This window comes from Pipistrellus hanaki (assembly GCF_964339955.1).
Source record: "Pipistrellus hanaki genome assembly, chromosome: 6".
NCBI lineage: Eukaryota > Metazoa > Chordata > Mammalia > Chiroptera > Vespertilionidae > Pipistrellus > Pipistrellus hanaki.
The window spans coordinates 10,884,254-11,028,432 of record NC_140508.1 but is presented as its reverse complement, the minus strand read 5'-3'; the positions used below and the strand labels follow the sequence as shown (position 1 = coordinate 11,028,432).

Genomic DNA, 144,179 nt, shown 5'->3' with positions numbered 1-144,179 from the left:
AAAATGAGGTCACAGCTCACACCTCCCTGGATTCTGACGTCTAGTGGGAGTGGAGTCAAATCCGAGCTCTGTCACTGTAGCCGTGACCCTGAGCCAATTGGTTAGCATCACTAAGCCTTGTTTCCTCATCTGTGAAATGGGAGTAACAGTATTTCCTAACTCACGGTTGTTATTGTGTGTGTGTGTGTGTGTGTGTGTATTAAAGTTAGTGCTTATAAAATACTTAATACAGTGCTGGGCATGTACGGTAATTAAGGTTTAGTACATGGCAGTTATTTTTTAACTTTCTTTGCTGTGGTGGGGTTTTTGTTTTCTGAGAATTGGTATTGCCTCAAAGAGAGAGAGAGAGAGAGAGAGAGAGAGAGAGAGAGAGAGAGAGAGAGAGAGAGAGAGAGGCAGAGAGAGAGAGAGAGAGAGAGAGAGAGAGAGACATGGTATTGTCTAGTACTAGTACACTGTTTCTCAACTGTCATTTGCATATTGCTTTGGATGGTAGCCATATTTGTTACCTCACGTACTACTATTTATTTAATATGCATTAATGGACTCTAAAAAAAAACACCTTCAACACGGTAAACTTGCAAATCGAACCAGTGCATCACGGTGCAGGCGAGCAGCGCCTGGCACCGGGAAGTTAGCTGTGAGCCTGCGGACACGTCGGAGCAGACACCGCTGCCGGTCAGCACCTGGGAGCCTGCGTGGTCCATCTCCTTCCCCCTGTTTGGATCCAGGCCCTTGCACCCCCTCCCCCGAGTGAGGTCACCTCTGCTCCCGCAGGAGCTCATAGCGTTTTATGCGTCATGTCAGGGCCGTGGCTCTCTCTCCGTTTAGCATCGGGCTCTGACAGGCCGTGAGGGAGGGTGACTCAGGATGACAGGAGAGTGGAAATCCCCCTTCCCTGCCTGAAACAACTGGGACTGGCGCCCGACAATATGAGCTTGGGACACAGTCTCCTTTCCCAGCGACTTTGCAGGAAATACTTGCCAACACGTGGTGGCAAGCCTCGCCGACAGGCTGGAGAAGGCTGAGGCGTTGTGGGATCCGCAGCCGAAAGAGTCATTGTTGGTAAGGATGCCCAGAGGAGTGGCATTTAAGGACGCGGACGTGGGAGTATTGGGTGCACCTGACTCTCCCTGCCCCTTATCCCATTTGGTTTCTTCACTGTCGCGAAACTCTAATTAGGGAAATAGACCTGCTCTCCATGGATGTGATTATTGTTATTGGCAGCCTGTTTGTGACAACCTTCCCCGGGCACTCCCGAGCCGACTGGGAGGAAACGAGGGAAGGAAATACCCGTGTCCTTATGCAGAACAAAGTTCAGAGGGGCTGAGTCAAGACCGACGTCTGTGGCTCAGACTCCAAGGCAGTTTTAATCCCAAGCCTGGGCCTGGGTCGGAAGGTCTGTAATTGGAATGGGGGCAGGTGTCCAGCCTGCACCCAGCAGCTGGGATTTGGTTTGGATGACTCCCGACACTGAAATGTTATTCTGACTATTGTAGAGTCAAAAAATAAAAATAAAAAAACAGACGGGGCAGGATCTCAAGAAAGGCTTCCTTCTGCTTTTAAGAATTTTTGTTATCATTTATTATAATTTATTTCAAAGCTAAGAGGGGAAAAAAGGGGGGGGGGACAGGCATAAAAGTGGGAAGCCATAAATACACTGATTTTTAGGTTCTAAGAAATGTAGTTCTCACTGCCGTATTTGCCAGTGCCAATATTTTTCTGTCGCTTGCAGCTAAAGTGGTCTTGGCTATCACACCCTCCTCCTTCTGACCTGAACTCTACACAGATAGTAAACACTTATTTTGGTTTATGACCAAGCTTTGCAAGCAGAAAATCCACCAAACCAAGAAACAAGTGTTTCGGCCCATCCGTGCTCAAGGTTGGACACTGATTTTGAGGAGACGGCCTGTTTCGATGGCAGACAGTTTGTCCACCGGAACCTAGAAGGTGTTCTCATCGCTGATGAATAGCCATTTATGCACAATCTGGGATCAGTCCACACCGTCAAATGCGGATATCTGTGATGAATCTTCAACGGTCGGCTTCCATCACAGACGTGTAAACTCACCCCGAGTCACGGGTTGGCTAATAGCTCTTTCCTGCCCTCTGCGATGGCTCTTCACCCACATCTTTAGTTTGTGACAAACACCGCACCCCCACCCCCACCCCCAAATATCTGTCCTTAAGGAGCCTCTACGTCACGCTCTGGCACTCGGGATGCTGCCCCGTGACCCTATGGCCAGGTACCCTTTTCTGTGGCTGCCCGCTGAGTGGGTGGTGATTCACCATCAGAGGCACCAGCCTTGGACCTGTTTTTCATGTGTAGACAACGCTTCATGCTGAGTTACCCGCAGAACAGCATGCAGCCGGGAGCAGGGCTGAGCGCTCTGGAGATGCAGGGGAGCATTTTGTAAGACAGTTGCATAACCACCAGCTCCTGTCAGAGCCTGTGCCTCAGAAGACTGTCTTCCTGGCTCAGCCTTCCAGAGCTGGGCGGCCCCAGGGCAGAGGGGTGCTAGGAGCGGTCTCCCACAGTGTGGACAGGTGGGGGCCCAGGACCACACAGAGGCCGGGAGAGCTTCTGGCATCTCAAGAAATAAAAATGAAGATTTGCCAAAGCAAGGGTCACCAAACATTATGGAATGCTTTCAATGTTTACATTAAACAGAATAAGAGCTTGGATGTACATAAACTACTGTTGACTGTAACAACACTGGGCTCTACACAGAATTACAGGATTTACGGGACGAATTATCTTAAAATGCGCTATAATCTGCGAATGGGACAACAGTTTAAAGTTGTCTTATCACTGCTTCCCCTGAAGCGTGCTCTTTTTGAAGATGACCTTGAAAGTTCGATGAGAGGCCAAGGATCTCTCGACCCCTCACTGCCAGCCCTACTGCATGACATTAAAATCAATGTAAAAAACGATTACGTTGTGTCTTGTGCCTCCTGCCTTCTCAGACCTGGGCATACAAGGCAATGTGCAGTAGCAGAACCATCACTTGATAGGGATCCAAAAAATGCAAAGCTTGCTCCGCGGCTTTGCCCCAACCAGCTGTGTGACCTTGGAGCGGCCACTTAACCTCTCTGGATTTCCCTACCTATAAAAGCGTAAGTGTTGGATGATGAGGGTCTTGTAAGTTCCTTCTAGAAATTAATGATTATGCCAATTCCATGTGATCGGCCTAGGTCGGAGGGATACAGTGGTGGGGTAAAAACAGAACAAAACACAGCGTTCCACACAGATCCAGTCCCTGCCTACAGGGAGCTTACGTTCTATGTGGGGGTGGCGTGGAGATGGGAGTCGAAAGTGGTGTGTGTGTGTGTGTGTGTGTGTGTGTGTGTGTGTGTGTGAGACAATCAGCAAAAATGATAGCTGTACAATGTCACAGCTACAGACAGCGTGGTCAGGGATGGCCTCTCTGGAGAGATGAACTCTAATGCTTCCCAACTGCTGGGGTGCTATTTAAGCAAGGCACCAACAAAGGATGTGCCATAGAGGTGGGTGGAGGACTCAGTGGGCAGAAGGGCCACTAAAGGATCTGATGGATACAGGAAATGACTCCCTGGTGAGTCAAGAGGAGGAGAGGAGGAAGAAGAGAAAGGAGAGAGCAAGGAGGATCAGAATGGGATTTCTGTAACACTTCTGGGTACGCAGGAGTGAGGCAGGTCTGGAGGTGAATCCGGACTCTCAGTACTTAGCAGCTGTGAGACCAGCCTGATCCTTAGGGTTTTTTTTTGTTTGTTTTTGTTTTGTTTTGTTTTTGTTTAGTTTGTTTTTTGCAAGAGGGGATTAAGAAGCCCTGCCTCATGAGGGAGAAATGGGCTGTGTTTCCAAAGACAAAGCCCAGGGCCGGGCACATCTGTAAAGGGCCCAACCTGTAATTAGCATAGTGCTTGCTGATATTGATTGTGCATCAGCCAGTCCCTCTTCACCTGCACTCCTTCCTCTCACCCTCTCTCAAACCAACCTATGGTCCCATTTTACAGAGGGGGTGTGATTGTGAGTCATCTTTATTACTTTCCTTAGGCAACCCCAGAGGGGGTAGGCGACCCAACTACAAGAATGTCTGCACAGATGGGCAGGACTTTAGCTGGAGGTAGAAAGTGAAGAGATACCAACTTTGCCAGATACTCGTTTGTTTGTTTTTTCATCTGACTTGCATGTCTTTTATTGAGGTATATTTTCCATGTGACAATTCCCAAGGTTAAAATCTTGTGGTGAATTCTGACAAGTAGATCCAGCCACGTAATCTTCATCCAACCATTGTGATAGCTGATTGGCTCTCTCTCTCTAGTTTTCCCCTTTCTAGAATTTTTAATAAATGAAGTTGTGCACTTCTTTCACAGAATCTGTTTTGGGGATTTACCCATGTTCTTGAGCAGATGAGCAATCCCTTCCCTTCTGTTGCTGAGTGGTATTCCATCACCGGGAGGCACCGCAATTTGTGTTTTTCACTCACCAGCTGATGGACATTTGGGTGACTTACAGTTTGGGGGCTGTGATGGACAGGGCTGCCATGAATGGTTGAGTTCAGGTTTTTGTGCAGACGAACACTTTTATTTCTCCCGATGACACCTTGTGGGGGCATTGCTGGGTGGTATGCGAAGTGTGTGTTTCACTTTATAAGAGACACCAACCTGTTTGACATGTGGCTGCACTGTTTTTGCATTCCCTGTACAGAAGTTCTAATTGCTCCGCCTCCTTGCCAACAGCTGGTATTATCAATCTTTTAAATTTTAGCCAATTTAGTGGATGTGTGGAAACATCTAATGTTTTTATTAGCATTTTGCTAAGGACTGATGATACGTGCTTATTTGACTTTCTTTTATATTTTTTGAACTTACTTGTTTAAATATTTTGCCCATTAAAAAGTTGTTTGTCTTCTTATTATTTTAAGGAGGTTTTTAAATATATATATTTTGGATTTTCATCTGATGAAATATAAGGAAAGGAGACTCTGGACTTGGGGTTAAACACACAATATACAGATGATACATTGTAGAACAGAATACCTGAATATATACTCTGCAAATATTTTCCCATTGGTGACTTGCTTTTTTGTTTTCTTAATTAGTATCTTTTAAGGATCATAAGTTTTAAAATTTTATGAAGACTAATTTATTCATTTTAAAAAATATGGATGATCTTACAGCCTAAGACATTCTAAAAAATATGTTTTTTATTAATTTTAGGGAAAGAGGAAGGGAGAGGGATAGAGAGATAGAAACATTGATGAGAAACATCTATTAGCTGCCTCCTACAGGCACCCTACTGGGGATCAAGTCCATAGCACAGGCAGGTACCGGATGGAGAATTGAACCAGTAACATCTCAGTGCATGAGGTCTACCCACAACCATTGAGCCATACTGGCCGGGCCCTAAGTCATCTTTACCTAGCGCAAGGTCGCAAAGATTTTTCTCCTATGTTCTTCTGGGAGTTTATAAGATTATCTCTCACATTTAGGTCTATTAGCTTTATGGCCCATTTCAATTTTTTGAAATTGAATTTATTGGGATGACATTGGTTAATAAAATTATATCTGTTTCAGGTATACAGTTCTGCAATGTACCATCTGTAAATTGTGTGTTTAACTGCTGAGTGGCATTCCATCATGGGTGGTCCTTCAGCATCCCCCCCTTTCCCTCTGGTCCATTTCAAAGTACTGTTTTATGTATACTGTGAGGCAAGGGTCAGGGTTCATTATTTTTGCATATAGATATCCAATTGTCCCAGCATTGTTGTGGAAAAGACTACCATTGTCCCATTAAATTCACTTGGCACCTTTTGGCAAATTCAACTGAACATATCTGGGTGGGTATATTTCTGCCTGTTCCATTGCTCTACATATCTGTCCTCATATCATTGACATTCTGCCTTAGCTACAGTACCTTTACTGTGAGTCTTAAACTCAGGTCATTGAAGTATTCTGTGTCCTTTTCAGTCTTCACTTATGGAGTGCCACCTGTATCCAGCCTGCCTGACTCAGTCAAGAAATATTTCTAGAGCATCTATTATATGCCAGGTGCTTTGGTGCTGGGATCCAGTGGTGATATAAATATACACTCTTCCACCCTGGCTAGTGTGGCTCAAACAAAAAAATATGTTGGTTGGAGCATTGTCCCATGCTCATGAAAGGTTGAGGGTTCCATCCCCAGTTAGGGTGTGTAAGGGAAGCAGCTGATTGATGTTTCTCTCTCACATTGTATTTCTCTCTTTCCTTCCTCCCTTCTCCTCTCTTTAAAACCTGTACTCATGGAGTTTATAATCTGTTGGGAGTTGGAGGTGGAAAGTTGGAATAATAATCAGAAATATATAATGCTAGAGGCTCGGTGCATGAAATTCATACACTGGGGAGGGGGCAGGGGTCCCTCAGCCCGGCCTGCACCCTCTCGCAGTCTGGGACCCCTCTCACAGTCCGGGGACCCCTCGCTCCTTACTGCCTACTTGCTTGCTGCTCCTTACTGCTCAGACTGCTATTCCTTAGCACTGCCACTGGGCTCGCCAGCTGTGAGTCCAGCTTCTGGCTGAGCAGTACTCCTCCCCCCCCTCCCCCTCCCCCCCCCCTCGCCCCGTGGGAGCGCACTCACCACCAGGGGACATCTCCTGTGTTGAGTGTCTGCCCCCTGGTGGTCAGTGTGCATCATAGTGACTGGTCATTCTACCGGTTGTTCTGCCATTTGGTCAATTTGCATATTAGGGTTTTATTATATAGGATGTTTCATTTGTCAGATTTGCACTGTGTGTGATGTGTGTTTTGTGTGTGTGAGTGTTCAGATAGAAATTTCTGTGAAGAAAAGTAAAGTAATAGAAGGAGGAGAGTTGTGAGGGAGAGAGCTGAGAGTGAACATAACCCCACAGAGCTGGGGAGGGGGCGGGGTGTGTGTGAATGTGAGGTGTGGGGGGCTGAACCAAGTAAAGTATTCTCCTCAGGCAGAAGGGACCAGGGGCTCAGAGCCTGAGCAGAGTGGGGAATGTTAGATGAGGTGTCAGCACTGTATTTGTATAGAGGAAACAACCCAAGTTTTCAATAATTCCACTTAGTGGTCATTTCCATAAACAAAATAAAGAGGCTACAGCATTGGAAGTAAATGAGGGGATAAGCAGCTTCAGGAAGCACTGGACAAGAGCTTTCCAGGAGAGGGAACAGCAGGTGCAAAGGCCCGGAGGTGAGAAAGGGTGTAGCCTGTTCAAGAACCAAGATGCAGGCTGACATGGGAGAGTCTTCCCAATGAAGTGCGGCCGACAGATGGAGAATGGAAGCGCCCCCTGCAGGCTGCCTCCTGCAGGCCCCTACTGGGGATCACCTGACCTCAGAAACCCCCTCCCGGGCTTTCTAAGGCCAGGTGAAAGTTAGGATTTCTCACTGTTAACTTAGTGACCTGTGTTTCAGAAACTTTTAGAATCCTGAGAAACCACTGACGTGGGCTGGTGCCATCTGGCAGCTTCCTGCAAACCCTGAATCTGGGAGAATTTATGAAACTGTCCAGGGAGGGGTGCCCCTCACATTTTGACTGTCCAGTGTCTTGGGTGCAAACAGGAACCTTGGTTGTATTGGGGTGAGTGAGTGTTCATGGATGGGGCGTGTGTGTGCACATGTGTGGTTCAGATTCTGAAGCTAGATGACTCATGAAGTGTGTTTCCACATTCTGTTATTGTTTCTAATTGTTCTCTGTTCCCAGCTTCTAAAAACATCTTATATAGGGAAATAATTTATAACTTACTAAAAAAGATGCAAATGTAGAAATAACATAAAGAATACCTGTGTACTCTTTATGACATTTACATATTAATAATCATTTGCTTAGTGGGTTGAGTTCTCTGTCTCTCTCTCTACACACACACACACACACACACACACACACATACAATTTTTTCCTGAACTATCTGTGGCTGTTACATTTATCATGACCCTTTACTCCTAAATTCTCCAAATGTGTACTTGCTAAGAATGGGCAGTCTCGCCATAGCCAGTTTGCTTCAGTGGATAGAGTGTCGGCCTGTGGACTGAAGGGTCCTGGGTTCGATTCTGTCAAGGGCACATGCCCAGGTTGCAGGCTTGATCCCCAGCAGGGGACATGCAAGAGGCAGCCAATCAACGATTCTCTCTCATCGTTGATATTTCTATCTCTACATCTCCCTTCCTCTCTGAAATCAATAAAAATCTTTTTTTTAAAAAAAAAAAAAAAGAAAGAAAGAATGGGGCAGTGCTCACAGAGACAGCCCAAGTAAACAACTTAATCCGTGTATACTGATGTAAGTCTTTGATCTAATTTATCATCTACACTCTGGGTTCATCAGTTGGTCTTACACCATTCTTTAGGACATCCCACCCCCCACCCCCCAGCACAGGGCTGGCATTTAACTTTGATGTCCTTTTAGCCTCCTTTAATCTAGAACATTTCCACAGCCTTTCTTTGTCTTTTTCGATATTAGCATTTTTGAAGATCCAGTCCCTCCCCTCCCCCCTGCACCATATAATGGAGTGCTTCTCCGTGTGTGTTTGTCTGATGTTTCCTCGTGATTAGATATAGGTTATGCGTGCTTGGCTGGAATGTGGAGGCACATGATGTCCATCTGCTGTCATTAGTGCCGTGAAACACCCGCAACCTTTCATCCAATGTTGCTGGATGGCAGGGGGTGGGGGAGGAAGGAGGAGAGTGGGGGGAAAACTGGGAGGCACATGACTCAGCACTTAGCTCAGTTCTTGGGTCATGTGTGTTGCTGATGTAACTCCCCAAAGCCAGGTTTTGCCTAATCACAGGGGTGGGTGAATTGCACACACACACACACACACACACACACACACACACACACATATTCGTGCCAACACATGCGCAGACACAGTCTCAGTTCCATGTTGCCTTTTTAAAAGCTCTCATCCAAGTCCTGTCTTAGCACACGGGGCATTGGGTGAAATCATTTGGAGAGATTTTCAAATTCTGCATGAAGACCTCCCCTATAATCATTGCTTCCTAATGTCTCCTTGAGTCTTAAAAAGTTTGGTGCTCTGGTTAGAGGCTTGGGGGCACCGGGCCAAATGAACGCATTTGCTTACAGCAGTGGTTTTCAGCCCTGGCAGCTCATTCCATTCATTTACGCAGACCCCACCCTGATCACCTGCATCTGAGCCTCTGACGGTGGGGCTGGGTGGAAGAGGTTTAAAAACTCTGCAAAAACTTCTAGTGCCCTGCCAGGGAGAGACCCCCCCAGCTTACAGGCACGGTTCCAGCGCGGCACTGATCCCCAGCGGTCCTTACTGTAAGGTCAGGCGCCCCCCCGCAATAGCACAGGATCCGGAGCACCTCCTGTGGGCCACAGAGGTCACACATTCCGTGTTCACGGCGTCCATGTCCACCTGCTCTTCTCTGGGTACAAAGCTCCCTGCTGTTCCTCTGGCTCATGACCATCCCCTGTTTGCAGCTCACGTGGTTTTGGGAGGCTGACCCTGACCCCTAACTGCAGGGGTGGGCGTTGATGCCTCGGCTTGGCCAGTTGGTCTAAGTTGTTCTGATGAGACCCAGCCAGACGTGTGCTGGAATTCCTGGCAGAAGGTGTTCTGTTTCTTTGGGGCTTCACAGGAGAGAATGGAAATGGGAAGCTCCCGGGGCTGCTAGGGAAGGGGACCTCCCAGGAGTGGAGGGGACACAGAGACAGCAGCAAAAGGGGTGCATGGCGGCTACAGGCTGAGCTCGGGTTGGTCATGCTGGAAGTTGTGGATTCCTAGATCTTTAAGTGAGATGAGCCACCCCATGTCTATGTGGCTTCCGTCCCTTTGAGATGAGGTTTAAGGAGCAGGTAAGACCAATCGTACCCAAATCCTGATACCTTGGCTGGAGGCGGGAAGTTCTCAGGCAGTGAGGCCTCTCAGAAGGAGGAGAATGCAGAGCCTGGGATGACATTATATCTATTTATCTATCTATCTATCAGGCTATCTATCTAGCCTGCCGGCGGCTGTAGGACACCCTGGCTGTCTGGTCTCTCTGGCTCCAGTTGCCCTCGGTGCGGCCGGTGGGGGTGCGGCCGGGGATGGGCCGGTGGTCTGGCTCCACAGGTTGCCTCAGGCTTCCACTGCACAGCCTAGTCTGGCCTGTGCGGCACATGACTGCGGCTGCCACCCTCAGGAGCCCAGGAACAGCCAGGCAGGTGTTGGGGGAGCTGGTGGACAGGGGATGTGGAGGTTTCTAAACGGAAGTTGTGCTGCCCTTGGCCACCGCCTCACCCACTCTGGGGCCGAGCAAACAGGATGCAGGGAAGAGGCCGGAGTCTTGGCTCATTCAAAGGCCCTTTTCTGTGCGCTCTGTCCTTCCCTCTGCTGTCCCATCACTCCATCATCTTTGCCCTGCACTCAGACACCCTCCGGTTGCTGTGCATTTGTCACTGTAGGCGCCACACAATCTAGCAGAGGAGATAGGCCGAGCTCCAGCACTGCAAGGCCATGTGAGTGGCCTCAGCGTGCCAATGAGGTCCTCTCCCAAGCTCCAGACGGGGTTCAAAGAAAAAAATATTGAAGCATAAAATCGAAAGATGGTTGTTGAAATGACACGTGACATCATAGGCTACAGCCAAGTTACTTCTCTGTGAGACGCCTCTTTCTTTCCTGGGGAAGACAGTCTCTCCGTTGCTGGGGCCTCGCTGTGGCCTCGTCAGGTGCCCGCTGAGAAGCCTGCGTGGCCTGGGCACCAGCGCCTGCCATTCACTCAGTGCACTGGCCCGTGGGTGCAGGGGCTCCGTGGGCCCTGCTTGCCCGGGAAAGTGGGTAGTTTGTCCTTGGTCACCTGGCTGCTCAGCTCTGGGGGTAGAGTTTTATGTCAGGCCTTTTTAATATATATATATATATATATTTTTTTTTTTTTTTAATTTTTTTTTAATTGATTTTTTACAGAGAGGAAAGGAGAGGGATAGAGAGTTAAAGACATTGATGAGAGAGAATCATCAATCAGCTTCCTCCTGAACACCTCCTACTGGGAATGTGCATGCAACCCAGGTATATGCCTTTGACCGGAATCAAACCTGGGACCTTTCAGTCCGCAGGCTGACGCTCTATCCACTGAGCCAAACCGGTTTCGGCTTTATGCCAGGTCTTAATCCACCCTTCTCATCTCTCCTTTTTTTTTTTTTTTTTTTTTTATGTATTTTATTGATTTTGTACAGAGAGGAAGGGAGAGAGATAGAGAGTTAGAAACATCGATGAGAGAGAGTCATCAATCAGCTGCCTCTTGCACACCCCCTACTGGGGATATGCCCGCAACCAAGGTACATGCCCTTGACCGGAATCGAACCCAGGACCTTTCAGTCCCCAAGCCGACTCTCTATCCACTGAGCCAAACAGGTTTCGGCTTTATGCCAGGTCTTAATCCACCCTTCTCATCTCTCTATATCTATCTACCTGTCATCTATCTATCTATCTATCTATCTGTCATCTATCTATCATCTATCATCATCTATCATCATCTACCTACCTACCTACCAATCATCTATGATCTATTTATCATCTATTTGTCTATCTACCCACCTATCAATCATCTATCATCTACCTATTTATTTATCTGTCCATCTATCTATTATCTATCTACCTCCCTCCCTACCTATCAATCATCTATCTTTCTATCATCTATTTATTTATCTATCCATCTATTATCTATCTATCTATCTATCTATCTATCTATCATAATTACCTACCTACCTACCTATCAATCATCTATCATCTACCTATTTATTTATCTATCTATCTATCTATCTATCACCTACCTACTGATCAACCAACCAATCATCTAACTATTATCTATTTATCTATCTATCTATCTACCTACCTACCTACTTATCTTTCAATCATCTATCATCTACCTATTTATCTATCCATCTATCTATTATCAATCTGCCTCCCTCCCTACCTATCAATCATCTATCTAGCATATCTTTCTATAATCTACCTATTTATTTACCTATTCCTCTATCATCTATCTATCTATCTCCTGTCCCTGACTTTGAACTTAGCAGATCTGTGTTATCCATACAGTGACCTTATTTTTCACCAATCTAGGTGGCACCGTTAGTGCAGGCGCTGCCCCAAGCTCCCTGGGGCGTGGGGTGGGGGTGGCCAGGTATTTTCTCCCTAGAGTTGTGCTCAGTGGTTTATCAGTGGTCTCAGAAAACTTGTTTGCTGCATTCAGAGAGAAGCTGAATCACAAAGCGATGACTTACAGAGTCCCAGCGAGGGAGTCACAGGTGAGGGGGCCAACCTCTCCAGCAAGCGTTTGTGTGCGGAAGCTAGGCTCCGGGCCTCCTGAGGGGAGGTCACAGCAAAGAAAGAATAGAATTGTAACGCCCCGTGCTCACCGAACCTGTACCACGGGCCTTTGCTATTTCCTGCCTGGCCTTGTGTACTCCGGAGGAAGGTGAGATTATTGCAGAAAAGAAAACACAGTTCAGCAGACAAATGTCCCGCTTGGCCCCGCTGCCAGGACCCAGGGGACCTGCTGCCCTCATCCCAAAAGGTGCAGCCAGTGACGCTGCGTGTTTGCCGTTTACAAGCCCCTCCAGAGTGTTCTGGCATCTTCCCAAGAGCAGCGAACAGCCATGATGCCCTCAAACAGGCAAACCAGGCAGCCGCTCAGAGCTGGCCTCGGGCCTCACCCTGAGATCCATAGGACAGAGCACAACTCCGCTCACTTGTCAATCAGCCACTCGGGGAGCTGGGCAGGAGTCCCGTCAGGGGAAGGCTCCTTGGAGGACAGGCCGGGAGAAGGAGGGGGGGAGTGGAGAGAAAGAAAAGGAGGGTGTGGACAGAGAGAACAGAGACAGAGAGACAGATTGAGAAGGTAGAAGAAAGAAGAGAGAAAACACACACACACACACACACACACACACACACACCCAGAAGGAATGGGGAGAGGGGAGATAGGAAACAGAATGGAGCTGTGGGGAGGGGTGAGAAAGAGAAGCAGAAAGAGAATGGAGGAGGGGGAGGAGAGAGAGATTGAGGGGTTGAGAAAGGCTGAGGGATAGGGGAGGACAGAGATTGAGAGAGATTGAGAGAAGTGGAGAAAGAGAAAGCTTGAGAGAAGGTGTGACATAGATGGATGGACAAACAGATGACAGTGAACGTGGACTGACACAGTGGGAGGCAGCCCAGCAGGACAAAAGTCCCCGGAGGTCCCCACCGCCCCCCTGCAGGGCCACCACCATTTTGTTGCCTGGCCTGGGGGTGACCTGCTGGCTGTTCCTGGAGCCCCACAAGGGGGTGCCAGTCCCAGGGGGTGCAGCCTGGAGGCAGCGTCTCGCCCCCCAGACCTCCCCACTGGGCCGCATGGGCATCTGTCTCAGTTTAGACCTCACTTCTCAGGTTCTGCAAAATGGTGTCTGCCCAGGTCCCCCCTGCAGGCTGTGTCCCTGAGCCCACGCGGGTCCCCACTGAGCAGGCTGCGGCCCCCACGGCTCTCGTCTCCCAGGTTCGACCACAGGACCTTCAGTGACCTCTGCTCAGATTGCTGCTCACAAAAAAAGTATCACTGAAGAAAATAACCCCTAATGAGTCTGTAAATATTCTTCACCCAGAATATTAGACTTGGATGCCCTCTGCTGGGCGAGATGGGCAGGGGCGGAGGCCAGGGCGGCGCTGGTGGCTGGTGGCTGGGAGCCCCAGGTAAGGGGCCCAGGATAGACGCTCTGCTGGGAGCTCAGAGGAAAAGCCATGACCCTGAGCAACTTTCAGAACAAAAGAGCCCCTCTGAGCTCTTTCCAGCAGGAGGAAATGAAACAAAGCCGAAGCGGCTCACCCGTTGATCATGCGTTTGAGAACGGAGAATGCCTTCACCTGCTTTTGGCTTCTGTTCTGACGTCGTTAGAATTGGCCGGCGGGGGAGAAGCAGGAGGAAAGGACAGGGCTCTGCTGACACTTCCAACATTTTCATCCAGACAAAGCTTTTGGGTCCAAAAAGCTCACGGGGTTGCGTAGAGACGGTGGCCAAGTTCATTTTCATTATTGTTCGGTTCCCCAACCAGGACGTAAGGAGAGTGAGAGAGGGCGCCATTCCTAGTTACACCAGGTCGGTAGGTTGATCCGGGATGCCCCAGGCCAGTCACACAGTCTAGTCCGATGGTCCCAAAAGCACTTTTCCATAACGATAAAAAAAATATTCTAGATCTGTGCCATCTAATACGGCAACCGCTGGCAGTCATGTGACCACCAAACATTTGAGAGGTGGCTTTGAAAACCGAGATGCATTGGTAGCTCCCTTTCATGTTTGTTCACTTACGTTTAAATGGAAATACCGTGTGTGTGTGTGTGTGTGTGTGTGTGTGGAGGGCTAGCGCATGAGTAGAACCTCTCGCCACGTTATTCATGGGAGGAGATCACAACCCTAGATGGTGGCAGCGAAGCCCCAGGCATAGGACTTGCTGAGAGAGGCCCTCAATGAGAATTTGTTGAACAAATAAAAAAATCAATAATCAAAACTCACTGTGGTCTGTCTCCACGGTGGCAGGAGTTCAGACCACTTCGCAGAGACTTCCAGGAACTTCGAGAGGCCCCGTTTTGCCTGGGAGAGCCAGGAGCCCCGAGACATTTCCCGTCAAACATCTGAGCCTAACCCCGGGTCCGGAGGGTTCCGAGGCGGCCCTGGGACCAACTGTTGGAAAGATTATTTGCCACTTCTTTCCAGTCCTTTCCTGCTAGTGTCCTGAAAGCCGGCAGAGTTTCCGTCTGGCCAGAGAAGACCTCTTGCTTTGATAATTTTTCTAAACTCCTCCCGGTGTCACCGGTTTGGAGGGAGGCACGTTTGTTTCTACTTAGATATTCCCGGTGATGTCACTCAGCCCCAGCACCCAGCGGGCTATGGTGAGGAGGGGAGGCGATATGCTAACGAGCTATCTCGGGTTGTCAGGAAGGCATGATGAGAAGCAGTCCAGTTTGGGGAGATGTTTTCCTGCCTGCTTTCTGGTTTTAGCAACTGCCTTGGAGGAGATAAGATACACATGGCTTTTTATGCAGGCAGCGGGCTCTCCAGGGGACATGGGGCAGGAGGAAAGAATCAGGCTGAAACATGCCGTCAGCACAGATCCCCTGAGAAGCAGATTACAGGACAGCGGAGGAAGCTCTCTGAGGCAGGGCTCCTGCGGGGACCGAGGGGGCAAAGATTCCGCGGGCTCTGGGACAACTTGACTTCAACTCAAAGGCATTTGAATAATGTACCGGAGAGAAAACAGATATAGCACACACTGTCACATTTAGTGTCGAAACTCTCGGTTTGATTATGAGTAATGTTCAGCTGTGCCCAGAGGTCAGGTCTATACTCACTCAGAAACAAGCGGGGAATCGAAGCAGTTATTCAGATGGCCGCACACACAGCTACTGGCCAGAAACAGGATCCTGTGACAAGCTGATTGCGATTTGTGGCGCTATCTTGAATTTCTTAAGGAGGGGAGATTACGGAAAAATTCAGAATGGCACTGGGAGCGGGTTCAGGTGGAGTCACACAATCAGAGCAAAGTGAGAAATTGGGAGCCTTTCAGCATCTAGCTTTCGGCCAAAATAGACTTAAAGATTTGGGTTTAAAGTTTTCAGATGGCTCCGGCCTCCACATCACTGTTTATTACATGCACATTTTTTTTATTTTTTTTATTTTATTTATTTATTTATTTATTTATTTTTAATAAATTTTTATTGTTCATATTATTACAAGTGTTCCTTTCCCCCCCTTCCCACCCCACCCTCTGCCCTTTCCCCACTCCCCATTGTCCTCATCCATAGGTGCACAGTTTATGTTCAGTCTCTTCCCACATTCCCCTCTCCCCTTTTCCCCAAGAATCATCAGTTCACTCCCCTTCCATACCTCTGATTCTATTATATTCAACAGTTAATATTGTTCATCAGATTTTTTTTTTAATTTCCTTGGTTTTTAGATTCATTTGTTGATAGTTACATATTTGTTGTTCATAATTTTTATCTTTATTTACTTTCTCTTCTGAAAGAACCCCCTTCAGCAATTCATATAATTCTGGTTTGGTGGTGATGAACTCCTTTAGCTTTTTTTTATTAGTGAAGCTCTTTATCTGACCTTCGATTCTGAGTGATAGCTTTGCTGGGTAGAGTATTTTTGGCTGTAGGTTCTTGCTATTCATCACCTTGAATATTTCTTGCCATTCCCGTCTGGCCTGCATGGTTTCTGTTGAGAAATCAGCTGACAATCGTATAGGTGCTCCTTTATAGGTAACCACCTGCTTAGCTCTTGCTGCTTTTAATATTCTCTCTTTGTCCTTTGCTCTTGGAATCTTAATTATGATTTGTCTTGGTGTGGTCCTCTTTGGATTCCTCTTATTTGGAGTTCTGTGTGCTTCCTGGACTTGTAAGTCCAATTCTTTCCCCAGGTGGGAGAAGTTTTCTGTCACTATTTCTTTCAGTATGTTTTCGATATCTTGCTCTCTCTCATCTTCTGGGACCCCCATGATTCTGATGTTGGATCGTTTGAAGTTGTCCCAGAGGTTTCTTACATTATCTTCAATTTTCTGGATTCTCTTGCCTTCTAGCTTCTGCAGAGGAATGTCTTCTGGCTCTTTATGTTCCAAATCTTTGACTTGATTCTTGCGATCTTCTATTCTGTTTTTAGGACTCTGTATAATATTTTTTATTTCAGACAATGTATTCTTTATTTCTTGTTGATCCCTTAGCATTTCTTGTTGATCCCTTTTCATATCCTCATAGGTCTCATTTATTTTATCGGCCTTTTCTAGGAGTCTCTTGAAAAACCCTATAAGTGTGGTTTTGAACTCTATATCCAGTCGCTTTTTGTCCTCCATTTCTTTCGTTTGTGATCTATTTGGTTTAGGCATTTTCGCAGGCAGCTTTTCTGTTGGGGCGGAGTTTCAGGGTGGAGCCTACAGCCTTGGCTTCCGTCAGCCCCGCCCTATGCGACTCCTGAGACTCAGGGTCCTTCAGTACTTGTTGCAAGCGCCTCTGAGAGAAAGGTGCCCTCGATTTTCGCCTGCTACCAAACAGTGTAAGCTCTCCCGCAATGGGTCCGAAACGGGTTCAGTTCAGTTGGAAGTGGAGTTGGAGGTGGCGTTCAGAGCAGTCTGGAGCCTGTCTCCTTCCCGCCAGGGCAGCCCTACGGCACAGCCGGCGGGCCCTTCTCTGCGCGCTGTGTGTGCGCCTCTGGGACCTCCTTTCGCCGCCTTACAGCCCAGCTCCCTCTGGATGAGCCTGGGTCCCCGGGGTCTGGCCTAGAACGGGGGTTCAGAGCAGTTGGGGGCCCAGCACAGTCCGAGTGTTTATTTCCTTCCCGTTAGGGAACGCCAGCCAGGCACTCGGCCTCCCTCCTCTCCGGCTCCGTACTCTCCGCGCGCGCCGCATGTCTCCGTACCTTGGGCTTTTACAGCTCCTCCGCGCTTCCTTCTGGTTTTCTCCTTGCTTCTCGTTGTAGAATTTCCAGTCAGTTGACTTTCCTGTAGTTCTGGGTAATGTCCATTTTATATTTTAGTTGTATTTTATTGAAATTGTTGCGTGCGGCTGCGGCTAGGTGCCTACCCGAGCAGCCATCTTGGATTCTCCGGTATCTCTCTATTACATGCACATTTGATAAATTTAACATTGGATCGCATTTGGGCCAAAAGGCAGAAAATGGTGAATAGCACCTGAGGAATTTTGAGATACTATGAATAAAGTAATAGTACTTACAGCCGTCCCTTAATTAGTCCTTCCCTGTGATTTTTGGTGGGCAGCCAAAGGGGAACATGTCCTCCCAACCCCGTTGTTTAGAGTAGCTTGGAATAGAATACAACTTATCTGCCTATAAGAGAAAAACCAAATAGCAGCAGCTTAAATAAGTTATTTCTCCCTATTCAGTAAGAATCAGGGATAGGTGGTTGCTGGAGTTGGTGTGGTATGGACTTTAAGGCCAGATGTTTTGGCCTTCTTTTAATAGCCACACAGCCTTTCAGGTAGCAGAAAAGGAGACCACCCGAGTGTTCACCCATCCCCCACTGCCTCTAATGAGCTTTTTTTTGACAGGTCATTGGTCAGACCCATTTAAATGGCCACGTATAGCTACAGAGGATTCTGGGAAATGTAGTTTTCAAAGCAGATACTCTTAAAGCTACTGCACCTCACCCCCCCAATTAAAGTTGTGTTATGTGAATAAATATCAAACAGACTTTATCACTTTAAAGAATCTTAAAACAAAACAAGTTTTAAAAATTTTAATCTAGTTTTGCAAAAATAAGCCTAACTCAATAGTCTTCATGAACAACTCGTCACCATGTGATAAAACAACGATCTTTTATATTATCAAATCTGGAAAAGAAGAAAACCAGTTAGTTCAGAGGTGTGTGTCTGTGTGTGTTCTCCAGGAACGTGAGCTGCACTCTTACTGAAGGATCTTCAGTATATTCCTCCTGGGGGTTTCGATGAATTAGGGGTGACTTTGTCGGTTGGCAACGCAGTCTCCTTCTGTTAGAATCTGACATGAGAGGATACTCCTGAGAACTAAATAAAGAGCTCCACTAGGAGTTTTTTCAATCTGAAACGCACTGTCTAGAGCAAGTTCAACTTCATTAGTGATTTGAAGAGAGATTTATTGAGCCAAAGGGAAGACCTCTCTGAACCGAGTGTGTCTGCCTTGATTTAAGTAACGAAAACAGTCATGGCATTTGAGTGGTTCAAGTCTGAAACAATTTCTGGGAGAGTCAGCCAGTGTTAGTGATGGGAAAAGGAGGGGGGTGAGGGGAAGGGCTGTGAGTTAAGGCTGGGGGTGGGAGTGTCAGGGCCATGTCATACAGGGCCTTAAACACACATTAACAGAGTGGATTTCAGCTCGTGGCTGAGGTTGCAGCCCCCTTGAGGCCCAGTAACATGGGTGCATGAGGCTGGCTGAGGTAAGGAAACAGGAAAGGGAGCAAAGTGCCTGGCTTCCCAAAGGCACCGTCACTCCTGGGCTCAGGCCAATTGAGTCCATGTGACAACTCTTGTTTACAACTGATTACCATGTAATAAAACAATGATCATGTGTATTGTCAAACATGCAGACCCAGGGCTGTCAGTCAGTCAGATCTTTCAGGAAGTATCTGAATCCAGTATCTGAATATTTATGTGAAACCTGATTTGATAATGTTGGGTCAAATTTTATATTGCTGGGCCCAGCGCTGATCAAATGTGGCCGACATTGGCAACTCTTTTTATGGGGGATATGGCGCCAGGAAGGCTGTCTGAGCAGAGGAACCTGGACACTTGCCCGCCTTCTCTTCTTCCTTCTCTCTCTCCATCAGCCATGGGGGGTATGTTCTAGAATGGAGAGGAGAGGAGAGCATAGGAGGGAGGGGTGCAGGATGGTATCAGCTGGTGGCAGGATGCTCTAGTCACAGCCAGAATTCGACTTGGTGAGCGTTGGGACGAGGGTAATGGCAGTGAAGAGAGAAGGGTGGGCTGAATCCTGGAACAGTTTCTGAGTGGAATCAGGGGATGAGAGACTGGTTGGGTAAGGGACAGAGCCAGTTTAGAAAAAGGGGAATTTGAGGAAGGGAGTGGCTTTGTTTGAGGTAGAAGTTCTAATCTGACATCTTGGCCGCTGAATCAGCCTCGAAGGTGTGTTTTATGGGCCACATGGGATTAAAAGTCCCTTCAACTCTTAAAAACTGTGAGCATTTACATACAAATCTAGAATTCTAGCCCCTTTTGTAAAAAAATCTGAGAGTAGGAGGCACAGATTCCAAAAATGCAAGAAGAGCTGGAGGCGGGGCTTGGTGGTGGGGAACCCGTGGAGTTTTTTTTGTTTTTTTTAAATATATATTTTATTGATTTTTAAAAAAATATATATTTTATTGATTTTTTACAGAGAGGAAGGGAGAGAGAGAGTTAGAAACGTCGATGAGAGAGAAACATCGACCAGCTGCCTCTTGCACACCCCCTACCGGGGATGTGCCCACAACCAAGGTACATGCCCTTGACCGGAATCGAACCTGGGACCTTTCAGTCCACAGGCCGACGCTCTATCCACTGAGCCAAACCGGTTTCGGCCCCGTGGAGTTTTTTACCCATTGGGCTCCTGTAAGCATTTGATCCTGTGACCCCTGCGGGAGCTGTTGTGCCAACCACAGGAGTACAATGGTCACCCAGTTAGAGCAAGTCAGGAATTCCTGCCTCTAACCACAGCTCAGGACACTCAGGGAACATAGCAAAGGAGACTTACAGACTGGACGAAAGGGCCACGTGCTAACCTGACCCCTCAGGGAGACCTGCTTGGCAGCCTTGCAAACTCAGAGACCTAAAGTCACCACAAAGGATGGTTACTGAAATGAAAACGTTTAAAAGCTAAAAAGCAGTTAATGGTGGGTAGTCAAACCCTAGGCTGGTATCTTCTATGACAAAGGTCAATCTTTACCTTAACTGAGCCTGTATATTGACTTTTTGTATCTATGATAATGTATCATTGGGATGTCAAGGTAGTTTTCCTTTTCAGGACCCTCAAAGCACAGGGACAAATCCCCTCATCGTCATTGAGTTAATTGTTGACTGTTAACTGTCCTGCGCCCACCTAAAATGTCTATCATTTTACTTTTTACCCAGTCACTGATGTCCCCCTTCCTCCCACCCCATCCCCCTTTGCTTTCTCCCTCCTTTCTAATCTATCACCAACAGATTTCATGTAACACACTTGCATCTTCTCTTTTGATGTTAATATATAAAACAAGGTGTGAGCCTGCCATTTTCCAGAACCTTCTCTCAAACTGTCGAGATTCTGTGTCCGGACAATTGTGGCATTTTGGCTCAAATCAACTCACAGAAATTCTTCACGGGTTTGAATGTTTCTCAGGTTGGCAAAACGATAGCCTGGGAGAACGAAAAAGCAACGGGAGGAAGTGGAGGAGGAAACCGCGGCCGGCTCCTGCTGCCCGCAGCTCCCGGAGAGCGCAGGAGTTGAAGGGTGAGATGGGGGTTCACGTGGGTCCCCCAGCTTCCGGGAGGCCTGGTTCATCAACGCCTCTTAACCACAAGAGGGAAAGGTGGCGCTTACTGGCCTGGAGGCCCAGCGCTCTGTAGCGCCTGGAGGAGTGAAATTCCTGCGGACCGCATGGAGAGACAGGGAGAGAGCTCCTTCTCTGTGTAGAGATGGATTAGAAACGCTCTGAATGCCCGTCAGTAGAGTCCCAGGTAAGTCAACCACAGTCCATGCTACAGCTGTGCTGTGGAGACCCAAGGATTCGTGAAAAAGATGAGATACACTGAAAAGCTTCCAAACAATACATAGCAGTTTAGCAGTGTTCTTATATTCCCTCCTTCCCCCCTCTCTCCTTCTCTCAGACCAGGGGACCCGCTACCACATGTAGAATGCTAGATGTCCTTGTTGAAGGAGAGTGTCCAAGGTCAGGAATGAGTGGTTAAAAGGGAATCTACCTTTATCTTAAAGTTGTTAATTATTTTACTGGGAAAGTGCATTTCTGTGTCACCTGTGCAGTGAAACATTAGCTGAAAGCATAGAACACTGCATTTGGCAGTTTGCAAGGTCTGTCTGCCTCAGCGAAGCAGTGGGATGAGGAGGGGTTGACAACATCTTGAGTAAATGGCAGGCGAGGAGTGGGAATCCAGGCGAAGGGAAAGAGGAACACAGGCTATAGGCTGGAGGGGGGTGGGGAGATAGCCAGGGAAAGTTCTCGGTTGGTTTGCTTTTTTTCTTTCTTTCTTTTCTTTTCTTTTCTTTTCTTTTCTTTTTTTTTTTTTTTTTAAAATATATTTTATTGATTTTGTACAGAGAGGAAGGGAGAGAGAGAGAAACATCGATGAGAGAGAGTCATCGATCAGCTGCCTCTTGCACACCCCCTACTGGGGATATGCCCGCAACCAAGGTGCATGCCTTTGACCGGAATTGAACCCGGGTCCCTTCAGTCCCCAAGTCGACGCTGATTGAGCCAAACCGGTTTCAGCTGCTTTTTTTCTTTTTTAATAGAGGAAGGGAGAGGGAGAAGAAGAGGGAGAGAAAGAAAGAGAGAAACATTGATGGGCTGCCTCTTGCACATCCAGTGGGGACTGAGCCCACAACCTGGGTATGTGCCCTGACTGGGTATGGAACCAGCAATCCTTCGGTGCATGGGTGGTGCCCAACCGATTGAGCCACACCGGCCAGGGCTGGTTTGCTTTTAACTGGTTAACAGAAAACTCAATGTAAGGGCATGTTGACTTCTCCGACAGGACATTGCTTTTACAGTAGAGCATGGGTTTGCTTTGGAGCCAAGATTGCATCTATAATTTGCATCTCAACTCTTCTGATGTAGAAAAATCTGGAAGGATTTTGATGGGAAATTAACAGTGTTTGATTGGGCCTTGGCCGTTATGCTCAGTGGTTAGAGTGTTGGAATGCAGACTGAAGGGTCCCGGGTTTGATTCCGGTCAAGGGCACATACCTTGGTTTCAAGCTTCATCCCTGGTTCTAGCCAGGCACGAGCAGGAGGTAACCAATTGATGTGTCTCTCTCACATCAGTGTTTCTTTCTGTCTCTCCTCCTCCCTTCCACTCTTTCTAAATATCAATGGAAAAATATCCTGGGGTGAAGATTAACAAGAACAACAAAAAAAGTCTTTGATTGGTGGGATAAGACCCCAATACCGGTGTAAAGGCGAAACATGCATATGGGCACAATACTTGAGACAAAATACAAAGGAATGTCCACCAATGGAAAGATGATTAGTGGTTTTAATAACCACTGGGGCAGACTATTAGGTAGTTATTTAAAAAATCATGTTTCCCAAACTTTAAAGTTTAAAACAGAGAGAAATGCTTATGGATGAGGTTTGATTAAAAATTGCATGCTGGGAGACTTTTTATGCAGTCGGGAGTCCAACTGCACTTACAAAATGAAGTATCTGTGCCTGAGGAAAACAGAAAGAAAAGCCCTTGGTTATTAGCAGTGCTTCTCTCTGGGTGATGGGGAAATTGGTGATTTTATTTTTCATGCATTTCTGTTGACACAACCATTTTCTAGCGAAAACATGACCGCTTGTATGATTCCCCAAAGGAGCTGTTTTTAAAACTGCAGTTTGGGAACCATTTCCAAGGGAAGGCAGCCAAGGAAAAATTCCTATTTGGCAAAGAACCGGGCAGGCAGGCCCCAGGCAGCCTTGTGGAGACTCTCCCCAGATGTCAATGCCGGGCTCCCACACAGCTAAGAGGATCTAGAACTGTTATCAATTCCCAAACGCTGGGCGACTAATGCTCACCCTCACCCCTCCCAACCGGGGGCTGCCGTGTGTTCTTACACTTACAATGGGAAACGCAGAACTGGGGTGGGCTGGCGCCACGGCTGCCCCAGAGGTCTGGCCCCGCCGCCCGGGCTGCCCCTGAAAGTGTCTGTGGCCTCAGGGAAGGGAAAGCTGGCCTTTTCCTCACGGGACCCCCTCCTTCCCGCTAACACGGCAGGCAGCTCATGACGAAGCCTCCAAACTCTGGAATCAAAACAAACCCCTTGGGATCCCTGCCCTTTCACTTCACAGCTCTGTGGCTTCTGGCGAATTCTGTGACTTCTTTGTACTTGTGTTTTCTCATGTGTGGAAAGGGGGTGACGATCCCCGCTTCATTGGGTCCCTTTGACGACGAATGAATGAAATAAAATACACAGAGTGGGCCTGTGGCAGTCATCGAATGGGTGGTCTCACTCTCGGGTGGAATCTTTTTATTTCCTGCTCACCCCACCGTATGGCCATCACCCAGGGGCTGAAATAAGGAAGGGCGGTTTGGGAGAAAGATAGTCTTGTGGACCTGCAGGTTTTCCTGTGAAAAGCAAAGGCACCCATTTCCACGTCGGTATCCACTGAGAGCCAATGACCCCGTTTGCTGAGCGCCGCGATCTTCCAGGCGGCGTGCTTACGCCCCCTTCAGGTGCACGTGTGGGTTGCCCACAGACGATTGTGCCAAGTTTCATTCAAACCAATCCTGAAAACAGGTGCTTCCCGTCACCCCTTAAGCACCCGCACTGATCTGAGCTACCGCCCTCTATCAAGAAGTGATCGCAATAGCCCTGTCCTGGGCTATTCTTCCGGGTGAAGTTTTGAATCGACCAAAAGAAGAGAAGAGCCAATCTGGACAGAGGAGCTTTATGTGCAGGAGCCCAGGAAGTTGGGAGGCAGGGAGAGTTGGGCCTGACCCCAGCCTTGGGTCAGTTACTAACTTACCTGGGGTCGCAGGTAGCCCGGGCAAAGTCGCTCTTCACATCTGTGGCTGACCGACCCACTCTGGACCAGCAGGCTTACAGCCCTCATGGCTTCCGTGAGAAGCAAACATCGATGGTGCAATGAGCTGTCTCCCTCCGGTGCACCGGCTGCACTCAGCTTCTCTTGCTCTCCCAGGACCAGGAGGGAGGAGTTTATCCACCCAGCACATCGTAAGATTTTGGAAACATAACACGTAGCTGAAAATTTTCCTTTGCACCTTTTTAAAGCCAGTCTTTGAATCAATCAGGCCTGATGGAATCCTACATATATACTCAGGGTGGATTTATTGGTTTTGTTCATGAATACATCAACATATGCATATCTTTTATTGATCTGTGTTGGGGATTTATGAGTTTCACTACATTTTTCTTCTGAAAGAGTAAAAGCAAAGCTTCATATGAAAATAGGATCACTTCATAATCTCATCACCTTGTGGACTTAATGTTGTTACAACCCAGTCTTATGGAAGGAACCCCATTTTGGTTTCAACTTTTTTGGGCTCCCTTCAGGCTAACTTAAAAGGAAAAGAGAAGTGGCTTAGCCAAGGTTTGAAAAATGACACAACAAGATATCCTGGAGCCATAGAATTACAATCACGTAGCTTATAACAAAAATAAGGAGAATGTACATACTGTACTATAATGATAATGTAATATAGTATTATATCATATACTAGATTTGTGTACCAGTGAGGTGCCTTGGCCTGGCCTGCACCCTCTCACAATCTGTGACCTCTCGGGGATGTTGGACTGTCGGTTTCAGCCCGATCCCCAAAGGCTAAGCTGAGGGACCCCACTGGTGCATGAATCTGTGCACCGGGCCTCTAGTATACATGTAAGATCTTTGGTTAATCTCTTCCCGCTCTCCCCTCTTCCCCCTTCCCTCTGAGATTCATCAGTCTGTTCCATGTTTCCATGCTTGCTTGTTGAGCGTCTGCCCACTGGTGGTCAGTGTGTATCATAGCTACTGGTCAAATGGTCGGATGATTAGATGGTCACTTAGGCTTTTATATACCGTATTTTCCGGCATATAAGATGACTTTTGAAACGAAAAAAAGTCAACCGAAAATCAGGGGCAAAAGACCAAAATTGCACAAAAATTACCTGCAGATCTTGATGGCAAAGTAAGTCTTTTCTTTAAAGTGGGGGGTAGTCTTATACAGCGAATATAGGCCTAAACCTATGTTTTAACTGTAAAATTAGGGGGTCGTCTTATATGCCGGAAAATATGGTATATAATCCTATATAATAAAAGGCTAGTATGCAAATTGTCCTCAGAGAAGTTCAACTGAACTGGAGTTCCACTGCTCACTGTGACATGCACTGACCACCAGAGGGTGACACACAATGAAGGATGACCTCAGCTCCCAGCTGGCAGCCAGGGGAAGGAAGGCCCCAATCAGCCCTGGTCGCCGGCCAGGCCTAGGGACCCTACCTCGGCACTATTTTGTGCACTGGGCCTCTAATATACTTATAATTAAGGCACAAAGAACATAAAACAAAGTAGTTCACCTTGATTTGGACAATTAGGCAGTAAGTATGCATTTTATTGAGTACCTGTTATATGCCTGCTTTCATGAAAGGTCAATATAAAAATATTTGAAAGGACTATTTAAAAATAAGATTGATGCCAAAACCAGTTTGGCTCAGTGGATAGAGCGTCAATCTGCAAACTGAAAGGTCTCAGGTTCGATTCTGGCCAAGGGCATGTACATTGGTTGTGGGCACAACCCCGGTAGTGGGCGTGTAGGAGGCAGCTGGTTGATGTTTCTCTCTCATCGATGTTTCTACCTCTCTATCCCTCTCCCTTCCTCTCTGTAAAAAATTAGTAAAATACATAAAAAAAATAAGATTGATTCAGAAAGATGGGATTATATATTTTTTCATCTTAGGGGAGAATTAAGGTAAAACCTTAATTCTCCCCTAAGATGAAAAAGTATTATGTTGAGACAGCATGGAGGGACCTAGAGAGTATTTGCTAAGTGAAATAAATCAGTCAAAAAAAGATAAGTATCTCATGATTTCACTTATATGTGGAATCTATTGAACAAAATAAACTGATGAACAAAATAGATCCAGAGACATAAAAAGCATGGAACAGACCACAGAATCTCAGAGGGAAGGCAGGGAGGATGGGTGGATGGGAAGAGGTCAACCAAAAAATTTGCATGCTTATATACATAACTCATGGACACAGACCATTGGGTGGTAAAGGCCTGAGGTGGGAGATGGGGCAGGTTAGAAGAGGTCAATGAGGGGAAAAGGGAATACTTTCAATAATAAAGACAAAAAAAAAAAAAAAAATGGTGTTAGCTCAGCTGGTGTAGCTCAGTGGTTGAGTGTTGACTTATGAACCAGGAGGTCATAGTTCGTTCTGTTCCTGTCAGGGGTCAGGACACATGCCTGGCTCAATCCCCAGTAGGGGGCGTGCAGGAGGCAGCCAATCAGTGATTGTCATCATTGATGTTTTTCTCTTTCTCTCTTCCTCTCTGAAATCAATAAAAATACATTTTAAAAAACATTATGGTTTATAATAACAAAGGAAAGAAATATTTGAAACAGCACAATGATAAAAGTTGCACATGCTAATTCTGTGCTGACTTAACCCCAGGCACTGATCCGAGTAGTCTGTGTATATTATCTGATTTACTTTATAACGATGGTGGTCTTAGTTCCATCAGCCCACTTTACAGTGAAGAAACTGAGATGTCTATTTCTTATCAAGTCCAGTGTCTCAGAGCTAGTTCATAAAATTGAGTTCCAGAATGTTCTTAGCTGCTACTGCAAACACATCACACAGGGCACATAACCCATGTTTCCTTGTTATATGGCCTTTGGAATGGATGCTTCCTTAGCTATACTGGAGTATTCTCTGCTCCTCTTGTTTGTCACTCTCCCAGACCCAGACTCACAGCTGGTAGTCAGTCGATGAATCAACCAATCCCACTCTGAGAAAAGAGGCCAGGAATTGGGTTGATACCTCTTTTTTTAAAAAATATATTTTATTGATTTTACACAGAGAGGAATTGAGAGGGATAGAGAGTTAGAAACGTTGATGAGAGAGAAACATCGACCAGCTGCCTCCTGCACAACCCCACTGGGGATGTGCCCACAACCAAGGTACGTGCCCTTGACCGGGATCGAACCCGAGACCTTGTGGTCCGCAGGCCGACGCTCTATCCACTGAGCCAAACCGGTTTAGGCTGATACCTCATTTTTTGAGAGGTGTCTGTAACTTTGTGGGACTTTCATTGAGTTCTTTGCTGAGTGCCCACCATTCCAAACTGAAATAGATGATGCCTGCCAGCCCAGTTCACAAAACAAGCAAACACTTAGGCTGAGAAAACAGTGATTAAAACAGGAAATTATTTCACCCTGGGGATATTCCGGAAACCAAGTCTGAAAAATTGCTTCATGTTTAGTTGGACACAGGTTTATTCCCAGGTTGACTCACACATATAAATACTCCTGACTACCTTATGACTGTCACTCATGCACGCATGCATGCATACACACACCCATCTTTTCAAAATGCTAACATGAACCAGTCACTCCTTTTTTCCCCCCATTAAAAATAGGTATTTTATTGATTTTCAGAAAGAGAGAGAGAGAGAGAGAGAGAGAGAGAGAGAGAGAGAGAGAGAGAAAGATCAATGTGAGAGCAAAACATTGATCAGCTGCCTCCTGCATGCCCCCTATTGGAAATCAAGCTTGAAACCCCAGGCATGTGCTCTGACAGGGAATTGAACTGGCAAACTTTTGATACACAGGATGACACCAAACCAACCGAGCCACACTGGCCAGGGCACAAGTTGGTCACTCGTGGCTTCTTAGCACTGAGTCCTTTGTCATCAACATTGATTCCTTTTTCTTTCATACTCACATCCAATCCAATAGCAAACCCTGTCCACACCCTCTTCTAAATTTGAGACAGGTTACTTAGCACACATTGATTTTGGGAAATGTCCTTTGTGCCCTTGAAGAAGAATATATTGCCTGCAGTTTTTGGTTGCTTTGTTTCATAAATGTCAATTAGGTTAAATGTGTTGGCCAAAATTTTTCTATTCCTAATGATGTATTTTTTTTTTTTAAATTGATGCTTTTTTTTTTTAATATATTTTATTGATTTTGTACAGAGAGGAAGGGAGAGAGATAGAAAGCTAGAAACATCGATGAGAGAGAGTCATCGATCAGCTGCCTTTTGCACACCCCCTACTGGGGATATGCCCGCAACCAAGGTACATGCCCTTGACCGGAATCGAACCCGGGTCCCTTCAGTCCCCAAGCCGATGCTCTATCCATTGAGCCAAACCGGTCTCGGCCCTAATGATGTATTTTTATTGGTTAGTTTGTGAATTACTGATAAAGGAATGTTAAACATTTTTTCAAATATTGCTTTCCTATAATCATCTCACTACGATTACAGGGTTTCTTTACTTCTTTTAGATCTGGTAGTTTCTGTTTTACTAGTACATATATGGAGGCTACATTAGCAGGTGTTTGTATTGATAGATTTAGAAGTTTTCTATCTTTCTGATGGGTCTCCCTTGTATGATATTGCTTCTTATCTTAAAAATATACTTTAATAACTAATCAGCTTTCTTTTGGTTAGTATGTGTAGGCAATACCTTCTTACATCCCATTTATTTTCATCCTTTCTGTATAGGGAGCAGTTATAGGGTTAAGCCTCTGACTGACCTGCTGGCAAAGCCAAAAACAAGTCCCAGTTTAGAGGGCACAACCCTCAGCATAATTAAGCTTGATCTTGTGACTGCTCCCTAGATCTTTCCTGGGTAGCTAATGGGCTGTGGGAGGTGCAGCAAATGCTGCCAAAATAAGTGAAACTTACAAGAACATTGTAAATCACCTTGTTTACCCCTGAGTATAAAATAAAGGCCCAGCTTGCAGTCTGGATCTGTTCTGTGGCCTCAGCCAGGCACAGAAGGTCCACCTAGACCCAGCTTATTCTCTGTCTGTTTTTTCTTTATCCTTCGCCAGCCCTCCCTCAGGTTTGCCAAACTCTTGGCTGTGCTGGCACAGCACATTTCTGTATATTTAAGGTTTGTCTCTTGTAAGCAGAATATAGTTTTTTTTGTTGTTGTTTGTTTTTTAATTTAGTATGACAATGTCTTTTAATTGGAGTATTTGGTTCATTTACATTTAATGCAATTGTTAATATATTATGAACACAATACTAATATATTATTAGCTATTTTAAATTAGTTCCATCTGTTATACATTTACTTTTTTCTGTTTTATGACCCTTTTCATTGCCCTAACCCATGTGGCTCTATATTGATGAGGTCTTATTTTTTTAGGTCATTCTATTTTTCTTCTCTATTAGCTTGTTAATTTCATATATTCTTTTCTTTTTATTATTACCCTACAGAGCACAAGTGTGATCCTTGTTTTAATAAAGTCTAATAAAATTAGTGCTTTTCTACTTCTCAGGCAATGCAAGGAATTTAGGATATGTTTAACCCCCTGTTCTTTCTTGCCTACCTTTTGTGCTACTGCTGTAATATATTTTAAGTCTATATATATTTAAAACCCCATGAGATGATATCATTACATTTTAATACAGTCAAAATTTATTTAGACTTATTAATACATGTATCCTTCTGCTGCTCTTTATTCTTTCCTAAATTTTTATTCTTGTATCTTAGATAATGACCTTTCTCCCTAAAAAACTTTAGCCTTTGTTTAGAGTCTGTTGGTAATGTATTCACTCGATTTTTCTTTGTCTGAAAATGTATTTCATCTTAGATTTTGATGTATTTTTTTTTTTTTAGCTGGGTGTAGAATTATAGATAAGCAGTTATTTTCTTCCAGCCCTTAATTTTTTCCTAAAGAATTCTAAGAGTCGGGCCAGTTTTCTTGTCCTCTCCAGGGAAGTAGGCATTTTGTCTCTGTGCTCAGTGCCTTCTCAACAATTTTTTTTTTGGTCTAGCTTTTCTAGTTTTTCTCAGTAGGTGAGATAATCTGCCTCTGGTTATCTGGCCAGTTCTCCAGAGAGAACTTTTATATATTAAACTAGAAGCCCAGTACACAAAATTCATGCATAGTGATGTGTGTCCCTCAGCCCAGCCTGCACCCTCTCCAATCTGGGACCCCTCAAGGGATGTCCAACTGCAGTCAAACATCTGTCTCACAATCCAGGACTCTGGCTCCCAACTGCTCACTTGCCTGCCTTCCTGATTGCTCCTAACCACATCTGCATGCCATCCTGATCACCCCCTAACCACTCCCATGCCAGCCTTATTGATGTCTAACTGCTCCCCTGCCAGCCTGTTTGTCCCCAACTTCCCTCCTCTGCTGGCCTGGTCATCCCTAACTGCCCTCCCTTGCAGGGTTGATCGCCTCCAACTGCCCTCCCTTGCAGGCCTGCTCCCTCTCAACTACCCTCCTTGCAGGCTTGGTCCCTTCCAACTGCTCTCCTCTGCTGGCCATCTTGTGTCCACATAGAGGCAGGATCTATAATTGAAGTTTTGTAGCCTTGAGTGGAGGCTTAGGCCAGCAAGGGCAGGCAGAAAGCTTGGCTTCCTCTATTGCCTGGGAAACCCAAGTCTCCCTCCTGCTCTCTGTGGCTGTAGCCATTTTGGTTGGGTTTATTTGCATACTTGTTCTGATTGGCTGTGGGCGTGGCTTGTGGATGTAGCAGAGTGATGGTTAATTTTCATATTACTCTTTATTAGGTAGGATTCTTCCCTTAAGTAACTGAGATCCAGAGGGGTAAGTGAACTTGCCCAATCTCACACAGTTAGTACACCTACTGAGATTCAAACTCATGCTAGTAGACGCCACAGCCCACACTTTTAACCACTAAACTGATTAGAAACCATCGTAAGAAATAGATATTAGATCTATATATACATATTCATAATTTAAAAAATCTGACCCTTCACTAATCACTATTACCTATATTACTTATAATTGGACATGAAATGTTCTCTTTTATCCCATCCCATCCCGTCCCATATGCTGGCTTACCATTAATGGGTTGGTCCCCAGTTGCAGATAAAAATCACAGGTAAGACAGTGCCTTCCCTTAAGGATTGATAAAGCACATAGCTCTGATTTGCCAGGGAAAACTCAGAAAGTGAGGGGGAGAGAGGGAAAGTGATTGTTTTTCAGGGATTTTAATGACACAACAGCTTTGGATCATCCACTGCAGGTTCTGGTAGTAGGCAGCCTCCTGGAGGCCCTTGAACTTTCATCTGGCATGAGGGAATGGGGGGGAACTTACTCTGCCTGTTGGACACCCTCCCCTCTCTTTCCCCCCGTAGTGCTCTCTACACAGCACTGGGGACAGTGAGCACCCCATAAACATTTGTTGCCTGAGTCAACTAAAGGGTCCGATGAATCTTCGGTGCTCTAATACTCTCTATGAAGCCCCTGAGTGAAGAAGGCCACGCATTTCCCTCTGGGTGAGCATCAACAGTAGAATATGCTAGAATGGTCATTTTGCCCAGAGCGGCTGTCTTAGGCTGCTGTGGCTCTCACTGAGGGATTAAAGAAAAATGCTCCCCTCATTCCAGAATTTCCTGTCCTGTCTTGTGGTTGACGTAAAGCATTGTCAGCTCCCGCCTCCCTCATTCTCATGTCTCTTTTCCATTCCAGAGTCAAAGAGGCCGTCCATTTGCAAAGGAAGTGATTAAGCAGACCAGATCTTGGTGAGGGGACCTGGTTTTTCAAGGCCCCAGGTTCTGAGAGCTGGAGCAATCTGCCTGATGAAGGGTTTGCATACGATCTTGCCCCAGTCAGGGCTGTGCATAATTTCCTGTTTTGTATCCTCAAAACTGCTAAGCTACTTGTGAACAACTGGCCGGGAGAGGGCGGGGGTGGGGCTGTGGCAAGAGGACTCAGCCCAGGAGGGAGGAGAAGGCTCTTTCTCTCGCAGTTCTGGCAGAATTTCTCTGAGAGTGGAAATATTCTTTTAAAAAGGCAATGAAGTAGAGACGAGAGGCAGGTTCTAGATGTTGACATTGGGGGTGTGGCAAAGAGCAGAAACAAGGTTGAGCAGGAACCTTAATGGGCTGCCAGATATCCAGAGAGCAGCTAAATCTCCAGATGTTCTGATAAGCATGAGCACTTATTAGGCACTTACTGTGTGCCGGCCACAGTGCTAACTGCTTCCCCTGGAGTATATCATTCAATCCCCATGGCAATGCCACAGGTAGATTCTGCTTTCACTTCGTTGCATGGCTTTGAAAGTGAGGCTTGAGGACATTGAGTGATTTGGGATTCCAACCAGGGCCTGCGTGGTTAACCATGACTAGGCTCTGAAGACAAAGGAAGTGGCAGGGCTGACCTTGGAGCCATAATCCCCATGGTCACTCTCCTCTCCAGGTCAGGGAGGGGGGCCCTAGCCAAAGTGGTGCCCTGGTTTCCGTCTTCCCTTAAAGCAGGGCTTCCGAGTGTGCCTGGCATTTGCCGATTTGCTCTTAGCCCCTCTTGCCATGCTCCCCTTCCAACTGCTCTGCGCAGGTTCCATTGCCAACTGGCACCCTCTCGTGGTCATCAGGCCGGGCTTCTGGAGAGCCCTCTAGCTCCACTCCCCTCCCCCACTCCCACACGGTGCTCCATTCTCCTCCGGCCCAGGTTCCCTGGCTCTGGGCACGTCACTCCTTTTAGCTGCCTGGCCTCCTGTATCTGCCGCTCCCTTCTCTGTCTACGGTCTCCTTGTCACAGGCTTGCCTGCCTCACTCTCCCAGCACCTTTCCAGCTGGTGCCTGTGTGGGTTTCCTTCCATGGAACCCCTTGGCACCAGCTAGGTTTTCCAGACAGGACCCCACGTGAGACACGGATGTGTGTGCCTTAGACACAGACCCTGAGACAGGAACATGGACTCAGGCAGTTTATTTGGGAAGTGATCCCAGGACGTACATATGGGGGTGGGGTGTTCATGAGTATGTTACTGCTGGGGGCAGCTAGGGTTCTGTCTTGCTGGGGGCCCTTGTGGGAACATGGGTAAGAGACCTCCACATTGTCCCACTGAGAGATGGGGAGCTGAGGTATTTGTCTGCTGTCTTCCGTGCCTCACTGGTTGAGGGATGCCCCGGGACATGAAACCGCAGGCATTCCCACAATGCCCTGCAACATGGGCTGAACAAACCCCCAGCACCCCTGGACAAAGCGACCCAGAAGGACAGCAAATAAGGGAGAGGGCTCTTTGAGGTGCGAGGCTGTCCTTGCTGCAGGTGAACTCGGAGGTGGGCTGGAGAGATGCTGCCATGGCAACCTGGCTAATGTTATAGACACATGCAACCAGGAAAGCCAAGGGCAGTCCTTCCCCCAATGGGACTCTACTTTAGAACCAGTTAGACACCAGGGAAATCAACTTTTTTTTTCCCCTTCTCCCTTTCTCTTGGATAAGCTAGCCAGCCAGCTGTCCCTAGGTGGGGAGAGACTGGGACACACTATAAGGCTGTCCCAAAGGTGCGGTGGTCTCAGCCTGAGCCCGAGAACACATCCATTCTACGGTGAGCAGATGTCATCAGTAATGCTGGGTGAGCACTTACCACTCCCGGCACTGGGGTACTTGCTCTAAGTGCATCCTCTCATTCCTCTTCCCTCTAACGCTCTGGGATAAGGACCTTTGTTACTTCCGTTCTACGAGGGACAAAACTCGGGCTCTCTGAAGTGAAGTCACTTGATCAAGATCTCAGAGCCTCGGGTCACAGGTGGGGAACATCTAAGTGGTTGGGGCCAAATTCCAGATTCACACCTATGACCCTGGGAAATAAGCATTTAAGCATCCACTTAAGGACCAAAGCCATTTAGAGGTTTTATGTAAGTGGGAATTTATTATTATTATTATTTTAATCCTCATTCAAGGACATGCTTAGAGAGAAGGGAGGGAGAAAGAGAGAGAAACATTGATGTGAAAGAGAAACATTGATCAGTTGCCTTCTGTATGCTCCCTGACTGGGGATCAAACCTTGATCAGTTGCCTTCTGTATGCTCCCTGACAGGGAATTGAACCAGCAACCTTCCAGTACATGGGATGACGCTTAACTAGCTGAGCCACTCCGGCGGGCAAAGTGGGAATTCTTTATACTCTTTAGAAAGGCTTAAAAAGAAAATGATTATGCATTATTTCTAGTATACAGTTCTGGTCACTCAATGAATATTAGTTCTATTGACTTGGCATTGGATCCTACCTGCAACCAAAACACCAATCGGAGTAAGTCGGATCTTCCCACGGCTCCCTATTGTCCTTGGGAGAGAGTTTAAACTTACTGTGGGCTCCTTTCCACATGTCCTGGTGATCATGTCTGAGCCTCCTCTCCAGCTCCACCATCTCATCTGTCCTCCCGCAGCCTCGCCCCAGCCACGCTGAGCTACTTGCTTTTGCATTCCTCTTCTGCTGCAAACCCCTCTGACTCTATCTGTGCCTTCCTGAGTCCCACAGCACCTGCATCTCTCTTACATTACATTATGACCGTCCTTTGCTTGCCCATCTCTCCGACAAACACGAAAACATGCCTTTACAAGCTTAGGTTAAGTTCCCACCTGGCAGAGACTCAGACCCTATGGTACCTGCACCTTACGGCTGTTTTTCTAAAGTTGCTGTTCAGTGACATGGTAGCTCTACACTGATCAGTGATTCCAAAATTTCTTGGGCATCAGAACCACCTGGGTCCCAACCCCAGAGGTTTTGATCTAGCGGGCCTGGAGTGGAGCCCAGTAATTTGCATATTTCCCTCGTTCTTAGGGATGCTGCTCATTATGGGACCACGCTTTGAGAACCCCTGGGCTGGCCACCAGGGGAGGGTGGGTGTCTGGTTAGAGTGACCAAACACTTGGAGCTAAAATCAACTCATACTACAGGCAACTCCATTTCCAGGGGACGTGGCCATAGAACGCTGACCTACCGACTTATCCCTTCAGCCGATATTTATGGAGCATGTGCTACGTCTAGGTCTCCTGTGATTCCCAGCCCAAAGTTACAGGTGGTTGGTTTGTTTTTCCATCCCCATCAGCTCAGTCTTGGAAGAAACGTGAGGAAGGGCAGTGTGGTTGCAAACATTGAAGTCATCCTCACCAGCCTTACCTCCCACACTCAGTTGGGGGGCGAGACACCGAACCTCTAGCTCCCTTCCTGAGCAATGGGGTACCAGTGGTGCTCACTTGGCGGAGCCGAGTGCCAAGGGAGATGGAGCATGCCCAGTTTGGCCCCTTGTTTTAGTTCTCTTCATTCAACTTGACTGCTCTCTAGAAGTCAATCATCAAACACACTCTTAAGAGCTGCTTAGCCCCAACCTCCATTTAGGCAGTCAGGGAAGAGCCTGGCTAGAGATTCCAGACCCCTGGTCCTGGAACTCCCCCGTGTGGCCAGATTTAAAGAAAACGTTCTTCTGGAGAGTACTATTGTAAATTAGGTACTAAGCTCCTTCCGTGGCCATCATTGTCAGCAATGCAGCTGGGGGCCATTTTGTTAATAGTGATCTTTTGGTGAGGAGGGGTTAGCGGGGGAGGGGAGGGTGAGCCATACAGGTGCACGACAGTCTCCTCATAATGAGATGCAACAAAGTGAGGGGCGTGCAGCTTTCAATTAGATAACGCATCCAAAATCCATTCTACCAGCTGTGAAGTGTGGTCACCTAAGGTATTCCTATGACTTCCCTTATTTCGGTGAAATTGCTTGGGCTGCTATGGCTAAAGGGTGGGGGGATGGAGAGGCTCGGAAAGCAGCTTTCTGGGGAAGGGAAACAGAAAGGGTTAAACTCTCCCGAAAACCAATTTATGCAAAGGACCCCGTGCTGACCAGCCTCCAGGCCAGCGCTGACGACGATCTGAATTACAAATGTATGGGCTTTGCTGCTCAGCTAGGAACTTCTGCTCTTCCTGGCGGAGTCCTTTTTGTTCTTCCCACTGAGATCTAGACCTCGGAGGAGCCTGAAAACTGCCTGGACAAAGGCTTAAGGGACATGTTGGGGGGATGGTTGGAACCAGCCCTTCCTGTCTCCTTTCTCCGGGAGCCATGCTCTGCACTTGCTCCGTGGGTGGGTGAGTGAATCAGTGCCATCGCTTTCGTGCTCTTTAAGGAAGGTGGGCTAGCCGACAGCATTTTTTTTTTTTAAAGCTGAAGATCAACTTGGGACTCTGACATCAGAAATGACGTTTGTCAGGTTCAGTGGGTAGGAATCTGCTCCCTCGGAGAAGGTGCCAGCGGGGCTTGTAACGGAGGCTGCGGCCTCCGGCCTCCTGAAATTTAATGGGAATCTGGGCTGTTTGCAAACAAACGAGGACAAACAGCTACCGTGTCTGTGTGTTTAAGTCCCTGACGATTTGTTTAAAGAGGGGAGGGAGGGGGTGGGAGAAGGGGTGACAACAAAAACAAAAGAACTTCGCTTTCTTTCCCTTTCCCTCCCTGTTGGGCATGTTTGGGGTATGTGCTCCCTTCCCCTAACCTTTAGGCCCTAAAGAAAGGATAAGTCGTGAGGGCAGGAAGCCGCTGAGAACAGCTGTGCTGTGAATGGGTTAATACGTGGGCATCAGTCAAGTCACCGGCAGCTGGACCGGGAGCGGAGTTTTCCTGGTTTTGCTTCCCCAGTGGCAGCCATTTCAGCTCAATAGCTCAATTCTCGGGAAAGGCCACTTCTTGGCTTTGGAGAAGACACACTTTCCTGTGCACCTAAAAATAAACAAGCAAACACGTAAATGAGAGCACACACTGTAACGGCCCCCGCCCCGCCCCAGGCCATGTCTCTCAGTTTCGGATGTTGGAAGTTGTGTGGAGGCAGTTTTGCTGCTGAGCGGCTTAGTTTGAGGACCATCAGCCCCTCTTCGTGTTTACGGTACACGCTCAGGAGCAGGCTCTCAGCGAAAGCACACACACAACCAAAACCAAAACAACCCCCTCCCCATCAAACGAAGTCCACACACGCTCAGATGTGGAGCTGACCTTGCTTCCTGGCGCTATGTTAACAGTTCATACAGATCTCCCCGCAGAAGTCAGCTGGGCTCAGTGTTCATGCCTTAGAAAGCAGCCATTTCATGAAAAGACTGCTTTCCTTCTGGCCAGGAGGATGGGAAACCAGTTACAGGAACTGCTGGCATGCTCTGCAGGGGGCTTCTCAGCAAAGGACCTCTTTTAAGATTTCACATTTTTGGGGGGAGGGGGAGATGGCAAGTGGGAGGGCTCCTTCTGCATGACTCAGTTCCTCCCGGGGATTCTCATCAGGCCCAAGGTCCCAGCATCCAGGGAGGCGAAACTTGCAAAGGAAACGGTCACCTTTCTCGGTGGACTGGAGTGGCCCGCAAACCCCCGCTGGTGTGCGGACACAAAGGAGTCCCCAGCTGCCGGCTCCCTGGCCTCTTCCCACGCTCTGTGACCCCAGCCGGAGCATCTCCCGCAGCGAGGGCTTCCCCAGAAGGTTCCCCCCAACCCCCCCGACTTGTGCCATGAGGTCATTCTCAGAGTAACCCCCAGGCTGGGCAGGCAGTGTGAGGAAGTCTCTCAGCCGCAGGGAGACACCTGGGGTCTTTGTTTGAAATGAGCACCCTGCGTGCCCAGCAGCAAAGGGCCCCTGACCTGTGTTCTTAGAGATCCCACTTTTCTCCTCCCAAACACACGTTCTAAACACCTTGTGGCCCAATCCATGGTTTTGTTTGGCTAAAGTGCAGTCTTAGAATATATTCATTTGATTTTCAATCATGTGTGATGGGTCACGCATGTGATGGCTTTGTATGGGCAAGTGTGTGTATCTGTGTTAGTTACATGCGCCTATTTGTATGTGTGTTGAATACGAATGTATGCATGTATTTATCAATTCCTGTATGCACTTATGTTCATATGTATAAACGTGTGCATGCCTTTATTTCTGTATGCAGTGTATGTGTGTATGTATAAACACACGCACTTATGCTCAGAGGTATGAATGCAAATCCCCGTGCGTGTACCTGTGAGCGGACGCCGCCCATGCAGACGTCCTCTCGCTGCACAGGGAGCCCGCGTCTCAGCGCAATGGGAGCAGCTTGCCCTTCCCGCCCGGAAGGGTGGCCCCTGGGCTGGAGGAGGCACCTGCTGTGAGGCGCACTTCATGCTGCAGCGCCCCCAGGCACCGTGCAGCCCAGCTCAGCTGAGCCCAGGCTTTGCTCAGCTCCTTCCCAGCCCTGCTCTCTTCCTCCCCTTCTGCAGGAAGTCCTCCCTTAGCATTTCACATGCATCGGGATCAATCCTGTCTCAAGCTCAGTGCCAGCACTTTTATATGCAGTAGGTGTGTGTCACGGTATGCCCACCTGTGTGCCCACACACAGGGAACCTGGGAGGAGCGGAGAGAGAGGGCAAGCTGGAGGAAGAGCACTGATTTTTTTTTTTTAAACTGACGAAGGTGAAGGCGTCTCAGACATAGGATGTGAGAGACCTGCTTTAAAAGTGGAAAATTAAAAGATGCTTTAGATGTCAATGTATTTTTTTTTATTAAATCAAAGAAAGAAAGATACAGTACATGATATCAGCCAATCATATGCGACTTTTGAATTACATTTTAATAGACTGCTGGTCCTATTTACTCCTCTGTACAAGTATTAAAAAAAACTCATTTGTGAATAATCTGTAACTTTTTATTAAGGGGGTTATGGGAGGGTTTTATCAGAGCACATCTGAGAACATTAGGAAATTACAGACAGACTGGAGACAGTGCCAGACAGAGCAGATGAAGCAAGTCCCTCCATCTGAGAAACACGAAAAACACAGGGACACAGGATGCAGGAGTCACATGGAGCCCTGGGCGCCCCCTTGTGTTGCAAAATAAACTAGCTACTTCTTTTATTTGTTTTTTTTGTGTGTGTGTTTTGTTTTTTTAAGTTGTAATCCTCGCCCTTGTCACTGAGCCTCAACAAAGCAATTGTTTGCCCAAACTGTTTCAAGCCCACTCCAGTCAGTCTGGCCCCTCTCGTCAATACGTTCAAGGACCCTGTGTGAAAAACGACTCCTATTCATTCCTCTCTTCCCTCCCCACACATGCCGCTCCGGGAAACTGGCAGCCTCCCAAAACGGAGCCCGTGCCCTCCCTCCTTGAAACGTGAACCTAAACAGATTTTCCTCTCTTCTTGGGCGAGCCCGTTTACGACAAACCATTTCTTTCCTGCAACTTGTCGCTGCTATGCTTCATAGTTCAACCAGAGGGATTTTTCCACCCCACCCCACCACCCACTCTTCTGACCTGACGAGTTAACCTGCTAAGCCATCCTTGCGATTATTTACCAGCAAAGATCGGACCAGAGACATAAATAATATATCTCAATGCACAGCGGCTCAGGCGTGGTTTTTGGCAGCATTTCATTCGATGGCCATCAGAGGGAAACATATATACATGGCGTGGGCTGGGGGGGAGGTGGGGAGGGAGGAGGCATCTTGGAGGCAGGAGGACATGGTGGGAACCGTGGCGATTTGTTTACTTGGGTTTGCCAACTGGTCCGATGGATACGGGGTCTGTTTGCACTTGAGCGTCCATCATCCGCTTTGGTCCCTGGAGAAAAACACCAGAAAGTATGTCCTGATGAGGATCTGGAACAGCAACAGCAACACCTGCCACTTATTTAGCACTTACTCCGTGCCAAGTGCTGTGCTCAGTGAATGCACCTTACTCGAAGAGAATGGTCTCCCATCAGAGGCCCAAATTCAATGCCCCCTTCTATTACTTTCTAGCTCTGTGAAATCTTAGACAAATAACTGGTTGTGTTCAGTCAGCTTTCCTTTCTCTTTCTCTTTTCTTTTCTTCTTCTTCTTCTTCTTCTTTTTTTTTTTTTTTGAGAGACACAGAGAGAAATTGATTTGTCATTCCACTTATTTATGCATTCACTGGTTGATTTTTGTTTGTGCCATGACTGGGGATCAAACCCAAAACCTTGGCATATCAGGACAATGCTCCAATCAACCGAGTTACCTGCCCAGGGCCAGTATCTTCATGTTTAAAATGGGGTGACAGCCCTGGCTCGTGTGGCAAGGTTGGCTGAGTGTCACCCTGCGCACTGGAAGGCTGTGGGCTTGATCCCTGGTTGGGGCAAGCAGGAGGCAGCTGATCAATGTTATGCTCTCACATTGATGTTTCTCTCTCTCTCTCTCCCTTTCTCCCTCTCTCAAAATCAAAGTGTTCTTTAAAAAAATTGTGAGTGATACAAGTCATCGCAGAGAATTGTTCTAAGATAAAGTGAGCTTGTACTTGTAATGCACCTAGCGCCATGCCTGGGGCACAGAAAGCCCTCCATGATTATAGCTCATGTCAGTCCCCCTCTCTAACCACTTCCTCACCACGCTGTCTCCACCTGCATGGCGCTCTGAGGATGCCAGCTGTTTCCCGGTGCCCAGCACGTGCCAGCACACAGTAGGTATCACCTGAATGTGGCTGAATAAACTCTAGGAATCAAGTGCTATTATTACTGTTGTTATTATTATTTAACCTTTCCTGTCAAGTATAATTTGCATACAATAAAATGAATCCTTGTTTGTATATAGTTCTCTGATCTTTGACCAATATAAGTAGCCCTGTAACCACCACCAAAACCAAAATATGGCATTCAATCGCTTACAAATCCCTAGGCCCCTTTAGAGTCAACCCCTTCCCCCAGACCCAGACACTGGTAACCAGAGGCTGTTCTCCATGCCTAGACTTTTGCCTCTTTCAGGATTCCATAGCAATGGGATCACAGAGCACAGAGCTCTGAGTCTAGCTTCTTTCATGAAGCTTAATGGGTTTGAGAAATTTCCATCTTGCTGCATTATCGGGGGTACTATTATTACTGGCCCTGTTTTACAATATAGCAAATACATTGTAAAGTAGTATAGTATAATATGGGATAGCATAGTTAGTACAGTAACCCTAACCCAAGGGCAGAGAGTACATAGAGTGAAGCATATATAGTAAAATGCATATAGTATGGAGTAGTATAATAGTATATATAGATAGTATTGTGTAGTATAATGTAGTATAGGATAGTATACTATAGGATAGTGTATATTGAATAATATATTATATATACACATACATATTGAAACCTAGTAGAGTTAATGTAGCATAGTATATAGTATATATAGTACAGTAAACCATTGTATATATAATGTAAATATATATAAGGTAGCACAGTGTAGTATAGTATATAAAGGAGTGGCCAAAGTAGTTTTAATTATATTTTTTGTACAGAAAATACAGTATTTAATAAATCCATGCATCCATCCATTTATCCATCTATCCATTCATCCATTTGCCCCATCCACCCATCATCTGCTCATCCATCCCCTCATCCATCCATCCATTCACCCAAGCATCCATCCATGAGGCATGCATCTATCCATTTATCCATCCATCCATGCACCCATCTGCCCATCCACCCATCATCTATTCATACATCCTCTCATCGAGCCATTCACCCACTCATGCATCCATGAGACATGCATCCAGCCAGCTGCCACACCGGGGAGGGGGAGGGGGGAGAGACAGGGCATTTGCCATGACAGATAGGGCAAAGCCAATAGCCTGGGAGGAAACAACTGAACGGAGAGAAATGGAGAACACAAAAAGGTTGACTAAGTATTAATGTCAGGCCTCCGCTCATGCCCACCTGGCTTCCTGGGATGGAAGCAGCTAAGCTTAGTCACCTGTGCACCCAGCCCGCAGGGTCAGGCTTAGAGCAATCTCCCCGGTGGAAATCCTTCAAGGCTCTGTTTGGCCACAGACAGCCATCGATGCTTCTTGTCATCCCCTGTCCCTGCCGACATCCCCTGTCCTTGCTTTCTCTCTTCCAGCCAGACGGAACTCCAGTTCTCTGCCACCTCTCCAGCACGCCTTGGCACCTGTCTTCCCTGTGCCTGGCACACATTCTGCCTTCAGACCTCCCCTTGTCCCTCTGTCCGCAGACTAGTTTGAGACTCCACTTCCTCGAGAAGTGTTTCCCTGACTCCTCTCAAGGCCAAGGCCAGGCCACGCCCTCACCCTCAGGCTCCCGTCACAGGTTTCCCTTCTGCCTCCCACCTGTTGCCAGACTCTGCACCCCCACCCCATCCATCCCACCTGGACTGTCACTCCAGAGGGCAAGGCCTGTGTCCACCTCTCTCTCCGTGCCCAGCACAGCGCCTGGCACAGAGCAGGTGCTCGGTAAGTACTGGTTGACAGATGTCCCGCCAGCCCCTAGCCAGTGGTTCCCTCAGGAGGCGGGAGGCTCACTCTGGCCAGAGCCCAGAGAGAAATGCGGAAAGCTCCACCTACCAGGCCCTTGAAGAAGCCCCCGAGGGACTGGCGCCGCTTCTCAGGTCTCTTCTGGAGCCGGTCCCCATTCTGCAGCGTGTTGGCCTGGGCCATAGCCACGGCCACGACCGGCTCCACACACGCGCACGGGGCCGGCTCTTTGGCTTCCTGCTTGTTGTTCCTCGGCTTGTTGCTCTCGGCTGCTGTCTTCTTGTCCTTGTCCTTGTCCTTGGCAGAGCCCTCCTTGCCCTTCTGACTCGCCCCTGCTCCTGCAGGCTCGGGCTCGGGCGGCGTGGGGGCCTTCTGCGGGGAGTGCAGGGTCTATAGCAAGTTCAAACACATGCATCTCAGTGGCTGCAAGACAACTCTCAATAAGTACGTCAAAACAGAGATAGTCAAATGTTGGATGGGATCTAGGTTTTCATGAGTCCTGGGTGGAATGAAGAAAAAATAAATAAAAATAAATAATAAAAAAATAAAAAAATAAAAAGAAAACCAAGAAACACACCAATACTTATTACGGTATACTCACAGTGGGGGACATTTATTTATTCATCTGATAATTTGTTAATGTCATGCTTTCCCAGCAAGCATTCTTCTTTCTTTTTCTGGTGCTAGAACCTGGGTTTTCCTTGGGAACCACTCTTCCCTCTAGTCCAGTGGTCGGCAAACCATGGCTCACGAGCCACATGCAGCTCTTTGGCCCTTTGAGTGTGGCTCTTCCACAAAATATCATGTGCAGGTGTGCACGTACAGTGCGATTGAAACTTCATGGCCCATGTGCAGAAGTTGGTTTTCAGCCTGGGCGAGTCTATTTTGAAGAAGTGGCATTAGAACACTCAAGGGTCCAAAGCCACGGTTTGCCGACCACTGCTCTAGTCTATTCCTTAGCTTTTAGGCAAACACGTGACCCAGGCTGACCAATCAAACTATTGCTTGTGATTGGGCTGCTGTGATTGGTTCAGGATGGCCAAGCAGATGAAAACTGAGCTTATCTCAGAGCTTTGTTCAAATAGCTATGTGAGAGAGTCCTGCTTGTTTTCTGCTGGGTTTAAAGATAAAAGCCTGCAGCTCCCAGAGCCAGGGTACTTCCAGGAAAAATATGTTTGAAAAGTTAGTGGACACAGAGGAAAGCTGAGAGACAGGAGAGAAAGAGCCCACATATTGATGGCATTGTGTGTGTGCCTGGATCCAGCTGTTCCTGAAGCCCTTCACGCTAATGCTAGTTTTGAGATATTTCTGCATGTGCAACTGCATGTGGCTCCTTTCTTGGGGTTACCTTTTCTAGTCTATGTCTACCTTAATTTCAGGTGTGAAATTGTCCCTTTGCTTCATAAAGCAGTGATAAAGGAGATTGTTTTACTTTTAGTTTTGAACTTTCATGCCAAAGTGAAATGTTTATAATCCTATTTGGTTTCTACCATTTGGAGGGATGAGGCTGTAAAATCCAAAATTCTAGAGAATACTGGGTAAATTACGGACAGATTAAAAAAAAAATCTACTAGGGGAGAGAAACTAAGATGGCGGCATTGGTACCTGCCTAACGGCAGCCTCACACAATTTCAAAAAATACAACTAAAATATAAAGTGGACATTATCCAGAACTACAGGAAAGTTGACTGACTGGAAATTCTACAATGAGAAGGAAAGAGTAAACCAGAAGGAAAATCAGAAGAGCTGTAAAAACCTAAGGTACGGAGACATGTTGCGTGCGCGGAGAGAAGACGGAGCTGGAGAGGAGAGGGAGGCTGAGTGCCTAGCTGGTGTTCCCTAGCAGGAAGGAGATAAAAGCTCTGGACTGTGCTGAACCCCAGTTCTGACAGCACTGAACCCCAGTTCTGAGTGAGACCCTGGGAACCCAGGCTCAAACAGAGGGAGTAGGGGCTGTGAGGCGGAATCCCAGAGAAGCGGCAAAAAGCAGAGCCCCCGGAGTGGCGCACATTGCGCTCAGAGGACTGACTGTTGACTGTGCTGCTAGATTGCCCTAGCGGGAAGGAGAGAAAAGCTCCAGACTGTGTTGAGCCCCAGTTCCGACAGCACTGAACCCCAGTTCTGGACGAGACCCTTAGGCCCCAGGCTCATACAGAGGGAATCTGGGCTGTAAGGCAGACGCTCAGGGGAGCGGTGAAAGGCAGAGCCCCTGAGTCGTGCACATTTCGTGCAGAGGACAGACTGTTGATTGAGCCACTGGATTGCCCTAGTGGGAAGGAGACATAAGCTCCAGATTGCTCTCAACCCCACTTCCAACTGCACAGAACCCCAGTTGTGGGCTCGTTGGGGGAGAGACTAGACTGTCTGGTAGAGGGCAAAACTCTAGGACACCTTTCTCTCAGAGGAACACTGAGACTCAGGAACCTCATAGGGAGGGGCTAACCGGAAGCCACAGCTGTAGGCTCCACCCTGAAACTCTGCCCCGAAACTCCGCCCCATCCAAGCTGAGCACAGAGTCTCTTGCAGTTTTCCAAGTCTAGTGGAATAAGGCTGTCTCCTGGCATAGATACAGCTGATCCTCCCACCTTACCAACTCAGGGAAGCAGTGAAAATGCCCAGACAAGGAAACAGATCACAAACAAAAGAAATGGAGGACAAAAAGCGACTGGATATAGAGTTCAAAACCACGCTTATAAGGTTTTTCAAGAATCTCCTAGAAAAGGCCAATAAAATAAACAAGACCTATGAAGATATGAAAAGGGATCAACTAGAAATAATAAAGGATCAACTAGAAATAATAAGGGATCAACAAGAAATAAAGAATACATTCTCTGAAATAAAAAATATTATACAGAGTCCTAAAAACAGAATGGAAGATCGCAAGAATCAAGTCAAAGACTTGGAACACAAAGAGCCAGAGGACACTCCTCCACAGAAGCAAGAAGACAAGAGAATCCAGAAAGCTGAAGATAGTGTAAGAAACCTCTGGGACAACTTCAATGAACCAACATCAGAATTATGGGCGTCCCAGAAGATGACAGAGAGCAAGATACCAAAAACATATTGAAAGAAATAGTGACAGAAAACTTCCCCCACCTGGGGAAAGAAATAGACTTACAAGTCCAGGAAGAGCACAGAACCCCAAACAAAAGGAATCCAAAGAGGACCACACCAAGACACATCATAATTAAAATTCCAAGAGCAAAAAACAAAGAGAGAATATTAAAAGCAGCAAGAGAAAAGCAGGTAGTTACCTATAAAGGAGCACCCATATGACTGTCAGCTGATTTCTCAACAGAAACCATGCAGGCCAGGCAAGAAATATTCAAGATAATGAATAACAAGAACCTACAGCCAAAAATACTCTACCCAGCAAAGCTATCACTCAGAATCGAAGGCCAAATAAAGAGCTTCACAAATAAAAAAAAGCTAAAGGAGTTCATCACCACCAAACCAGAATTATATGAATTGCTGAAGGGGGTTCTTTAGGAAGAGGAAGAAAATAAAGATAAAAATTATGAACAACAAATATGTAACTATCAACAAGTGAATCTAAAAACCAAGGGAATTAAAAAACCTGATGAGCCAAAACCGGTTTGGCTCAGTGGTAGAGTGTCGGTTTGGGGACTGAAAGGTCCTGGGTACGATTCCGGTCAGGGGCATGTACGTTGGTTGCGGGCGCAAGAGGCAGCTGGTTGATGTTTCTCTCTCATCGACATTTCTAGCTCTCTATCTCTCTCCCTCCCTCTCTGTAAAAAAATCAATAAAATATATATTTAAAAAAAATAAAATAAAAAAATAAAAAAACCTGATGAACAATATTAACTGGTGAATATAATAGAATCAGAGGTATGGAAGGGGAGTGGACTGACAATTCTCGGGGAAAAGAGGAGTGGGGGGTGCGGGAAGAGATTGAACATAAACTGTGCACCTATGGATGAGGAACAATTGGGGGTGGGGAAAGGGCAGAGGGTGGGGTGGGAACCTGGTGGAGGGGAAAAAAATGAGGATCTTTTGTAATAATATGAATAATAAAGATTTATTTTAAAAAAAAAATCTACTAGGAAGTAAAAGCCTTTTCTCCACAATTTACTTGAATTGAAATGCCTACAGGGGCCAGACAGATAAAATAAAACATGACCCAAGTAAGAATACTTTCATGGAGACCTTATCCCCCCATTGTGAAACCAATGTAGGGACAAGGAACTAGTTTTCTAGGCAGTGGTCGGCAAACTGCGGCTCGCAAGCCACTTGCGGCTCACGAGCCTCTGTTTGCTGCTCTGTTGACTAATGAGTTTGCCGACCACTGTGTAAGTTATCACCCTTACCCAGAAGTTTTGACTTCAGGTTAAAGACATTACTATATTATCAAAATGTTGTTTAAGTGTTTTTCCCTAAGGCAGTGGTCAGCAAACTCATTAGTCAACAGAGCTGCAAACCCGGCTTGTGAGCTGCATGTGGCTCTCGAGCCGCAGTTTGCTGACCACTGCTCTAGTGTAAGAAAACACCAGTTGAAGCGATGCTGTCTTTGATGTCAGGGAGACAGCGTGGAGTGGGGCACTGTGGTGAGCTGAATGTCTCGTGCCCTGTTTAACCAGCTGCTCAGACCCAGCCTCGAGATGCTATGTAGGATGACAGCCCAGTGTAATCATCAGATCTGACTTTTCAATGGAAACTTAAAGATTTATTTTTTAAAAACGTGACATATGTGCATTTTTAAGTACTGACTTCTCAAGTTTTAAAGCGCTGTTTACAGCAAACTACAGCCCCAGTGCCCTGTGAGCTGCATTTAACCTCCTGGGTATATGTTTACAATCTCTGATTCATGAAGTTATTACTGTCCCAAGGTCCAGAGACTCTATGAGAGGGGGCAGGTTTGTTGAGAAGGAGCAGCCAGAGTGCTGTTGCTGACATGGTGGATTGAGCACATCCTTGGAAGGAAGTGGGAAGACCGCTGTCCCCGGGCCCGAGGTCTCTGCAGGTGGCAGCCCCCAGAGGGCAGCCTCCCTGCAGAAAGCACATCAGACACTCAGTGCGCCTGAGAAGCTGCTCTGTAACCGGGTGTCCCCAGTATTTCTGTCGGGCCCCTGCTGCCTATGTTCTAGCAAAGGCTAAGACACAGAAGCCCAAGTACAGCAGACAATGAGCCAGAGGCTCCCATTCAGAAAAGCCCAATGACCAGTGACCCCATTCACACAGCTCACCCACTGTTTTTGTTGCATGGAAGGTTTTAAGATACAGGGAAGAGCTAAGAGTTTGGTGTCTGAAGTCTAAGGGACCAGGTGTGTGGCCTGGAATAAACTGTTCAGTCTCTCAGCTTTCTCGTCTGTAGGGGGGTAATTAAAGACATCATACCTCGTGCCTCTGGGAGGACTACGTGAGCTGGTAACGACACCGTGCTGGGCCCACGTGAATGGCCAAACGTAAGGGGGCCAATCGTCTTGGTTTGTTTGAATATGGGGGGTGGGGTGGAGTTCAGGACATGGGACAGTTTTAAAACTGGGGAAGTCTTGGGAGAACTGCTCATCTGGTTTAACATCGCCAGAGGTGATCCCGAGAGACTGTGTGGATCCGAGTGCCGGTACAGAGGAGGCACTCAGAAATACTCGTTGATTCGAGTCCCTGTGTGATGTTTAGGTGAAGACTTAAAGAACAGGGAGGAATTTCCCACATGGAGAAGAGGGAAGAGTGTGTGGGAAAGCTTTGCAATAAGAAATAGCCGGGGTACTCTGGCTTGTTCATGCTTGTATCTGCAGAGCCCATTAATGCTGATAGGTAGTAGGCACTTAACCTGGAGACATTGAATGAGCTGGCATGGTTGATGATTGCATTGGAAATGAGGCTGGAAAGAACTGAGAACGTGACAGCTAAACCCACCACCGAACCGCGTTCACCAGTCACTTACTTGGTAGCTGGAGTCTTTCCCATTTATTTCTTCTGAGTGGGAGGTCCCTCCATCCCCTTTCACTGACTAAAACAACAAACAGACAAGGGCCTTTCAGCTACCGTACGCACAGCAAAATAGAGTACACAAAGGCAGTTCTGATATGGGTGGCCATAGCCATTCGTTGTTGAGAATCAGATCAAGACAAATGGCAGACCAACTGGAAATGGATTACTTATGAAAATATACAATTTCCATGGTCTGCACCCAGAGAGTCTAAATAATTAAGTTCAAGTGTCAGCATCCAAAAATGACAACAACACAAATCTTCAACTGTAGGGTTAGGTAATTCTGGGATCAATAAGTCGTGATAAAAATACCAATGTTGGAACCAGGAGGTGGCTGAAAACATTGATGAATGAATCAATGAACAAATAGGTGGCCCAAAGGGGCAAACATCCAGTTATAAGATAAATAAGTACTATGGGGTGTAATGTACACGAGAGACCACAGTGACCTTTGCTGGATGATATAGAAAAGCTGTTAAGACACCAAGTCCTAAGAATTCTCATCACAAGAAGAAACATATTTTTCTTCCCCACCCCATTTCTTTTCATTGTTACTGTATGAGATCATGGATGCTAACTAAACTTTCAAACCTTTATGCTGTACACCTGAAAGTCATACAGTGATATATGTCCATTATCCTATCTAATTAGGAGGGGATATGCTAATTGACTGCCACGTCCTCAAAGATGGTGGCACACACAGTCACAAGATGGTGGCTCCCAGTCCCCTCAACCCTGCCTATAGAGTCTCTCATTTCCCTCAGTCCCCTAGCTGCCCAGGGCCAGCCTGAGGAGCAGGAAAACCTCAGATGGTGGCTGCCCAACCACCCAGGGCTGCCCGAGGCTCAGGTAACCAGGGCCAGCCAAGGCTTGCGCTGCTGGCAGTGGCAGCAGCAGAGGTGTGATGGGGGCATCACCTTCCCCTGATTGCTGGGTCACCTCCCACCCCTGAGGGCTCCAGAACTGTGAGAGGGGGCAGGCTGGGCTGAGGGACCCACCCCCTACCCCCAGTGCATGAATTTTCATGCACTGGGACTCTAGTATCTTAATAAAACTGGAAACAATAAAAATACAGTAGATGAATAAACAATTAAAAAACCACTGGTAGCCTTTCATTGGTGACATTTGGTGGTCTTTCATTGCTTCCTCCCTCTCTCCCTCGGCCTTAATTCCTTCTCTCATCCCTTGTTTATTCTCTCTATTCCCCTTCTCTCCTCTGGGCAGAACTCCTCTCCAGAGACGAATTGGAATAGTTCATGTTGGGCTTTGTATTAAAAGGACCATAACCACAGAAACTTATTTTTTCCAGCTGTCAAAAATAGCAGAGCTCCTGTTGAAAGAGACTAAAATTCTTTCAGAGACAAACACTTTAAAGAACAGTCTGAAGACTCCGAAATAATTTCAGAAACTTTCCAACGAGATACAGTGCAACTTTCTTCATGGGGTTTATTTCTGCTCATGATCATCAAGACGGGGCCTGGTTGTGACGTCCAAGCCTTGGGTTATTCATGACGTTATTTCTGGTTTCCTTTGCCGGGTCCTACGTTCCTATTGCTTGATACTCCGTGGCACGTTTGAACCATTTCCAATGCATATATCTCTTAGGTACTCAACATTCTCGAGGGGACGTGTTGTGTACTTTGATAGAGATGTTATCCAACCCAAATTGAGATTTACAAGAAAAACTGGGAAGCCATTTTAATTTAGTCTGAGCATATCAGCAACACTGTTTACTCACATGACCTCACTACATACATCCAAGGAATAGGACCTGCCAGAAATTTCCAGGATAAACAAAGGCTATGATTCCAAACTTGGTGGTTTACCAAGATGCCCACTTGAATGAAATTAGACAATTCAGACAAAATTACAGGGGCAGCCAACTTCATTTCAGTGACAAAGTACGTTCAGAAAACTATGTCCAAGCTTTACACCCGCCATGTATTAATTCCTCTCCGCTTGCCTTGTAATTTCAAGTCAGTGTAATTTTAGGGAATTTCAGGTAGGACCACGACATAAAAATGATGTTTGCTCAGTAAGCATTACTAAGGGAATCACCAACGTGAAGCTATGGTTGTCCAATCTTTAGATAGTCTCAGAGGAAACCAGTTTCCAGGAGAAGCCAGGAAGCAGAAATAACATGAGTATAAGGGTGAATCAACAAAAACTGAGACTGAGCTCTGGCTTGGCCAGTTAGCATCTCTGTGACCTTGGGGAGGTCGCTTCAGCCCTGAGTCTCTGCGCCCTCACAGCAGGGCAGGAGGTGTGCCTGTTTCACAGGGTTTTTATATGAATAAGTGAGTTGGCACATGCGATGTGCTTATTAGCACAGTGCCAGCCACACCATTTGCACGCCATAAATGGCAGCTATTATTATTATTAATAACTGAGAAGTGTAGAATTCCTCCCCTTTAAGAATAGAGAGAAATACAAGTTGCTGGTGAAGACAGAACTTGCCTAAACAAATGCTGCTTCCAGAAACCCTTCCTTAATGAGCAGTTCAGCATTTATATTTCATATTCAAGAAAGAATTTGAGATCAAGAACTTTGGCTAGCCCCGTGGTCGACAAACTGCGGTTCAAGAGCCACATGCAGCTCTTTGGCTCCTTGAGTGTGGCTCTTCCACAAAATACCATGGCCTGGGCGATTCTATTTTGAAGAAGTGGTGTTAGATGAAGTTTAAGTTTGAAAAATTTGGTTCTCAAAAGAAATTTCAATCATTGTACTGTTGATATTTGGCTCTGTTGACTAATAAGTTTGCCAACCACCTGACTGGCATGGCTCAGTGGTTGAGCATCGACCTATGAACTAGGAAGTCAGGGTTCAATTTCCAGTCAGGGCACATGCCTGGGTTGGGGGCTCGATCTCCAGAGTGGGGCGTGCAGGAGGCAGTCGATCAATGATTCTCTCTCATCATTGATATTTCTCTCTCTCTCTCCCTCTCCCTTCCTCTCTGAAATCAATAAAAATATATTAAGCAGCAACAACAACAAAAACCAGAACTTTGGCTAGAAAACTCTTGGGTTTGGTTTTGTTTTGTAATTACCATGACAAACCATCATCTCCCCACCCCCTCCAGATAGTAAATTTCAACAGGTTTTCTTAGACTCAATAGATTGAATGTACTTTGCTCAATACTGAAGCTCACAGTCTTTCTTACCTAAGCCTGAGAATATTACTCTACCCAAGAGTTTCTTACAAAACATATGGTCTAAGGAGATTGGAGGAGGGTTCAGTGGAACAATGTATGTGACACTAATTTGGAGGAGGAACGTGCTGTACTTTTCAAGTACAAGGTGCTATTAATATTGACAAATGATAGATCTGTATGTCTCTATTTCTCTCTACCACCTTCATCTGCCTACCTGGTTTGCAGGTACATGAATATAGTCCTCTACCCACTCACTTTATAAAAATATAATGCTTCAACTATTCAATTTCTTGACATACAGTTGACTTAATGCATAGAAGAATCATTTTTGATTGGGGCATGACAGATGTTTCAATTATTTTGAAGATCTGTAGGAGCCCACATGGTCTTTGTGAAGTGCTATATCTACTTGTAGTGTAAGTACTTACATAAGTCTATTTTTTCCTCTCCCTGAAATAAAATTATTTGGAAAAAAATGATATTCTTTCTACTTTTACTGTTATAAGGTTAATTTCTGGAAGGAAAAGGCTCTCTTTAGAAATGAACCGGGCAATGCATTTATTAAAATAAAAACTCAACCAAGAGTTACTTTGTCATGGGATGGTGAATGCATCATCTGAAGAAAAGTTAAGGGTGGCAGAGACTAGAAGGTAGAAAATCAATGATCTGATGACTGGAGATATCGCTTACAAACAAGGGGATTCATTTGAAATTGAGTTTTCTCTTCTACTAAATCAATTATTTTTTTAAAACTATATCTAACAATACCTAAAATCAGTGGAAACATTTACTTATTTTGCTCAAAGCAAAACAACAACACAAAAAACAAAGAGTGCCATAGGGAAGGACCAGGTACTGTCTCTATTTTCAGGCCCTTAGAGCAGTTTATTTTTTTCTTCATGCACAAATACAAATACCTTTTAAATATAATCTAAATATTTGGAAGCCATTAAATATAATCTAAAAATATTTCCTCAAAATAATTGCCGAAACTGACTCCCAGGAGGCTACACTAAGGGCATATTATCACAGATGTATAAAAGCAGTGGGGCAGGGTGTTCATGTAAGACACATGGTTCCTGCTCACTGAATGCATATGGCAGAAAGAGAAAAATAAATGCTTGTTTTCCTCAGCTTTCTTCTCCACGAGGACAAGAACCATGTCTACTGATGCTCACGGCTGTATCCCTTGTGCTTGAGTAAAGTGGGTGCTCAATAATTATTTGTTCAATAAGTGAATGAATGAAATGCAACAACTGGAAACAAACCAATTGTCCATCAATAGAGCAAGGGTGAATCAGAGTCTAATAAACCCAGACAATGTGACTCAATGAAGTTGTTATAAAGGATGATGTGGCTCTGTATCAGGGGTTTCTAACTCAAATGCCCACAGAGATAGGGCCAGCGACATAAATGAGTGAGCTGGGCTGGATGTGACAATAGGAAGTAGTGGGGATTGTGGTAAACTAGAAAACCCATCTTTTGTGGGTCTGAATTAATCACACTCTCTCTATATAAAAGCCTAAGTGACCCGTACGACTGGTCGACTAAATTTACCAGTCAACTGGTTGCTATGACATGCATTGACCACCAGGGGCAGATGCTCAACACAGGAGCTGTTCCTGGTGGTCAGTGTGCTCCCAACCTTCAATGGCCGTCCAATTTCCCATAGTCCCTCCCTCCATACTAGGCAAGACAGTCTCGATTGGCCCTGATAGCTGGCCAGGCTGAGGGACTTCACCCGTGCATGAACTCGTGCACTGGGCCTCTACTCTATAATAATAAAAGTGTAATATGCTAATTAGACTGGACAACCAAAAGACCTTCTGGATGAAGCCAGGCTGTGAGGACTGAACCCCTTGCACAAATTTTGTGCATTGGGCCTCTAGTTGTAATATAATGAAAATAAAACAGAATGTAAGACAACTAGAATTTTAGGGGAAATAAATACCAACAGTCATGGAAGCTTTGGCATTTATACATTCAAAGAAATAATGTTTAAGCTCCCAGGCACCAACCTTTTATTGGGCAACAGATATTAAAAACAATGGACATTGTGAGATCTGACACTATGAATTCCCTGAAGTCTGCTTCAGAAAATAAAAGTCTCCTCCCTCTATCCCTATCATATAGAAAATCAATTCCAAAGGACTTTTTTCCCCAACAGTTCAGATTACCCAGTTTCTACTGCTAGAAAATATCACCAAGCAATGGATAGCTCTGGAGGATGAATTTAAGTAATGTGGGACTCATTAGAATTTAAGGATTTGTTTTGAATGGATGGTTTACACATCTTTCATGCTTCATTTGGGGTCTCTTGTGTTTTCCTCTCTTTTAAGTAAAGAAGTTTAGCATGTTGGTTATTTGGAAGAGAAAGTCATTCTGTTTGACATACATGTTATCTCTCAATTCCATTCAGACATGGGCAAGCTAGATCACACTCAAGGCTCTGACAAGCTATATGGGGACCCCATTTGTAATGCAGATGGGTTTCCAGAAACAGACCAAATGTTCTTTTCTTTCCTGACATTGTGTACAAATTGGTTTAAACATCTCCAATCTTGATCCCCATTTTCAGTGCCAAATTGCAGGGTAAATGGCCAGGAATATGGATGGGGTTCCCGCTATATAAGCTGCCCACAGCTACCCCTACGCAGCTTCTCCGTGAGAAACCAGCAATGAGAGAACAGTTCCTGCCAACAATTTCTAAGAGTTATTTCTCATATGCCTCACTCCCACTGGCAAGGGTGTTGTGTTGTTTTGCTTTGAGGACTAGAAAGAATTCATTAACAGGTTGGGCCTGTGAAATTCGAGTTGCTTTCTTAAAGGATTAAATTCCCAAATACTCATGAACATGAAGACACACGATAATGAAATTCTTATTTTTCATTAAAAGAGAATTAAGCCAATGATCTTTTACGTGCATTTTTGTCTTTTGTCTTCCTACTGATTTGAGTGTTAGTTCATTATTATTATTTAAGTTCTTGGATCTTTAGATATTTAATGTGGATGATGCTGTATGCCTGAATTCTTTCCATTCTATATAATAAAGAGCATGGCGAGTTTACCAACTAAGTTATACATATTCATTCTTAGAAAATTATGTTCTCATTTCCTTATTTGAATATCTACAAGTCAGCTTCATCCAAGTTTATGTCACCTTCAGAATTTTTCCAACATCAGTATGTAATTTCAACTATTAATTACTTAATCCTTTAAAAATGCCTATGTTCTTTGTGTCATAAATGTGTTTTCAAAGCAAACCAGATATAATTCCCATAATAAGAGAAGCAGTGTCTTTCCATAAATAGGTAGAACCTTCACAAATAAATAAAAGTAAACAATAATATTAACTTCTAGGTGGATACTGTTGTCTGCTAAAACTCAGGACCCAAGGACAGCTCTTTCTTTGTTAAGAAAAGTGTTAGTAGAGCCCTGGCTGGTGTGGCTCAGTTGGTTGAGCATCATCCTCTGTACCGAGAGGGCACCGGTTTGATTCCCTGTTGGGGCACAACCCCTGGTGAGGGGCGTGCAGGAGGCAACCATTGGATATTCTCGCATTGATGTTTCTCTCTCCCTCTCCCTTCCTCTTTCTGAAATCAATAAAAAACATATTTTTTTAAAAAAGGGGGGGTTAGTAGAGGTAAATGAAAGGTTAGGAAATATTAGCAATAAACAGACTTCCTCTTTGATTGAATTTGAAGCATACAAGGGAATTTTCTCACCGCACAATTCACATGTCCTCCACCCCGCCTGCAATTCTCTCTCATGCATGTGCACATGTGTCTTTAGCCTCAGAGGCTGCGCGAGGTGTTCAGGTTTGCCTGCACCGGGAGCGAGTGGCTTACCATTTGTCTGAGGAACGCCATCAGGGAGTTTGCCGGTGGCTTGCGTTCTTCTCTTTTGAGTTTTCCTTCTGCGGGTGCAGGGGTGGCCTCCGCCTCATCGTTGAGATCCACTGTTTGTAAGGCAGAGTCTACTTCCTGGGACCTTCTAACCTCTACCGGTGATTCGCACACCACCTGGATTATTTTGCCATGTCATAAGACAGTAGAGAAAACATTGCCCCAGCCATGTTTGATAAAGCAGGGACCTGGCTGTCCTCCATCCGCCCGGTGGCTACAGGTTAGAGTCTAGGACCATTTCAAGAGGGAGCACTCATGTTCACAAGGTGCGCTCACCACAGCTGCCAAACAGACGGCTGGGGTGGGGTGGGGAGGGGTGGGGCAAAACCCAGCCCCAGGAAGGAACAGTCTTAGACAGGAAGTGCCATTTGGGGACTGCCCCTCAAAACATGCTCCAGATCCCTTCCCTTCCAGAAGGTCCACCTCTGGTGTGCCATCAGGTAAAGTGTGCCTGCCTGTGTAAATATCAGGGGGATCATTCCCCTAGGAGTTCAGCTTCAGAGACCGTGACCTCGACACCTTCCAACCCACATCATAGCTCCCTGCACCCCGGGAGAAGCTGTCCTCTGTGTGGAAAGGGTCATGTGAAAGCCCCCCCATCACCAGACTCCACGGCCTCGTTAACTCATTTCCTTTTCCACCCCAGACTGTCATTTGCCATTGCTGCTTAGCTCAGTCCATACTTTCAGCAGAGAAATGAACTTGGCGAAGTTGCTTACGGCCCCCAGCAAGGTGCCTGGTGAGCTCAGGGTCCCCTGATAGTCTGTGGGGACGGCTGGCCAGCCCTGGTGCACAACTGGGAGGTCAGGGTCACCTGTCTATGGGGATGCTGGCCAGCCCTGGTGCAGAGCTGGGAGTCCGGGTCACCTGCCTGTGGGGATGGCTGGCCAGCCCTGGTGCACAGCTGAGAGTTTGAGTCACCTGCCTGTGGGGGCGCTGGCCAGCCCTGGTGCACAGCTGGGAGTCCAGGTCACCTGCCTGTGGGGATGGTTGGTCAGCCCTGGTGCACAGCTGGGAGTCAGGCTCACCTGTCTCTGATCCCACACGTGTCCTTGTGCATGGCCGCCCTGCCTTTGTGCGGGGCCCTGGTCATACCTGGGGCAGTTTTGGCATTGGCTTTGCCTCCTGCAACAGGACCCAAGTTAACTGAGGGTTTATAACTTTGCTTGTTGATTCCCTCAGGCAGGATTGGCAAACCATTACCAGATCCACCCGAGTCCGTTGAGGTAGGGTCTCCAAACTAAGGATGGCTCACATTTTTAAAGGTTGTAAACACTTTTTTAAATGATAGAGAGTGTCCGTCAGAGACTGTGTGTGGCCTGTGAGGTCTAAAATCTTGACTCTCTGGCGCCTGACATGCGGCTGCTGTTCCTGCCTTGGAGGGAAGCAGTGTTTGGTTTCCTGGTGCCAGAACCCAGCTTCCTGTCTTGTGCTCACTGTCAGGGAGGAGGGGGAAACGTACTTCCAAAAGCAGAGCATGTGCGTGGGGAACCCTCTCCTGTCCTTCGGGATTTGCAAATGACCCAAATGGTGAACCGGGCACCTATCACAGTATTGTCCACGAAAGCAGGAAGTTGTCTACCCACCAACAAATCAGCATGCAGGAACACCCTGAAACGAGGCAGTTAAATCTCAGCTCTTTACCCCCACCTTTTCTTTCTTAAAACATCGGCACGACTCCCAGCATCTTCGCTTTGTAAACAAAGATCTCAGTTGGAGAGTTACAAACTCCAAAGTCCCAGGAGCCAAGACGCTGGCATTCAGCAGTTGACCTCAGCGCGGACTGACCAGACCGAAGACAAAAAGGAGGGTGGGGACTACTGTGAACAAAAGGCAGGTGGCCCTATCTACAGGGATTCGAAGCATAGAGCGCGGAACCAACCAAAGGAAACACGTGTGTGAGGAGGCTTTGCTGTAGGGCCTGGGACTCTGTTTGGCTTTAGGAAGCTGGTTCAGTCTGGAGCCAAAGGAGAGACTGGACTGGCAGTCAGGGGTGGCGTGGACTCCCACATGGAGGCCGGATTTTTTAATTGAATTTCTGAAAACAAGCGTCAGCCACAGGAGCCTGGGGTCAGCCTGCAGCCAGCAGACTGAGAGCAGACACCGGCACCAGCCTGCCTGCTCTAAGTCTGAAGCTGCCCCTCACAGCAGCTAGCACATGCCAAGTCCCCCCTCAGCATCTCTGTGCCAGCATTTGCTCACCTTTCCACGGGAACAGCATATACATCAGAAGGCTGTTTTCAGAATCAAACCAGGCAAAGTGCTTAGAACAGCGCCTGGTGCGTGATACACTCAGTTCACACTCCTGCTGCTGCGTATGCTGCTATGAGAGATGTTTACCCCACGGGCATGGGGTTCCTGGAATCACCCCCCCCCCGCCCCCCCCCCACACACGCACCGTTTAGAGATGATGTTAATAACTACCTGTTCCTGCGCCTGTGACTATGCAAGGCGGTTTAATACAGGCCTCCGTAAGCAGTTTCAGAGACAGCTCAGCGCACAGTGTTATCTCTACCGATGGGAAGAAGCGGAAGGACTAAATGACTTGGCCAAAGTCACACCACAGGTCAGGAGCCATTTCGGGGAGGATGAAGTTGTCTACCAGCAACGGAATATCTAATAGTGACTTAACCAATAACGCTATGGAACAAAATGTCTGAAAGCCGGAAGTTCTGGGATTGGTTTAGCGGCTCCACAATTTCTCTAAGAACCTGAGCTCTTTCTACCCTTTGGCTCTGACATCCTTGGCATGCTGGCTTTCCATCCTTTTATTTGCTACCTCGTGGATATAAAGTAGCTGCCACAGGTCCAGCATCACATCCTCTACCCAGGTCCTAAGAAGGAAGGAAGATCACAGCAAAAGACTTTGCTCCCATGAACTGTACTTTAACCCCCTACCTCAGGAGACATTTCATTGGCCAAAAGTTGTTAACACTTTTACTACTACACTAATCACTGGGGAAGAATATGGAATTATTGGTTTAGACTAAACATGATCAAATGCTTTGGGGGTGTAGAATTGCCAACCTTGTCTAAGGTCATGGGAAGACAGGTGGAGAAAGAGAAATTGCCTTAGGTAAGTAATGAACAGTCTGATTCACTGTTCAGTTCCAGGAACTAAGTGAAAAGGAAAACACACCCCCTATCCGTGGCAAGTACACAGAGACACCCAGAAGAGCGGAGTATATTTTTCTCTGGCAAAACGATGGTGCTCGGTTTCTAAGTTGAGGGACAGTGACCTCACCCATTCCCACCCATAAAAGTTTCCAGGGACTGCCACTCTCAGAACACGAGGCCCATTCATTCATTCATTCCCGGGAAGATGTTTTGGAAAGATACATTTTCGTAGCATCTCATGTGGAGCCAGCTTCTTCAGACATGAGTGCACAGTCTTGAAAACTTTGACCATCGCTCTGAAGATCAAGGTCAAACAGACAGTGGGGCTCCACTTAAGTCTCATGGAGTTGGCTCTCCCACCAGAGACCAACAGTCTCAGCATCTATTGCAGCAAGAGGCTCTCATGCCTGGTGCAACTGCCCTTCCAGGTACCGCCCACCCATCATCAGTAGAGAATCTGGGTTGTCATGCAAATGAACGTGAAAGAAGCAACAAGAGCGGAATGGAGCAGAGGGGGGTATCCTTGTCCCAGAAGGAAATATAAAGATGTTCTCACAGTTAGTAGACTCTTTCAGCCCCCAAAGGATAACAAATGATAAAAGTGTGCTCTGATTTTGCATTTAGTTGGCACTGATTCAACGGGCATTACAAATGTTCACCCAAGTTATTCCCCAGAAGTCCCTGATCCCGTGAGAGGGTGAAAGAGTCCACGGCAGGTGGACAGCCCTGGGAGCATGCAGGAACACAACCTGGGAGCTGAGGGGCCATGATCCAACATGCAGATGAGAATGGAATAAGCCTGTGGCATCATGCGTCACTTACATTCTCCTCTGCACCTGTGGGGACGGAATCCTCTTTAACTGACTGAAGGGGAGAAAAAAACAAAAGCAAGAGTCAGAATGTTACAGACACCAGGGCTGACAGCCTCCGGGTGCAACTCCAGGACGATGCTTATGTGTGCCTTGTTCCAGAAAGAACTAGAAGGAGCCTACACAAATGTAAGCAGTATAGCAAAATCATATACGTTATGTTTTTTTTAAAATACAACACAGGGAAAGCGAACAGCCAGATGCAGCCAGGAGAGGGATTGCTATAGAAAACACCAGCCACAGTCTTGGCTGGAACACGTTTCTCTTGACATTTCCTGGTAGCTGAGGGAAAGGGGAAATATGTTTGGTCGCGCAATACACGGGCACTGCTAGGGAAAAATAAGTGATGATCAGGAGAATTCTGGTAGCAGGACCAGAGAAAGTCCTCCCGTGGTCCTCGGAGAGCAGCAGGCGCTGGGTAACCAGCAGGCCCTGGGTAACCAGCAGGCCCTCGGCCTTGTTCCCACCATTGCACAGTGGCCAGAGCCAGAAGCTGCTTACGTCAGCCCCCAACAGGGGCCACATTCACCATGTCAAAGCCTCATTCTGGTAAAACATTTCAGTGGATGGTCAGAGGCCTGGGGTCCAACACATCCAAGTTCAAACACCGTTACTCCCTGTCCTGCCCCAGACAGGAGAGAAGTATCCCAATTCTACCCAAAGCAGATGCCACAATCATTCTGTCAGTCTGCCAAGCGCCAGCTGTGGAGTGCACCTTCGCATCTTTCCTCCAGCTGTCCCTAAACTTTTTCGGGCGATGGTTTACAGACCACTTCAGTCCAGGCTCACTGGACAGATCTGGGCTGTCTTCTCCGAGAAGGAAGCATGAAGAACATGTTTTGCACATTGTTTCCGGCTGTTCATACACGCTCACATCTCTTCTCTTGGATTCAGGTTAAGAACTCTTCCCCATCTCTACTTAGTGCCAAGTCCTGCCTTTCTTTTTACCTTTAAAACATCCAGAGGAAGGGAAGACGGGAACTGACATTTACAAATCCATCTTTTGCACTTGGCGCTTTGTATACGTTCTCTCACCTACTGTGGCCCGGAGCTGTAAGAATAGGGATCCTCAGTTACTCAGCAGGAAATGGAGGCACAGAGAGGGGCAATCACTTGTCCCAGGTGGCACAGCTAAAAAATGGTGGAGATGGTTCTTGGGACCAAGATTTCCTCCTGCCAGGATCAGAAACACTTTTATTTTATTATTATTATTATTATTTTTTTTTTGGTGGTGGTGGTGGGTGTCTGTGTGTCTTTCCCCATTACAGACTTCTTTCTCTCTAGACTTCAGTGTGGATCATTTATTTGATTTATCTCCTTCTCATACTGACATTTACCTGAGCACAGACATGCCCCTGAAAAGGTTGTGGGTTTTCTGGAAGCTTCTGATTGTCAAGAAGCCCTAGGCCATTCAGAAGTGTAGTTTCTTGGAATTATACCCTTTCCCCTTGAGACCATTTGCATGCTACTTAATATGATGAACAGGCGAGGAATTAAACAATATTTTGAAAGCCAGACGGCCTCCAACTTGACCTGCCAAAGTTTCAAGAGGCAACATACTGCCACGTTAGGGGGGGACCGTTTCCGAATAGCAGCTTTCAGTTCTTCAACCTCCTTCCCGGCCCCGCTGGATTCCATGTCTGGGAAGTCCTGGCCCTTGTCACCGGCGGTGTTCCAGACTGGACTGGGAACCCAGTGGAGATGATGGTGAGAAGCAGGAGCTGCTTTGGGACACAGTGCTCCTGTGATCGTTGTCCTGGTTTCAGACTTCCAGATCTTTCTGATGTTTCACAAAAGCGCATTAAGTTCTGAATACTTAACGTCCTGTTGGAAGGGAGGTGGGCACGGTGGTGCAGAGAGAGGTGCCTGCCCGTAGCAAGGGGAGACTTTCCTCCAGTGTCACCGAGGAGGGGGGTTGGGAAGAGGAGGTAACTCCAGGCCGTGTGACTGGTCACCCTTTGCACATTTCTGTCCATTTCCACACTGGCCCGTGCGTGTCGCCTTTATGCCAGCAGGTGCTCAAATAGCCAGTTGGGGTAATTGGGTAAGTGAACAGCCGGGCTCCTGCCCCTTCCATGTTGGTCACACGTCAGATACACCTGCTCAGAGCCCACGTCTGGAGCAGCTTGCACGGCGAGTTTGTGGCTCGAAACACCAGAATTTTCTAGCGCTTCTTAGCACTTTATAAAATTTTTACAAGAATGATTGTACAACTAAAATGTTTTAATTAATTAATTAATTTTTAATCTTTATTGTTTAAAGTATTACATACATACATCCCCTTTTCCCCAACTGATCCCTGCTAGCCTGCCCCACCCTCTCATCCCAGGCCTTCACCACCCTGTGGTCTGTGTCCCTGGGTTTTGCATATAGGCAAAAACAGGTTCATCGGTTAATCTCTCCTTACCCACCCACTATCCCCACCTTCCCTCTGAGATTTGACAGTCTGTTCCATGCTTCTATGTCTCTGAGACTCATCAGTTTTTTGTTTATTTGTTTTTTTTTGTTTATCAGTTTTTTTTGTTAATTAGATTCCACATAAGAATGAGATCATGCAATATGTATCTTTCTCTGACTGGCTTATTTCTCTCAGAGCACTAGGCAGCAGTAAAAAAAGAAGGATCTCTTACCCTTTGAGACAGCATGGAGGGACATGGAAAGTATTACTGTAAACTTGTTTTAACTTAAAGAAAACAAAGGTCTCAATTTTATTTCCAATTAGAACAGAAGCCGTGAGACTGTAAACTACAAGAGGTCGGCAATCTCCCCACTGTTGCCTTTTCTTATTGATGGATTGATTGACTGAATCTATTGGGGTGACACTGGTTAATAAAATTAGGTTTCAGGGGTACAACTCTACAAACACGCCATCAGTATACTGTGTTGTGTGTTCACTACCAACGCCCATCACCACTTATCCTCCTTCTACCCTCTTCTGCCTCCCCCACCCCCTTTCCCTCTGCTAATCCCATAAGGTTGTCTGACTATGAGGCTTTTGTTTTGTTTTTTCTTAATCCCGTCACCTTTTTCAACCAGCCCCCTCCCTCTCCCCTCTGACAGCTGCAGTACTGTTTTCCATAACTATGAGTCTGTTTCCATTTTGTTTTTTAGAGAAAGACAAGACCCATATGATTTCACTTATACTAGAATCTAATGAACAAAATAAACTCACTGCTGACTTTTCAATGCTGATTACTTGGCACAAAGTATTTAGCACAAAAAAAGTCAGCACTGATGAAAGAATCCAATTAAAAATACGCTCCCGATTTTACCTCCAGAGGGCGCTGTTCTTTCTGACCAGGTGAAAGAAGGAAAGACAAGATTTACCATACAGGGGATTAGTTTTAGTAAATTTTATAATCTACTAAAGAAGTAAAGCCAGATAATGTTGGGGAAAAAAGAGGGAAACATAAATAAATGAAATTCTGTTATTAGGGAGATAAATGCCAAGTACCCCCCTTTTATCTCCACGGGAAAAGCTTGAATTTCAAAGGAAAACCAGCATGCCTCTGATACATCCCCAAGGGAAGAAAGGATGATGCCCTGAGGCTTGTTGGCTTAGAGGCGTCCACAAACCCGGCGGTCCAGAAGGCTGAGAAGTGGATGTGGGTAGTGCCCACCCCTCCCGAGCAGAGGCCAGGAAATCACCTCTGTGTTGGGTACCTGTTAGGGTTTTACCAGAATGACTCCACACCACCCTGGCTTCCTTTCCATGATGTAGGTGCTCTTATTGTTTGCATTTTACAGCTTAGGAGACTGAGGCTCAACCAGGCATACTGGGACTCAAAGTCAGATCTGTTTGACACTAGACTTTTAACCCTTACGTAGGGATCCTCAAACATCTGATACTTCCCGGCCTCCTATGCGGTTTTTGCCTTGTTGTATGTGCCATCGGGTGGCAGTCATGGGGAAGTGGCATTCAGATTTCCCCGCCTCCAACTGTCACACCTTCAGCATCCTTGATGCCCAGGCCGGCTCTCCCTGGCTGCTCCCAGCCCATGTCTGAGCACTGGGATACTGGGCCATTTCTGCCCAATGTGTGGCCCCAGAATGCCCAGTGTCTGTGCTGGGAATCCCCTCTAGCTCAGTTCACCCTCAGGTTGAGGGACCTTCTCCCCTCCGTTCCCTCCCTCAGCCACAGGTCACAGGTGACCGGTTCTCACGGGTGGGCAGGCTCCCTGCCTCCTCCTGCCACTCCCCGTTACCCTTCATTCTCATTCTCCTCTAGCACGTCAATTCTGTCTTGGGGTCTGCTTCTTAAAGGATCCAATGTACCTTTATTTACTTACTGTCAGTACCATGGTTTATGCTGCACTTTCCTTGCAATTGGGCTGCTTTTGAAACCTCTCTCTTATCTTAAACAAAATATATCAATATGTTAAACCAAGTTCAATGTGTCAGTTCTGTTTTTCCTAATACACTTTAAATGTATATATCTACCTAATAAAAGAGTAACATGCTAATTGATTGCACCTTCACAACATCTACCAGCCAATCAGGAGTAAGTATGCAAATTAACCCAACAAAGATGGCGGGTTAACTTGCATGGTGATGACGCAGGCATTTCTCGAAACCTCAGCTGCTCCGGGCAGCATGAGAAGGCAGAAAGGTGGCTCCCGGCCAGAGTGGAAAGGTGTCTCTGGACCAGAGCAGAAAGGCTGCTTAGGCCAGAGCGAAGGTGATGCTGGCAGCCAGAGGAAGGAAGGCCCATTCTTGCATGAATCTTCATGCTTCAGACCTCTAGTATTTAAACAAAAATAAAACTTTTTGAATATGGGCCACCAAACTCAGTGCACTGCCACCCCTATGTGATGTCACTCACTAGAAATTGTCTCCTACACTATATTGCTGATAAAATAATTTTAAAAATAAGCGATTGGTGGTTGGTGAGGGAAGAGGGTTTGAACTGAACACCAAATGACATCACCCAATGTTTTCACTTCATGTCGGAGTTTGTTTCTGGGCAGGACCTGGACGGAAGAATTCCTCAGGACAGGAAAACACACGGGGAGGACATTCAGAAATTCAGAAGAAACCCAGGATTCTAGACGAGAGAACAAACTCACCCCCCAGCAGCGCCTGTTTCATCACCTGCCTGGCCGTGGGTGCCAGGTGGCATGGGTTTTGATGGAATTACTAAATTAGATTTCCCCAGCTCTAGAGATCACACCCATCGCCCGCCTCACCCACCACGTCTTGCTCATCATTTGGCCACGTTGGAAACAGGCGAGACTTGGGAACATGCATGGCTGCTGGGGCGGACTCGCAGTGACGACCAAGCAATAGCTCTCAGAATGACTCAGCCCCACCCAACCATCTCCTCGCACGGGGGCAGCTCCTCAGTTCTAGAGAGGAAAGAATCAGACCCTGGTTTACGTTTTCCCATCACAGAGCACATTGTGTACTTGCCCTGGTGGAAACCGGCCGACACCTTGGCTTTTCCTAAGAACCGTGAAACCTGGTGCTTCTAGCGACTGATTATAGCTGGCAGTGCAAACGGAGCCCAGCTCTCTCGCCGGGGAGAGAGCACTCAGAGGAAGCCAGGGGGATAATGAGTGATTTTCAAAAGACAATGAAATCATGAAATACCACAGCCCTCAGTCATGAACTGGAGTAATTCCAAGAATGAAACATTCTACTTGTTCATTTCCCTTCCTTTCCCACGAAACACATGTTTATACTATGCCAGGCATGTCATTCTGAATCAGTGAGTAAGTCTTCCACTCAATGGCTACTTGAGTCATTTTGGAGAAGAGAAAGAAACACCACATGTTGCTGAGTTCATTGATTGGCTCAACGGAAATAATTTCTCAAGTCACCCCGGCCCCATGCACACTCCACATCTTGAGACCAGCGCTTACCTTTTTCCAGAACAGTTTGCTCAGAGGCAGAGAGGGGGGGCCTCCCTTCTGCTTGGCACCCTCCTTTGCCGTTTCTGTGGGTGTAGGATTCTTGGCTGCCCCTTGGGTCTCCTGGGGTTCAACGGTGGCTTTGTCTGACTTCAGGTCTGCTGACCGAGCAGGTGACTTTTCAGCACCCTATAGAGTTTAGAAAAAAATTCAAAATGATTTCCAGATCTCTAAAGTGAAAGATCTCTCTTTTACCAACATGGGCTGGGGTTGTGCATGTTAATTTTCTTCACGCTTTTCCAAATACGCTACTATGAATGTGAGTTTGTGTTAAAATCTTGGAAAAAGTAAAGAGACGTTCCTTTTGGACAAAAATACCATGGAACCATCATTGATCATGTTTATGTAAGTAGCTCATTAGAATCAAGCCGATTGTAAGAGGCACTCCTCTGTTAGAAGGTTAATGCGTACCCAGGCCGTTGGTCTTCAGGTGATGTTGATCATGTTCCTATCAGTCAAAACATTTTGAACATGTACCTCCAACATGCAGTCTATTTATCATATAGAGATACATTGTTTTACTAACCCCAGTTCAAAATTAAAGAAGGGTTAAATAAATATAATTTAAAATGGAAGTTCTCAATTTTCCTCCTATAGTCCACTGTGGAGATCCCTGACCCAGGCTATAAATGAGTAGGAGACAAATAGACGGGGTGGAAGGCTCTTAAGAGAGCCCTCAAAACTGCATTTCTTCACCTTTAGATGGAGCCTCTATATCTAATTTAGAAATAATTGAATAGATTGTAATTGACTCAAAACTTCAAATGTTATTAATTTTATCCCTATTTTCTCTCTCCCTTCTTCCTTCCTCCCTCCCTCCCTCCCTCTCTCTCTCCCCCTCCTTCTTTTTTTCCTTCCTTCCTTCCTTTCTTCCTTCCCTCTTTCCTTCCCTCCCTCCCTCCCTCCCTCCCTCCCTCCCTACCTCCCTCCCTCTTTCCTTCCTTCCTTCCTTTCTTCCTTCCTTCCTTTCCTCTTTCTCCTCCTCTCTCCCTCTCTTCCTGTCCTCCTTCTCCATTCTCTCACTCTCTCTTCCTGTCCCCACTCTGGGTGGCCACGCTGAGGTTCAATTCCAGGATGTCTGACTTCCTTAAGGACAGGGCCATGACCTCTCATGTTCTGCTTCCTCCTGAGTCTTGGGGTAAAGGGAGAGTTAGGAGGAAGACAATCTCAATTGATCTTGACATGAGTGAACACCGGCATTAGCAATTTTATTTTCTCTTAAAAATATTTTTACTGATTTCAGAGAGGAAGGAGAGGAAGAGAGAGATAGAAACATCAATGATGAGAGACCATCATTGATTGGTTGCCTCCTCCACACCCTCCACTGGGGACTGAGTGCAAAACCCAGACATGTATTCTGACCGGGAATTGAAACATGACCTCCTGGTTCATAGGTTGACATCAGCCATGGAGCCACATGGGTCTGGCCAACATAACCAATTTTTTTTTTTAATATATTTTATTGATTTTGTACAGAGAGGAAGGGAGAGAGATAGAGAGTTAGAAACATCGATGAGAGAGAGTCATTGATCAGTTGCCTCTTGCACACCCCCTACTGGGGATATGCCCGCAACCAAGGTACATGCCCTTGACCGGAATCGAACCCGGGACCCTTCAGTCCCCAAGCCGACGCTCTATCCATTGAGCTAAACCGGTTTCGGCAACATAACCAATTTTAACACTGGGTCCATCTGACCTGACTTCTTATAAGCATCTTCATTTTATGATTTGTGCTCCAGGAGTTCACGGCATAAGCCCTTTCAATTCCAGGGATGTCAGATCTTTGACTAAAGGGGAAAAAATCCAGTAGTAAAACTGGGCTGTGGTAATTCAATAAGTTTGATGTTGGACAGAGTCTTAGAGACCCTCTGAGCCAATGCCCGAATTTTCACGGATGGGGAAACTGAGGCCCATGATCAGCCTGTCATTAATTAGGGGCCACTGCCTGGCCTGAACTCTGAACTTTGGCTTTCTTTCCACATAGCACATCGCCTCTTCATAGGGTGTTCGCAAAGAACATCAATTTGACTATTTATATAAGCCACACACTATGTTTTCTGTGCCTCTTTGAAGAGGGAGAAATTCTAGAACATAGGCATCTTGGGGGCTTCATTTGTGAGTGTGGAACCCTCATACAGCTTTGGCTGAATGGGCTGAGCACAATGACGGGGCAGGCACGACCTGGACAGATACCACAGCACCTCAGGGTAAGTAGCAAGCACCGGATTTACCATCCAAACAGCGTGGGTGGGGTCGCTAAGCAACTGTGATGGCGTTAGCAGGATTGATGATTGCCCCTGGGAAAACCTGAGTGGGGACTGGGGCAGTTCTAGGCGTGGCAAAAGCATTCTAAAACGATGCCCACCTGCGAGCCTGTGGTCACGCCCAGTGTTTGGGGATAAATGAGAAGGTTCCAGTCTGAGGCATTGCAGATTCAGATTCATCCAAGGAGAGCTGACACTTTTACTCTTTATAGCAAGAATGTCATTCCATCTATTAATTCCAGGCCTCTCCACTTTTTTAGGCTACAGAATTCTTTTTATAGGATGAGAATTGAGACTTAGGGAAATGAACCTAGGCATTAACCAGAACTGGTATCCATTTAGAGCAAAACTGGAAGATAGTAGTTCATCCTTGAATTTCTTTTATTTTGTTTTGTTAATCCTCACCCCAGGATATTTTTTCCATTGGTTTGTTGAGAGAGTGGAAGTGAGGGGGAGAGACAGAGAGAGAGAAAATTGATGTGAGAGAGTCACATCAATTGGTTGCCTCCTGCATGTACCCTGACCAGGCCAGGGATGGAGCATGCAAACTTGCCCTTGACCAAACCCATGACCTTTCCATTCTTGGGATGATGCTCTATCCACTGAGCCAAACCAGCTAGGGCTTGGATTTCTTCTTTTCTGATATAGGTAACAATAAAATCAAGAAGAATGACTTTAATCACACCTCCTGTAATCATGCCACAAGGTTTGTGGAGAGAATCTGGCTGTCAGTTTCAATGGCCCTCTTTTCCTATCTTTTTACACAACAGGATAATCAAGTAAAGAAAATAAACTGTCCTAGGTCTGGAGGTAAGAGTCAGGGAGAACAACCAAACGGCTGCATACGAGAATTGAGAATATTTCGGAATTCCCTTACTCCCCTTTTACACGAAAACAGACTGAGTGTAACTCAAGGCAAAACCCCAAAGTCCTTGCATGTGAATGACAGCATCCAGAAAGGGACTGCCTCTGCCCTTTCCAGTCCTTTCCCAATCCCGTCCTACCCAACATGCACCTCAGGGGCAGGAGGGGAGGCCAGGGATTTGGGGAAGTCCTAGGAAGACTGAACTTGGGTGGTCCAGGGGGAGGGGATTCTGGGTGTGAAATGAATGTCCTCAGGGAAATGCAGGTCTGGAGCTGGGGGTACTCAGCTCACACTTCCAAGGCCCATGCTTACCGAGGCTCCAGAGAAGCTCAGCTGGATTCCCTGTGTGAGGCCTGTGATGTTTCACTAGCTCTTCCCAAACACAGCACCCTGCTTTCTAATGTTCCCTCTCCCATCGCAATTTCTATCACCCCTTTCTCTCTTTACAGAACAAAAGAAAGCCTGTATGAAAATTGAAGGATGGCTTCCTAACACATTTATGCAAATATAGATTCACCCATGAGACTTTCTATGGAGCTTTTATTTGCATACACAATCCTGGGACTATCACATCCAGCTGGGGGCATTTTTTAATAAGATCATTCAACTTAGTGCAGAATGGTTGATATTTTAGACAAATTTCCAAACCTGCTGGCCCAATTCAAGGGTGCTTTTAACTGATGGCTTCAGACCAGCACTGGCATCTTCTTAGACATGAGAAGAGTGGAATCTCCCAAAGGACCCAGAAGGATCCTGAGCTAGAACTTGTTCTGCCCATTCATTGTTTGGTTCTGCCTGGGTTTTCATGTGGGTTCAGTATAAGCTCAGTTAATGCAGGCGATGGATGGGACAGGCCCCAGAAAGATAAAATTGTTATCTGTAAGTTAGAGGAGTGTTTCCCAAAGTGTAGAAAGCATACCACTGATGGAATCAGAGATGATTTTACATTGCACGGAGATATGACATGAAATGACACTCAAATAGTGAAAATACTTTTCCTTTTTCAACTCTCATCGAATTATTCTAAGAAGCTTTGGGGGACATTCTTGGTCTGTTGGTGGCTAACTGCCTTTCAGTAAAGCTCTAAAGGGCATTCGATTTGGACTTAACACAAACACGGTAACTAGAATGTGAGCTCTTTTTTTATTAGCCACATTAATAGTTACCTTCTCCTTATGAGGATTCTGATTTCCTATGTAAAATGTAACATGAAGTTTCTTTTAAAGATGCCTTTCCATAGGAAATGAGTTGACTTCAATATAAAAATATCAAATAAATAATAGTGTATATGACAATAGTGATGACGGTGGCATGCATACTTTCAACATTTGGGAAACACTGGGTTAGAAGAATAGTTTCAGAACCCTGGTCCACGCTAGGAAGAAACCAGTGTGAGATGTTTATAAATATGGAGACTTTAAACAATTGTACTGAAATTTGATTCACAGAATCTTGAATCCCCTTTTAAAGTTCCAATCACCCAAGGCTCTCTCTTCCCTGAAGCGGAGCTGGGTGGATACGGAATGGTATGTGCATTGTGTGGTGAAGACCAGAGTTCCTTTCCCCCCTCCTAGTTAACAAATACAGACCTTATGCCTAAAGAACCCTCTAAAGGAGAGTCCTAGCCTGGGGCTATTCAGGTGCTTTTTCTTGGCGCCTTTCGCCTGGATCTCGGATGTCTTCTGCCCAGCTTGCCCGTCACAGACACTTTCTGCTTTGCATGCCTTTTGGGCAACAGCAGCCACAGCTTAGAACTTTCTTTTTAGACAAAATCCATTCCCTCCTTTGTTTGTTAAGTACATTCAAACACTTTGACAAATCACTGCTGGTATATCAACTGCATCCCCCAACCACAAGGCATCATGTGACTGTTTCTCTCTTTAAAACCCTCAAAGGTGATTTGCTAAAGAGCACAGTCCATGGCAGGCACACATGGGTTTTCAACAGGGCAACCTGGTTCAGTGCCCCAGATGAACACAACTTTATTTGCTAAAGGCAACGACAGAACATTCCAACTCTGTCAATAGGACATTAAAATACCCAGATGAAAAATCCACAAAGTTAAAAAGGTAATACAGTCCCTACTTGATTGATTTTTGCGTTCTAGAATCAAGCGACTTTCATTCCCAAATGAACCTTCTTTAATTCAGTGTTAGGGACTTTAGGGACACAGTATCGCCCACAAAAATGTCAGCTGACTTCGAGGTAGGCAGATCTCCCAAGTTTCTAGTATGAGCCAGTCCACTGAGCCAAAGTAGTGAGTGATTGGAACTGAAGTAGCCCAACCACAACCATTCAGAATTGTTTACTCAAGTTACAAATGGGGGGCGATTTTGTGTGGAGTGTACAGCGTGCTAAAAATTTCCCAAATGGAAGGATAGACAAAGGGTATAGACATTTCAAAGTATGATTCCAAGAACTGCGGTAGAAAACATATAAAAAAGACCAGGTATGAGAACCAGGGCTGTAGAAAGAGGTCTGTGTGTGTGAAGGACAACCTACATTCACAAAACCTTCCTTTGAAAATAGACTCCACCAGCAGGCACCCAACAGCTGTCTGGGCTGGACAGTGAGATTTTATCAGCCAGGCCCATTCAGTTGGGACCACATTCTGGGTGGAGGACTAGTATCTGAGCAGCTCAAGTGAGTGAGAGCATCATGTAACTTAGGCCACAAAACACACCCACATTCTCCCCTCTTTATAGCTTATTGTGCTATGTATCCTCAAACAATACAAAACACAGACCCAAAAGAGAAACTTTGGACCCAAACATTCATTGAACTTCACACTGGCTGTCCTATAGCAAATGAATAATTCCATAGAAAAACACATGTACATGGCTCAGATATCTATTTTTTCTTTAATTTTTTTTTTTAAAAGTATGTTTTTATTGATTTCAGAAAGGAAGGGAGAGAGAGAGATAGAACCATCAATGATGAGAGGAAAATCATTGATCGCTGCCTCCTGCATGCCCCCTATTGGGGATTGAGCCTGCAACCTGGGCATGTGCCCTGACTGGGAATTGAACCGTGGCCTCCTGGTTCACAGGTCAACACTCAACCACTGAGCCACACTGGCCACATTCTAGTCCTATGTAATAAAAGGCTAATATGCAAACAGTCCCCTCAATAGAGTATTTGGGAGTTCGACCAAGGGGCAGGGCCAGCCGGCCAACTGCCCCCCTAGCCCACCCCTGGCTGGCTGGACCCCACCTGTGCACAAAATCATGCACTGGGCCTCTAGTTTTTCAATAAAAGAATAAAGTTTTAGAGAAACCAGCCAATACCAGACAAATGTAATCATGGTAATGTCTGCCTTACAGTGGTTATGGAAATAGGGATTACCGACATTTCAAGAGAGTTCCATGGTTTACCAGGCATTGTGCAACTTTCACTCAATCCTGGGCCGGAGAGATTAAATTTTTACTGTCTCAATTTTACAAATGTGGAGATTTGGGTTCAAATAGGTTAGGATTACATAGCAATTGGGTTGTAGGACCAGAGCTCAAATACAGGTCTTCTATGACAAATTCTAGGATCCTTTTCATAACTTAAGTCCTTCAAATATGGGCAGCAGATGTATCGGGCTGGCCAAACCATTTATTTGGTCCTTATGTCTTTCAAAACACTCTTAGTTATTAAAAAGAGGATGCAAGACACTGAGCTGTCACCAAGCTAAACTTTCCATAGGAGCCCTTGGACTTTATGCAATCTGATCCACTAGAGATAATCAGTTCTGTCAAGTGTGAAGGGAAAACATCTCTAGAAAATAGTTACTTCAAACAAAGTTTATTTTGAGGGGAACTGACTGAATTTCAGGATGATAGAGAAAAATTCTCAGCTCTCTAGGGCATCCTAACTCCTTGGGTGTGTCCACTGGCGACTACCTCATTTCATCAAATAATTGCCTTCGCAGCGAGATTTATTTTCCCCCCAAATGACATGAAAAACAAGGAACATATTTTTTAAAGACCAAAAATATAGCAGCCTTTACTTCCACTATAAATTGAGTCTCACCTCGTTCTCATTTCCATGAGCTAATTTTGACTATATTCCCTGGGTTTCTCTACATACAGATAAAGAGAAAAGATGATAGATAATTATTAGTATTCTACTCTTCTTCTATATAAGAAATGGGTTATTGCGGGATTACTTAGTCAGAATTGGCATGTACTTCAAGCTCCCCATTAACATTTTTATTAAAATTCCATGAACATAAATGAAACATTTAAAAGACAATCTATTAAATTGCTAAATATGTACATATGCGCATATGTATGTCCACCCACAAAAATTCAAGAAACAAAGAAGCAGATACCAATGCAAATCCAATTCTACACACAAACCCAAACACAAACACGCTTCAAACTACCTACCGTGTCTTCCAGATCCTTCTTTGTTTCAGCTTTGTTAGATGACACCTTAAAAGTTTGAGAAATCAAATGTTAAAACTTATAGCTCTTTGGGGTGATTTTACTTCATAGACACATAGTTTTTAGGTTATTCTAATTCACTCTACAGTTAAAAAAATGTAACCAAAAATTTTTTTTTAATAGAAACACACAGGCTTCTGGTATACCTAGTATACAAAAGTTAACAAAATGGAATGTTTTATAATGAAATGCATCAGATCTCATACATTCATCAAAAGTTTGACCACATTAAACGATTGACTGATGGAATGCCAAAGACTTTCCATCGGTTCTGCCACTAATCTAACAAACAAACTACCCTTTGGTGTTTTTTGGGTTTTGCCTCTGAAGTTAGTCTTGACCTTTGGAAGTAGCCCAGACACACTTGGAGCTGTCTGCTTAATGACAACTTCATTACCAGCTCCTTTATGAGTATCTGGCATGTGACAGGCCGTGGGCTCTTCCCCGAAGGGTTGAAGATGAGCAAGCCATGGGAGACATGGGTCCCTGCCTCCATCCAATTCAAATGGTAGACTGAGCTGGAACAAGATAGAAAGTGGTTTCTATCATTTTATTGGCCATGTGCCTGTCAAAATGCTCTGATGGGTTAAGAACTTGAGGAAGTATTCTCCAGTTATTTTCATGATCAATGACCATCCAATTGCAGTAGAGCTCCACGACAATACAGCCCAGCGTTACGGAGTTTGGGTACCCATGGTTTCCATTTCCGAAGTCTCCCTCACGAAAGGCCTGCTATAACAGTTTCCTTTCAAAACACATCTTGCCGCTGTTCTCCAGCGTCCCAGCTGCATCATTCAGAACAATGACACGCAAATGTGCATTATTCTTAGAATAACAAAACCTTTGAGCAATAGACTTGAGGGGGAAAGGAAGGAAACGACTTACCAGTGTTTTAAAGAAGCTCATGATGGAATTATTGTCCTCAGTGATAGCTGTCCTCTGGGCAATCTCCAATTCTTCAGGGTCCCGGGGGAGAGAGCAACTCACAGGTGTGACTTCCTGTCCCTTGTCTACGCCTTCAGCTATGTCCTAGGAGCAAAACAGCTTTTTCACAGTTGCAACTTGTTGAATGTGGACTCTCAAAGTAATATTTTTGCTTCACACTCCTTTCTCCCTTGCCCCCTAATTCCAGCCATACTTCCTCTGCCCACGGGTGTGCAGAACAATCTGGAGCTTATGAGAGTCGTTCTTCCTCCCCCTTCCGCTCTTTCTAACATATTCAGCATTTGCAGCTAAGCTAGTTGGAGGGGCATTGTTTGGACGGTAACAAACACAGCCGTGCATGTTGCATTCCAAACAAAAACCCTTTTTTCCCAATTCTGCAAAGGCCATTGGCATCACTGTGTGTGATGCCAATGGCCTCCATCTTTGTGGTCTCCTAGTTCAGTGACCCCAGGGACATGTCTGAGTTCTCACAATCCACACAATGGTGAATCATAGCAACTAAAAAAGGAACTGATATTTTAAAATAAGAATTGTGTTGTCTGGATCTGGTTGTTGGTGCCAGGAAGGTGATATAGGGACCGAGTTTCTCTCTCACTCAGCCAGGGGGTAGGGTACATTCTGACTTTGTCCTGTCTCATCCCCGCTTCTATGACCCTGGGTCAAGTCCTGGCCATCTCTCCACCCCATGACTGCAGTGACCACCCCTGACCCCCATCTGCTTGGACTCCTCCAATCCACGACTGACTCAGCAAACCCCAGCCTCCCACTCCTTCCTACCCTCCAAAGGGTTCCTATGGCCCATGGAGCAGGGCTCCCATGTCTTACATGGTCTGGCCTATGACCTCATCTCAAGCCTCCAGGTGGCACTCTCTCCTTCACTCCACTCTCTCCAGCCACCTCAGAGTTTCTCAAACATACCAGAAGCTAGTTCCAACCTCAAGGTTTTCTATCTGGAACATTCTTCCTCTCTGTCTGCCTGTGCACGATTTTCGTTCATCCTTCAAGTCTAAGTCATCTCCATCCCCCACCCCCCTGTTCCAAGAGTATCCCTTTCCCTTTTCTGTCTTAGCTATGACAACATTTTCCTTTATTTACTCAGTATCTGTCCCTTTCTTCCTATTCCCTTAGATTGGAAGCTTGACAAAGACAGGTTACATTGGCTTGCTTATTGCTGTTTCTTTAATATCCAGGGCAGGGAGACCCACAGCAGGCATTCAAAACACATGGACCATTTCACTACTTAACAGGTGAATGGATGTAAATAAATGTTACATAAATGGGATGGCGCTACCTGTATCAACTCATTCCCTACCCCCCCCCCCCTTAGTAAAATAGTGAAAACACCTTTCTATTGCAATACATTTACATCTGTATCATCCTTCAGGTCTCAGCTGCTATTCTACTGTTGGGTTGTGACATTATTTGATGTCTCATATCCTTATCGATGGGCACTTACTGTTTTACATCTAGGATCTTATAAACAGTGGTTTTAATCAGTCATGTGTATCTACATTTCCTTTGAGTAAATTCCCAGAAGTGAAATTTCTGGGTCAAGAAGTGTGCCCATTTTATAACTTTATACAAACTCACACACAGAAAGGAAGATTTCACCAGGTCTGACTTTGAATCTGAAAAGCTGTTTGGTTATTGGCAGAGGTGGCAGGTGATACATGGAACACATCCAGGACAGGCAGGGCAGTCCCGGCGGACTGTGAACTCAGAGTGGGCTCATATAGACCAGGTTGGCTCACATGGACCAGGTTGGCTCACATGGACCAGGTTGGGTCTCCACAGACCAGGCTGGGTCCACATGGACAAGGTTACTATCAGGGGAAACTTGCCATGATGGGTGTCATTTGAGCAAGGGAGAGACTCTTAGTACTTCTTCAGTGAGGAAAGCAGCTCTGACGGGGGGTGCAGCTCCACAGAACTCAGGAAGAGGGAGCCCCCAGCCTTCCTGTCTGCCCTGGGAGTTTCATCTGAAGGTATCCCCGGAGTCCTCTCCCCCGCTGGCCCCTGATGCAGCAATATCTCAGGGCTTGGACAGCAACTGAGGGATGACCAGGCGCTCAGTGCAAGGAGGTGGTTTGCTTACAGGGGCCTCTTTCTGAGGGAGAGTTCTATTATTTTTCAAGTTGAAACAAAGCTTGAACTTGAGCCCTTTTCTTGAAATACTGTTTTTCTTCTCCAACTGCCTTATAACGAATAACATAGAATTCTTCTTCCAGGAAGATGGAGAATACATACTTTCCCTCATCCTTCTATTCACCACAATGGAAAATTCTCAACATTAGATAGGAAACAAACAAAGATTCCTGAAAGGTGGAGAGGAGAAGCAGATCAGCTGGGACCCGAGGAACAACATGGCGATGAATCCCCAGGTTTCCTTTTGGCCTCATACTTGGAATTAAAGAGGCTGGCTACCTGAAAATACCAGTGGGCACTGACAAAAAAAAAAAAAAAAATCCTTGCAAAAAGCTACTCTCTCAACAGAAGGGCCAGTCCAGCAACACAAAGCTTTCAAACAATAATTGCTCTGCGTCGGCCAAACACCAACTATGTGAATCTTAAAAAATTTCAAGGTTAAAAAGTTTTAAAGGAGCATTTTAGAGCACAATAATATCCCAATAACTAGGTGTGGTCCTGGATAAGTGAAGGGTTTATTGGGGTGATCACTTATTAAGTTAGGTAATAAGTAATGAAGCCTGGTCACTGAGGTATACACTGAAGCTAATATAATAATGTAGGTCAACTGTAAGTAAAAGTAAAAAAATGATTAAAATGATTAAACAAGCAAATAAATACCAAAAAAACAAAACCAAAACCCAAAAAACATTATAGGGTAGTTCTGGAAGAGTAAGGCTGAAGACCCATGAACAAGTCTGGAACAGGTAAATAAAGCAGAAAAATTCATAGCTGCAAAATATTCCATTGTGTGGTCATAGGTAAATCTCACATGACATTAACATGAGATTTACCTTTGACCACACAATGGAATATTTTGCAGCTATAAATTTTTCAGGAATGTATAATGAGAAGGACAGATGTCCATGATAATAAGAAAAATGACCAAACTTTATGGGTTAGGCTCAATGCTAAGCTAGTTAAAACGATCAAATTTAATTCTTAGAATGATCCCATGAAGTACATAGTATTTGTAATTTCATGTTTACTGATTAATAATTGATGCAAACTTGCCTATGGTCATAGAATGGAGCTGGGGTTTGACCCAACACCCAAGTGATTTCAGAGGCAAAAAGCTCTTTTATTTGGAGAGAGAGAGAGAGAGAGAGAGAGAGAGAGAGAGAGAGAGAGAGAGAGAGAGAAATTGCTTTGTTGTTGCACTTACTTAAGCATTCATTGGTTGATTCCTGTATGTGCCCTTACTGGGGGAATGAATCTGCAACCTTGGCATAGTAGTGAATGACCAAATGAGCTATCTGGCCAGGGCCAAAAAGCTTGTTTAAAGTACCACCTTGCATTGCCTCAATCATCTCCCTTCCTTCAGGTGTTTACTTAAATATCATTTTCTCACCAAGGATTTTCCTATTTTACTTTCCTGTAACACTATTCCTTTTCCCTTCTATATATACTAGCATTTTCCCCATTTTTGTCACCATCCATATACAATACATTTTATCCAAAGACATATGGGAATTTAGTGTATAATAAAGCTGACATCTTAAATCTATCGAAGCGAAGAAGGACATTTTAATAAATGATGTAGGGACAACAGGGTGGCCACTTGAAAAAAAAAGTAACTTGCTGTCATTACTCAACCCTATAATAGGGTAAAATCCAAAGGGATAAAAATGCTAGAAGAAAACATGGGAAAACATTTTATAATTTTGGATTGAAAAGGCTTTTGTAACTTTGGCTCAAAATCCAGCAGTTATGAAAAGAAAGATTGAAAGTGAAAACAACCAAGTGTTTGGAAACATTCAGTTGGGAGGCTCGGGTGAGACACAGGCACTCATTCAGACAATGCTGACTGGGGTGTCAGTTAATTCAGTCCTGATAATATTTGGACGTTATCAACCAAAATTTAAGTAATATATTCTTTTAACCAGCAATTTCACTTCTAAGAGTTAATACTAAACCCCAATTCACACATAGAAATAACAAGATACGAGATTTGCAATGAGGCAATAGCGAATGTTTGGAAACCAGCCAAATGTCATTAATAAAGTCTTAGTCACATATAGTGTGGTACATCTATTCAACAGAAAACTACGTAAGTGTTACAAGTGAGCAAGTGGTACAGCTACAGAAAGCAGTGTTCTTTCTGTATGGAGATGGAAGCAGCGCTCACTGAGATAGGACACGGAATAGAACAGTGTATATTACCTTTTGTGCAAATAAAAAGGAGAAAGAACTTATACTTGTGTTTACTTGTGGATGCCCAAAGAAACCCTAGAAGGATCCATTTAAAAATACAAACATTGACTGTCTATTGGTGTGGTATCGGTAGACAAGGATACTATTGTATAATTTCCTAATTTTTCATTAAAAATTACAATGAACACAAACTGTGGGCCACTAATTCCAAATTTTAAAAGCTCTCCCTCAATCCAGGCTTCACATGGTTGGGAAAATGATCCAGCTGAAGGCCACCAGTATATGGCCTGAGCCTTCACTATTGGGTATCCCCGAAAATAAGACATCCTCCGAAAATAAGACTTACTTACAGGTTTCCTTCTGAGTGACATATAAGGCATCCCCCGAAAATAAGGCCCCCCTAGGCTCTGTCTCAGAATGAAAATTTATTACAGGTAATAAATTAGCTTTATTTTCATTTAACAATAAATGTGTACCGTATTCTTCTTCATGGAAAAATAAGACATCCCCTGAAAATAAGACCTAGCGCATCTTTGGGAGCAAAAATTAATATAAGACACTGTCTTATTTTCGGGGAAACAGGGTAGGATCTTGGTCCTTAACTGACAACATGGTTTTGCTCTTCTCATCAGGCCTCCGGATCATCCTCAGCAGACAGCAATCTTAGGCAGAGGCACACACGCTCTCCAGGCAACGTCTGGAAGCTTCTTTGAAGCCAACAGGTGTTCCTGGTGTCAGCTTGTGCTGCATTGTGCGGCTGAAGCCTGCGTTCCCCCCTGCGCGCCCCCCCCCCCCCCCTTCTGTTGGCTTCAAAGAGCAATCCGACAGGAACACTGGTTAAGTGATCACAATCTGTCATGTTGAAAAATAATGCCGCTGTGTCATAACCTGATTGTCTGTAATCAAACCCATATGGGACTTCAGGGGCCTTCTTTCATCCGTGAATTGTCAATGGATTTCAGGCTCCTTTAAGCTAAGTCGACAGTGTCAAAGCGAAAGTGTAAGTGAAGGCAGGACGATCAAGGCTAAAAAACGCCTAGTCTGGAACATTTTGTGATAAACGTCTACAGTTCCCCATTGATTGAACCTCACCCGTTTCATGTTGTACCTCTGTACCAAGAGTCAGGGCCTAATGTGCCGGTTAACACAGGGAAATTTGTCTGAGACGTGCTGAGTGGTACAGAACCCACTACTCCGTGCCTCTGCATCTGTTAGAAATTTGAGCCACATGTTGCCTAAAAGAAAAGGAAAAGCCCCATTTCCTCTCCTACTTGGATGCCCCCACTACACAAAGGGCAGGATTTGCTAGGCAACAGTGGTCTCCAGGCCATCACTGAGAGCACCGTCACCTGCCTAGAGCCTTTGTCAGTTTTAGGGAGAAAAATGGCATTGGGCTCATTCTTGAAGGTGGAATTTTCCAATTTGCCTTGAAAAGAAAGCAAATTAATAAACAAGCAGGAACTCACTCCAATCCAAAAGTCTACTAAAAAATGTTTTGTGGAACATCACAATTCCCTAAGCAGACTGGTATTAATTAAATAATTCATATTATTATTTTACTTTGTTTTACTACAAATCTGAAACTCACCCAAGGAGGGTCTATCACTGTAGCTAATATTGTATTTTTATTTCCCCCACTATCCTTGTCCCATTTGCATCAAAGGATAAAACTGTATCCCCATCTTTCAACCCTGTGGTAAAAGAGGGGAATGAACACCAATAGCACCACCATAAGAAATGCCAGTTATGAGAGGGGTCCCCCAACTGCCCATCAACTACAAAATCTCTCCTTCCTGTCTCCTACTGGGGTGACTGCCCTTAAACTCTCAGTGTATCTTTAAAAGTCAGCATGATTTCTGAGCAAGGACTTGCCATGGAGGCTTAGGGCCGCACAGTGTGGGAATGATTGTCAGCATCAAGTAGCAGTGCAGCAGCCCTTAGGAGCTGCTGTAGCCATTTCTACTGAACTCAGGATGCCTCAAGCCTCACAGCGCAGCCTAGTGGAGAAATCAGGAAGTTATCTAGATTGTAGTGTTTTGTTTTTAATTAGCTAGGGCGTATGTGGTGCTTTCTTCTTTTCTAAAAAAGAGAAAATATAGGTGAACAAAGAGAAAAAATATAAAATTCTCCCTTTATCCCCACACTGAAAGAAATGACTACTAACAATTTACAAGTTTTTACTCTCCACTCCTTTGGGTGGAAGGATGAAACGTGGGCCAGCGGGCATGCAGGCACCACTTCCCTCAAAGGGATCCTTCTGTATATGCTATTGTGGAGTTTGCCTTCCTGATTAACATGATATTATGACTGTCCTAACATGCCCACAATTCTATGTCATCCTGTTTCTGATGTCCAGTGGGAGGGTGGTACCGTAATCATAAAAGCCGACCTATTGAAACTTTTGAATCTTTCCAGCTTTTCTCTTGTAATGCTGGGACTAAAAAAAAAAGTCTTGTGCATGAAAATTTCTCCTTTTCTCAATAAGTCCCTCGATGTCAAATGGCTCATTGAGAAAGCATGGATGTTTTAGGACTGTAAAACTGGGGACTGCCCAAATGACATGGTTCAAGCAAGCCTCCCAGCAATCCAGGTAGGTAGATGATTAAGGGCTACTGGCGATTTCTGCCCTGGCCAGTGTGCTAAGTGGTTAAAGCATTGGCCCGAGAATCAGGGTCTAATTCCCGGTCAAGGGCAGGTACTTGAATTGCAGGTTTGATTCCCAACCCTGATCAGGGCTCATGCAGAAGGCAACCAATTATATCATGTATCTCTCTCTCTCCTTTCTCTCCCCACTTCTTCCTCCTTTTCACGGTCTCTAAGAAGAAATGGGGAAAATATCCTCAGGTGAGGATTAACAACAACAACAAAAAGTTATTGGAGATTTAAGAGGGCAATAAAAAGAACATAAAATATCAAAACATACAAGGTAGATTTGTTTCCTTCTGAAACGTTTTCCATGAAGGAATCTAAGCTGCAATGACACTGATCTAAATCTGCTCCTTACCCATTGCCCCTTCTCTCTTTGGGAGAAGAGAGGCAGTAGTGTTCATTTTATCTGCTTACACTAACGGAATCGAGCTAGGCTGAACCAGTTACCCAGTAAGGTGCTTTTTATTGCACATCATCAGATCAACACGTGTTACAATGCTCTGTAGACGCACCCTCAGGATACTACACATTGGATCTAGCACCCAGCACCTTCATGGAGGGGCCTCATTTATCTGTGCCACCAACTGAGGCAGGGATGCTCTCCTGAGATTAAACCAACCGGTTGCTCATCATAGTCATAGATGGAGAGCGGGAAAAATCGGCCAAAGAAAGCAATTCATGCTTGCTCCCTATAAACAAGGCTTTCCCACAACTCGTCCACTGGAGGAGGTCATGAATTTGTCAACCTGATTTCCAATGGCAAGTGAAATATGGGCAGAGAACTATGCAATAAGATATTCCTTTCTTGTTTCTTTTCTTTTTTGAGGCAGTCATTACTTTGGGGACATTGCTAAGGACACGTGAGTTGGCACACTCTTTAAGTCCATTGTGGGTGGGATGGAACAGAAAAGCACATTTGCTGTGGGCATAGAGTGGGTGGATAGTGGTCCCCAGGGAAGTCATGTTGGGCAAAGAGATTCGTGGAAGCTTCTTCTGTTCTATGATTCATTCCAACAGGTTCTGACTATGGCATTTCATATTTCTCAGAGGAAAAATATCTGTTATCACATGACTTGGAAATGCAAAAGCTAATAACCCAAAGCCTAGAACCTGCTTGCCATCTGTGTAACGGCACTTTCCCGTAGTGGGAGAACTGGTGAATGCTGGTGAATTAGCTGGCGGACTTTCTAAGAATGGCTTGGCATTGTGCAGAAAAGGGGGAAAATCACATCCTTTCCCCCGAATTTCCTGATTAGACCACCCTCCTCCCTCACCCAATGTTACTGATCAGCCTCCTGCTTTCTTGTGGAGAAGCATGGGACGTGGTTGGAAGGTCTGTAAGGAGGATTCTCTGAAAGGTCGGGGCCTCTGAGGGGACCTTGCCGAAGGCAGAAGCCCTGCCTTGACTTTTCCAAACAAACCTGATCCCCGGGTGTTTTGCCAGAATCTGTATGTTTAGTCTAAACCTGACCTTGTAGAAGCATGTGCTCTCTCAAGGATACCTACACTGCTGATTGTATCTAGAATTTAATTCTAGTTCAAGCTGTTGTGACAATAAAAACCTAAGGAGACAGGCTAACAGGGCTACTTGACGGCAATAGCCAAGTGGTGCCTTAGCCTCTCTTTCATAGAAGCGGGTGTGAGAGCAGTCTGTTCATCCGGGGCTTTCTACCCCAAAACTCTATTACTTCACACCCAGGAACAATTTGTTTTGTTTGCTAATTTTCTTGTTTATAGGGAAAAAGCTCCCCTGAGGTATCTGGTTCTATCACCCCAGAACCTAATACCATTCCTGGCTCAGAAAAAGCACTCAGATGTTTGTTGAATGAATAACTAAAGTTATTCATGTCTCCTATTTATTGTTTGATACCTGCCAACGGATGGACTCTGGGCTGGATTTTCAGTTTATTAACCAGATGGTCACCTCAAGTGGCTTCAAATTGTGATAAGTGCTTTGAAGGAAGTAAATATTTTAATTTACTCTCAACTTTACCACAGACCAGTGGTTGGCAAACTCATTAGTTAACAGAGCCAAATATCAACAGTACAACGATTGAAATTTCTTTTGAGAGCCAACTTTTTAAAACTTAAACTTCTAATGCCACTTCTTTAAAATATACTTGCCCAGGCCATGGTTTTTTGTGGAAGAGCCACACTCAAGGGGCCAAAGAGCCGCATGTGGCTCACGAACCACAGTTTGCCGACCACTGCCACAGACAATGACAAGGTAGTGTTGCAGTAAGGAACACTGCCCCTGGCTGCCCCACTGGGAATCCATGGAGCGGTGGGTGACAGGTGAGTGAATACCTCATCTCAAGGAAGAGTCACAACTCACGTTCCACAGAATTTCCCGTTTCCCAGAAATGTCTGAAATGTGGAATCGTATTGAGATCTCCTAATTTAAAAATATTGTCCATTAAAACATTATCAATTAATTAAAATATTGTTTAACACACTACAGGTCAAATAATACCATTTCCCAACGTTGGTCTCTGTGCCTAACAGCATTTCTTAGAACTGTTCCTTGAAAGACATGCCCGGCAGACTAGACAACTAATAGTTACACGGACATTTGAGTTTGAGAAACACTCAGCTAAACAAAGTGAAGTGCTTGCTGCAGGACTTCTCAGAGCCTTTAGTAGACCGGTGCCCATTGTGAACCAATAGTATAAAGCAAGTAGTATTTTCCAATATTATTTGATGGTGCAGTCCTAGTTCTAGGTCAATTTTATTGGACTGGTGTCTCCAGAAATTTTATACATATAGTAGATGTCTCAAAAGGTTCAAAGTGTTCCCTCTTGTTGAACTTCCAGGCACAGAGGCTATGCATATAGGCTTTCTAGCTGTGTGCTTCTATGCCACTGACTTCACCTCTCTGTGAGTTAGTAGCCTCTCAATACGTTAGGGGTGTGGTTGGCAAACTGCTGCTCAAGAGCCACATGCGGCTCTTTGGCCCCTTGAGTGTGGCTCTTCCACAAAATACCACAGCCTGGGTGAGTCTGTTTTGAAGAAGTGGCGTTAGAAGAAGTTTAAGTTTAAAAAATTTGGCTCTCAAAAGAAATTTCAATCGTTGTACTGTTGATATTTGGCTCTGGCGACTAATGAGTTTGCCGACCACTGCCTTAGGGCTTTGTTCTAACCCTGGAGGGAGTGAATCAAACTGGATAACATGAAAGGGACAGTTAATTCACAACTTAATTTGCAAACTCTGCACCATACCCATCACTTTATATTTCAGTCATGATGAACACCACGGCAGGTTAAAATCTGAGTTAAAAATACCAAATAAATGGTACACGTATATGATTTTACCTAGTTTACCTAAGAAATTTCACAGCTCCTGCATTTATGTCAGACATATATCTTGAAACCATGTCCTATTGAAAGGAGCGTTAGGCAGAGCTGACAATGGGATTGCAATAATATATTCAAGCACCCACTGGAAAGTGGTAAGAGTGTCCTCCTCAGCCTAGTCAGGCAGCTGGGACACGTGACGCCTGATGTGAGTGCTGGGCTCGGGAGTATCCAGGTGCACAGGAAACAGCCAGGCAGCAAGACCACTGTCTCCATGTCTGAAAAGAAGGCGATTACGGTGGAATACGGTTTTGCAAACTTTAGATTTCGACTCTTAGTGGATTAGAAACTAATTTAGTGGTTCAAAACTGACATCGGGCAAAGTGAAAAAGAAAATAGCAGCCTCTGTTAGCACTGTACGAACAGCATCGTTTTGCGTTATGATGTATGTTCATGTTTGTTTCACGTATGCATATGCACATGTGTCTATGGTCAACATGTGAAATCTATTCTTACTGTGGGTCATAGTCAAGGTGAAAGTGAGTGCAATAGTGCATTTAATAAACGCTGCTGCAGCAGCTCTGTAGTTCCACACACTTTATGACTTCCTGATAGAAAGTTCAGTAGGAAAAAATGTATCTTCTTCTATCTGTGGTACATCATCTTTACCAGCAGATCCTGCTTTCCCTTCCCTTCCCTTCCCTTCCCTTCCCTTCCCTTCCCTTCCCTTCCCTTCCCTTCCCTTCCCTCCCCTCCCCTCCCCTCCCCTCCCCTCCCCTCCCCTCCCCTCCCCTCCCCTCCCCTCCCCTCCCCTCCCCTCCCCTTCCCTTCTCTTCCCTTCCCTTCCTTTCCCTTCCTTTTCTTTTTCTTTGGTTAATCCTCACCTGAGGATATTATTCCACTGATTTTTAGAGAGAGTGGAAGGGAGGGGGAGAGACAGAGAGAAACAGCAATGTTAGAGAGACACACCGATTGGCTGCTTCCTGCATGTACCCTAACCAGGACCGGGGATCAAACCACAACTGATATGTGCCCTTGACTGGAATCAAACCCGGGACACTTCAGTCTGCAGGCTAGCTGGCTAGGGAAGAGCCTGCTTTCCGCTGAAGGAATTTCCCAAGCCTCCATTCTAAATATAGACATGTGACTCAGTGTCGCCCCTGGGTAAGTCTAAGGAAACCCCTTTCATTTGATAGGACATTGTAACGATGACAACTTGCAACAAGGCAGCCATCTGAAACCACAGGGCTGACCCTGTGAGCCTTGCCAGTCCACGGAGGACACTGAAGAAGAGGGGCTGGGCCAGGGGCAGTGACAACCCTGAGCCACTCCAGCACCCTGCCTCTGGGTGCTTACGACTCACTAACTAAGCCTCGATGGCCTTGCCTTGGGGCCCTGATTTAAACAAACCAAACCAAACCAAACCAAACCAAACCAAACCAAACCAAACCACACAGATTATAATTCACTTGGCCTTCTAATGTTGGACTCAAGTGATTCTTTCTTAAATTATTATTTTTAATTTGAGATTAACTTGGTATTTATGATTTCCTATTTACTAACATTTTTGAATAGCACTCCCTCAAAGTAACAGTATTCCATTCTGCCATTTTGCAACCTTACTGCACACGTTTCAAACACTAGAATTGGTAAAAACATAATGTGGAACATGGTAAGTATGGGTTGGCCAATTCTCCTTTAGCTGTGAAACTTGGAATAAGTGAGTTGGTTTCCCTCAGGCTTTGATTTCTTCATCTCCATAAATGCTGAAAACACAGACACCCCCTGGGGAGTTTGGTGTTTTAATGAGATGATTCTTTCTAAATGACTTTATCACAGAATTTAACGTAGGATAGAGCATGAGAAAGACGCCAGAGGGGTTCCGCTGCCAGAGGCCCCTCAGGATGGGGGGGGGGGGGCAATCCGGTCAGTTTCAGAACTTGGGTTGAAGGTGAAGTAAATTTTTGATAAGCAGAGAGAAAAAGAAACACTGGCAGAGAAAACTGGGAAGCAGTGGACATCGGCCAAGGTCAAGGCCAGCCATACTGATTGGGGAAGTTTGAGGGAATAGAGTGGAGGGTGTTGACACCCTTAAACATCAGACTAAGAAACCAGGTATAATGGGTATGGGCATTTACATTCTATTGTTCCTAAAAATAATTTCCCACTCCTTCACTTTTTAAAACCTACATTTGGACTTACGTTTTTCAAATTAGATTCAACTGTGCTACCTCTGGGGTTTGGTCGAGGACTATGGAAAGGAGGAATACAAAGACTAACATGTGGAGTGACAGGCAGGGAGAAAAACCAATATCCTAATAATAGCTACGTTTTCTTTTCCTTCAAAATGCAATATCTCTATGTTTAGTATTTCACATGACATTTAATTTCCACAAGTGTAAATTATGTGAGCACATGCTGGATAGTATTATTATCCCCATTTTACAAATGAGGAAATTGAAGATCAGAGAGGTTAAGTAACATGCACAAGGTCACACAGCCAGCAGGCGACCAAGGCAGAGTTGAAACTAGGCTCCTTGACTGCAATGCTTCTATTTGATTACTAAAGATACTGATTCTATAATCCTAATCCTAAATGATAGCGGCAGGATGGAGTCACCGTTCACTGAGGTAAGGAAGCCTGTGCATTGAGCGTGTAGGCACTCTGTGGCTGTGGCTGTGGACATACGGAGACTGATATGCTCGGTGAGTGTTCCCATGGAGATGCGGTGAGCATTCACCTGGAAGAGGCAGCTGCAGAGAGCAGCCTGGATTTCCGGGGCAGATCCGGGCTGGAGATAGAAATGTAGGACTTGTCAGCAGACACTGATATTTAAATCCTTGGGACCAGGGGGTGATTTGTAAGGAAGAGAGGGTAGTGAGAGAAAACAGCTAAGAGCTGAACTCTGGGGGATGCCAAGGTGAGAGGGCAGAGATAAAGGACAGCTGCCAGGCAGGGGGGCCTGGGTGGGAAGCAGGTGCGGATGCTGCTTCAGGAAGGGCCTATGTGTCAGGTGTGAGCGGCAGGTCCAGAAGGGCAAGGACGAGACACACCTGAGCTGGCAGCTGCCCTGAGCCTGGGAGGTGCCACATGGCGGCGGTTTGACAAGAGCACTTTCTGGGAGGACAAAACCTGGAAGGAGCGGTTCAAGACAGAAAGGCGGAGGAGGAAGCCAGACCACTGAGGATCTTCCTTCATATCGGAACGAACTTGCAGGTCAATGCAGGTATCATAATTCTCCTTTAAAAAACGGTGCCTCTTACGGAACTGTATGCTCAATGAAGAGCTAGGAAGGTGGTTCATCTCTTAAATGCCTTACACAAGCAGCGGTGTTTAAATAACAAGTGCCGAATTCAATTAAACATTACAAAGGAAAGGAATAGTCCTGTTTCCATCTCACGCATCTGTGCTTGACAACACTTTTGAGGGACCTCCTCCTGCCCCCGACACTAAGACACTCCTGGAAGCTTGGCTGACAACAGAAGCTGTGTGTGTGTGTGTGTGTGTGTGTGTGTGTGTGTGTTTTAACCAGTAAAGGTCAAATTGTCATTTTGTGTGTGTGATGAATCTGCAATGCGTAGTGCTGGTTCAGTGGTTGAGAGGAGAGGAAAATTAAAAAAAGACAGTCTTATCCTTGCCCACACGCTGGCTCGTGGGAATCCCAATGTAGCGAAATCTTCCAGGCATAGAATTTATCTTTTCTTGGCCTGCGTGGTAAATGCTGCGTTTGTTCATGAATCCTGGCCTTGTTTGAATCCTGCTTTGCCCTGAATGTAGTTTTATGAGGCACAAAAATCAGACTGTCGAACTGGAAACAGAAGATTTGTGTTCCCCCACAGAATCAAATGGTGGCATCTTTCTCCCAATTCACAGCTCGGTGGGTTTGTGGTTGGAATTCCAATCTGGCGAGGGGGGAGGGGCGAGGGGGAGGGGCTGGGCACACCTCCTGGCTCAGGTGCGGGAGGGGAGGGAGAGCCACATGGCTGAGCCTGAGGCATCGTTCACTGTGGGCTCTGAATCAATACACTGACGGCCATTTATGCATAAGTGCTACTCCCCCTGAAGGCCATTGATCCAGGAGTTTTCTTCCTGCTACTCTCAGGGCTGGGCTCTCTCATGACCCTTCTAGAACAATTGGTGTGTGTGTGTGTGTGTGTGTGTGTGTGTGTGTGTCTCCAGAGACACACTGTGCCGCCTGTGACCAGGTGAGAAACCTGAGCAATCAGAAGGCTGCTTTTTGTGTGTGAAAGATCTTTGCAGGCCTATGCATTTACATATCCCCAAGTTCACAGACTGAAGGAAAACACTGAATGGCTAGTTCACAACATGTCTGTGTTTTATATGCAGAGTACAGAGTGGCATCCGATTCCAAGGTACCACCAGCAAAGACTGGAGGTTGGCAGTGTCACAAAAACAGATGCACATTTTGTTCTGGGACCTAAGGGTGCGGACTCACTCAGAGAGGAAGACAAGTTACGACGGGGGGCCTCCTGAGAGGTCACCGTACCTTCAGAGCATCTCTCGGGCCTGACTATATCAGATACCGGCCACGCTCCCTACACTCGCCCCTCCTCTGACTCCAAAGTCATTTTGAAAGTCATCCCACTCAAATTGAGGTGCTCCCCATCAGAGTCTTCAATGAGAAGGAAAGCTGAGAAAGCATAGCGTGGAGACTTTTGCACTGTTCTTGAAACAGAAATGGGTTGGGTGTGCTGGGTTTTATGGGGAAGTGCGTGTGTGTGTGTGTGTGTGTGTGTGTGTGTGTGTGCACACGTGCATGCGTGCGTATGTGTGTGTGTATGTGTGAAGCGTGGCGATCAGATGCTGACCTGGTTCACTTCCTTAAGATTGGGATTAGGAGGAGGCACTCGACACCTGTCCCAAAGGAGGTCTCCTGCCAGTAGCTCAGCCTTTCCCTAAGGCAGGCAATGGCTGGCTCTGATGCCCCTGAGAACACAACAGTGACTATGCAGTGGGTCACATGCTCAGGATGGGCTTCGGAGCCCATGACCAAGAGCGTGAGCTCCATCAGTGTCCGCACTCCGAGTGAAGTAGTTCATAGCTTCTCAGATATCCATGGATTCTGATGATCCGTTTATATCCCTGAGATGAGCTCCATTCTGCAAGAGGGTTATATATCGAGGGACTGTTCTGTGGGCTAGCAAGGCTAGTTCTTCCAGGTCGGGGCTCCTTCTCCAACCCCTCCCCCCTCCTCAGCAGACACCTGGCACCTCGTATAACACCTGTGGGGCTTTTATCCTCTCCCCTGCTGGACTGCACACTCTCTGAAAACAAGGACGCTCTGTCCTGTCCACCATGTGGCCGGGCCTCGGCCAGACCTCGCTATGGCACATTCAGCAAAGATTTGGTGCCTGGATGCACGGAAAGACCGACTTTGAATTAGACAGAAAGCAAGTCAATGAGCTCCCGAATTGGTGCATTTGGGAAAGAGGGCATTTGAAGGGCAATTATTCTAAACTAAAAAAAAAATATTTTTAAATTTATTTAAAGAGGAAGGGAGAGGGATAGAGAGAAAGAAACATCAATGATGAGAGAGAATCATTGATCGCCTGCCTCCTGCATGCTCCCCACTGGGGACCGAGCCCGCAACCCAGGCATATGCCCTTGACTGGGACCAAACCCAGGACCTTTCAGTCTGCAGGCCGACGCTCTATCCACTGAGCCAAACCAGCCAGGGCTGTTCTAAACTTTTGAAGGAAAATTTGAATATTGTATTTCTTGGACTCAACTTTTACAGGAACAGCAAGAATACTGATAGTCAGAAACTAACAACTGACAGCCAGTGATCTTTGCCCAGTTTTAACAGTTCGGAATTTTCAGCTGCTGTTAAGTATTTATAATGTAACTCTTCACACTCCTCTAGGTGCCTGAAACTGCAGGGAATGCACATCAGCTGTGTACCGTGTCCAGGACAGGGGCTGGCACGCTGTAGGTGCTCAACAAGAGGCGCCAGCGTCAGCATCCGCAGCGTGGCTGTGCAGTGAGCTGTTATTAAGACAAATACATTGGTCTTTGACACATGAGCATAGAATCAATAACTCAGCCCAGCTAATTCTTTCCTGGTTCTAACCTCAACTAGAGGCACTTGATTTAACCCTAACGTCTGAAAAAAAAAAAAAAAATACCGCCATTTAAAAGTCCATTAACGAAGGAAACAAATCCCTTGAAAGACCATGTATTCATTTTTAGTTCCTTCTTCATTCAAGGGTCTCTTTTCTCTGCCCTGAACACAAATCAATATTTTCAGGGTTCAAAGCTCATGCTCTTCTTAAGATCAAAAGGACCCGTGCCTTTCTTTGTACAGGCCAAAAAGGTGTCAAGAAAACAAAATGAGTTCTAGATACCTCCATTAAAGAATAATCTAGTATTGCTCCAGGTTGTTGGAAAATAATTAGTACATAAAAGAGTCATTCCTTGTTGGTAAAGCTCTTTACATAAACCCACCCTTCACTGGAAAAGGCAGTGAAAGACCAATCCAGGCTCTGAAAAGTGAGAAACAGAATATGTCCCAGGGAATCGGCCGCCGAGCCGGGAGGGTAGTTAAGTCTTTAGGAACCATTTTTATTCTGCTAACGCCTTTCCCTCCGGCTGCCATGATCCCACATGCAACCTGTCTTGCTTCCCCTTTGATAAATGGAAGGAGGGATTCATCTGCATGTAACTCACCTCCGCCGGCTTTTACACGAAACAGACGCCCCAGCTGGGACTGTCTGCAAACAGATGCTCCTGCTCCGGCCGGGGAGGCACCCCACAATGTGCTATTTGTCCTGGGGGCCAGGACCCCACACCTGCCAGGCCCCGGGCTCCTGCAGGGCATCTATCTGCCACCATCCTGCCCAGCAGCCCCCAAGGAGCTCGCACCCAGAGGGGACGGACTGTCCCATCCCACTTACCCTCTCCGCGGGGACATCCTGGGCCGGTGCGGGGAAGCCAGGGATGTCGAAGGCCTGGTCCTCGGGCGCCGCACCCTCGGCCTCCTGGTGGCTGACAGTGGGTGCCTTCTCCTGTCCCTTGTCCAGTTTGAAGAGTTTGTTAAAAAAGCCGGAGTCCTTAGGCTTGGCGGGGGCCGCCCCCCCTGACTCAGGTGGCAGAGGCACGGGTCCCCGGGGGGCAGCGAGGCTGTGGTGGTCGGCGGGGGTCCGGCCGGGGCTTTTATCGGGGCCAGGGCCCTGTGCAGCTGCCGGCCGCAGGGCCATGCTGTCACTCGCGCCTTTGTGCCCTAGGCCGCCCGCCGCACTGACATCGGGCCGCCCTGGCTCCGATGAATCCTCGCCTCGGTCTCCGGCACGCCCTGGTACAGGCCGAGAGAGAGGCAAGAAAAAATGCGATTTAGCAGCTGGGGCCCCGGGTTTGGCCTCCTTCCCAGGATTCTTCCCGCTGGCAGCCGCGACGGCGCTGGTGTCCACTGTCTTGGGGGAAGAAGCGGCCACACTGTCTTCCTGGACTCTTATCCCCAAATCCACTGCAAACACAAACACAAACACAAACAAACAGCCGTTATTCAGCCCAGTCCCGCCAGGAAACGCAAGTGTGGGCAACGGAGGACACCGCCTCACACACAAACGCCCCCTCGGACACGGGGGCCGTCGCCTGCAGAGCTGAGGGTGGCTGTCAGCTGTCCCCGGACCCTATGCCTCTCGGGAGAGAACGACAGAAGGTCCCCAGGAGGAAGCCGTGGTTGGAAAGGCCACACCAGGTGCTGCATCGCCCAGGCTCAGGTTAAGGACCTGCTGCATCTCCGCAGGGACCCGGAGGCGCACCCCCTCACACTTCCCCTGGGAGGCAGGAGCGGGTGGGCGCTTGGGCTCTGCGTCTGGAAGAGGTTCCTCGGCCCTGGGACTCCTGGCATCTGGCTGGATCCTTTGTTAGGGGACCCCTCTCGAGCATTAAGGTGCTTAGCAGCATCCTTGGCCTCAACCCACCAGATGCCGGTAGCATCCCCAAGTTGTCACAACCAAAAATGTCTCCAGACACTGCCATCTGCCCCTGGTGGCGGGCGGGTGTGTGTATGGGGGGGAGGGGGTGTGTGCTACTCACATTTGAGAACCACTGAGCTCAGGTGCCTATTTGAATCCAGGTTACTCACCTGTCCTGTGCCCTGGTGGTCTGGTACAAGGAGGCGCTTTGTTATGAAGATGACATGTGTTAGCATTCTTAAAGCACGTAGAACTGTGCCCGGAACACTAGCTGTTGTCAGGACACATGAGTGAGGAAACAGGCAGAGAGGTTGTGGGTGGGAATCTGCTGAGAACACTAAAGGACCTCAGACACAAAGACTCAGGAAGTTTCTGTTTTAAGGCTAGAAGAGCAGATGTTCACACGAGAAGGCAACTCAGGCTCAGGCTGCGTGGCATCAGGCATGTGGGTTCAGACACATGGGGTGAGCTGCCCGCGACCGCACCTTCTGCAAAGAGGACACTGCTGCCAGCATCTCTTTTGCTTTGACCTCTGCATTGACCTTCCACTGCCTTCTTCTCTAGGTCCCTGGTATAAATCAACTAGAGGCCTGGTACACGAAATTTGTGCGTGGGTAGGGTGCCTAGGCCTGACTGGTGATCAGGACCAATCTGTGGGGTGATCAGCGGGGCAATCAGAGGGATCCCCACTGGCACCCACGTTGGCCGACTTGGGGCCTGTGGGCTGGGGCAGCTCCTGTATTGAGCGTCTGCCCCCTGGTGGTCAGTGCACGTCATAGCGACTGGTCGTTCCACCGTTTGGTTGAATTGCATATTAGGCTTTTATTATATAGGATACGATATACCACACATTTTGGAACCACAGTTGAAGATCAAGATTTCTACTGCTAAGTTGTATGACCTTGGACTAGTCACTAAAATTTTGGAATGTACAATGGGAATAACAGCAGTTCCCTTGCAGGGCTGTTGAGATGTTTGAAGGAGGAAACTCTTGCCTAGGAGCTGGTACACTGCCTTTGTGGGTCTTGACAGTTGACAGATACTGTGATTATTTTTAAGGTTTCTGCCACGCCTATGCCAACATTGCTTTCTGCTTTATAATTTGTTGACAGCTACTTCTTTAAAAAATATTGATTTGAGAGAGAGAGAGAGAGAGAGAGAGAGAGAGAGAGCGCCCTGGGTTCTGGAGCAGAAGGGCAGCCTCCCATTAAGCTCCGAGGAGCACAGATGACACCCACGGGAGACCCATGGCAAGCACCGGGCTTTCCTCACTAACTCAGACCTCAAGGAATCGCCTGCAGGAACACTGACCATAACTTCTAGCTCTTCTTAGCCCTTTCCCTGTGGTCCCGGAATTCATCATCATGGTAAATGTTATTCTCAGGGGGGACAGGAGGGAGGGGGAGCACGGGAGTAGGAAAGTGATAGATGAGTATGTTGGGTGCCAGGGAGTGGCTTAAGTGTCAGAGTGAATATAAAGGAATTGCGGGGATGGAATTTCTCCATGCCGGGAGAAAAGGACACAGCTGGCAAAAAGGGAGCGACTACAATTCAAAACAAGGAAGGGCTTTTCAAAATGCCAAGAGCATCAACTGATTTCTCTCGGCCCTTTTCCTCTCTTCCTCACTCTCTGGCTAGAAACCAAAGGAACGGTGGTGAGTGCTACAGCCACGGAAAATGGCTCTGAAAAGAATTTCCTGTGGACAGATTTCTAAAAAGTGCCAATAAATCGCTTTGATCAAGGATGCATTTCCTACATCCCAGGATCTAGAGGAGACTTCAATGCGTTTAGCGATGACCACAGAGGCAAACCATAGGTCTTGATATCACGGGATGGGTGAAGTGCTTTCTGCTAATGTGTGAGATCCAGGACTTCTTACATGGGGCATCCCGTGACATTGGAGCTGGGCCCCCCAAATTGGGTGAGTGTATCCCCACGTCCATTCTCTGGCACTTCTATTTCCTTCGCTAAAATGCTTACCTCCCAAGTGGGCACATGACCTGAGCAAGACTAATGAAAGAAATCCTGGGAGTTTTGTGAACCTTTTAGAACAGAATTTAGCTGAACCTATTAGAACAGAGTTTTGCCCTTTGGGCTTGGGTTGGCAAACAAGAAGGGGGTACACCAGAGCGGGCGTCCTTGGCCATCCCCTTTGGGAATGGCTGCCCGCAGGTGACACTAACACAGATGAACAAAGAGCCAGAAGGTCCAGGGAGCAGAGGCCCGAGGATCGCATTTGGACACTTGGATCCAGCTGTGCCTAAAGACTGGACTTAACCATTACAGGGCCAACAATCTCCCCACTGCCCCGACTCACTTACGCCAGTTTAAATTACATACATACTCAGTGACTTGGAGAGAATTTCAGGGGCTTGGTCGGTACCTATTTCACTAGCCAATTAGTGGCAACCAATGATCTTTTTGAAATGGAGTCTCCAGGCTCCTCAAGTCTGCCCAGGAGGCAGTGAGTACGGGAGGGATGAAGGTAAGGAGAATGAAATAGGAGGAAGTGAGTTTTAAGGAGCTGGATAGAAGTGAAAAACACTTTGTCTTCTCAATTAAGAGGGAAAAAAATCCACTTGGGGAAATGAGATGACAGTCATTTGAGACCTTAGATAAACATTAAAAACAAATACATTTTAAAATGTTAACTTACACGTACACATACTCACACACACACACACACACACACACACACACATCCAATCTGCGTGAGTGAGCAGACGGAGATCCACTGGAGCCCTGGCCGGGTGGCTCAGTTGATTAGAGCATTGTCCTGATATGCCAAGGTTGCAGGTTTGAACCCTGGTCAGGGCACATATAAGAATCAACCAACGAATGCATAAGTAAGTGGAATGACACACTGATGTGTCTCTCTGTCTCTATCCTCTCTCTCTAAAGCCAATAAAAATTAAAATAAAAACCCACCGGAGTGACAGGCTTTATCCTCTTGCAAACATGGGGATAGTTTATGTGCCTTCCCGACGTGATCCTGGGAAGAATAAAATGCCCCTTCCGGAGGAGCCGAACGGAGCCTTCACTTCCTAGGAGGAGCTGGGGAGAAGCCAGCCCATCTTGAATCTGGTTTCAATAAAGAGCTTTCTCACAGAGCAGACAGACAACGTACCAAAGAGTTTCACTTTCCATGAAAACAATGTCCAAGAGCTTAGGGAAGATGAGAAGGCACCAGGCGAATGCCACGGCAGCCACCGCCAGGAGGGATGGGCACGGATCTCCTCAGGGCAGGAGAGGTGCTTGGTGCTGGGGACCCGGCTTTCTTTCCTAAGACAGTCATGCTGCCCAGCGGGGACTGAGCACGGGCTCCGGGGCAGCTCAGGGCCGTGGTGAAAGAATATACCTTGTGGATGGGAAGGGCCTAGGTTTAATGCTGAACCCGCCATTTATTAAACACCTGACCTGGTCAGGTTACTTCTTCTCTTTGCGCCTCCACATGACTATAAAGCGAGCAAGGAGATCACAGGGCCTTCTTCAATGGTGGCTGGAAGGCTTACAGGACATATTTCCCGGAAGACACGGAACACGGCAGCTGGCAGCTGGTGGGTATTCAGTAAACATCAGTTGTTTCATAACGTTTGTACATTATCATCACCACTACCAGCTGACATTCCTAAGTATCAGCCATAAAACAAGGAGCTACTCCAAGGGGATAGCCTACAAACTTGAGGGCTCTGAAAACTTTAAAAATAGAAATGAATTTAATTTATCCTCGGAAATCTGAGCATCAGGTATGGGTCTCATTTAGGCTCTCAGTATTCTTAGTCAAAGCAAGCTGCCTCCTCAGAGTTCTAATGAGATATTTTAACAAAACATACAGCTTGTATTACAATACTGAGAACTTTGGAGGAAGGATTATTTTCTCAGAGGTCATTTAAAAAAGGCTCATGGCCGTGGCTGGTTTAGCTCAATGGTTAGAGTGTCGGCCTACAGACCGAAGGGTCGAGGGTTTGATTCCTGGTCAAGGGCACTGACTGACCTTGGTTGCAGGTTCCCCAGCCCTGGGGAGGGGCGTAGGGGTGTGTGTAAGAAGGAGCCAATTGCCGAAACCAGTTTGGCTCAGTGGTAGAGCGTCGGTCTGCAGACTGGGGGTCCTGGGTTCGATTCCGGTCAAGGGCATGTACATTGGTTGCGGGCACATCCCCGGTGGGGGGTGTGCAAGAGGCAGCCGGTCGATGTTTCTCTCTCATCGACGTTTCTAGCTCTCTATCCCTCTCCCTTCCTCTCTGTAAAAAATTAATAAAATATATATTTTTTAAAAAAAGGAGCCAATTGATATGTCTCTCACACGTCGATATTTCTCTCTCTCTCTCTCTCTCCTCCTTCCATCCCCCCATCCTCTCTCCCTTTCACTTTCTCTAGAAATCAGTGGGAAAATACCCTCAGGTGACGATTTAAACATATAAAATAAAAAGAACTCATGGTTTAACCCCCTGGGTGGTTCATTGGTTTAAGAGGAGAAAATAGAGCTGAAAAGGGGACCGGCCACTGGTGACCTCCCCCAAGGTGGGCCCTCCCTGTGGGCACACACAGGAACACTTATTGTGGCCCGGATGCCTGGGGGCCCGGAGCCGAGCAAATACACGTGGAGTTGGCTACAGGGTTTAGATGTTTAATGCTTCACGCTTGGGTAGCCTGGTGGTGGTTAAAAAACAAAACAAAAAAGTGACCTTTGTTAAGAGATGTGAAGTAGGAAAAACTACAATAACAGAGGTTGGCATTTATGACGTGGTCAGCTTGGGGTTTGGCCCTTAGTGCTTAGATTTTTTTTAATTGGAAAACTTCATTTGAAACGCCTAAAATCGGGCTTTCATTGCAATCTCTTTTTATCTGCTGAGGGATTCCGGCAGGCAGCCGGCCGGAGCTGCGTGGCTCCTTCTAGAATCTAGACGGAGCCATCCCAGTCCTCTCTCTGCCTCCCAGAGGCGCCTGCCGGCTCTTAGGAGCAGGGGTCTGAGGGAGAGCGTGAATCCCTGGAGGTCATGCGAGAAAACACGGGGGTCAGCACCCCCAGCATATCTGATCCAGGAGGCCTGGTGGGGCCCCTGGATCTGCAGGTCTAATGGTTCCCAGGTGGCAGGGAGGCTCCGGCCCAGGACCCCTCTGGGAGTCAGGGACACGGAGCCCAGCTCGCAGTGATGCATGGCTCGGCTGAGATGGAAGGTCAGAGCAGGGGTGTAACCAGGAGGTCTGTCTGCCTCCACAGGCCACTCGCAGTGATTTTACATTGTTGCTTTCCTCTCATCGGCCTTAAATCTCGGCTCCTCAGCTGTCACGCACCAAGAGGGTGGAGAGTTGTTCGAGTTGAGGTGTGTGCCCACAGAGGACAGAGCCCTCACCCCAGTGCCCAGTGCCGTGACCTCCTTTGCAGATGACCAGGTAAAGGAGGAAAACCCAGTGTGACCGCACCTTCTTAACAGGGGCAGTTTGGACACAGACACACGGAAGGGCCATGCTGTGGGGACACAGAACACCACGTGGAAGCCGAGGGCCTGAGGCCCCAGGAGCTCCCCCAGAGGCAGGGAACAGCACCTCCTTCTGCCCCGCCTACCCCCCACATCCCTCAGAAGGCGCTAATCCTGCAACACCTCCAGCGGGGACTTCTGGCCTCCGCACTGTGGAAGACCCATTTCAGTTGCTTAAACCACCCACTTGGGACACTGTTAGGGCGCCCCAGGTGACAGGCACAGTATTTCAAGGTGAGCCTGGGGCTCTGATCCTCCATCCCATTTCCCTGTACCCGGAACCAGCAGTCCCGGCCCCAGAGGGCCCGAGCACTGACCTTCGTCGTAGAGTTGCACCGTGTAGGTTGACACCATCACCGGCGTCCCGTTGCGAACGCAGTCCCTCTTAGACGCCACCTGTGCAGACACGTGCCAGTATCAGCCAGGTCTCCTGGGACAGGCAGGCCTCGAGGCCAAGGGGTGCCTCCCAAAATGAAAATTAATTTAAAGTCGTGTTTCTGGGAACTCCCAGCATTCCATCAGAGAAACGAGACCCCCGCTAAAGACGGAACCCCGGGACCCTGAGAACACCCCTTGTCTGCATCTCTGCTTAGGAGCCTGTGGGCACAGCAGGGGGGGGGGACCCACGGGCAATGGACGCCCAGGCTGACTGATCGGTGGGGAACATTGAGCACGTGACTCCAAAGCCTGTGAGGTTAGCCTCGCCCCACCGTCCTGCACACACAGCCGGGCCCCTAGTCAGCACCCTGCACACACAGGGAGCTCGCAGCTGCCTTTGCCTGCTCCACACCCCCCTCATCTCATGCTGCAGCCTTTCCCCACTTTTAGGGCCCAGACCTGATATTCTTTTCTGTTATTTATTGTAGACTAGAGGCCCGATGCACGAAAATTCGTACAAGAGTGGGAATTCCTTCCCCCCGCTGCCTGCACTGGCTTTCCTCTGACACCCAGGACCGGGGTTTCCCTCCTCTGGCCGCCGGCAGGCACCCGGGACCCGGGCTGCTTCTCTCCTCTGGCCGTCCCACAGCCCCGGCTTTGTCAGGAAGGATGTCCAGAATGACATCGGGAAGACGTCTGGTCTAATTAGCATATTGCCCTTTTATGATTATAGATTAGGGGTGTCAAACTCAATCAGAGAAGGGGCCAAAATCTAAAATCCAGCCTAAATCTCGGGCCGAATGGTTTACTGAACAGTCATAAACTGACAATGTCATAAACTGACAGCGGAGTGCAGTGATAACAGCGCGGTGCGGGCCACATTGCAAGGCCTGGCGGGCTGGATTTGGCCCGCGGGCCTTGTGTTTGACACATGTGTTATAGATATTAAAGAAGATTTTATGTGTGTGTGTGTGTGTGTGTGTGTGTATGTACATACACATACAGATACACACATATACACATGGAAAGCAAAAAGTCACAACAGAGAAAATAATGGTATGTAATGTCATTTAAAGAATAAAAGAATAAGTTATACCACTAATAGTTGACATTCATTGAAGATTGATGTTATGCTAAGCGCTTTGCACACTGTGCCTTATTTTGCAGTTCTGTTAGTAGTGTAAGCTGTTAATAAGTGCAGGGATAGATAAAAACGAAAAGACTAAACAGCAGCAACCAGCGAAAAGGCGGGCCTTCCTGGGGGACACAGAAGACTCTTCCTTCCTTACGTTTGTGAAATGGCTTTCGTTGTTAAGCCCGTGTTCTCGCGTTCACTGTGAGTGCTACTGAGAATTCACGAAAGTGGAACACCACGCCCACGTGACCACGTGGCCTCCTGATGGAAATAAAGTCGGGAACTTCTTGGCCAGCGCTAGGGTTTTAAGAGTCCGAGGCAATGAAAGTGTGCAGTCAGGTGGCTCACAGGCATACCCTTCTTCCTGGAGGAGTGCCCAGTCTCACACTCACTCCGTCTCTGAACCCTGATGGTGGACGTGCCGGCTCCCCGCTCCCTGGCCATGGAGACCTGAGGAGATGCATTCGGCATCGCTGGCCTCAGTCTTCCGGAGAAGTTTTTCAAAGACGAATTCCTAAACAAGCAGCCCCTCCCCCTTGGCTGCACAAGCCACAGGGGAGGAAGCCTGGCCCCCTCCCACACACGCTCTAATGCTATTGGTCCCAGGTGGCCTCTGGTTCCGGCTGGGTCTGATGTGCAGTGAGGCTGCGAATGCAACCATCATCCCCGGGGCTCTCATCCTCCAACAGTGACATCTGACCCCTGTTCCGTGCACAGAAGGATGTTTACCGCAGTGGTCGGCAAACTCATTAGTCCTCAGAGCCAAATATCAACAGTACAATGATTGAAATTTCTTTTGAGAGCCATATTTTTAAAACTTAAACTTCTTCTAACTCCACTTCTTCAAATTAGGCTCTCCCAGGCCATGGTATTTTGTGGAAGAGACACACTCAAGGGGCCAAAAAGCCACCTGTGGCTCACGAGCCACAGTTTGCTGACCATGGGTTTCGTGGCATCCCTGGCCTCTGCCCACTAGACCAGCAGTTGTGTGGACCACAAATGAAATGTCTCCAGACATTGCAAGTGCCCTTTGGTGGGGACGGGCAAATCCACCCCCAGGTGAGTCCCACTGGTCCAAACCCACCTGGGAGCAGGTATCAAATTGGCTGCAGAGGGATCACCTTGGAGGCCCTTAAAGACACAGGATCCCGAGGCCCCCAGCCCTGCTGGTTCTGATTCTGGGAGTCTCAGTGGGACCTAGAGCCTGTGTTTTAGCCAAGCTCTGTGATAGAGTCCGGAGGTTTGAGTGCAGCAGGACAAGCCATGGGGAGAGCGGGCCCATGAATGAGCCCTGGACAGGCGGCCCCCCCCCCCAACCCCATTACCCCCCCGCCACTCTGCCTGTGGGGGAGCTCATGCTCAGTGACTGCAGCTACTCTACCTCGTGAGCGTCTGTTTCTGAATCATTTTCCTGCTCTTCAGCTCTTTGGGGGACACTCATTTGGTTACCCATGGTTCCTGCAAGAGAGAGAAAAGAGAGAGACATTAGAATTCAAGACAATCAAAAGTAGAGACCTGGTAAGTTACTGTGGCATGTCACCACCATGGCCTGCATTTATTTGGGGGGAAAGAGACGTTTTAGACCGTTAATCCACAAAGTGCAAGTCAAACCAGCCCCGATTTTCAATTGTGTTTCATTTCTGGGGTAAATATTTATCATGATGAACCGTGTATTCAGTGTGGGTAGCATTTCTTCCCTCTCGGTCACAGCTTTTATAACCAAGGAGATTTTAGTGTGAAGATAATTAAAGGATACTTAAAATTTTTAGTATTCTCTGATCCTCAAACTAAATTATGTCTTTTATTAAAACCCATCCTAGCAATGGATTTTTTTTTTCCACAGAACTACTTGCAATTATATATTTATTTGGCTATGTTTTCATCATTCATTGATTCAACAAATATATACTGGGCACCAACTCTGCATGTTTCACTGCCCCAGGCACCAGGGTTACAACTATGAATTAAAGAGATGAGGCCCCTGACCTCACAGGGGGTGGGGGAAGAGGTAGTGGTGATGGGATGACAAACAATAAATAAATAAGAAGCCCACAAACCAGGCCATTTCTGATGACAAGGCAGCTTGGTAGGTGGTTATGCGCACAAAGCCAGAGCAAGACAACCTGAGCTTCAAACCTCTCTCTGCCTCTCATTGCTGTGTGTCCTCATGTGAGTTAATTAACCTCTCTGTGCCTCACAGGAACATATGTACTAAATCAACTAAGTCTTGCTAAGTGGTTAGAATAATGTCTAGCTCATAATAAACAATAAAAAGGGTTTGTTAAACAAAAGACATAGGGCATGATGCTATGAATAAAATAAATTGATTAACATAGCAATAGGGGGCCATGATAGAGGACAAGAGGCAAGCAAGCCCACACCATCACTAAGCCCACATCTGGGCCTCTGGAGTGCGGGATGATGGGCTTGTGTTGCTGGGGCAATGCCACTAGCATCCCATCCTAGTTGCTATGGGCGCTGCCATCTTTGTGATGGAGTAATGATTAATTTGCATATTACCCTTTTATTAGATATGGTAATAACAGCCAGAAATTACTTAGCATGCTGTCCTCCACAGTCTATTTTCCAGGTGCATTTCCTGTATCTTCTCATGTGGCCCCACCCACCTGTGAGACAGGTGTCATCATCTCCCTCTAGATACAAGGAAGCTGAGTCCCAGGAGGCTCCATTACCTCCCACAGGTCACCCAGGCAATGGCAGAGGCAAGATGCAAACACAGGCTGCCATTATCCTGATCGTTAGGATGCTCCACGTTTTATCACTTCCCTCAAGAGGAGGGAGTCCAGTCTCCCAAACCCACCCAGGATACGTGGCCGAGCGTGGATCTGACCCAGAGTCTGCCTGGTCCCAGGAATGGGCTCTTCCAGCTGCTCTAGACCGCTACCTAAACCCTGCTTCACACACCGCAAGCGATTCCAGCGTAGTCCCACCTCCAACTCACTGCCCACCCTCTCTGGTGGCTTTCAGAATACAAGTCAGGCCTGACTTCTGTCTGAAAGCAGCCCGTGCACCTACAAGGGTCCCATGGGCCTCTCATCCCCTGTGTGTTCTTGTGCTCTAGAAATTGACATGTCAAGTAAGCAGAAATTACTGAGGCTGGAAAGGGCCATAGATCTCACCTCCTGTTCTCTTGGGGGATTCTGCTAGATTACAGGATCTGGGGATTTTACATGTTCTTTAATTGCACCATGTAATAAAGCTGAGCAGCACTGAAACATACAGGACACTAGGTATTTTGCAGTATTGCTATTTGTAAAATCCATGGTGTACGTAATCACAATAGGTCATCGCTTAATCTACAAATGGGCATCCTATATAATAAAGAGGTAATATGCAAATTAACTCTCACACCCTCACAAGATGGCTACCTATGACCAGGCCGGCAGTGGGGTTAGCGAGGGATGACCAAATGACTGAACAAACAGGCTGTGTGGAAAACCCAGGCCAGCAGTGGGGGCAGTTGGGGGTAACCAGACAGGCAGGGGAGGGCAGTTTGGGGTGAGCAGGATGGCAGAGGGGGCTGTTAGGGACGACCAGGCAGGCAGGTGAGCCAGTGGTCTAGGATTGTGAGGGGGATCCCAGATTGGAGAGGGTGCAGGCTGGGCTGAGGATCCCTCCCCTCCCTGCTCTGTGCATGAATTTCATGCACCGGGCCTCTAGTTATGAATATAATACTAAATCCTTAAGACCAGGGTTGGCAAATGGCAGCTGAGGGACAAAGCTCACCTCACCCACAGGCTGTTTGGTACAGCCAGTGAGCTAAGCACATGTTTTACATTCATAAGTGGTTGGAAAAAGCAGAAGAATCATGGATTGTGATTCATCATAATCATGTGAAATTCAAATGTTGGTTTTATTGGAAGATAGCCAAGGGGGCAACTCACTTCTCCAGTCTGCCCGCACTCCCTTATCTGAGAGTGTACTTTTGTTTCAACTGATCTCTGTGCTTTACTAGAAAAAAAGAAAAAAGGAAGACAGCCACTCTCATTGAAAAAAATATATTTTTAAAGCTTATCAATCCCTGCTTAACATCACTCTGGGTAATATACACTCATTTTGCAAATAAGTGGTTTGAGGAGGCTGAGAAATTATATGTTTCCCATAGTAAGTAAGACTGATCAGGATTTGAACCCACGGTGTATAAAAATAACGACAATAACAGCTCTAACAACCATATTAATGAAATAGTAACAACAACCAATTTGGTGAGTGCTTTCCTGAAGGGAGTGGTTATAGGGTTAAGCCTTGAGCTGACCTGCTGGCAAAGTCGCAAACAAGTCCCAGCTTGGAGCACAGCCCTGTAAGCATAATTAAGCTTGATCTTGTGACTGCTTTCTAGATCTTTCCTGGGTAGCTAGTGGGCTGTGGGAGGGGCAGCAAGTGCTGCCAAAACAAATGAAAGTTACAACAACATTGTAAATTACCATATTTGTCCCTGACAATAAATAAAGCCTCAGCTTTGCAGTCTGGACCTGTTCTGTGGCCTCAGGGAGGCACAGAAGATCCACCTAGACCCAGCTTATTCTCTTTGTCTGTCTTTTCTTCATCCTTCATTCTAGCCCAACCCTTGGATTGCTGGGGCGGCACACTTTCCATGTGTTGAGAAACTGTTCTAAGAGGGTTGCTAGCAGCAAACTAATTCACTCCCTTACAGCAAATCAGCAAGACAATTTCACAGACGGGAAAACTGTTGAAGGTTGTGACCAAGGCCACATGCACAAATACACACACGGCGAACTCTGTCTCCCTAAATGCAGCTTTTTACACAACCTTTGGAGCTCCTAGTTTTCACTTTAAATTCAGTCCGATTGAAATAAGAACTCAAAAGAACTGTTGGCCCAGAAAGAAACTCACTACAGACCGATTTATTTGCCTCTCAGCATAACCATTATGGCTGGTCTCATTTTCAGTTCTCACAAGTGTATTTATTGTATCACATGATCTCACACATTTAGGGGAAATAATTAACAACATAAACTGATGATCAAAAACAGACCCAGAGACAGGGAAGCATTGATCAGACTTTCAAACCTCAGAGGGAAGGTAGGGGAGGGTGGGGGTAAGGGGGAGAGATCAACCAAAGGACTTGTGTGGATGCATATACCGGTAAGCCTAACCAGTGGTCACGGTCAACAGGGGGATGGGGGCATACGTGGGGAGAGGTTTGGGGTGAGAATGGAGGGATAAGGACAATTATGTGATACCATAATAAAAAAATAAATAAACATTACTGGGAAAATAAAAATGATAAATAAATAAATAAATAAATAAATAAATAAATAAATAAATAAATTCAGTCCAAGTTGGGGTTTGAGGTTATGCAAAGTCTTCGGCTGGGAGGCGTGTGATGTGTGCGGGCAGGAGAGAAAGTTGGTCACCCGCAAAGCTGGGTTACAGCGCCCTGCCATTGCACATTTTCAGAGCCTCTGTAGATTTCAGGGCAGGTGGCCGGGAAGAAGGAAAAGCCATGGGAACGTCTGTGGGAGTGACAACCTGGATTCAGGCAATGATTGCTTTCTGGCAGCAGTGATAACGTGTCTTGTGAAATCCCTCCTGCCCTTTCTTCAAATGTGAGGAGCAGGATTTACACGGGACAAAAACAAAGGGGTGCTGCCACCTACTGGCCGATGTTAGTATCAGCAGAAATGAATATAAGCCTACAAGGTGAGGTCAAAATGTCTGGGGAGGGCAAAGAAGATGCTTCGCAATTAAACCTTCACAATTAAAACGTCTGTTAAAAGTTTACCAATTAAAAGTTGGCAATGGAGTGCCAAGTCTTTTAATGCCCCCCCCCCCAAAGTACAAAGAATAGAACGGTTATGATAATCACATCTGACATGCAGGGCAGGCCTGCCATGTGCTGGGCGCTCTTGGAAGAGGGCAGTGTAGCATGATGGCAGGGATGTAGGCTCTGGAGATGAACCCTGAGTTTGAAAGCCCTGATGGGCTGTATACTGAGTCTGTGACCCTGGGCAAGTTACTGAGCCTTGCTGGGCCTCAGTTTCCTAATCTGTATAATGGGAATAACCACAGCCCCAATTTTAAGAAGTTGTTGTAAGAATTAAATTAATCTATTCAAGCCAAAGCCGGTTTGGCTCAGTGGTAGAGCGTCGGTCTGTGGACTGAAAGGTCCCGGGTTCGATTCCAGTCAAGGGCATGTACATTGGTTGCCGGCACATGCCCAGTAGGGGGTGTGCAAGAGGCAGCTGATCGATGGCTCTCTCTCATCGATGTTTCTAACTCTCTATCTCTCTCCCTTCCTCTCTGTAAAAAATCAATAAAATATATTAAAGAAAAATAAATTAATCTATTCGAGGCCTGGCATACGATAATGCCCATGCAAGTGTTGCCATGGTTAGGATTATCGCCATCATTATTATTGGTACTAGAGGCCTGTGCGTGAGATTTGTGCATGGGTAGAATCCCTAGGCCTGGCCGATGATCAAGGCCAATCTGTGGGGTGACCAGTGGTGTGATGGGGGACCCTACTCACACCTGCCTTGGTCTGGCGCTGCCTGCTCACTGCTTCACCATCCTGCCATGTTCCCGCTCTCTTTGGGGCCCACTGGGGCTGGCAGTGCCTCCAGTGCTGTCTCCTGCCAGCACTGTGTTGCTGACACCTGCCATGCTTCATACTGCCCTCTGGTGGTCAGTAAATGTCTAACTCCCAGTTGGTCAAACTCCCACCCGTGGGGACAATTTGCATATTAGCCTTTTATTATATAGGGTTTTCTGTCAGTGTCTCTCCCCCCCGCCCTCCCTCCAAGCTCCCTGATGATAAAAAACTGAGGAACCCGCCAGAACTTCTGATTCTCACCAAAAAAGCCAGGTTGGGGCCCTGGAGCTGCAGTTTTAGCAAATACACAGTTGGTTCTATGATCAGGCTCGTGTGGGAAATACAGTGATGGTGACATCTGTCCCAGGGACGAGGGTGTTCGGGGAAGCAGACTGTCCTGTGACAACTAGCATGGTGACCACCTTATTAGCCTCTCCAAGACTTTGTGAGGTAAGGACTCTTTTTTAAAAAAAAATTTTAATTTTATTGATTATGGTACCACATAATTGTCCTCATCCCCCTATTCCCAACCCAAACCCCTCCCCACATATGCCCCACACCCCTGTTGTCCATGGCCACTGGCTAGGCCCATATGCATGCTCTCAAGTCCTTTGGTTAATCACCATTTAACAGATGGCAAAACTGAGGCTCAGGGCAGTACAGATAATGATTCCTGTGACGTTTTCTCAAGTCTTCAACAAATGAGACAAATAAATCAGATAGAGGTTTTCGCCCAGAAAAAGTCTTCATTGGAAAGAGCTAGCTTTTATTTGGAGGAGGGCAGCATTTGAGGGTGGTGTCACCTCGCCCTTCTCTCAGGAGCCGATGGTGTTAGTTGTTTTGCTTGGTGACCGTGGCTGACATTAAACACGAGCTGCCCCATGGCAGGGCGCTTTGTTTTTGAAATTGGACTCGTGTTTGAGGGCCTCGCATTTTGAGGATGTGGGGTGAACCTTTCTCTGGGCGGAGGTCATTCGGATGAGGAAGTCCCTTCATTTCTCCACCTCCCGCTGTGTCCCTGAGGCCAGTCCTCAAACGGGGCCGCAGGTTAGAGTCACCGGTGACCTTCCAATCGCCATGCTCAGGCCCCAGCCAGACCCACCCCACCAGCCTCTCCAGGGCTGGCGCCCGGCATCCCTACAGTTTCAAGATCTCGAGGTGGTTTCCATGACAGCCAACGCCGGGAGCCACTGTTTTGGGTATTTCGGGGTGAACGAGAGTCCTTGGCTGGGAACCTCTTGGGTGCAGCCTTCCCTGACTCAGAGAACCAGGCTGGGGATGCCCAGACTCAGGCAGGGCCCCAGGGCCCAATCACCGCCACCCAGGGCACCCGAGCCTGTCCCCAACCCTTCCCGGGCCCGCCTTGGTGGCCCATCGGGTCAGCCGGTTGGGTCACCAAGCAAAACAGCAAACAGAGAGCACCTGGTCTGCAGCGCTCTTTTCCTGAGCATGTGTGCAGGGCGTGCTTGCTCCTGGGCAGCCTGCTCTCCCGCTGGGCTGTGAGAAGGGAGGAGGGTGTGGGTGCCCCGGAGGAGGACGGCAGAAGGGCCGCCTGAGTGGGGAGCACTCACCTTCCTCCTCCGAGAGAAAGCTAAGGCCTGAGCCAGCCCCCGTCAGTCTCACCACGATGAGGCCTCCAGCAAGGCATGCTCTCGGAATGCCTTTGTCTTGTGGAAAAGGCCGGTGTTCACCGTTCTGACTACATGAAACACCTCCCGTGTTTGCCGTTATGTGTGTCCTGACTCCCCTGCCTGGGCAATCACCCTCCGGGTTAGATGCTGTTATTTGCTCAATTTTCTGGTGAGGAACTGAGGCACAGAGAGGTCTGGCACCAGCCCAACAGGCCTTATACGTCACAGTGTTTCAGGAAAGGTAAATGGGGAGGGCACCCAGGTGGTCCTGGGACGGGTGTTTAGATGTACTGAAGATCTCTCTCTGCTATCTTGTTAAAATGTTCTGCTCTTCGTTCTGATTCTCAGGAGCTCACAGGCAGTGTTTCTCCAACTGTGGGCAGTTTTGCCACCCCTACCCCCAATCCCTCCCCCCCAAGTAGACATGCCTGCAGACAGGTTTGAGCATCAGGGCTCAGAGTGAGCACCCCCGGTGCACAGGACGCCGGTGGCAGAGGACTATCTGCCCCAAATGTCTCCAGTGTCTCAGTGGAGGGACCTGCTCAGGGGCTGGATCTAGCGATTTTCTCTTCCTGGTGGCCCAGTGCCTCCGGCACCTGCTTTTCTGAGAGCTGTTAGGGAGCCGTCCCTGGTGATGAAACAGCAAACCCTCTGCCTGGGTTAGGCCCTCCAGTGGGGTCAGGCCCTCCCCTGGGGTCAGGCCCTCCACCTGGGTCAGGTCCTGCTCGCACCAGCTGCGGGCAGATGCCTCCGCTCCTGTCTGTGAGGTGAGGGTGGAGAGGGGCCATCGCAGACCCAACCTCATGAGCTCCTGTGAGTTGACAGTGGCCTTTACCCCTGATTGGTATTCCTTGGGTTTACATGCAGGTTATCAGTGAGCACACCTCCTGGGAACCCATCACACAGCAAATCCAGGCCCAGAGGCCAGAGAAAGAGCAATCAGACTGCAGCCAGGCAGCAGAGTGACTGTTACAGGGAGGGGCAGGTCCTCGGAGGGTGGATGCTGACAGAATTAGTCACCGAGCAAACAGAAATGCCTCGGCCGATGCAATGGCCTGTAAGCAAACTGTGAGCCCTCCTCACCCCCAGTGGAGGGCAGTGCCAACATGGCCAGACTGGCACACACAGCAGAAAAGCCCTGTGCCCCCCTCTCCAAAGGCAAGGTCAAGGTGAGTGAAGAGAACAGACCTCCTCTCCCACATCCTGTGGTCCTGCATCCTGGAATTTCCCAGCACCTTACTGCCAGGTGCAGTGGTACCACCGGCCTCCTCCACAAGGGGGCGCATGAGGACTGGCTGCCCTGTATCCTGCTATGGGACCGCCTGGGTCCAGGGGAGGGGTGCCTTCATCAAAACGGAGCTGTGTGTTTTCAGGATACTTGCTAATTGATCTCTTTCTTAGTCCAGTGGTCGGCAAACTCATTAGTCCACAGAGCCAAATATCAACATTACAACGATTGAAATATCTTTTGAGAGCTGACTTTTGCACATGGGCCACGAAGTTTCAGTCGCACTGTATGTGCACACCCGCACATGGTATTTCGTGGAAGAGCCACACTCAAGGGCCCAAAGAGCCGCATGTGGCTCTCGAGCTGCAGTTTGCTGACCACTGTCTTAGTCTATTATGTTTATATAAATGATTGATGCTCCCAGAGTCTTAGAGCTTACCACCTTATTCTCAGCATTGCCCACACATCGTTAAGCTAAGGGCGGCAGGTAACACTGGCGGAAGGCTTACTGACGATGAGCCAGGCAGGCCCAGGATCTGGAGAGGCCGGGTGCAAGTGCAAACAGGCGCACTCTCAGGGTGGGGCAGGGGATGTCTCCCAGCTTTGCCCCAGGGGCCTGGTTGGCCTCACCCTGGCCCCAGCCCTGGGGCAGGCATTGTCTTTCCATCAGCTGCATTTTCCTACAGCAGCCGGCCACGCCCCATCACACAGATAAAGACACCCAGACCGGATGCGATGCCCTCACCCCAGAAGGCAAACTGCGTGCGGGCAGGCACCTCGCTGGTCCTGCTTGCTCCTGGTGGCCCCCAATTCGCATTGGGTGGGTAAGTGGAGACACTGTCCCCAGGCCAGAAGCTGTGAAGAGGCAGTTGGGGTCGGACCTGTTTCCATGTGACTCAGGCACTCGAATCCTTAACCACTTCCCGCCCAGCTCTGGGCAGAGGCCAGAGGCGCTGCTGACAGTGAGCCAACAGCTTCGAGCTGGAGAGGATGAGGACGGTGAGCCTGCTGGACGGGGCCGGAACCTGCCAAGGCCTCCCCACGCCTCTCCGAGCACCTCCTGCCAGCGGACCCCAGCCTTCGTGGGCTCTTCCGGGCCAGCCCTCCTCAAGTGCCTGCCTTCTCCCTGAAAAGCCCCCCCCCCCCCCCAGGCTCAGAGCGCTTGGGGAAAGAACCTCCCAGGACTTGGGGCTCCGGCGGGCTGGGTGGGCCCACTCTCCTTAAACTGAAAAGTACCTAGCTGTCCCTCTCCCCTTTTATTTTTGGAGGGAGCAGGACTACACACCCCAGGGCTGAGGGTGATCGCAGCTTGGATGAGGGTGGGGGAGGGAGCCACCAGAGCGGAACTTAAGGAGGACCCAGAAAACTCAGGCCTCAAGATGAGCAATATATTTTCACAAAACCTTAAACGAACCCAGATGAGTGCTGTTACTGATCCCATCTGTGCCTAACATAGATCTCTTGGCATTAGCTTAACAATTTTAAAATATTGCCTTAAAGTATAATTTGTCCTGGTGACGGAGCTTTCTGTGTTGCTTAAAGTCTGCTCCTGAGGCGAGTGCCTCACCCACGTCACTCAAGCCGCGACGTGACCTCCTTTCTGGGAGGCCCCAACGTGTCCTCCCCTTGCCCAGCCTCAGCTTCCTAATTGTAAACAGAGAAGACGACAGAATGGCAGCGACAAAAGCCACAGCTGACACCCACAGGCTCAGGTGTTCCGGCCCTGGTCCTCTCCGCCCTCATGGCCTTGGCTTTGATCTCGGCACTATTATTATCCCATTTTATAGATCAGGAGCCTGAAGCTCCAGGGCACCTGCCCTTCAATCACCTCGGCTCTCCAGGCGGAGAACGAGGCTGCGGACGGCCATGCAAGTTCCTGGAGTCGTGCAGCTGGGATTGCAAACGGGAGCGTTAAGTAAGACGAACTGTGCAAAGAGCCAGGCTTGCCAATGACACTCCAGGGTCTCTTCCCCCTTCTCCTCCTGCCTAGGTCCTAGGTCCCCTCAGGCAGCCTTTCCGTGGCATCCATGTCCTGACAGTGGTCCCCAAATCACATACCTCACACCTCCACTGCTGAGTAACCCACCCCACCCCAAGTTTTACACTGAAAACAACCTTCAGTGGTTCTCTGCAAACAGGAGCTACCTCTGGCACCTGCCACTGCCACATAATCACCGCATCCCAGGCAGACCTGTTAGGGAAGGCCGTTTTGGGGTCTATCCCACAAATGGTGAAACGGAGGCTCACAGATACCCAAGCCCACACAGTGAGTCAATGGCAGAGCTGGGGTCAAACCACTCTCGCTGACCCCCGGCTTCTGCAGGTCACCGCCTGCCCCAAACTACAAACCCTCACGCCGTGCTCAGAGGACCCAGGAGAGTTACCTGTGGCGTCCCTGGAGGGAGTGTCCTCGGTCCCCTGGTGCCACTTGGAGCTGCTCTGGTGCAGGGCGCCTGGTCTGCAGCTGGTTCGGCCCGGGACCAGCTGTCAACTGAGCCGGCTCCCTGCCCTTTGCTTCCTCATCCGGAGCTGCTGGCTGAGTACACAGGCCGGGCAAACACAGCCTGGGTGGGGCCTATGGCAGCAGCGCCTCTTCAATAAAAACCAACCAACTGATTCCTCTCGCTCTGGTGCCTCCCTGGCACTCCAAGCATCCTGTCCGGGGCCCCTCACCCACTGTGGCCGCCCAGGCTGACCTGGGTAGCTGATTCCTTCCTCTGTTCCCGTGAGTCATGGCCAGAGCAGGGAAAACACGTTCTGTGAGGTTTTGCAGCTCTGTCTGCCTTTCACCTCCATTGATTCCAGAACACCACCTGCCCCCCCACTAACCAAACCATTAAAAAGGGAGGAAATAGCATCTCCTTCACAGAACTGCCCTCCTCAGGCAAACATCGCTCCCCAAGGCCTCTGGGCGCCGGAAAGCAGGTAACTAGGTGCAGCTCATTGCTCTGGGGTCAGAGCGTGCCACTGGAGGGTCAGGACAGGCTGTTTAGTTTATTTCATTCCAGGAGGGGTTTTTTATTAAAATGCCCCACAAGGACTATGCAGATACAGCCTGAGAGCATACATCAAAAATAGCTCAAGGAGATAGAAAAACGAAAGTGGGCACAGCAATGGGATGAGGGTCACTGAAAATGTGCATATTGATGTACAGACTTGGTATGAAGATATTGAGCTTCCTAACAGCCAGGGCAAAAAGGGAAACATGGTAAATTATGCTTTTCAGTGTTCTTGAAAAAAAAAAACATTTAGGAGAAATGCAGACTAGGAATTACTGTGGTTTTATTCATCAATATGCTCATGCAAGCATCCATCATGAATTCCTGTTGGGTACCAGGCTATAAAAAGACTCCGGTTTGCCGAGACCGGTTTGACTCAGTGGATAAAGCATCGGCCTGCGGACTGAAAGGTCCCGGGTTCGATTCCGGTCAAGGGCATGTACTTTGGTTGAGGGCATATCCCTGGAAGGGGGTGTGCAAGAGGCAGCTGATCGATGATTCTCTCTCATTGATGTTTCTGCCTCTCTTTCCCTCTCTCTTCCTCTCTGTGAAAAATCAATAAAATATATTAAAAAAGACTCCGTTTTAGAGAGGCAAGGAGGGAGGCTCTGCCCCACATTCCGGGGCTCCTTGTGACTGAACTCAGAGCCCGACAAATAAACAGAACCGCAGAGTGCGATCCCACCACGAAGCAAAAGCCACGGCTGCCCAGAGAGAGACACGGGGAGAGCCGGGAAAGACCCCTTTCAGAATGCAACATGTAAGGGACAAAAATGGTACTTAAACAAACACTGAATCCACAATCGGATGCCCCATGACGAGGGCTGTGAACTTGACTCCAACTCAGTGCTGTACCTTTAAGTCTGGAATGTAATCAGCCCGTTTACTAAGCAGCCGTCAGGCACACACACACTGTGCCAGGGAGCACAGAGGCAGTGCGGCTGCAGGTGCAAGGGCTCAGCTTTGGCCCTGACTCTGACTGTCCCCAACCGACAGCACTCTCCCCCACTAAGTCTCCGTCGGCTGCCCTTGGCCTTGAGCACCTTTGTGCTTATTTTTTGTGTCCCCGACCCCCAGCGCCCTACAAACCATGACGGCTGTCTTCCCACCTCAGAGCAGGTGCTGGGCCTACCGTTCCTGATGGGGCGGGTGCACTCTGGACTATCTGGGACAACGGCCGCCACGTGGATGGCATCTGACTCTTTGCAAAGCCTTGGCATCCCTCCCTCTCGGTTGTGTCCATGCTGTGACTGGGGTTTTTACACCCGTTTTACAGAAGAATCATATGGGGCTTAGGGAGCCGAGTGACTCTGGCTGTGAGGGTGGGAGGAAACCGAGCAGTGTGTCTATTGCAGACTCTCACCTCGTGTTGACTTAGTGGCAGTGGCAGAGGCGGGGCTGGGGACACAATTTGCAGGACCAGGTGCAAAAAAATGAAAAAGCAAAGCCCCTTAGAGAAGAGGAAGAAGCATTGCTGGAGGCACTCAGATGTGTACACAGCTTTTCCTTCTTCCACGACGTCTCTCTCTCTACTTGTACCTTCCATCTGCTACACAAATCATTCTAAGAAAGGAAAAAATGAAAATTTCAAGTTATTAGCATGAATTTTTTTAATCCTCACTCGAGGATAAATTTTTATTTATTTTAGAGAGAGAGAGGAAGGGGGAGGTGAGAAGGGGGGGAGGAGAGAGAGAGAGAGAGAGAGAGAGAGAGAGAAATCTGTTGCCCCCTATACACACCTCAAATGAGGATCAAACCGATAGCCTAGTATGCACCTTGACTGGGAATCAAACCCGCAACCTTTTGGCACACAGACCACACTCCAACCAACCGAGTCCCTGGCTAGGACACCAGCATGAACGTGACCATGCCCGTGTGCCGTGCTCTGCCGCCTTCCAAGGCCCTAACTCACGCCTGACGCCCCGCATGCACACGGCTCATAGATAGTCCTTACCAACACAGAGCGAGTGGCTGACCCAGTGGCTGCTGTGTCCCCTCCAGACAATCACACTTCCCTCTACACCCCCTGCCTTCCCCTCACGACGAGGGCTGAAGGGCGGGAAGCAGGGAACAGGCTCTCCCTGCAGGGCTGCGTCTCCAGCAGAAGCTGTCACAGGCGGAACCGAGTCGGAAGGGATCTGGGATGGTTCTTCGGTTGCTCATGTTTCTTGAAAGACCTTTCTGTGTCTGAGTCAATTCTGGCTTGGATGGAAGGTATGGCTTCTCGGGGCTGTCAGGGCTTCTACAACCCAGCTGCCCACATGACTCGCAGCCCTTACCCTCCCTGTGGGCCTAGCTGAGAGCCTGTGCCTGTGGGCATCAGGAATGCCACCTGTGAATGAGGTGGCAACAGACAGGGCGTGCATATTGTATGTACCTCCCCTGCCCACAGCCTGGCTCTTTGTCCATAGATCTGACCCCCCTTTAACCAATCTGCCTTCTCCCCAGTCCTCTCCCCCTCCAGTACCCACGTATTAATTTTTTAAAAAAATACATGTTTTTATTGATTTCAGAGAGAGAGAGAGAGAAACATCAATGATAAGACTCTTGATCAGCTGCCTCTCACGCGCCCCCTACTGGTGTTGAGCCTGCAGCCTGGGCATGTGCCCTGACCGGGAATCGAACTATGACCTCCTGGTTGATGGGTTGATGCTCAACCACTGAGCCAGCCTAGCTGGGCACCCTCATTAATCTTTTAGATGTCTCCACAGGATTGTCACTTCCAGAAGGTCCAGTGGTGTGGTCGTACAGCCTGGCCAGGTCGGCTTCTTTCACTTAGTCACACGCCGTCAAGGTTCCTCCACGTCTTTTCACGGCCGAAAGGCTCGTCTATGTTTGCAGTTATGAACAAAGCTGCTGTCAACACCGTGTGCAGGTGTTCTGTGCACGCAGGTTTTCAACTCCTTTGGGCAACCACCAAGGAGTATGGGTGCTGGTCACGTATCAGAGCGTGTTCAGGTTTTTTTTTTTTTTTTTTTTGTAATATATTTTATTGATTTTTTACAGAGAGGAAGAGAGAGGGATAGAGAGTCAGAAACATTGATCAGCTGCCTCTTGCACACCCCCTACTGGGGATGTGCCCGCAACGAGGGCATATGCCTTTGACCAGAATCGGACCCAGGACCCTCCAGGCGCAGGCCGACGCTCTATCCACTGAACCAAACAGGTTTCAGCGCATGTTCAGTTTTATAGGATCCCTCCAGGATATACCACAGTGGCCGTACCTTCTGCATGCCCACCCAGACTTCCGCGCTCCTCCCCTCCACCATCACCCCCGCCCCCATCAGCTTTGGGGCTGTCAGTGTTCTGCTTCGGGGCCTTCTACCAGGTTGCCCCATGAGCTTTACTCCCGCAACACAAGTTCAAAGATAAAACTCTTCAAAACTAAAGGTGGTGACCTCGGAGCATCAAACCTGTGCAGAACCCTGGCTGTGGCATCAGGGAGTCCCTGGGCCGCACCTCAGGGTGGGGACCGCCTCCCCGGCCCACCCGGCGGCTCCCTGGGCTAGACTTCCCCGCCGGACATGCTTTAGGTGGTGCTCACTGTTCACTTGCTCAGCCTCGTAATCTCCCTGCTTGACGGCCTCCACCCCTCTTCAAATATTGACGAGCCCATGGAGCTGTCAGCTCTGTTATCAGCGGGCGCCCTGGCATCCGGGCTGAGCTGGTTGCTGTGCTGAAAGAGGCCCCGCAAACCTCTCAGACCCCGTTCCAGGCCTCCCTTCGGGCAGCCCCGCAGACACGCCTCCTCCTGCATCACTGCTCTCCATCACTGAGCCGAAGGTGCTCCCCTAGACACTGCAGGGTGGTCATGCGAGCCCGGCTGCCTGGCTGAGACAGGAATCTGACGTGTTCTGTTGTGGTGATGTTGTGCGCCATCACTGAGCATTTCCAGACGCTCTCCTGTACCCAATCATGTGCTCCTCATTAGACCGATGACGTAAGAAGTACGGGGAAGAAGGAAACGTGGGCACAGAGAGGACAGATATCTCACCCCAAACCGGGCCATGGGCTGATGCTGGGGTCAGTCTCTCAAGGCCTAACCCAGGGCCCAGCCCATTAGAACCAGGCTCTGGGGTCACACAGTTGAGCAAGAAGCTCGCTGCAGCAGCTGGTAGCTGTGTGACGTGGGCAGGGGGCTTACCCTTTCTGTGTGATCATCTGTAAAATGGGATGTGGCAGTGCCCAGGCATGGAGTTTTCTGGGAACTAAATGAGATAATTCACAAGCACCTAGCACAGTGCCTGCTGCATCGTTTGGTAAACAAAAGGACAGCATATAGCCTCTGGCTCCAGGATCTGTGCCTAATGAAATGTTCAGTACACATGTATAAAACAGGGTATGCCCCTTCCTGCACACAGAAACCAAAGACACAGATACAGGTGTTCAACGGACAGACACGTGGTAGCAAACCCCACATGTAACCTAAAAGCCACCTGCCGGCCTCATTGAATGCCGGTCACTTGACTATGCTCATGTATATCCCTGAATCTCTGAGGCACATTTAAAAAAAAAAAAAAGTTTTTCTTTTTTAAAAATAGTTTTATTGATTTTAGAGAGGAAGGGAAAGAAACATCCATGATGAGAGAATCATGGATTGGCTTCCTCCTGCACGCCCCCTCCTGGGGATCGAATCATCAACCTGGGCATATGCTCTTGACCAGAATTGAACCTGGGACCCTCGTGTCCACAGGCCAACACTCTATCTGCTGAGCTAAATGGGCCAGGGCTCTGTTTTTAACGGAAGCACTAGGATGCAGCGAGACCGTCTGACCCTCCGACTCTGAGAGATAGAGCACCGTGCCAAGCACAAGCCAGGCCCACGCGACTCAGCTCAGAGCACAGCTTCTTGCTGGTCTCCGTCCACGTGCCAGGAGATTCACTGCCGGCACCTGCGGAGCCCCACTTGCCATCTCCTGGAATCCCAGACCACGGCTCCCACCATTTCATGCTACTTGTTGGCCTCTACGGGGGCGGGCGATTGGCTGAGGGGTAGGGCCTGGCATGGGACCCCATGTGCGACGGGTCCTTCTCAGCGTTGGAACCTGGTGCTGCCTCAGAGTAGCACTGGGAAAGTAGGCAAGGCCTCTCAAGGCCCCAGGACTAAGTGTCTCATGTCACCTTGGGATCGGAGCCTGATGTGTATAAAGTATTTAGCCAACATCAATGGGGGTGGGTCCTGTTTTTATTACTATGGAGAGAGAGATGCCACCCATGCTGGGCGGGGTGGGCTGGGGTTTACAGTGTTGGTACTGTTGACATTCGGGGCCTGGTCGTGCTCCAAGGTGTGACTGTCCTGTGTACTGTGGCGTGTCTAGCAGTGTCTCTGGCCTTACTGGATGCCAGCAGCACCTCCTTCCCCCAGTTGTGACAACCCTGGAAGTCCCAGGGCATTGTCAAGTGATCCCTCGGGGCCAAAACTGCCCCAGTGGAGAAGCGCTAGGGTAGGAAGATGGTGGCATCATACTCTGCCTCTGCCAGTTGAGGACATGGAGCTTGGAGCATGGAGGACAGCAACCCCACAGCAGGAAGGAGGCAGGGAAGGACACAGCAGGCTCTGGGGTTACCCTCACCCAGTGGGGACATAGGACATGGTGGCTTCAGTTACTATTGTCACAGCTCACACAGACAATATGGAAGAAATATGCTAATTGCTGCCACGCCCTCAAAGATGGTGACACCCACAGACACAAGATAGCAGTGCCAGTCCCCTTAGCCCCACTGAGGTGGCACGCATGTGGCACAGCTGAGCCTACCCCCAGGCGGGTCCGGCCACTCTGCGCACCTGCCTCCGGAGTCCCACAGTCCCCTCAGGAGTCCTGCATCCCCTCAGGCCCCCAGCCACCCAGGGCCAGCCCGAGGTGCAAGCAAGCCTCAGATGTCAGCTGCCCAGCTGCCCAAGGCTGCCTGAGGCTCAGGTAACCAGGGCCGGCTGAGGTTTGCGCTGCCGGCAGTGGCAAGAACAGAGGTGTGATGGGGTTGTTGCCTTCCCATGATTGCTGGGTCACCTTCTGCCCCTGAGGGCTTCCAGACTGTGAGAGGGGACAGGCCAGGCTGAAAATTCATGCACTGGGCCTCTAGTATATATATATATATACTGAGTGGCCAGATTATTTTGATTTCTGAATGCATAATAATCTGGCCACTCAGTGTATATCTTATATAATAAAAGGCTAATATGCAAATTGTCCCCTCAACCAGGAGTACAACCAGAAGGCAGGCTGGCCAACCACGCATGTCCTCTCCCCCTGGCCAGGCTGGCTGGACCCCACCCATGCCGGAATTCACGAACTGGGTCTCTAACATATTTATATATACACACTGAGTGGCCAGATTATTATTCGTTCAGAGATCATAGTAATCTGACCACTGTGTGTGTGTGTGTGTGTGTGTGTGTGTGTGTGTCTGTGTATGCGTGTATTTCAGAGAGGAAGAGAGAGGGAAAGAGATGTAGAAACATCAATAATGAGAGAGAATCATTGATTGGCTGCCTCCTGCACATCCCACACTGGAGATCAAGCATGTTCACTGACCCAGCATCAAACCCTGACCTCATGGTTCATAGGTAGATGCTCAACCACTAAGCCATGCTGGTTGGCACTGCCTCCACTCTTGATGAATAGAGCCTACATGAGATGAAGCAGTGTTCAGCGGGTCCCTCCTAGAGGCAAACAGAGGAATTTTTCTTTTTTAAAAATACATTTTTATTAATTTCAGAGAGGAAGGGAGAGGGAGAGAGAGATAGAAACATCAATGATGAGAATCATTGATTGGCTGCCACCTGCACACTTCCCACTGGGGATTGAGCCCACCACCCGGGCATGTACCATTGACCAGAATCGAACTTGGGACCCTTTAGTCTAGGGGTGTCGAACTCAATCAGAGAAGGGGCCAAAATCTAAAATCCAGCCTAAATCGCGGGCCGAATGGTTTACTGAACAGTCATAAACTGACAATGTTAACCAGAAATGTGAATTTAAAATGAGTGGAACAATCTTTTCCTTAACAGTGCTGTTAACCAACTCACATGCTATCAAGCAAAACAGTAATATTGGTATCAAGCAAAACAGTAATATTGGAATGTACCTAAAATGCTCATTGTTTTGTTTTCTGGCTAGATGTCTGACACCGTTTTCCCCGGATCAATGAGTCAATGTTCGGTTTTATTTCTTGGGCTGTAGCAACCCGCAAAACAGCATGGAGGTTGTCATCGGTAATGCGTGATCTGTGCTTGTTTTTGTTCAGATTCATTATTGAAAACATCTGTTCACAAAGATAGGTGCTCCCGAACATGGATAGAATACGGGCAGCATGAAGTCGGAGCTCTGGCATTGAGTCAGGGGGCAGTAGAGGGTAGAAGTCCTCAATTTCAACATCCTGAAACCTTGATTTCAGGCCACTGTCAGACTGAAGCTCGATTATCTCCATCTGAAGGTGATGGGCACATTGTTGACATCAACTGTAAAAGGATTGGCAAAGATGTCAAAGCCTGAGTGCTGTGTTCTAAAGTCAGAGAAGCGCCGCTCAAATTCACTTAGTAAATGGCTAACTTTGGTAGCCAGCCGACTGCAAGGAAAAGTACCAGAAATAGTGGTTGAGATACTCAAACAAACGGGAAAGTGGGCAAGATTGTCCTGTTCCAGTTGGGACTTCCATAGTTGAAGTTTAAGCTGGAATGCTGTGATCATGTCAGACATCTTCGTGATGACTTGTTTGCGTCCCTGCAGCTTCAGATTCAGTTGGGCGAGATGCTCTCATATGTCACACATCATAGCAAAATCACATAGCCAGGCGGGATCCGACAGTTCAGGCAAGGGCTTTCCTTTACGTTCCATGAAAAGAGCAATTTGTTCTCTGAGCTCAAAAAATCTTTTGAGGACTGCGCTCTTGCTCAGCCATCTTACTTCTGTGTGGTATGGCACGTCTCCATGCTCTGCACCCACCTCCTGTAAAAACTGCTGGAACTGGCGATGACTCAGGCCACCTGCCCGTATAAAGTTAATAGTTTTAATGACTGTGGTCATTATGTCATTCATGTCCAGAACTTTTCCACACATAGCCTCTTGGTGGATAATGCAATGATAAGTAATCAAGGGTGTGTGGCAGTGACTTTTTTGCATTCTTTCCTTCATTAGTCCAACCAAGCCTTTCTTTTCTCCGTACATTGAAGGTGCGCCATCGGTAGTTAGCCCCACCAACTTTTCCCAGGGTAATTTAAAATTATTTTTAGATTTCTCCACAGCCTCAAATATATCTCTACCAGTCGTCGTCCCATGCATGGCAGCTACATCCAAAAGTTCCTCAGTGACAGAGAGGTCGGTCTTCGTAGCACATATAAAGATGGACAGCTGCGCTGTATCAGTGTTGTCTGTGCTTTCATCGATAGCAAGTGAAAAAGCGAGATAACTGCATGCCTGTTCGGCCAGCTGTGATGATAGATTTCCTGAGAGTTCTTGAACTCTATCTGCAATGGTGTTTCTTGACAAACTGACATTTTGAAAACTCTGTATCTGGTCTGGGCATACTTGCTCACACACTTTTAGCATGCATTGCTTCAAAAAGGCACCCTCTGAAAAACACCTTGAAGTACGGGCAATTTCTTCAGCCACTATAAAGCTTGCTTTCACTGCAGCATCATTTTTCGCTGTAGCCTTTGTAAATATTTGCTGCTGTGATTGTAGTTTGCCTTTTAGTTCTTTAACAATTTTATGCTTTTCTTCCAAAGTATATTTGCATACTTAACATTATGTTGGGTGTCAAAATGACTACGTATATTGTACTCTTTCATCACCGACACTGTCTCATAACACAATATACACACTGGTTTGCCCTCTCTAAGCACAAACATGTATTCATTTTCCCATTTGTCATTAAATTGTCTGCCTTCACCGTCAACTTTTCTTTTCCTGGACATTTTGGGATCAATATTGGCAGTAAAAGATGTAGTTTATTGGAAATCTGCGTTAGAAGGAAAAAGTTGAAAACTGCACAGGGATAGCTTGATTTGGCAGATGGAGTGGAGAAAAAAAAAGTCAGTCAATAAATGCCTGGCTGGGTACAGATAGCAGATTCTGTTGCTATTTTTATGCCTGCACTTTATGCCAGGAACTGGCAGCTTCTGCTGTGTATTTTTTATGCCCGCACACTCACTCTCTCCTCTGCTCTGCCACCCACACAACCACATCGGATGCCGGACTATAGGTCACGCCTCCTGAATCTTGAGTGACTTGTTATCTATTCGCATGCATAATAGATAGCAAGTACGGCGGCTGGCGAGGCGGCTGGCGAGATCACAAGCCTCCTATGTCACCGCGCGTTATTGTGATGGAACACAGCGGAGTGCAGTGATGACAGCGCGGTGCGGGCCACATTGCAAGGCCTGGGGGGCCGGATTTGCCCCGCGGGCCTTGTGTTTGATATGTGTGCTTTAGTCTATCCACTGAGCAAACCGACTAGGGCAGGATGGGGTTTCTAATTCCAGGCCTGGTGTTGGCTAGCCCTGGCTGCAGTGGAGGCCGCGGTGCCTGGCCCAGATCACCCCTCCAGTCCCGAGGGCTCAGGCCCAATTCTGGAAGGGAAGCTGTGGATGGTCTTCCTCTCTCCAGCATCAGCCATTCCCAGATCAGGCCCCTTCCCTGGGCAGCCAGTGCGCAGTGACTGGTGGGTGCGGTCATAGAAGGACCTGGTCGCCTTGCCTCATGGGAACAGCTTGGGAGGGCGACCAGCTCTGAGCTCCCGGGCAGATGGACTGAGGCCTCAATGAGACTATGTACCACAGTCCACCTTCTTCCTCCCATGGGTCCTGCTTCTGTCCCTCCCTCACAGGGGTGGGTTACACGACCCCACCCAATAAACTCCCTACAGGCAAACCTCCACCTCCCGGCTGCTTCTCATAGGCCCACACTGTGACAGTGGCCTTAGGAAAGTTGATTTTTAAAATTGAAATGCACATGGAAAAAAGTGCAATAAACAATCCAGAAGGTTATCCAAACACACACAAACTGTAAAAGCAGACCTATCACTCCAGCTCTTAGAGCTACATACTCCCCCCCCCCCCCCCTATTTATTGAGTTTACTGGGGTGACATTGGTCAATAAAATTATATAGGTTTCAGGTCTACAAATCTGTAACACATCATCTGAATATTGTTTTGTGTGTTTACCACGCCAAGTCAAATCTCCTTCCATCACCATTTATGCCCCCTATACTCTCTCTTACCTCCCCCAACCCTTTAGCCACATACTTTCTTTTTTAAAAAATATGTATTTTATTGATTTTTTACAGAGAGGAAGGGAGAGGGATAGAGACCTAGAAACATCGACCAGCTTCCTCTTGTACACCTTTACTGGGGATGTGCCTGCAAGCAATGTATATGCCCTTTACCGGAATCAAACCTGGGACCTTTTAGTCCACAGACTGACACTCTATCCACTGAGCCAGACCAGTTTCAGCATAGCCACATACTTTCTTATGCATAATTTATTGCAGGGATTCTCCGTATGGTCCAGGAATCCAGGAATGTCCCTGATTCTTTCAGGGAATCCAAGAGGTCACACGATGTTATAATACTGACATGCTATTTCCCTTTTCTCTCTCATCCTCCAAGGGTTGTGTAAGGATTCAAGAAAAGTATCTCGGGGTAGTAATTGTTCAGTCAATGACAGGTTGACACAGTAGCTGGTAGGCAGAAGTAACCCAAGTAGTCATACAGATATTTTCAACTCAGTTAGTGAATAAATGATTAATAGTTCACAATAAAATGCCTTATGTTCTGAGAAAGGGGAAGTGTGGCTTTGGCTTTTGTGCCCAGGGATGAATTTACGTAATTTTATGGACCTATTGTAGTGGGAGGAGACATGGTTTTTTGATTTACAGAAAATGGAAACTTCTATCACTCCTGCCTCAGCTGCTTGCTAGAGGCATCTATCCATCCACTCAACCATCCATTCATCCAACCATCCATCCCAGTACCATTCCCGCACATATGAATGCAGGGGTGGATGCATGGGTGTGTGGGCTGAGCTCTAAAGGTTAATTGCTCTGAGTAATATGGTGGCACTTCATCCTGATGCCAAATGAACTGAGATAATATTGATCAAACCCATGCACCCACCCATGCACCTGTCCATTTGTGCATCCATCCATCCATGCAGCCCATGTACCCATCCATGCAAGCATCCATCCATCCATGCAGCCCATGTACCTATCCATGCAAGCATCCATCCATCCATCCATCCATCCATCCATGCAGCCATCTGACCATCTACCCATTCATTTGTTCACTCATCCTTTTCTCTTTCCAACATTTATCAAGCACTTACATACCAGGCACTGTGTTAAGTGCTAAGATTACAAAAGGATGCAAATATAGAAAAGTGTAGTTCCTGTCTGGGCCCCAGACGAACAGGGAGAAAGGAATGTGTATAAATTGGGAAAAAAATGTTCAAACAGCAGTCTACAAAGGGGGAATATGCCGCTTGAAGAGGTGTCCTAGCTCAGCCTAGGCTGGGGGGAAAATCTTCCCCAAAGAAGTCCTACTGTGTGAGAGTTGAGTAAAAAGTGGCATTCATCTGGAGGAAGCCGGGTCCCACAGAGTGGAGAAAGTTGTTTCTAGCCTAGAGTGCCACATGTACAAAGGCCCGCACAGGTGACGATTTTAGCAGCACGGTGCTGGCACACACAGCCCCAGACCTTAGGTTCTCCAGCGGCTGATCTTCCTGATATTCAGATTCCTGCTTGGACCTGGGTTTTCTCTGCCTAGCACATGTGTCAAACACAAGGCCCGGGGGCCAAATCCAGCCCGCCAGGCCTTGCAATGTGGCCTGCACCGCCCTGTCATCACTGCACTCCGCTGGCAGTTTATGACATTGTCAGTTTATGACTGTTCAGTAAACCATTCGGCCCGAGATTTAGGCTGGATTTTAGATTTTGGCCCCTTCTCTGATTGAGTTCGACACCCCTAGGCCCTAAGGACTTGGATTTCCATGTATGTTTGCATTATGATGTTAGCTGATTCTTGGTCAATATTGTCTTAGTTCATTTGGCACCAGGACCAAGTGCCACAATGCAACTCAGAGCAATTAACCTTTAGGGCTCAGCATGGGATACATACTCATGGTTTCCCCGTCAAACAAGAGCCTGGGCTCCTCTCCAGCTCACTCCTCCCTGCCCAGGGCCGCCTGGTGGCTGACATTTAATCCAGAATTATTTTGCCTACAGACAAGTGGGGTGGAGGGTCTCTCGGGTGTCTTAAGTTACTTAACCAGCCCATGGCTTGCTTTCCCATTTTTTTTTGGTATTCCCGATGAGGCCCGAGTCCACCCCCAGCTATTTTATGGTGAGGCTGAGGGTTGAAAACCAATGTCTGTTTTCTTCACCCGTTTGCAAAGGGTACGGTTTGATAGCATGGCCGTGCAAATCAGTAAGTCTGTGGGCAACCCGAACCGGCCACTCCCAAAAACACTGGTGTGGGTTTCATCTGTAAACTGAAGCAAAAGTGGATTTGGAGTTGGAAAAGCTGTGTGATCTTAGGCAAATTGCCCAGCTGCTCTGGGCTTGAATTTCTGCCACCTGTAAAACTGACAGCAGCATCTAACTCATGACATTTTTATGAGGATTAAATAAGTAAATATTGAAGTGTTCAGAACAGCTCCTGTCAGAGAGCCAGCATAGAAATGTCCATTAAATGCAATCAAAAATAGGGCTGAGGTACAGGGCAGTGGTTAGGAACAATGGTGCAGGAGCTGGGCTCTAATCTGAGTTCTGCCACCTCCCAGCTATGCAGCCTTGGGCAAGTGACTTAATCTCTAGTACTCAGTTCAGTCACGGCTAAAATGAAGGCAATAATAGTCTCTCCCATGTACTGTGTGGGGTGGAATGAGATAGTGCACACAGCACTCTGGGCACAATGCTGGCATAAAATAAATGATGGTTGTTTGGTTCAATGCTATTCTTATTCCTCAGTGTAAATAAACGCGAGGTGGCCAAAATAAAGAGTTACAAAATCAGACTTGTAAAAGCAGAGACTCTCCATGCCCTCGGGGCCTGCACATCCTCCAGTATCCACCAGGTGGCAGGCATTTCTGTAGGGACAGAGGGGACCCGATTCATCTTGACAACAGGCCAGGCCATAGGTAATAATAGTCTCGTTTTATAAACGTGGTTTCTGAGTCTTGGTGACCTGCCCTAGGTGAGCCAAGCACTCGAGTGACAGACAGCCTGGAACCCACTCTGCATTTTGCTCACCTCTTGCCATGCCCTTGTCAGGACAGGAATTAGGCCTGGGTTTGAACACTGTCCCTGCCACCTGCTGTGTGAGCGATGGCGAGTCTTTTCACTCCTGGCAGGCAGAGATCCCTCAGCGGTGAACGTGAAGAACAATAGAGGATGCTGTGAGGGCTTTGGTGAATTCCGGTGAGTCAGGTAAGGAAGGGGACCATCTGGTGCCTGGCGCACAGCGCTCCATCAGTGCTCACAGCAAGTAAGTGTGCAACTAGTGACTTTTGCTACTCACGACTCAGCACATTTCCAACACTACCCGATGAAACCCAAAAGGAAGTGAGGCCGAAACTGGTTTGGCTCAGTAGTAGAGCGTCGGTCTGCGGACCGAAAGGTCCCAGGTTCAATTCTGGTCAAGGGCATGTGCCTTGGTTGCTGGCACATCCCTGGTGGGGGGTGTGCAAGAGGTAGCTGCTCGATGTTTCTCTCTCATCGACATTTCTAGCTCTCTAGCTCTCTCCCTTCCTCTCTGTAAAAAATCAATAAAATATATTTGAAAAAAAAAAAAAAAAAAAGGAAGGGAGAAGAGGCGTTTGGCCAGCCAGGGCCCACCGTTGTCTCGCCCTGTCCTGGCATCTGCGATGACTCATTGATTGCTGCCGATTTCCTGGGAATCTGTTTTCTCATCTAAGTGACAGTGTGCAAACTTCCACAGAGGACGCCACCTTGTCTGACACCCAGGACAGCTGTGCGGAGAGCAGGCATGCCAGGCGCCTCTCCGACAGCCCCACACCCTGCCACCTCCTTTGTTTTCCCAAGAGCAGCTTGGGATTGTTGACAATGTTCACTAAGAGGAATCCGTATTTTAGGAACTGGATTGTCTCCCACCGGTGCTCTCCCCGGCATCCCAGACAGCCATCCCAAAGTGTACCAGTTGAGGTCAAAAGGAGACTGAAGGCGCATGCAAATGAGGGCGATCAAAGGAAGATTGATCTCCTGCAAGACTGACCAAGGGGTGGGCAGAGACAGGACAGCAGGAAAGCCAAGGGCAGCTGCAGTGGCCCAGCATGGAAGAAAGCCTGCTGCTGTCAGGTGAACAGTGATTTTCTGGAGAGGGACACAGCCAGCCTGCAGTCACCCCACTCTCCCTCCTCCCTCCAATTTCCCGCCAGCCATCATGATTGGCCACATCTAACCTGAAGCCCAAGCAGGCACCCTATCATTGACCAGTTCATCCAGACTGGCCTTGGGGGCAGAGTGCAGGTGGAAAGTGTCAGGCAGTAGATGGGGGGTTGGGAGCTGCCTGGGTTGGAAGGCATTGGAAAAGCTGGAGCTGGGAGATCAATTAGAGATCAATTATGGATCAATTGCTGAGCCAGCAACTCAAGGTACCAATGAAACTGGGGCAAATCTTCATCCAAGAACCACCGTATCTCTCTCAGGGAAGTATATTGTGAAGCCCAGATCACAGAATGGTTGACCAAAGTGAACTAGATCTTGTTATTCATTCCGGATGGACCTCCTCCCTCCCTCTGTGTACAGGTGAGTGTCACTGGCACACACCCAGCCGGAGTGCACACTGAGGAGGATCCAGCAGCCACGGCCCTTGGGGCTCGGTTATACCTGGGTCTGAGCACCCCGAGTTTCCACCTGTTGAATTATGTGCTCACCAGACTCAAGGTGTGTTTGTCCTCACACCTGCTTATGCCAGTAGTACCTGTTAGCAATCATGGAAACAAATAATCAATAATGTGGTAACCTATAAATATCAAAATAAAGAGAGTTGTTGCTTTGGTGAAAATTTAACTAAATTCCTTGGGGCGGAGGAAACTGAGTAAAGGCCATCTTTAAAAACTAGCTGCTACCGGTATCAGATTAGTTGTGAACAAGGTAATAGTGAATGGTGGAAAAAAACATGAGAATCCGGAAGGATATATTTGTAATTCATGGTGACAACAGTTGTCCACACTTTCTTGATGGTCACTTACAAGTGAAGACAAACGTTTTCCACCGGAGCCTGCGCACACACGGGCCCAGGAAAAAGTGCTTACACTTACTTAATGTGAGACATCCGATTTTGAGTATATTCTACCCTATTCTATCTACTGTATCTGATCCATGTAAACATATTCCTTGTGATCCACAATCTTGAGTTTATGCATCACCATTGGGTGGCTCTTCCCCTCAGTCCACAGAGTCACAGTCAGAAAGGTGCAGGCAGGTTACAGAAGAGTCTGAGGAAAGCCAGCCGACCATTGTTAGCCTGGAAGGGACCCAGCAGGGACCCTGCTGGCACCTGAGCACTTGTCAGGATCCCGAGCTGTCCTCACGGGGCATCTTCGGAGCACAGGAGCACCTGGCTTGCTGGGTGATGGACAGCTGCCCAGTCCCACCCACTTGCCCTCCTGCTCTGTGGCACAGCCCTCCGAGCCACCCTCCCAGGGATGAATTTCCACAGGTGTGGGGCAGGCGGCCTGGATCAGGTCTAGTGCATGGCTTTAAGCTGCTCAGGGCATTTCCATGAGCACCCAGGGAGAGCATCCTGGGCGGGGAGGTGTGCCATGCTCTCTTCTCTCTGTTTTGGTGGGGGCTGAGGGCCAGTCTTGCTAATTTGCTGAGGCATCGATAACCAGGGAGATCACTAAAGCAAGTGTGCATGCACAACAGTGGTGATCTTCTGATCCAGGGTACTGGTTCCTCTCCACAGCTGGCTCCCCAGGGTGGGAGAGACCTCGGGAGTGCGCCCCTGAGTGCGCCTGCAGCAGTCTCTCCTCTGGGCCGCCAGGGAGGAACAGTGCCCCATTGAAGGAGCTTGGAGGCTGGAGTCTAGATCTGCTGTAATGGTTCCGGCTCTTCTATTTGTGTGCAATTATTTAAACACGCTGAGGCTCAGGTCCTCCTCAGAACGAAGGCTGCCTTCTGTTCATATCTATGGCACAAGAAGCCCAGAGAATGCAAATGGAATTTCTTCTTCCAAATAGATGAGAGTTTATGGATTCTACGTGGTTTCTCCATAGGAACAATTTATTTTCAGAACAGGAGAACTGTCCTTCATGTATCTTGGGGAGACCACCCCCAGCAGGCAGAGCCCACTTCCTTCTTAGGGTGCAGCATTAAGGATTCATGGTTTGCTTGCTTCCTGATATGGAAAAACTGCACACTCTTTTAGCAGCATAAACTTCCAACCCGCAGATCTGAGATTGCCCATAATCCTGCTGAGTTGTGCAAGGACTTTAGGGAAATCATTATAATGATTTAAAAAAATTATTAAATTGATTTGGGTGATATTAGCTAATAAGATTAGATAGGTTTCAGGCGTACATTTCTACAACATATCATCTATGCGTTGCTCTATGTGTTCAGCACCAAAGTCAAGTCTCTTTCTGTCACCATATATTTGACCCTCTTTAACCTTTTCTACACCCCTCCCCCTTCCCTCTGGTAACCACAATACCATAAAGAACATTGTTTTACACACGTGATTGCTTCAATTTTATGCTTTGTGTTTCTCCTTGTACATTTTATTTGTATCTGTGAGTTTTTGGTTTTTGTCTTATTTGTTTTTTGCTTTTAGTTTTATTAGTATATCCCACATATGCATGAAAAGAACAATTCACTTTTTCCATCTACTTATTTTGCTTAGCATAATACTCTCAAGATCCATCCATATTGTAGCAAATGGCAGTATTTCACTATTTCTGATGGCTGAGTAGTATTCTACTGTATGTGTGTACCACATCTTCTTCATCCAATCATCCATCAAAAGCACTATTTCCACATCTTGGCCATTGTGAATAATGCTGCAATGGACATAGGGGTGCATATGTTGTTGTCTGTAAAGGTTTTCGAGTTCTTCAGGTAGATATCCAGAAGAAGGGTTGCTGGATCATATGGTAACTCTATTTATAATTACATGAGAGGCCCAATGTATGAAATTTGTGTAAGAGGCTTAGCCCTCGCAGCTCTGGCTGCCTTGGCTCTCACAGTCCTGGTTTTGTCCGGAATGTTGTCTGGACGGTTGTCCGGAAGGACGTCCAGATGGTCGTTTTGCTGTTCAGTCTAATTAGCATATTAGTTCTCTATTATATAGGATACGCCTCTGTGTGTCCAGCTGTTAAATGGGTAACACAGTCCCTTCTTCCAAATAGAGATCTACATCCTCAAAGAAGATGGTGAAGTGCAACATTGATGGCTAGCCTTGAAATTCACAGTTCAATTAAAAAAGATGCAATTGTCATGCCTCATAAGAGCAATTATTGATGCTCATTAGAATATTGGCATTGATTGGTTACTTGCTATGTATGGGGCATCTTGTCAAGTTCTGATGTGGAGTAGTTATTGCTATTACTATGCCCAACAGTGACCATATCAGATAAGAAATGGCATTAACCTCACTTTTCAGATGACAAAACGGGATTTTGTCACTGAGGTTATAACCTGGCCCATATCACACGACCTACAGGTGTTTGTGGGAACCCCTTTTATGTCCTGCGTGGTTCAGGGTTCGGGTTCTGAAGAAGGGCCGCACACAAATTAAAGAGAGACTAGAAGAAATTTAATTTGGCGAAACATGGGGCCAGGCGGGAGCCCACCTCTAGTGGGAGGACTACTGCTAGGCTCTGGCCTTACATCTCTTTTATTGAGACTATAGGATACATCATTACCCTTAAGCAGGTTTGGGATACACCTATAGCCCTGAGGCAGGTAATAAGCAGATTATAATATCAGTAAGGATTTACATGATTATTTAATGGGGAAGTTGCCTCCTTACCATTGTCTCAATTGGATAGTAAGTGGGTGGCTCTGACCTTTCAGAGCTTCAAGGTTGACCAGCCTTTTACATCTTTCTTTTTGTGAGACAATGATCAGTTTCTGGTAGGTGTCATGGCCAAGAGAGGAATGCAGGTTCCCAGGCTTACTGTGGGCCTACCTATTCTCCCCAAAACATGATAAGTTATTGCTGGTGAGGAGTTGGACACTTTTAGGCATTACACAAGTAAATTCTGGGTATTTCAAATGAATTACTCAAACAATTAACTTTAGCAGGTGTTATCATGCTCAATTCAAAGGATATGATGACTTAGGACTAGGATAAATAAAAACAAAATGAATAGATTACAGGAAAAGTCTTGAGTCAATAATAATGCAGCTATTACATGTCAGAAATGTTAATAGCTTATTTGAGTGACTGGGAAATGTTTTTTAAATGGCGGAATAGAGAATGTGGTAGGCCCTTGAGTATATAGTATATACAGGGTATCCCCCAAAATATATTCTCACTTTGAATGATTATAAAGTTAATGTGTATTAAAACAGTTCATTTTCAAAATTTAAAAGAAACTACAGAAATGAATAACTTTTTTTTGCCAATGCTTGTTTTCAAACTGATGACCATTCTGATCCAGGAACTTTTGATAATGAGAAGCAATGGAATCGCAAACATCAAGAATCATTTCACTTGGTATTTGCACATGCTCAGTTCATTGACTGTTCCAGTTTTGTACTTTAAAGTTTGTCTTTTGTGTACCCTCATAAAAAAAAGTCTAGTGGCACTTTAGGATACACTTTTTTTTGTTCAAAGCTTAGTCTGGCTTCACCCATTATTTCAAATCAGTTAAACCTTAAAAGGGTTGAAAATTAAGTGAGATATCCGCTTTTATTTTTTATTTATTAATTTATTTGTTTATTTATTTATTTATTTATATATTTTATTGATTTTTTTTACAGAGAGGAATAGAGAGGGATAGAGTTAGAAACATCGATGAGAATCATCGATCAGCTGCCTCTTGCACATCCCTCTTGCACACCCCCTACTGGGGATGTGCCAGCAACCCGGGTACATGCCCCCGACAGGAATTGAACCTGGGACCCTTCAGTCCGCAGGCCCACGCCTTACTGGGCCAAACCGGTTTTGGCGAGATATCCGCTTTTAAAGTGTGTATTCATTTCCTTGGAACACCCTGTATTTTTAGTGAGTTGTTATTTTTTCTAGGGCCTAATCCCCAAATATAACTCAGTTCTAGTGTTCTGGCAGTTACCACAGTAAACGCTGCTGAAAGTGCATTGTGGCTGAAGGAGCCCAAGTGACTTGCCTATTTGTTGCCAAGCTGCTGGGAGGCAAATCACTCCACCAATCTGTGCCCAAGGGGTTTTCTTTTTATAAAATAAAGAGGATGGAAAATTTTGGATCCAAAGCATATTTCAGTGATAAATTTCTGGAAATGGTGAGTTAATTGATCCAAAACATATGTATCGGGCACTTTTCTCATTAGTTTTTGAGGTCGCCCAGTAGGCTACCTTGGTTTCTGTCTTCACCACTTTTGTTGTTGTTGTTGTTAATCCTCTCCCAAGGGTATTTTTTCTATTGACTTTTTTTTTTTTTTAATTAGAGAGAGTGGAAGGCAGAGGGGAGAAAGAGGGAGAGAGAGAGAGAAAAGAAAGAAAGAGGCACCAATCGGTTGCCTCTCACATGGGCCTGACTGGGTTCAGAGATGGGAACTGCAACAGAGTTATGTGCCCACCTCCAGTGGGAGGACTACCGACCAGGAGTTGAATTTGCAACCGTTTGGTGTGTGGGCCAAGGCTCCAGTCATTGAGCCACATTGGCCAGGGCATCTTCACCATTCTGCTGTGTGACGTTAAGCAAGTTCCTTAGAGGCTCTGTGCCTGAGTTTCCCATAGGAAGCCGGGGAGCAGTGGAGTTCATCCACATTGCTGACCTGCAGGTACCTGGCTCATTGCAAAGGGTGGCAAATATTCGCTATCACTTTTATTTCTATGTGCCGGGTGCCATGGAGGTGAGAATCTCGGGATTGATTCCTTAGCTACACAAATCATATTTATTCTCGAAAGAAAGAAAAAAAAGGGGAGGAGGATGGTGGTTGGTGTCTAGCACACATTGCGTTTGCCAATGTTAATTTGCCAAACTGTAGACACCCCTTGCACTTTCTGAGACAACCAGCAGGTGGTGGAGTTGCATTACCTTTTAGATGGTCAGGGCCTGGTGCTCCTCCTGCCCTGGGTTTTGTCAAACAATAAATTGTTTTTTGTTTTTAAAAATCAACACTAGGAATTATTAGCATCTGGAATAAATAAAGGCTACCTTTGTCACTTGATGTTATAAAAACATCAGGAAATGTTTAGAGAGAATGATACCAGAGGAACTTTGAGAAATGTAAATGTTCAGCCCCACCCCAATAGGGTCAAATGGGAGACTCTGGGGTGGGTGCATGGGGCCCAGGGCTGGGGTCATGAGCCTCCTGGTGATTCCTGTGCTGGGGTGGGGACACCTCTGTGCTGAGCAAGGCTAGCTCTCAGATTTAACTCCAAATACCAGTTGGTAAAGAGAGGACACTTGGTGAGCCCAGGGTCCAGCACTTTGCTCCCTGACGTGGGGGAGTTAAAAATTCAGTCTCACACCCACACACCACAGTCAAGGTTTTTTGTTTTTTGTTAATCCTCACCTGAGGATATTTTCCCATTGATTTTCAGGGAGAATGGAAGAGAGGAAGACAGAGAGAAACACTGATGTGAGAGAAACACATTGATTGGTTGCCCCCTGCGTGAGCTCTGAACAGGGCCTGGGCCGGGGAGGAGCCTGCAACCGAGGTACGTAACCTGGACCGAAATCAAATCTGGGTCCCTTTGGTCTGCAGGCCGACGCTCTATCCACTGAGTCAAACTAGCGAGGGCCACAATCGAGTTTCAACCAGATGCCAGAGGTTCTGCATAATTTCTTTCTCTTTCCTCTTCTTTTCCCTTCCTCTCCCTCCTCCCCTCCCCTGCCTTTCCTGGGCTCACCTCTTACTTTTCACACATCGATTCTGACTTCGAGCCCTGTAGTCTGGCTGCCAAGGAGGAAAGAAACTCAAAGAACGGACAGGAAGCTCCGGGAAAACTTGCTTGAGAAAGTGGTCCTCCTTGGACACGGACATCACCTCATTCTGCCAGCAGGGGGCGGGCGGGCCTATGGGAGGGAGCAGGCCATCACCAGTCCAGCCCCCTCTAAGGCTGTGGTTGTCTGGTCATGATGCCCATGGGAATCTTCCTGGATGGAGAGGGAATGACGTGGGCAGGGGTGTAAAGCCCGAGAATGCCTATTTCCCAGATGCTGGAGGCGGCAGGTGCTGCCCTGTGGGAACCACTGATACAGACTCCGGATGTCCATCGATGGTGGTGCTGAGTGGGGAGAATAAACTGCCCACCGGTGAGAAGTGGCGAGGTGGAGAGAGAACACCAGACACACGGAGAGGAACGTGGAGAGGACAGCGCAGGAGGGTCTCTGCTTGGATTCTGGGTGTTTCTCAGCTGCTGCCCTCCCTGTGAGCTCATGGGCAGGGATACTTTGGCTCCAATGGAGTGTTGTCTGCTCGGCTGCAGCTCATGGTGCAGGCTGCTGTGTCTACTCAGATACATGCCTTGGCCCCCCGAGGTGAAACGCCACTGGTCTAGATCAGGTTTCTTCCTAGACAAAGATTGGTCGTAGCAAAAGGGCCGCAAGGAGCACCTGATGGCAGAATCAAAACACAGTGACTTAGAAGGAGTGTATGTAAAACTAGAGGCCCAATGCATGAAGATTCGTGCAAGAAGAGGTCTTCCTTTTTGTGGCTGCAGGCATCGCCTGCCTTCGCTCTGGCCAGAGCTGCCTTCTGCCTGTCACCTTTGCCTTCTGCCTGTCACCTTGTCACATCGATTTGCATATTCCCTCCTTTTTGGCTGTGGCTGCCGCTATCTTTGCCGTGGAGTTACAGTCAATTTGCTTATTCCATCTTTATTAAATAAGATAGACTGTCCCTAGCGGTGTGACTATGTGAGGCCCCAGGGTCAGCAGGCTCCTAGGACCTGGCCCCAGGCCCGCAAGACAGGAGCCCAAGCTCTTCCACCATGAGGCCCAGACTGGGTCATAGGAAACTGAATATGAATCCACGGCAGACTAGCAGCAAGAAAGCTGTTACCGTCCCCAGGCCAAAGGGAGCAGAGGGTTCTTCCAGAATGGAGGAGAGTCACGCAGTGGGCACCCTGGCAGGTGGGCAAGGGCCTTGGGTGAAGGTCCCCAGCCAGCCGGAGGTCATGCCCAGGAGGACGTCAGGGAAATTCCCTCTGATCGCGGTGTCTCCTCTGACCCACTGTGGGAAACCTTGTTGGCTGAAGCCAGTCGGGGACGGCGGGACCCTGCGGTCTCACGGGTAGGCAGTCCTTACTGGTCATCCGCACTGCTCTTCACGGGGTGTTGAAGAGCAGAAGGTGGGTCTGGGGGACAAAGGGAAGACACCTGGGCTCACTAGTCTGGGGTGGCAGGTGGAGGGGAAAAGCAGGGAGACCTCAGATGATTCCAGCTGTTTCTCAGCTGCCTCCCTCTCCGTGGAGCAGACCAGTGTGGCCAGTGAGGTGTATGGGAAAGCCTGCTGGGCGCGTGGGGGAAAGATCTTTCCCCGATGATTATAGAAAGAAGGCTTGTCCCCTCCACGCCTGCTGGATGCCATCGGGAGGATGGGTTTCTGCAGCCGCCTGGTGACTTTGAGGGAAATGCAGAGAGAATTGCGTGACTGTGAAGGTGAGGCCTGCAGGGCGGAGGGGGAAGCAGAGGAGGGGGAAGCAGAGGCAGGGGAGGTGGAGGAGATAGGCTCGTGCTCCAATGTCTCCTCCTTTGGGATTCTCCTCTCCGTCCTCTCTGCTTGCTGGCTCCTGTCTGCTTCACGCTGCAACACTTAGGATGCTGAGTCCAGCTTATGTCCGTCTTCCCCCCGGTCTGTGCATGTCCTCACTGTGTGGAGAGTCTATGCACAGCATCTCGAGTTATAATGAAATCATTTCACTCTTGTGTTTCTCAGCAGATTGTGGCTCCTGGGCTAGGGTTACGTAGAATTGGTTCAACCATCAGCACCGGGCTAGATTGTAAGGACCCAATCATGTTCCGTTTCCGATGACACAGTCTGGGCCTCATGGTGGAAGGGCTTGGGCTCCTCTTTTGCGGGCCTGGGCCAGGTCCTGGGAGCCTGCTGACTAGCTGTACCCTTAGAGCAGTGGTTCTCACCCTTTCTAATGTCTCGACCCTTTAATACAGCTCCTCATGTTGTGGTGATCCACAGCCATAAAATTATTTTCGTTGCTACTGCATAACTGTAATTTTGCTACTGTTAATGAATTGTAATGTAAATATCTGTGTTTTCCGGTGGTCTGAGGCTCTACAGCAGTGGTTCTCAACCTGCGGGTTGCAACCTGTGATTTCTCAATTTGAGAACTGCTAGCAGGGTCACCTAAGACCATCAGAAAACACAGATATTTACATTAAGATTCACAACAGCAGCAAAATTACAGTTATGAAGAAGCAACAAAAATAATTTTATGGTTGGGGGTCACCACAACATGAGGAGCTGTATTAAAGGGCCGCGGCATTAGAAAGGTGGAGAGCCACTGCCTTAGGGTCTTTACTTGACTTATCTGAGCAAACGGGGACAGTAATGCCCACCCCAGTGGGTTAAAGTGGGGGTTAACTGTGTAATTCCTCCTCACCCAAAACTCACCCATGTTCCTCAAACAATATTTTCCTTTTCCTCCACCCCCATTTCCCTTCTCATTACAGATACAGCAGAGAACAAAGACAAATCTGAAGGTTTCACAACCAATGGAGTTAAAAACCCCATGGTGAGCAAAGGCTCACCCACTCGGATGCGGGAGCGACGCAAATGATCCTAGCGGCCCCACGCTAAGTGAATCGAGAACATGCGAGCTCCTCACAGCCTGTGGCGGTCATCACGGGATCAGCGTAAAACCGTGAGAGTGAGCAGATTTTTTGAGGATTCCAGGCAGGCGACTTCCTAAGAAACAGGATGAGCACCTGACAGCCACAGAGCTTTCCCCGACCTTTGGACGGGGGTTGACAGTGTGCTGGGCTGTGAGGCCAGCTCTGCTTCCGATCTGGGCTGCCCTCCCGCCCGGAGAGAGGTGCATCCCCCAGTGGGGTCACCGGAGGTTTCTGAGTAACTATTTCCTCCAGGTCCCCGTGCTCATGGAGGGCGGAGGAGGTGCTGGGCCCGCCTCCACCTGGTCTGGGCGGAGCGTGATGGGAAAGCATCTCCATTCAGTGTCCTCAGAATAAGAGCACCTAAGCAGCAGGTTGGGTGCAGGGATTAAATGAGATGTTACATGTGCTGAGAACAGAATTCCTGCCACCGTCAGTACTCAATACCTGTTAGCTCTTGCCTTTAAATCATTATTATTATCCCTATGCTGACCTATGTGTTGGCTATTATTCTGTCTCAGAGGTAGGTGCCTTTTACTCAAAATGTCAACATAAGCCCTGGTTAGAGCATCAGCCAGTGCACTGAAGGGTCTCAGATTTGATTCCTGGTGAAGGACCTGTACCTGGGTTGCAGGTTTGTCCTCCCAGCCCTGGTCTGGCCATTTGCAGGAAGCAACCAATCGATGTGTCTCTCTCAAATCGATGTTTCTCTCTTTCTCTTTCCCTTCCCTTCCGCTCTCTGAAAATCAATAGAAAAAAAATCCTCCTGCGAGGATTAAAAAAAAAAAAAAGTAAATATAGTAGTAATATGTTCCCCAAAAACCTATACATATAAAGAGGTAATATGCTAATTTGTCCCTGACAGTGTCACCGTTACAACCAGTCCGTGGGTAGAGACGGAAGTGGGGACTTCCACCCCCAGCACTAGCACTAACCAACATCCACTAAGCACTTACTCCCTGTCAGGCTCTGTGAACTGCTTCACATACATGACGATTCTTAACCTCCAACAGCCCATGCAGTGGGTACTGTGGTTATGAGGACCAGACTCAGAGTCAGAGATGTTAAGTGATTTTCCCAAGGTCACACAGTAATTAAGTGTTGGAGCCAGGATTTGAATCTAATGTTTGCCATCTTCATCAGGCTGGTATGTACTGATTTCATGGTCATGAAAACGTTATGGAGTGGGCGCTATCAATAGCCCCATTTGGCAGGTGAGGAAACGGAAGCAGGTAAACGTTCATTCATTTGCCCCAGATCTCCCAGGCCAGAGTTCTCACCTGCTGCACTGGTGCCAGGCACCATACAGAGTCCTCCGTACACGGTCCCGTCTGACCTTTGCCAGCACTCTGAGTAAGAAACGATAACCCCGTGTTATAAACTAGAACACTGAGTTTCAAACACACACCATAAATTCCTTCAGGTTACACAGTGTCACAGGCTTAAATCTGGCGCCAGCGGGCCACAAGAGCTCCAGCCCATAACAGTCACAAAACCCAGTGGCCTCCTCCCCAAGGCCCAATGGCCCAGATCTCAAGTGGCCCCTTCTTTCCCTCTTCCACACCTCTTTCCCCCATAAATCCAAAGAACTAAGATGTTTTCAATCTGGCCCTAACTGGGAGTAAACTTTAATCTCAAGCACTCATTTGGAGGTCAGAGGTCCCAAACAGAGAGGTGGGGGTCTGCCAATGATTGACAGCTCAACTTATCACCCCCAGACTCCCTGTCGAGTCATCCAGGTCACTTGTTGCAAAATCCTATCAGAGGCCTTTCCTCATTTCCCTCTGAGATAGACAAACAACTCAAAATCTGCTCTCTCGCCAAATATCTACGAAACTCAGAAAGAACCACGCTCCTGCATCTGAAAGCACCTTTGTGTGTTAGGATGAGCATTATGGGTACCAGAATCTCTAAGAGGTTGATCAGTTATATTTGTAAATTTAGCAGAAACTTGAATCATTTCCCCCCTGAAACTTAGAAGAGTTAGAAGCGCCAAGGTGGATAAATGCTCAGATTCCGTCTGTCCCCTGGGGGTTTGGCAGGGAAGTAGAAGCAGGATGAAGGGGATAGAAAAGGGGTTATTATGGTACGAGAACTCTGACGATTGAGGGGCTGCAGCAGGAATCTCACATTCTGTTGCTTCTGGTTGTGGGTCTGGGCCTGAAGTCAGCAGCACTGGCTGCTGGGAGAAAGGGCGTGAAGTAGGGAGACAAGCACACCCTGGCCATTGTCTCTGCTCCTGACAACGTGTGTCCCGTGGAAGCAGGTGACCATGAATTTGCACACCGACCTGAACCAGGGTGCAAAGACCAGGGGAGCTAGCTGATCGGCAAAGGCCCAAGGAGACCTGTCCCAGGCCAAGGAGTGGGTCCTGCAGACCAGTGACAGGCTGTGTGAGCTTCAACAGTGTCACCTCTGTACTGACCTCAGAGCCCTTAACAGTGGCTGCCCTTCCCTTCCCTCTTCTAAACCTCATGCCAGCTTCTCCTGCAGACAACCCCAACCTGAAAACAGAGGAAAGCCATTCCCCACCTTAGCTACATGGACACAGTGCAAATCCACCACCCACTGACAAATGTCTCTACCTGAACGTTAGTAACGATAGAAGCCAGTGTATTGTTTCACCCATGCATTCCTTAGCTCATTTAGCAACTACCTAGCATCCCTTGTGAGGCACAGGGCAGACAGGTGAAGAAAGTGAGGTGCTGGCTCTGTGGGAGCCAACTTCTCCATCCGGAAACTGCTGGCCTCCTGCCTCCCTCGGGCACAAACTTCCAGCTCATGGATTCCTCTTCAGAATTGTCAGGGATGCTTTGAAAACATGGACGCTCTCCACCTCCCGTTGACTTCCCAGTGGACTCAGGGTGAAATCCCAGGTCCTTACCACAGCCTAGAAACAGCAATGGTCTGGCCCTGGCCACCTCTTCGTTCTCATCCCTCCCACTCCTGCTGGTGCCTGGCACTCCAGCCCACACTGCATCAGCCTTGGTGCCGTCCCTCCATGGCCCTGGCATGTCCCTGCCTCCAGGTCTGTGCACTCACTGGCCCCTCTGTCTGCCTGGACCCCCACCCCTCACCTCACTTGATTTCAATCTCCCTTCCATCAGCGACGCCTCCTGAATTGTGTCCTTTCTGTCCTCCTACATGGAGCCCTTGAGGACAGTCTCATTCATCTGCTTCATCTCCCTTCATGATGCACATTCTCTACCGCCCCCCCCCCCCCCCCCCCCCGCCCAATCTTGTACACTTGTCCTGTGCTTATCATGGGACTTGCCCACACAGTAAAGGACACGAGGCAGGCAGGGACTTTGTTTTATCTGGAGCGACTTTGTCCCTGCCTCTCGCTGCCCCATTTTCTTGGTTTATATCCTTCATAGCACTTGCCACAATCCGAATTGGCGTATTATTCATAGCACTTACTGGTTTGCTGCCCGCTCCTCCCACAGAAGGCGAGCTGGGGAGGGATGGCAGGGGGCGGCCTTCTGGGTCTAAGGCAGAGCTGGCAGACCCTCGGCCTCGGCTCTCCTCTGGAGCAGTAGGAGGGGCCTTCCCATCCCGGAGACACCGACTCTCAAGCAGCCTTTCAGTTGGAGGAAGCCATTGTGGCCATAAACTCACTCCATGAACTGCATCCTAGAAATGTCAAAGTCCCACCTCACCAAGAGATCAAAATTCACATCGCCTGCAGCGAAATGAGCTCATATCGCGTGCCCCTACGTGACCCGCTGGAGTGAACACCACGGCACCCACAGGGTTTTTCTGAAGGGAAATCTCGGCCCCCATTAGTCAGGAGGAAGCAGAAAAGCCCACACTGAGCGGCTTCAGGACTGCCCATCCACCTCAGGAAAGGAGGAGGAGGCTCGGTTCTAGAACAGAGGGAGCGAAATGGACAGGACAATACATGACTCTGCATCCTGCACCAGAAACGAATCGCTTTCAATGCACTGAGGGTGCGGGGGGGGGGGGACAATTGGGGAGATTTGAATAGGAACAGAAGTAAAATTAGCCTCACGCTACAATTTCGGAATTTGATAATTGCACGTGCTTATTTGAGAGCAAGGGAGTATCCTTGCTCTCAGGGGTACTTGCTGAGTCTTCAGGAGTCAAAGGACATGGCGTTTGCAATCGACTCACCAGTGATTTAGCAGAAAAATAATATATGTACATATTATACTATATATTATACATGCTACATAAAATGTAGTGTATATTACAAAGAAAGAGAGAGCGAGCAAAGGCGGTGAAATGTGAACAATCTGAAGAATCTGGGTGAATGGTCTAAAGATATTTGATGATGCTATTCTTTCAATATTTTTGAAGCTTGAGATTTTCAAAATAAAAAATTGGAAAAAAATTTGTTAAAGCATCCCAATGGATGCAGAAAATGTAGTGTCTATGCACAACAGACTATTATTCCACCTTAAAAAGGAAATCCCATCACATTCAACCACACGGGTGACCCTTGGGGACATTATGCTCCATGGAATAAGCCAGTGGCAGAAGGACAGCACTGCCTAATGCACTCACTCTATGAGGGATCCAGGGCAGTCACATGCATAGAGCAGAGACTGGCAGGCGGTGGTGGGTGCTGGGCAGGGAGCCGGCTGCCCGTGCACAGCGTGAAGGCTCCCTTATGCAACTGCAAGTTCCCATCAACTGGAGACAACACTGCATGTGGACTCAGCCATAATGACATTCTCAAACTTTCTTTATTTTTTTATTTTTTTATTTTTATTTTTAATATATTTTATTGATTTTTTTTTGCCCCCCTCCCTCCCATACATATGCTGCCATAAAAAAGAAGGAATTCTCATCATTTGCAGCAACCTGGATGGAATAGGAGAACATCATGCTGAGTGAAATAAGCCAATCAATGAAAGAAAAACACCACATGACCTCACTCATTTGTGGATGATAAAGAACATTATAAATTGATGAACCAAGAGACAGATATAGAGACAGTAAAGCAACAGGCAGACTGTCAAATTACAGTGGGGAGGGGAGGAATATCTGGGGGATATAATAGATCAACCGAAGGACTTGTGTACATGCATATAAGTACAACCAATGGACATCAAACTTTCTTTAAACCCTACCTTCCCAGATCCATCCATGGGGCAGAAAGCGTCTGTGTTTGCACCTGGCTCCCCGAAGCCCACCTGCCAGATGAGTCCTTTCCCGGGGTGTCCATTTGTGGTTAGACGTGTCAGGTTTTCCAGCGGCTGAGCTGGGAACTTACAAGGCCCTATACACAGAGCTGGTGACTTTAGATTTAATGTGTATGTTTTCATGTCCTACCTCACGTGTATACGCTCACACACACACACACACACACACACACACACACACACACACGCAGACACATGCAGACACATGCAGAGCTGCCCATCGGATCTGCCCCTGTTGGCTCTGATCTCATTCATGAACTCAGTGCCTCGTCTGCCTCTGCCCCCAGGGTCCACCGCGCCTTTCCTGGCTGCAGTCACACTTTAACACGGAAGTCACACACCCCCTGGCCTCCCTGAACCTTCCCTGGTAGGTCGCTCACAACTCTGCAGGTGCCCAGTTCCCTCTGGAAGCCTTATCTCCCCTGTGGGGACACTGAGAGGTGACGGAGAGGATGCTGTGGACCGAGCCTTCTGTTCTTGCCACCATGTCGCCTCCCAGCCCCTCTCGGCCACGGCCACATGTGTAAAGGGATCCGCAGCTCCGATGAGAAACAGATCACGTGGAAGCACATTGAATCATTAACTCAGCCTGACTCCAACCTGCACTTTCCGACCTCGCCGCCGAGCCCAGCAAAAACAAGCTGTCACACTTGGAACCAGAATCTGCAAACCCGACCTTTCGCAGAGGGGTCGTGGCAGGAAGAAAACGCTGTTCCCAAAAATGCACATCTCAGCGGGAGGCGCTGAGGGCGTTAAAATGACAAAGCAGTCCAAGAGGAAAAGTCCAAGGAGAACAGGTGAAACAAGTAACACGTGGTTTTGTAAATTGTGAAACACTTCCAGCAGACAGGAAAGTATCTAGCATCCAGGTTTTTTTTTTTTTTTTAATTTAAATTCTTCATTGTTTAAAGTTTTACATAAGTCTCCTCCTCCCTCCACCCCATTGACCTCCCCACCCCCCAGCACATGTACTCACCACCCCCATCCCCCACTGTCTGTGTCCACTGGTTATGCTCATAGGCATGCATACACGTCCTCCGGTTGATCTCTTACCCCCTCACCCCGCTTCTTCCCTCATAGGTTGGACAGTCTGTTCAATGCTTCTATGACTCTGGTTCTATTTTTGTTCATCAGTTTATGTTATTTGTTATATTCCACAATATAGTGAGATCATGTGATATTTATCTTTCTCCGACTGGCTTATTTTGCTTAGCATAATGCTCTCCAGTTCCATCAATGCTGTTGCAAATGGTAAAATTTCCTTTTTTTACAACATCGTAGTATTCCATTGTGTAGATGTGCCATAATTTTCTAATCCACTCATCTGCTGATGGGCACTTAGGCTGTTTCCAAATCTTAGCTATGGTAAATTGTGCTGCTGTGAACACAGGGGTGTATATGTCCTTTCTGGTTGTTGTTTCCAGTTTCTTGGGATATAGTCCTAGAAGTGGGATCACTGGGCTATCAAATGGAAGTTCCATTTTTAATTTTTTGAGGAAACTCCATACTGCTCTCCACAGTGGCTGCACCAGTCTGCATTCCCACCAGCAGTACATCCTCGCCAGCGCTTTCATTTATTGATTTGTTGACGATAGCCATTCTGACTGGTGAGAGATAGCACCTCGTTGTTTTTCTAGCAGCCAGCTTTGCTGATCTTAATATTGGCCCTTGGTGCACACCAAGCAGCCTCTCACATAGATGCCGCTTGGAAAAGAACCAAAGAAGTGGGCATCTTATGTCCTGGGTGTCCCCCCAAAATATAGACACAGGTGAACAGCAGATAGCTCAATTTTTAAAATGAAATATATTTTAATAAGCACTGCCTTTTTTACTCAAAGTGTGTGTACTCATTTTGGGGAGACACCCTACATTTGTGCTCACCGGATGTACCTCCCGGTTTTTCTCTACTTGGAAATTTCCAGGTTGCGAGTGTTACCCTTCCGTTCTAGAAGTCAGAACTCAACTTCCTGGCACCCTTTAAGCCAGGATGCAGACCTGCGGCTCTAGGTCCAGCCAATCAGATTCACCAGGGGAGACTTCGAACTAATGTGGGAAGCCGTGTTCCGTGGGGCCAGAGGGCAAGGATGGAGCATAGGGTAGGGACGCCTACCTGCTCTCCTGCAGGGGATTGAGCACAGGGTAGGGATGCCTACCCGCTCTCCCCTAAGCCTTCAGGGTCAACCAAGGACAGGGCAGACCATAGCCCCATTGTTAGAGAGTGCGCGTGATGCACGACTTATCTGGACGTTCTCAGCTAGGCTGTTCTCAATGATATCTAACCAGACGCTTGCTCTATGTATCTTTTCCAAGAATGTCTTGAGGAGCTGACGGGCGGCCTTGTCCTGGGAAAGGGACACTTGGAGAAATGCCCAGAAAAGCCGCATAAATGTACTCTTGCAGCTAATAAAGTTACTGCAGTCTCATCATGGACTAGCAGTCCTCATGAAGTCCCGCTTTCTCTTTGTCTTTATTTCTCTTAAAACCTCCTAGCCCTACCTCCAGGACCTGTGATGCCGGCTGGATCCGGTAACTGGCGCCCGTGAACAGGGACCTGGAGACACTGGGTAGAAGTAGGAAGGTCGCCGTTGGTAAAGGTCGTGACGAAACAGTGAGTAACGGCGGATTGAGTTTTTTTTTTTAAATTCAGGAGTAATAAAATGGGGCAAGTACAGAGCAGGGATCTTTTTATACAGGTCCTGCACAGCATGTTTGTGTTTCGTGGTGCCTGTGTAAAGCATGGGACAAAGTAAAAGTGCTCTTTAGAGTGAATGTTGAAGTCTATGTGATCACAAAATAATGTTGTTTATTGTTGAAATTAGAATCTTAGTATATGTATGGAATTTAAAATCTGTAATAAGTGGAACTCCACTGCTGAAACTACCTCTGATGCGGATAAATTCAAAGGCAGCTGGAGAGGGCAGGGCCATTTGCTCTCCCACATTAAGATTACTTGCAATAAGACTACTTAATGCCTTGTTTAAAAATTATATGAGAACTCACAGGGAAATGCAAATCTTGGCCAAATTGGGTATTAGTTATTATTTCAGAAAGCCAAAAAGGAAGAAAAAAAAAATTGAGATCTGTCTATATTTTAAGCATGAAAAGAAATTCAGCCAGATTTATTACTGATGCTTCCCCTGAAGTAAGCAGGATGTGGGGGAAGGGAGAGACATGAGGCGATCCAATATAGAAGCCGCTCTCCTAGTATAATAAATTAAAAGTTTCCTTTCTCGCCATAAAAAAGTTTTAAAAATTTAGAAATGCGTCTGGGATATCTGTACACGTGTAAAGAGAAAGCTAGCATAAGACAGAATGCGCGCAAGTCCGATTTCGGATATTAGATAAGTCTTGAACTAGCCTTAACTCTTTACAAGAGCTACAGAAATGAAAAACCCAGAACTGATTCTTTTTCCTGAGAAAAACAGCGAAAAAATCTTCTTGAAAGAAATTCAAGCTGATTCCAGCAATTAGATTTGCATTTCCATAATAAAGAGTAGTTTTCAAAATGCTAGTGAACCTTATTGAAAAGTTAACTTTTAAGGCCTTCAAGAAAATAAATAAATTTGTCTCTGTCATAGAATTTATCCAAAGTAAATACTTTAAAATAATTATAATTGATTCTAGAATCTCAAAGAAATTATTAAAATATAGATGAATAAATAATGCATTAATA

The 144,179-nt window shown here is 47.3% G+C and overlaps 1 protein-coding gene across 4 annotated transcripts; it reads right to left on the bottom strand.

Moving 5' to 3' along the window:
* Positions 1–36,038: 36,038 nt before the first annotated feature.
* Positions 36,039–110,907, bottom strand: BCAS1 (brain enriched myelin associated protein 1). Of its 4 annotated transcripts, none has more exons than XM_084888457.1 (14): positions 110,765–110,907; positions 100,326–100,402; positions 97,749–97,827; positions 90,928–91,496; positions 73,672–73,815; positions 72,730–72,774; positions 69,943–70,077; positions 65,177–65,353; positions 59,269–59,310; positions 55,273–55,446; positions 48,227–48,292; positions 42,412–42,711; positions 39,608–39,678; positions 36,039–36,839 (listed from the first exon to the last, which is right to left on the bottom strand). In XM_084888457.1, the coding sequence occupies exons 2-14, from the start codon at positions 100,395–100,397 to the stop codon at positions 36,770–36,772; spliced, it is 1,944 nt and encodes a 647-aa protein (XP_084744583.1). In that variant the 5' UTR covers positions 100,398–100,402; positions 110,765–110,907; the 3' UTR covers positions 36,039–36,769. The 4 variants fall into 4 exon arrangements, with proteins under 4 accessions (XP_084744583.1, XP_084744585.1, XP_084744584.1 ...); XM_084888459.1 differs by having other exon boundaries at positions 90,928–91,325; XM_084888458.1 differs by lacking the exon at positions 69,943–70,077 and having other exon boundaries at positions 36,041–36,839.
* Between the last annotated feature and the right edge of the window lie 33,272 nt (positions 110,908–144,179).

What these genes read in the sequence shown, in the direction of transcription:
- BCAS1 (XM_084888457.1), bottom strand. Translation starts at nt 100,397, where the DNA reads ATGGGTAACCAAATGAGTGTCCCCCAAAGAGCTGAAGAGCAGGAAAAT. An exon ending in GGTGCAACTCTACGACGAAG is followed by an intron (nt 91,497 to 97,748) that starts GTCAGTGCTCGG and finishes TTGTGTTTGCAG; the next exon opens with TGGATTTGGGGATAAGAGTC. An exon ending in TGGCGTTCCTCAGACAAATG is followed by an intron (nt 48,293 to 55,272) that starts GTAAGCCACTCG and finishes TTGTTGTTTTAG; the next exon opens with TCAGTGAAAGGGGATGGAGG.